This window comes from Palaemon carinicauda, chromosome 2 (assembly GCF_036898095.1).
Source record: "Palaemon carinicauda isolate YSFRI2023 chromosome 2, ASM3689809v2, whole genome shotgun sequence".
Taxonomy (NCBI): Eukaryota; Metazoa; Arthropoda; class Malacostraca; order Decapoda; family Palaemonidae; genus Palaemon; species Palaemon carinicauda.
Genome location: NC_090726.1, coordinates 159236485 through 159380663, shown reverse-complemented (window position 1 = coordinate 159380663; position 144179 = coordinate 159236485). Strand labels below are relative to the sequence as shown.

The following is a 144179-nucleotide window of genomic DNA, read 5'->3' as shown; positions in this document are numbered from 1 at the left end:
ACTACCTTTCGTCCCAAAGGTAGAGGCTCAAACAGGGGTGCAAGCAGAGACGCATCTCGCCGCCCCTCCAGAGGTAGAGGAGGAAGGGGAGCTAGCGGCCGTGGCAGTAAGCCCTCGGGACACCAGAAGCAATGAAGTGCTTCCGGTGGGAGGAAGACTCCGCCAATTCCAGGATCGTTGGACCTTCGATCCCTGGGCACACAGCATCGTCAAGAAAGGTCTAGGCTGGAGTTGGACTCAACCACCCCCAACCTTCCAGCAATTCTTCCAACGATCAACCCCCCTTCTGGAAGAATATGTCCTAGATCTCTTGAACAAGAAGGTGATAAGGAGGGTAAAGTCCACCAGGTTCCAAGGGAGACTGTTTTGCGTCCCCAAGAAAGACTCCGACAAACTCAGAGTCATTCTGGACTTATCCCCCCTCAACAAGTTCATAGCGAACGACAAGTTCAAGATGCTGACTCTTCAACAGATAAGGACCCTTCTGCCTCGAGGTTCTTACACGGTCTCCATAGACCTGGCGGATGCCTACTGGCACGTTCCAATGAACCATCACGCTTCCTCCTACCTAGGATTTCGACTCCAAAGGAAAAGCTACGCCTTCAGGGCCATGCCCTTCGGCCTCAATGTGGCCCCTCGGATCTTCACAAAGCTGGCGGACGCCATAGTACAACAGCTCCGCCTCCGAGACGTCCAGGTGATGGCCTACCTCGACGATTGGCTAGTTTGGGCTCCATCGCCCGAGGATTGTTTAAAATCCTGCAGCAAAGTCACCCAGTACCTAGAACACCTGGGATTCAAGATAAACGTGAAGAAATCTCGCCTCTCTCCAGCTCAGAAGTTCCAATGGTTAGGAATCCAGTGGAACCTTCAGTCACACCGCCTTTCTATCCCCCAGAAGAAAAGGAAGGAAATAGCAGGGTCTGTCAAGCGACTACTGAAATCCAAGCGGATCTCAAGACGCCAGCAGGAACGAGTTCTAGGCTCTCTACAGTTCGCCTCAGTGACAAACCCGGTGCTTCGTGCACAGCTAAAGGATGCCGCGGGAGTCTGGAGACGTTCTGCATCCATCGCTCGAAGAGACCTCAAGAGACGGCTCCCAAACAGACTTCGACTTCTCCTCAAGCCGTGGTCAGAAGCAAAGGCCCTGAAAAGGTCCATCCCTCTTCAACACCCACCTCCATCACTCAACATCCACACGGACGCTTCGCTGGAGGGTTGGGGAGGTCACTCCCACCAGAAACAGGCTCAAGGCACGTGGTCTCCACTATTCAAGACGTTTCACATCAACATCTTGGAGGCCATGGCGGTCCTTCTAACACTGAAGAAACTCTCCCCGCCTCCCTCGATCCATATTCGTCTAATCCTAGACAACTCGGTGGTAGTTCGATGTCTCAATCGCCAAGGCTCGAGATCGCCCCAGATAAATCAGGTGCTTCTAACAATCTTCCGTCTGGCAGAGAGGAAGAAGTGGCACCTATCTGCAGTTCACCTACAAGGATTCCGCAACGTGACGGCGGACGCTCTATCCCGGACAAGCCCGATAGAGTCGGAATGGTCTCTAGACGCAAGATCATTCTCCTTCATCTCCCACCAAGTCCCGGAACTTCAGATCGATCTCTTCGCAACGAGCGACAACAATCAACTTCCTCGTTATGTGGCCCCGTACGAGGACCCCAAGGCAGAGCCGGTGGACGCCATGTCCCTGGATTGGAACAGATGGTCCAAGATCTACCTGTTCCCTCCCACCAACCTTCTGCTGAAAGTCCTCTCCAAGCTGAGAACCTTCAAAGGGACAGCGGCCCTAGTGGCTCCCAAGTGGCCCCGGAGCAACTGGTACCCCCCTGGTCCTGGAGCTGCAGCCCACGCTGATCCCTCTCCCGGGCCCAGTTCTCTCCCAACAAGTACAGAAGTCGACTGTCTTCGCTTCATCATCGAAAATCAAGGACCTTCATCTCATGATTTTCTCTCCCTAGCCGCGAAGAAGAGGTTTGGGATCTCGAAGAAAAGTCTAGACTTCCTCGAGGAATACAAGACCGAATCCACAAGACGGCAATACGAATCATCTTGGAGAAAATGGGTCTCATTCGTCAAGACAAAAAATCCTACGGAAATCACCATTGATTTTTGTATGTCCTTCTTTATTCACCTTCATGGACAGGGATTAGCAGCCAATACGATTTCTACTTGCAAATCGGCCTTGACTAGACCACTGTTGTATGCCTTCCAAATTGATCTGTCCAGCGACATCTTCAATAAACTGCCGAAAGCATGCGCTCGTCTACGCCCAGCACCCCCACCGAAACCGATCTCCTGGTCATTGGACAAGGTGCTCCATTTCGCCTCCAACTTGGATAATGATTCATGCCCTCTCAAGGATCTGACTCAGAAAGTTATATTTTTCTTTGCTCTTGCTTCAGGAGCCCGAGTCAGCGAAATAGTGGCATTATCAAGAGAAGAGGGTCATATCCTGTTTACTGATTCAGGAGACCTTACCTTCTCCCCGGATCCGACGTTTCTCACCAAAAACGAATTACCCACCAAAAGATGGGGCCCTTGGAGAATATGCCCCCTGAAGGAAGATGCCTCTCTATGCCCAGTAGAGAGCCTCAAGGTCTATCTTCGCAGAACTTCGAACTTTGGTGGAGGCCAACTCTTCAAAGGAGAAACATCGGGCAGCGACCTGTCACTGAAACAACTAAGAGCGAAAATCACCTACTTCATTCGCAGAGCGGATCCCGACAGTACACCCGCCGGTCACGATCCTAGAAAAGTTGCATCGTCTCTGAATTTCTTTCAGAGTATGGACTTCGAAAGCCTTAAAAGTTTCACAGGCTGGAAGTCCTCGCGTGTTTTCTTCAAACATTATGCGAAACAAGTGCACGAAGTCAAACATTTTGTGGTAGCCGCAGGTAGTGTTATGAAACCTGCACCTAACTCTGCATAGAACAGCGAGTTACTTGGGACTCTAACTCTTCGGGTGCCTATGTTGACCCTCGAGCGATACATAGTGATGTCGAAAACACTTAGTGCTTTCTTATAACTGTTCTTATCCCAGGTGAAATGTCATAGTCGTCACACGAGTGCTGCATGCCTAGAGCATGATGTGTTTTAATTAAAGATGACGTTCCTCGAGAACGAGTGCCTACTAATAAATTTGAAATTCCCTTTCAGATTCAAGAGCAAGTCTTTATTACTATGTACATTATAATTTTTTGTAAATTAACTTTACTTATTACTGCAATTCATTTATTTTCTGCAATTGTGAAATAGAATTCTTATTTTATTACTTGTGCGTCTCAATCCGCTCCTACTTATACTATGAAATACATGTCTGTCATAGTTTTATTATCCCCTTCCTTATGGTTAATGAAGATACTAAGGTCTTAACCCTTATTATATATTCACCTTTGCAATGTAATATTCCAATACGAATACTTACTCTTCATACCTTAGAGACGAGACTATTCTTCTCTACATACAGTGTCCAACCACCACTCGTCTGCCTTCGAGAATGTTCCTATACGAATGCCAACCATTCAGTCTCGTCTCCAAGTTCTTCAGGTTCTTCTAGCAGGGTGAATAGCCCTTCGATAACCACTTTGATCTCGGCATGGCCCGTGGGAACTTCACTGCCAAGGGGGCAGGAAGGTTTCTTCCCTACGGTTCTTTTATTAAGATTACTATGCTACCTTGTTCAAAGCCTTTGGCACTTACCCAATAGGGGAAAATCTACCACGATACATTGATTCTCTGGTATTCTTCCATCAGGACGCCATGGCTTGAGCCCAAAAAACGGATTTTGAGCGAAGCGAAAAATCTATTTTTGGGTGAGATAGCCATGGCGTCCTGATGGACCCTCCCTGCTACTTCGTCCAGTTTTTAGGTCCCACCCTGCTCTGCTGTATCATGGCGATCGGCAAGCAACTGGCGTCAGGATGACGACGGACGTGACGTCATTTAGCAATGGAGCCCATTTGTTTACGTCTCGAGTACCAAAAGTAGCCACGAACGAGATTAGCTGTGGAACGGCTCCCAGCTATTCTCCGCCCCTACACATCGAAGTGTTAACTCTGTTTAGGGTTTAGATAGCTATGTGGCGCGTTAATACATGCGTCCCCTGTTGATATACGATGTCTTAAAAGGGAAACCTTTAGGATACTCGCTCCAGAAGTTAGAATTCTGTGATAACCTGTGGTTAAATTCTCTGGGAATATCTAGTAGTTATATATCCAAGGAAGCTACCAAAAAGGAACCTTCCATCAGGACGCCATGGCTATCTCACCCAAAAATAGATTTTTCGCTTCGCTCAAAATCCGTTATATATATATATATATATATATATATATATATATATATATATATATATATATATATATGTATATATATATATATATATATATATATATACAGTATATATATATATATATATATATATATATATATATATATATATATATATATATATATATCTAAAGTAGGAAGATGTGATGTAGTTCTAAGGGAAAAATATGGGAAATATGTCTGGGTAATAAGCAAAGCTCTACTTCCAGTTTGTTTCTTCATTATGATCAGAGATAAATGTAAATAAAATATTGGTTGCCATTTTTTATCGTGCTTTTTAGCGTGTTTAGGAAACCATTGATATAAAATCGCCTTTAATATTTGTGCCTGTTTTAGTTTAGGGTACTGTAGTACATGCATTAAGTGTTGTTAACAGTACTACGTACAAGGGAAGGTTTTAAAAGTCTGAATATACATGTTGAATAAATAGGTAAATATGGTGTCACTACTTCGCGGATTTTCATCTATCGCGGCCGCGTCTGGAACCTATCTACCGCGATAAACGAGGGTTCACTGTACAGGTAACGAAATATCGTATTTGGGGGTCTTCAGATTTCGCGGTATTTTCGAAATTTCCGGAAAATCCGCGATATGTATATATATATGGGTTATGGAAAAAACCCGTGAAGTGGTGAATCCGCGATGGTCGAACCGCGAAGTAACGAGGGTTCACTGTATATGATTATACAGGTAGTCAGTATATTTGCAGTATTGTATATACGGCAGATGGAAAACTAACGTATATATTATACTAGTAGTTATTTCCAATATATCTTAGGTATCCTTGCCCAGGTATTTGCTGAACCCAATTCTATATTGATAGAATAATATTTCGTCAATATTCTGATTTGAAATCAGTTTCCATTTACCCTACAATATTAAATTTCGTAAAGGGCTGGTGGTGTGACACCTCTAACCCTTAAAGGGGAGAGCCCTTATCCCTGAGTTTCCCTGATCAGGAAACTCCCTGATTTAATATTGTAAGGGAGGTCACAGCAAATAGATTGGTTTGGATACACAAATATATGCCTTTTATCTTTTCTAATCAACATATCTTGGGTACCCTTGTGCGAGCTTCTGCTGGTACCGCTCCTATATCGAAAGAATGGCATTCTCTCGATACTCTGATTGTGAAATCAGTCCTCCTTACCTCACAGTGTTAAGTATAAGGGGGGGACAGTGCTTTGTACACTTCCTTACACCTAGGTGTTCGACCCCCCCTTTTTACCGGGAATTCCCCAGTTGGAGGAATTTCCTTATCTTAATACTGAAGGGAGGTAACAGCCTTGGCTCGCAGGGGATACACGGGTATGTGTCTCCTGCTATCTCTTTATAGCTTTCTGTCCTAAGCTATTTTTGTCAAAAGATGATTTTTGCAAATTGTTTATCAGTGTGATAATCAATTGAATACTCATTTCTGTTCTCCTTTCCTTACAGGAGGGACACCAGATGATGCATCGCAGTCTATTGCAGTTATAAGAGTGAGTATTTTCACGGACATAATACATGCAGGTTCATGCCCCCAGCAATATTATTTCCAAATCCCCAACCACGTCTGAGACCCTCTGACCTGTAAGTTGGCCAGACCTTAATGTCGAAGGTCTCGAAAAACCCAAGTTAATAGAATCTGGTATACAGCTCTTAACATTTACACATTTGGGTGTGAGATTTCTGAAATCTCTCCGAAACCATACCTACCTATTTTACAGCTTCCTAAAGGACATCCTGTCCCCTATCCCTCCTTTCTCCAGTCCAGTTCATACACGATGGCAGTCTCAAGCTGTCGAACTACGGTTGGTTTGGTTTCAGAAGTTATCACAAAAAACGGATTTTGAGCGAAGCGAAAAATCTATTTTTGGGTGAGATAGCCATGGCGTCCTGATGGAAGGTTCCTTTTTGGTAGCTTCCTTGGGTAAATAACTACTAAGATATTCCCAGAGAATTTAACCACAGGTTATCACAGAATTCTAACTTCTGGAGCGAGTATCCTAAAGGTTTCCCTTTTAAGACATCGTATATCAACAGGGGAAGCATGTATTAACGCGCCACATAGCTATCTACACCCCGAACAGAGTTAAGGCTTCGGTGTGTAAAGGCGGAGAATAGCTGGGAGCCGTTCCATAGCTAATCTCATCCGTGGCTACTTTTGGTACTCGAGACGTAAACAAACGGGCGCCATTGCTTGAATGACGTCACGTTCGTCTTCATCCTGAAGCCAGTTGCTTGCCGATCACCATGATACAGCAGAGCAGGGTGGGACCTAAAAACTGGACGAAGTAGCAGGGAGGGTCCATCAGGACGCCATGGCTATCTCACCCAAAAATAGATTTTTCGCTTCGCTCAAAATCCGTTTTTTTGGGCTCAAGCCATGGCGTCCTGATGGAAGAATACCAGAGAATCAATGTATCGTGGTAGATTTTCCCCTATTGGTAAGTGCCAAGGGCTTTGAACAAATTAGCATAGTAATCTTAATAAAGAACCGTAGGGAAGAATCTTCCTGCCCCCCTTGGCAGTGAAGTTCTCACGGGCCATGCCGAGGTCAAAGTGGTTATTGAAGGGCTATTCACCTTGTTAGAAGAACCTGAAGAACTTGGAGACGAGACTGAATGGTTAGCATTCGTATCGGAACATTCTGGAAGGCAGACAGGTGGTGGTTGGACACTGTGTGCTGAGAAGGTTGGTTTCGTCTCCAGGGTATGAAGAGTAAGTATTCGTATTGGAATATTACTTTGTAAGAGTGAATATAAAATAAGGGTTAGGACCTTAAAATCTCCATGAACCATGAGGAAAGGGGATAATAAAACTATGTCAGGCATGTATTTCATAGTAAGTAGGAGCGGATTGAGACGCACAAGTAATAAAATAGAAATTTTATTTCACAGTTGCAGAAATTAAATGAATTACAGCAATAAGTAAAGTTAATTTACAGAAATTATAATGTACATAGTAATAAAGACTTGCTCTTGAATCTGAAAGGGAATTTCAAATTTATTAGTAGGCACTCGTCCTCGAGGAACGTTAGTCTTTAATTAAAACACATCATGCTCTAGGCATGCGGCACTTGTGTGACAACTATGACATTTCACCTGGGATAAGAACAGTTATAAGAAAGCACTAAGTGTTTTCGACATCACTATATATCGCTCGAGGGTCAACATAGGCACCCGAAGAGTTAGAGTCCCAAGTAACTCGCTGTTCTATGCAGAGTTAGGTGCAGGTTTCATAACACTACCTGCGGCTACCACAAAATGTTTGACTTCATGCACTTGTTTCGCATAATGTTTGAAGAAAACACGCAAGGACTTCCAGCCTGTGAAGCTTTTAAGGCTTTCGAAGTCCATACTCTGAAAGAAATTCAGAGACGATGCAACTTTTCTAGGATCGTGACCAGCGGGTGTACTGTCGGGATCCGCTCTGCGAATGAAGTAGGTGATTTTTGCTCTTAATTGTTTCAGTGACAGGTCGCTGCCCAATGTTTCTCCTTTGAAGAGTTGGCCTCCACCAAAGTTCGAAGTTCTGCGAAGATAGACCTTGAGGCTCTCTACTGGGCATAAAGAGGCATCTTCCTTCAGGGGGCATATTCTCCAGGGGCCCCATCTTTTGGTGGGTAATTCATTTTTGGCGAGAAACGTCGGATCCGGGGAGAGGGTAATGTCTCCTGAATCAGTAAACAGGATATGACCCTCTTCTCTTGATAATGCCACTATTTCGCTGACTCGGGCTCCTGAGGCAAGAGCAAAGAGAAATATAACTTTCTGAGTCAGATCCTTGAGAGGGCATGAATCATTATCTAAGTTGGAGGCGAAATGGAGCACCTTGTCCAATGACCAGGAGATCGGTTTCGGTGGGGGTGCTGGGCGTAGACGAGCGCATGCTTTCGGCAGTTTATTGAAGATGTCGCTGGACAGATCAATTTGGAAGGCATACAATATTGGTCTAGTCAAGGCCGATTTGCAAGTTGAAATCGTATTGGCTGCTAATCCCTGTCCATGAAGGTGAATGAAGAAGGACATGCAGAAATCAATTGTGATTTCCTTAGGATTTTTTGTCTTGACAAAAGAGACCCATTTTCTCCAAGATGATTCGTATTGCCGTCTTGTGGATTCGGTCTTGTATTCCTCAAGGAAGTGTAGACTTTTCTTCGAGATCCCAAACCTCTTCTTTGCGGCTAGGGAGAGAAAATCATGAGATGAAGGTCCTTGATTTTCGATGATGAAGCGAAGACAGTCGACTTCTGTACTTGTTGGGAGAGAACTGGGCCCGGGAGAGGGATCAGCATGGGCTGCAGCTCCAGGACCAGGGGGGTACCAGTTGCTCCGGGGCCACTTGGGAGCCACTAGGGCCGCTGTCCCTTTGAAGGTTCTCAGCTTGGAGAGGACTTTCAGCAGAAGGTTGGTGGGAGGGAACAGGTAGATCTTGGACCATCTGTTCCAGTCCAGTGACATGGCATCCACTGCTTCTGCCTTGGGGTCCTCGTACGGGGCCACGTACCGAGGAAGTTGATTGTTGTCGCTCGTTGCGAAGAGATCTATCTGAAGTTCTGGGACTTGGTGGGAGATGAAGGAGAATGATCTTGCGTCTAGAGACCATTCCGACTCTATCGGGTTTGTTCGAGATAGAGCGTCCGCTGTCACATTGCGGAATCCTTGTAGGTGAACTGCAGACAGGTGCCATTTCTTCTTTTCTGCCAGACGAAAGATTGGGAGAAGCACCTGATTTATCTGGGGCGATCTTGAGCCTTGGCGATTGAGACATCGAACTACCACCGAGTTGTCTAGGGTTAGACGAATATGGATCGAGGGAGGCGGGGAGAGTTTCTTCAGAGTTAGAAGGACCGCCATGGCCTCCAAGATGTTGATGTGGAACGTCTTGAACAGGGGAGACCTTGTGCCTTGAGCCTGTTTTTGGTGGGAGTGACCTCCCCAACCCTCCAGCGAAGCGTCCGTGTGGATGTTGAGTGATGGAGGTGGGTGTTGAAGAGGAATGGACCTTTTCAGGGCCTTTGCTTCCGACCACGGCTTGAGGAGAAGTCGAAGTCTGTTTGGGAGCCGTCTCTTGAGGTCTCTTCGAGCGATGGATGCAGAACGTCTCCAGACTCCCGCGGCATCCTTTAGCTGTGCACGAAGCACTGGGTTTGTTACTGAGGCGAACTGTAGAGAGCCTAGAACTCGTTCCTGCTGGCGTCTTGAGATCCGCTTGGATTTCAGTAGTCGCTTGACAGACCCTGCTATTTCCTTCCTTTTCTTCTGGGGGATGGAAAGGCGGTGTGACTGAAGGTTCCAATGGATTCCTAACCATTGGAACTTCTGAGCTGGAGAGAGGCGAGATTTCTTCGCGTTTATCTTGAATCCCAGGTGTTCTAGGTACTGGGTGACTTTGCTGCAGGATTTTACACAATCCTCGGGCGATGGAGCCCAAACTAGCCAATCGTCGAGGTAGGCCATCACCTGGACGTCTCGGAGGCGGAGCTGTTGTACTATGGCGTCCGCCAGCTTTGTGAAGATCCGAGGGGCCACATTGAGGCCGAAGGGCATGGCCCTGAAGGCGTAGCTTTTCCTTTGGAGTCGAAATCCTAGGTAGGAGGAAGCGTGATGGTTCATCGGAATGTGCCAGTAGGCATCCGCCAGGTCTATGGAGACCGTGTAAGAACCTCGAGGCAGAAGGGTCCTTATCTGTTGAAGAGTCAGCATCTTGAACTTGTCGTTCGCTATGAACTTGTTGAGGGGGGATAAGTCCAGAATGACTCTGAGTTTGTCGGAGTCTTTCTTGGGGACACAAAACAGTCTCCCTTGGAACCTGGTGGACTTTACCTTCCTTATCACCTTCTTGTTCAAGAGATCTAGGACATATTCTTCCAGAAGGGGGGTTGATTGTTGGAAGAATTGCTGGAATGTTGGGGGTGGTTGAGTCCAACTCCAGCCTAGACCCTTCTTGACGATGCTGTGTGCCCAGGGATCGAAGGTCCAACGATCCTGGAATTGGCGGAGTCTTCCTCCCACCGGAAGCACTTCATTGCTTCTGGTGTCCCGAGGGCTTGCTGCCTCGGCCGCTAGCTCCCTTTCCTCCTCTGCCTCTGGAGGGACGGCGAGACGCGTCTCTGCCTGCACCTCTGCTTGAGCCTCTACCTTTGGGACGAAAGGTAGTCGTCTGTTGCTCGAAAGCAGGGGTGAAAACCGGTGACTGTGACAAGACCGGTTGGGTGACCAGCTGAAAGGTCTGCTGTGGCTGAGCTGCCACTTGGGAGGTAGCGGGTCCCGGAAACTGACGTCTTGGTTGACGTTGCTGGGGTTTCTGTTTGGAAGATTTCCTCTTAGGTTGAGGTCCGTCGTCCTGAGAGGATTTCCTCTTTTTTGACATGCCCCACTTGTGGAGAAGGTTCCCATTCTCCGTGGCGGCTTTGTCGGTGATTTCCTTCACAAGGTCAGAAGGAAAGAGGTGTTTACCCCAGGTGTTGGAGGAAATCAGTCTCTGGGGTTCATGTTTCACAGTGGCACCTGCAAACACGAATTCACGACAGGCTCTCCGAGCGTTCATGAAGTGGTATATGTCCTTCACCAGGGTTGCCATGTGGGATTTGGCAAGTACCATGTAGTGGTCTGGTACTCTGGTGTCACAGGCCATGATGTCCAGTTGGACCTGGTGGGACATGGATGCTGCGAGCCTCTCCTTCGTATCTTGTTCCCGACGAAGGAGGTGATCGTTGAGTTTCGGGAGGTCTTCATTAAACTGACGTCCGGCGATGTCAGGATCTAGCTTTCCCACCACGAAAGTATGCTGGATGTCCTTCCAGTGTCGAGCGTCGGGGGGAGTGACTATGGAGAAGGGTCTGCATTCCTCCAGTGCAGGGCAGGCTTTTCCCTCTTCCACAGCCTTGAGGCACGCAGCGAAGGCCTTTTCCATGAATGGAAGGACTGCATTCTCAGGTGCAACGTAGGTAGGGTGCTTCTTGCTCAGGGCCGGAAGCTTAGAGCAGGTAAAACCCCTACTTTTAAACGTGTTGGCTAGCATAGCCTGGGCCTTCGCGAGATCGAACACTATCTTCTCTTTCGGTTCGATCTCTTCTTTAGAGGCAGGTTCAGAGCGAAGTCGGACGTAACAGTCCGGGTAGGCCTCGAAATTTGGGAAGAACTCCACGTCTTCCAGGGGGACCGTGCCGATCTTGTCACTGACGAAGATCCTGCCGGTCGCTATAACCATATGCTCAGCATACCTCCATGGGTTGGCATGTGAGCAAGCGGGGAGATCCTTAACCGAGATCTTCTTCGGTTCTTTAGATCCTATCATAGACCTGATGAACTCCTGATTCTCCTTCAGCCTGTCGTCCATGATGGCTTTAATCATCCGGAGCATCTCTTGGGTGGATGGCAAGGGTTCCGGGGTAGTGGAGGTAGACGGGAGAGACACTTCCGTCGGTGTAGGAGTAGGGGCGGTGATGGAAGGAGGAGCGACCTCTTGCTCCGACTCGGCGTACTCCACCTGGTCTTCATCATCTTCAGCCCCTTGAGCCATAAGGGTCTTCTCCGTGTCTTCCGAGACATCTGACATGTGTTCATCATCTTCGGAATCCAGGCGGCACTCGTGCATGGACTGGGCCATGACTACATCAGGTTCCACTGTAATTTGGACAGTGGGGATCGAATCCTTGGGTACCACAGAATCAGGGGAGGCCTTAGGGAACAGAAGTGACCTCAATTCTTCAGTGGCCAGGTACGGTCCGGTGGCATTCTTCTGGAAGCCACGCACCCACTTGCGTAGCTTCTCCCGAGAAGTGTCCCTGACCTCCGCTGAGGGAGGGTTATGGAAGGCATCAACTAGGTGAGCCTGGCAGACCGTACAATTCAGTGGGTCCCAGAATTTCAAATCCCCTTTCTTGTTAGCACAAGGGGCGTGAGTCCTGCAAGCCGTATGCCCGTAGAAGTGCGGGCGTTTCACAGCGCAGAAGTCGAAGTCACACTTCATCTGCTCCTCCTGTGGAAGAAAGAGAAAATGAGTATGGGGGGAGTCATAAGAATGGCTCTTAAGCTAAGTTAATATTAATCATTAATTTTAACTTGATAAAGGGTGTGATGCACAGAGGATTGAGAGAGTAAAGAAACATACTCCATGCATCTCGCCCAGCTGGCTACCGCAAGCTTCATCCTTGGATAATCCGAGGTGGCCGAAGGCACAGGATAGAATTCCCGCAGAATCCATAGGGTAATGGAATTCCATGGAAATTACCAAGGATAAGTTTGGGACTGAGGTCACTCAGTCCCAAATTAGGGGGCTAAAGGATCCCCGAGGGTAACTGCTTCCGGCAACCAGCCGCGCTAAGATACACGCAGCATGCTGGAAATCTGAAGAATGCAAAAGGACAGCATGATTACTAATAGAACAGTATCAAGGTACTGATCCACTAACGTAAACAGGCCATCTGGTTGCAGTGTAGGGCTATCAGTATGAGGTGATAGCTAGTAGAAGGGGGTGCAAGTCGTCTTGACGCCTCCGGGGGGGTCCGGCAGACCTCCGACACGCCGGAGGCCGCTCCAGCAGAGTTTCTGGCATTAGTACAGACAGTATAAGTCAAGAGTAATACCAGGGTGGCAGCCGCCGGCACAGCGGCGGCGCGCCGGCAGAGGGAGCGGCGGCTCCGGCAGCCGTAGGATGCCAGAGTGGTGACAGGATCAAGGATAGTTATGGCAGAACCAGGTTTCCGGCAGTGGATGCCGGCACTCCGGTGGCCGGGTGGCCGGCCGGCGGGCGGACGGCCAAGCTATGAGGGAGGTGAAGAGCCATCGGCTGGAAGCCGGCGGCAGGCGGCAGTCCCCCGGCACACGGAGGACTGGCGGCCATGGGGGTATGGAGGGAGTCACCAAGGTAGGAGGTGGGTATCACCGACAGTGGAGGCGGCAAGGGACCGGCACCCGGATAGTGAAAGAGACAGGGGGAGGGATGTAAGGAGTCCAGTCATGGACTCCCAGACATCCCCCCCTGAGAGGGTGTACCCATGATAGAGGCTGGCTCTATCACCCAGAAGCAGGGGCCGCAGAGGACCGGGAGCTAGGGTAGCCCAAGGGAGGGCTAGGGAACACCCAAAGAGGGGGAGACCCCTGTATACAGAACACATCCAGTGGCTAACCCCATAGGACACTATGAAGGGTATATGTACCAGAGCGGACTGTACGCAGAAGCTCCAGGTAGCCCTATCACTCCACCCTAAGGAGGAGTTGTAGGACAGGGGACAGATGGGTATAGACTAACCTAAGTATAGGCTAGGCTATACAAGAGATAGGTGGGGAGGGGAGAAGAGAAGAGTCTTCCATGAAAGGGGTTCTGTACCAGAGCGGCCACTAAGGAAGGGAGGACACTCCCTAACCTAAGGTAAGGCAGCCTGACTGAAACGGTGCATGGGTACAGTTTCAGCAAGGGACAGAATTACCCTTCCAAAACCTAACCTAGAGCAGGGCTGAGCGTCCTGAACTAGGAAGGATAGAAGACATATCGCTATCGCAGGACAGTCGTAGACTAGTCCTAGCCATAGAGGAAAGATTAGCCGTTCCTCACTCTCAGGCGCAACCCTAAGGGGGGTTCATTCCCTTAGGGAGGACTGAGAGGCGATAAAATACTCTGGTAAGAGCTTGATCCCTTTACGTGGTAAGGGGAGCAAGGCTACGCAGAGGGAATGCCAAGGGCAGGGGGATGAAGGGAGCATATAGGGGTCTTACATGTAGGTTAGGTTAGGAAGGCACACTAACTAACCTATCCCCTATATGGTCCCTGAAGGCGAAAACACTTGCATCACAGTCAATAGTATTGTAAAATAATGCCACTATCTTCATAAATAAGCCTAGGATCACTGATAAATCATGCATGAACACTGATATATAGGCGCACTGGCCTGGGGGCTATAGTAGCCAACTGGTATAGGGTCAATCGATGACCGGTAAAAAAGCGTCAAAACACGATATAAAAGTTCCTAGCTATGAAGACTAAATAAACTAATGTTATCGATTAGTAATTGAGGCCGGAAGCGTTGTTGTGGCTAACTAAATAAGGCATGCAGAACAACAACGACGCCATAAAATGGCGGGTCCGGTAGAGGCACAGCTCTGCCACAAAACAACAATTATCTCGAAAAGTAATATTTACTTTACGGTCAGAGCTTAACTAAACAATACTGGAACCTTGTACTCAACTTTCCAGAAGAAGGCGAGGCCGAAGGTAGCGACATAATAAGGATGCAAGGCGATAAAGATAGCACAGGGAAAATCCGTCTAAGTAAGGCAAGCTACTAGCAGAAGGATGAAGACGAACGTGACGTCATTCAAGCAATGGCGCCCGTTTGTTTACGTCTCGAGTACCAAAAGTAGCCACGGATGAGATTAGCTATGGAACGGCTCCCAGCTATTCTCCGCCTTTACACACCGAAGCCTTAACTCTGTTCGGGGTGTAGATAGCTATGTGGCGCGTTAATACATGCGTCCCCTGTTGATATACGATGTCTTAAAAGGGAAACCTTTAGGATACTCGCTCCAGAAGTTAGAATTCTGTGATAACCTGTGGTTAAATTCTCTGGGAATATCTTAGTAGTTATTTACCCAAGGAAGCTACCAAAAAGGAACCTTCCATCAGGACGCCATGGCTTGAGCCCAAAAATGCGGTTCAGTTGCGAACTCGCAAAAGTTTGGAAACTCTACGGGAATTGGACCGAAGATTTCACTTGTTCATTGCGATAACTGGCAATTTAGTGTTTCTTTTAAAGGTTTTTAGGTCTTCAAGCTCCCCCAAACCCCCTAACCGTACCTCACAAGGATGGTAAGGTTCGCAGATTCTAACGGCACTATTGAATCTGAGCAAGACTCGTACCCCCGACTGGCAAACACCAGGCAGAGACATTACAATCAGGCCACACCCTGTAGTGATAACAACGACGGCAGTCATTGATTCACTGTCACATCTGACTCCGCCGCCGAGAGCCGGCAGTGTGTGCCCCTGGTCACCACCCAGTCAATAGCTAAGTTGGTATGCCCTCAATCGGAGCCCGAGGGGTCGCCAATGGTTCAGAGGGCTGCTGACTATGCGTATAGTTTTCACCACTACCCAGTCACATTGAATACTGGCTAGGATGGTGTGACTTCTGTCAGCGACCCGCTGACAGCCGACAAGTCACTGACATGCCGGAGAACTGCTAGCCTTATCGGTACTGAAGTACTGTGCCAGTTAACTTACCCCCAAGTACTAGCCTTGACGGTAATATGCCAGTTGTATAGGTGTATACAATACCCCATATCACAGACAGAAATCTTTGGTACATAACCATACAATAGAATGGTTTTCCAGTACGCTGTGCTTCTGAGCACAATCTCTTGCTGAGACCTACCTGATTTGGGGGATACACTCCCCCCCCCCCTTTTTCCTTACGCTGACTCTTCATCAGCCTCTTTGATTCTCATTATTAATTCCCTGGATGTAGGCGCTGCTTACGCTACTCTATCCTTATGGGCTAGAATCTTCCATCGGGCTCCTTTTAAAAGGGGATGCCCTAGAATCAATAATTAGGAGGGCCGCAGCAGTTGGCTTGAAGGATTCACACGTATGTGTCTCTCCTATTCTTTTCCAGCGTACTTATTCTAAGCCTTATACTATAGAAAGGAATCTTCTATTACAGTGAAACACTGAGAAGCTGATATAGACAAACGGTCAGGTATGACCTAAAAGGAGGACGGGAAGGTTTCTTAGTTCTCCTTGGGATGTTAAACAGCATCCCACAGTTACAATGACCGTTGTTCCACAGACGGCCAGATACGTACACCTTCTGATCATGCGACGCAGACATACGCTTCTGGTAGGAAGGAAGTTCCTCCTGGATTGCTGGACCTTCGATCCTGGGGTCCAAGGCCTAACCAAGATGAGACTAGAATGGAAATGGACATACCTCCACCATCCTTTCCTCAACTCTTCCTACATTCCAAATCCCCTGGAAGGGTATACCTTAGAGCTCGAGAGCATACTAGCGGTAAGGAAAGTAGAGTCCATCGATTTCCAAGGAAGGCTGTTTAGTGTTCACGTGAAGGACTCAAGAAAACTCTGAGTCATTCTGGACTTGGTGCCACTCAACAAGTTCCAATAAAACAGCAAGTTCAGAATGTTTATCCTTCTGAACACAAGGACCTTATTCAGTAAGGGGTATTGACAGTCTGGCCAGAGCTGAAAGATGTCTATCGGCAACTTCCAGTCAGTCACCCCCTCCACTCCTACCTAGGATCCAAGTTACAGAAGATAACATATATCCTAGACAAGATTCTCGTCGGACTAGATTCAGTCCTAGGATCTTCACGGAATTAGCAGACACAGTCAAGCGAAACCAAGCCTAGAAAGAGTTCAGGCAACAATGGCCCTGGACGACAGGCTGGGGTGGGCAGCACCCAAAACGACTGTCTATGAGCATCCATGGAGATGATCCGGCCCCGGAACATCGGGGATGCAAAATAACTTCAAGAAGTCTCGATTCTCTCCAGCTCAGGGGCTTCAATGTTTTTATAAAATCATTGAAACCTGCGGTCACCGTAACGCTCCTTTCCCTTGGGGATGTAAAAGGAGATCGTAAGGTCTGTCAAGAGACTATTGTAATCAGTCAGGATTCCATGACGCTAACAGGGAGGAGTTTTAAACTCTCTCCAGTTCACGATAATGACTGACCCAGTGCTATGTGCACAGCTGTAAGATGCGTTAAGAGGCTGGAGAAGATAAGCATCAAACGCTCGAAGAGATCTAATAGGACCAATGATGGTCATTCCCTCTTCGCTTACCCTACAATGACCAAAGGCCACGGCCCCGTTGTCCATTTTAGCCCTGTAATGGTTGGAGAAACTCTCCACATAGATCAGACCTCCTCAGGCTGATCTGGGACATCGAAGCGATAATGAGGCGTCGAAACTGTCGAGGATAAGGGACATCTCATTTCATTAGGGAATGTTAGCCATCCCTTCCTTAAGGGAATGGCGCCTATCAGCAGCTCGTTTATAAATGATCCGCAAGGTGACAGCGGATGCACTTCTCGGGTTCAACCCAATAGAGATAGAATGGTACACAGACGCAGACCCATTCCCTCCCAGATGGGAACGAGTCCCCGAGCTGCAGATCGTTCTCTTCATCACGAGCGTCATCAAGATACTATCTCGATATATAGCCCCATACGAGGATCCTCTAGTGGAGGTAACAGACATCATGTCTCTAGAATAGAAGTGATGGACTTAGAAATTCCTGTTCAGCCCATCAGATTTCCTCTGGAAGGCCCTCTACATGTTGAGACCCTTCCAGGGAAGAGGGGCTCTGTTGGCTCCCAGGTAGCCCAAGAACACCCCGTTCCCTGTAATGAAGGAACTGAGGCTGGTCCTAGTTATGCACCTAGGATTATCCAGGAGGTTCAGAAGTTTTCTACCTTCGATTTATCACAGTACACCTGATCCCTTCATCTTATGAATTCCTTGCCCATAACGGTTAGGAAAAAGACTGGGATCTCAAAGGGCAAAATAGAATTCCTTGAAGAATACAAGTCTAGTCAACTAGAAGACAATACGAGTCTTCTTGGGAAAAGTAAGCTGCTTTGTAAAGCAATAGGGACCGAAAGCAATCTCATGATCTTCTGCCTGTCCTTCTCTGTCCACCCCTATATTCAAGGTCTGGCGGCCAACAGCACGATGGCCTTTGAGAAAGGAGGCAGTGTATCCTTGGATACTATGAGAAGCCTAGTTCTTTGGCCTTGTCCCCATATAAACCCTTGAGTAAGCACCAAGGGTAGGGCCGACTTTACGAGAGAGGTCACTTGATTGGATCTTTGGATCCATGGACCAATATCCATGTGCAAGTCAACCCCGACTAGACCTCTTCTATATGCCGTTTAAATGGATCTGACGAATGAAATCTTTAATAAGATTCCGAATACATGTGCAGGCTTAGGCCTGCAGCGCCACTAAAGCGTCATGGTCTTTGGACAAGGTCCTACATTATGCCTCACCTGTGAACAATGAGGATTGTTCCCTCAAGGATCTAACCTAAAAGGTTATTTTTCGGTTCGCTATAGCCTCTGGGGCTAGAGTTAGTGAAATAGTGACCCTACCTGGGATGAGGGCCACATTAAGTGGGAGAACTGCATCTCTTTCCTGATCCAACCTTTCTCACTAAGGACGACCTACCCATTAAGAGGTGGGGTTCCTGGAGAATCTACCCTCTGAAGGGAGATGTCTCTAGGACTGCTAGAGTGTCTAAGGTCTATCTTCATAGAACTTCAGACTTCAGGAGAAACAGCTCTTTACAGGAGAAAACTTTGGATCAAACTATCCCTATAACTGAGGGCGAAGCTCACCTACCTTATTCGCGGAGCGGATCCTGACAGCACTCCTGCAGATTAAGATCCGAGAAAAGTTGCTTCCTCACTGAACCTTTCAGTGTGTGGACTTTAGCCTCTTCGCTCATTTACTGATCGGAGGTTGTTCGGTGTGTCTTACAGACACTATGCTAAGCAAATCTATGGATTGAAGCATTATGTGGTGGCGGCAGGTGCTATTTTGGACCCTATCGTCTAGCTCTGCGATGAACAGTAAATTGATTGGGACTATCAATTGAAAGGAGAAGGGGTCAGCATTTTTCGTTTGACCTCCCTTTAAATAAGGGATGCCATGGTAACACCAAATCTGTTCAGAATCTCAGGTGTGAAATTATACGGATACCACTAGTGCCGTGTGTACATAGTACACAGTGTTGTTAGACTATTTCATGTACAGAAATTATAAAGAAAAGTCTTGTTAAAAGAGCTTTTCTTCAGTCTGAGAGTGTCACTCATCAATTTTCCCCTTTCAAAAAGGGGAACATTAATTTCTTTGTATGTCTCTTGTATAATTTCCTTATCATACTACATTCATTTAGCATGTAGTCATTTATTAGGAATAAATGTCTATTAAAATTCAGTTGCGTCCTAATTCGCCCAATAATTGCATGTTTAAGATGCTAGAGTTCCTTGACTTACTCATGTAAGTATTTCTCATATCATTGTATGCTTACAAACAACGGATGAGGACACTGATATTGGTTCCGCAATATATACAAGCCTTGAGACCGTTTGTATTCTCAGTGTATACTTATGTTTGTTCATACAATATATGCTACCTTGAGGCCCCTTTTCTAACGTCTAAAAATGACTCTTCCCTGCAGGGGGCAGGAAGCACTAACATTGTTATGCTTTGTGATAATGACGGATAACGGTAACATCATTTGTCTCAATTGGCCCTTTTGGCCGTAGAAATATTGTCCCAAGGTTAAGGCACTGATGAAAATCCACAGATACATTAATTCTCTGGTATGCTTCCATCAGGACGTCATGGCTTGAGCCCAAAAAACGGATTTTGAGCGAAGCGAAAAATCTATTTTTGGGTGAGATGGCCATGATGTCCTGATGGACCCACCCTTCTTTTCTATGAAAAGATCTTCACGGTTTCCCTCCCTGAACTACTGTATCTATAGCACCATGCTCAACGCTACAAGGAATGACCGCCAGAGGGAGTTGGCGCGGTTGTGATACGATTGTAGTAGGGGAACCAGGGTAACCTCTATTGCAGCTACCCTTCTAATTCTGCCACGTATCCCCCTCGAAGCGTAAAGGCTATTCGGGGTGCAGATTGCCATGTGGCGTGTCAAGAATACGTCCCCTGATTATATACGATACCCTTGAGAGTAATCTTAAGGGTACTCGCGCCAGAAGTTGGAATTCTGTGAAACCTTTGGTTTGATTCTCTGGGAATATCACTGTACTCATATATACCCTTGGGAAGCTACTAAAGGAACCTTCCATCAGGACGTCATGGCCATCTCACCCAAAAATAGATTTTTCGCTTCGCTCAAAATCTGTTTTGCGTCTTATTTCGCCCTACAATTGATTTTCAATAAAATATATCAGAGTTTTCTTACCCTTAATAAAACTGCATATATTTACTTATGAACAATATGTATAGCTAATACCCTTGTTTTTATATGTGATGCAAACATTTTCTAGTAATGTTTGTTCAAATACGTTATACAAACAGTGAGACCTGTATGTAGTTGATGCTATGTTTGTTCATACATCATATGCAAACCTTGAGACTCCTTTCCTACGTCTAGTATGACTTTTCCCTGCAGGGGGCAGGAAGCACTAACATGGTTTATGTTTAGTAGTAATGACGTATAACGGTAACGTCATATGTCTCAATAGTCTGGATGACCATAGGAAAAAATTGTCCCAAGGTCAAGGCACTTTTAAAAATCCACAGATACAGTACATTCTAGTAATTCTCTGGTAAGCTTCCATCAGGACAACATGGCTTGAGCCCAAAAAACGGATTTTAAGCGAAGCGAAAAATCTAATTTTGAGTGAGATAGCCATGTCGTCCTGATGACCCCGCCCTCCTTTTCTACAGAAAAGGCCTTGACAGGATCCCTCCCAAAATTACTATATCTGTAGCACCATGCTCAACGCTACAAGGAATGACGCGCTATCTTGCATACAGAGCCATCTAGATACTCTATAGTAGTACAGGAGGAAGGGTACTGTACCTTGATAACGGATCCCCTTCTAATTTTGCCACTTTCCCCCTCGAAGCGAAAACGCTATTCGGGGTGAAGATTGCTATGTGTCGTATCAAGATATACGTCCCCTGATTTATGCGATATCCCTAAGAGAAATATTAAGGATATTTGCAGCAGGAGTTAGAATTCTGGAGACCTAAAGGTAAATTCTCTGGGAATATCACTGTAGCAAATATCCCTTAGAAAGCTACTTATATGAACCTTCCATCAGGACGACATGGCTCTCTCACCCAAAAATAGATTTTTTGCTTCGCTCAAAATCGGTTTTTTATATGTAATTTTAGGCGATTTGATTTCCAAATTTTACTTAACCTAGCCATTGTCTTATTCGCATTTTTCAATCTTTCACTAAATTCTAATTCATTGTTCGTAAATAATTAAATGATTTTACCTCATTAATCCTTTCTCCTTCCAATGATATTTCATCTTCCATTGCATACTCCGTTCTCATCATCTCTGTCTTTCTTCTATTTATCTTTAGCCCCACCTCGTGTGATATTTCATGGATTCTGGTAAGCAAGCATTGCAAATCCTGTGGTGTTCTGCTAAGAAGGACAGCATCATCAACATACTCTAGGTCTGCAAAATTCCTATCACCAATTCAGTCCAATCCTTCTCCACCATCTTTGACTGTTCTACATATGACAAAGTCTTTGAGGAGGACAAAACAACATAGGTGATAACACATTCCCTTGATAAGACTCCATTAACATTAACTTTGCACTTGCTATGCTCATGAACAGACTTGATAAAATTTACATATTTAAGAGGAATTCCATAATAACGCAGGACTCTCCACAAAATTGGCTGGTGCACACTATCAAAGGCTTTTTCATAGTCCACAAATACCATCAAAAGGGGATGTCTATATTCTACGCAATGCTGTACATGTCTCAAAATGAAAATTTGGTCTGTGCAACTTCTACCTTTTTTAAATCCTGCTTGTTCATCTCTCAGCTTTTCGTCAATCTTTCTCTCCAATCTCTCCAGAATAAGCATACTATATATTTTCATAACTGACGCTATTGTTATGCCTCTGTAATTATTGCAATTAGTCAGGTCTCTCTTTTTGGCTATTTTTAGCAACACCTAACTCCCATTCATCTGGTTTTGCCTCTTCATGCCACATTCTACAAAATAATCTTGTAAGTAGTCTGGGAGTCACTTCATTTTGGGCCAGTATCATTTCAGTCGTTATTCCACCGTATCCAGGGGCTTTCCATCTCTTTAGTTTTTTGAGGATAGCTTAGACTTCAAACACACTGAATTCATTCATGGGCACATCAAGGTCTTCATCTGCTTCAGGTATATCAATCAAATTATTCCCTTCATATGTCCTATTCATAACCTCACTAAAGTGTTCCATCCAACATTGTCTTTCTTCATCTTCTAATAACAGAGTCATCTCTCTTTTTGATGGGTATATGCTTCTTCTTCTTTACCCCAGTCAAGATTTCATTAATAATTCTATGAGCAATGCTCACACCATAGCCACTTCCTGAATTCATAGCTTTGTCGGCCTCATCTGCTTTACTGTTTAAATACTCTGTCCGGTCATTCCTGGCTTTTCTTTTGACCTCGCTGTCAATACTGGAATACTTAGCATGCTCTCCCTTGTAATTTTCGTTACTTCCTCGAAAACTTTCAGCAATCAATTTCTGTCTTTGTCTCCTTTTTACAGTATCCCAAGTATCATTCAATATCCATGGCTTTCTCCTTGTAACTGTTTGTCCCAAGACTTCACTACCAACTGACTGATATATGTTCTTAATATCACACCATTCTTCATTAATTGTCTGTTCTTTGTCTCTTAAAAGTCTCCAAGACTGCAAATCGATTCCTACATTCAATTGCAAATGTTTCTATGTGCTCTTCCTCTAGAAGCTTAGTTGTATCAAACCTAGGTATTCTATCTATAATTCTGTGTGGTGCTTCCAGTTTTAATTTCAGTGTGGCAATGAGGACCTTGTGATCACTACCAATATCTGCACCTCTATAGCTTCTTATATTTCTCAGAGTCCTCCTTCTCTCTTTATTAATGGCAATGTGATCTATCTGATTTTTGTAATTGCCACATGGTAAAGTCCATGTATACTTGTTATGTTGGAACAGAGTACCTCCAATGACAAGATTGTTTGCTGAACAGAAACTTATGAAATGTACTCCATTTTCATTTGCAACTTCGACAAGACCCTCGACACCCATCACATTCTCTATCCCTTGATTATATCTGCCAACTTTAGCACTGAAGTCACCAATCACAATTTTCATTTCTGGAAAGGGAGGCCTCAACCTTCCGGACTCCCCAGTGGTAGCTTATACACCCCCCCCCCCTGAACCCCCCCCCCTTGAACCCCCCCCCCCCTGAACCCCCCCCCCCAAGAGGCGGCGCGAGCCCTAAACCACGCCCCCTTGGGCGGAGCTATCAGAGACGAGCGGGTTGACTCGGCAATGGTAGTCACATCTTTTCTGAAGTTGACTTCAGCATAAGAGGTTCTCTTTTCCCTCCTGCTGCTCCCAGCACCCATTTGCCGGTTTTCATCATTTTGCTCCCAGCAACTAGAGTAATATCTCAGCCCACTGCTAAAATATGAAGAGGCAAATTCTTACCTCCGTGGAGGTTCATGGGGTTAGCGACGGCTCCAGTGAAGAGGAAAATGTAGACAGTAACAAAAAACGAACACAATCGATTGCAGGAAGTGAAATACCTTCAAATTCTGATATTGTTAATATGTTACTCCAACAGAATCAAACTCTCATTAAAATTATTCAGAAAAGGTAAGGTTTTAAATTCTGTTTACAACGAAACCGGCATATGGAAAGCAGCGGAGTTAGACTCATGACGTCACAATTGCAAATGGCGGCCCACATACGTAAGTTTGTTTTTGTATTGAATGGTTTGAGCAGCCATTTACGAACATAGCGTAAGTAGCTTAGAGAAAGCATGTGCATGATTACAACATAAAATAATTGGAGAAAACTAACTAAATGCTCCAATTTGTATATAACAAACTTATAACTAGGTATAGAAAACAAATTGCTTGCCTGACACATCAAACCACGCAGCTTAATAGGTAGTAGGTTAGACCACAGGTAAGTTAGGCTGTTCGAGTTCACATTTCTCACTTTAAACCTATTGACACTAGCCTAGGGCCTGGGGGGCGATCTGCAAAGGGTTACATATGAAGCAGGTCTAGATTATGTTAATAATAACAGATATAAACCTGACATATTCACATAAATAAGGCACTGAATTAACCTAAGAGGACTATTTGAGTCGTGAACCCCATTGCTTGACTTCAGCCTTCTAGGTCCACTGCAGTCCATATTTACTATACCTGTTGAACAAACACTTAAATTAATCTATGGTAAATAAATCACTGATATAAAAACATTCATCTCGGCAGAAGTGGTTCACCTGCTAAGAAGAATGAGGCTTCCCCTCCTACAAAGCACTCGAGACGATCACCTAAATTACCTGAAAGTGCAAATTTAGACTTCTTTTCCTTTTATAATAACGGAGATGAAAGTGATTATGAGGATTTCAACCTTCTTACCTTCCATAAATCCATTCCTTCATATATTTCCACCAATTTCAAAGCTGAACCATCTTTTCATAGAGAAGGGAAAATTCAATTGAATAACTCACTTGTAGCATTAACTTTCAGTGAATGCCATAGTGATAACCGTGATAAATTCTTTGTAAGTAGTCAAAATAAGGAGTTCTCAGACTTTTTTAAATTAATCAATACTCCAAAGTTGAATTTCTGGCCTGAAGGTAAGGTATTTGATGACAGCCACAAGAGAAAATTTTTCTATGACATAGAAAATATTAAGATGAGTATTTCTGCCTTTCAAGGGCATGCAGCACTGGCACACATAGTATACCCCTCCAAAGTAAATGACATCGAGTTCCTGTCAAAGATTATTATTGGTCCCCTAAGAAGGAGCGTAGACCTTATACAAAATTTGGTAAGGAATTTCAGAAGTAGAGCACTTCCTAGATACCTCAAGGAAGAGATAAGAGATCTCATAATCAAAGCAGACATTAAAGAAGTTTGAAATTTAACTGGACCAAAAAACAGCCATTGCTGCCTGCTTTCGTAAGAGGGGCAGCAAACTTCAGGGGTAGGAAATTCAACTTTGGGAGAAGATTTCAGGGAAGAAGGTTCAGTTTCCTCAAAGGTAACCCTAGCTTTAGATTCAAGTCTCAGCCGCTTAGAAGAGGTAATAGGCGAGGTGGGTACAGTGGAGGGGAGGTCCCAAAATGGACAAGCGAATAGTTCAGGAGCCAGAGAAAGAAAAGTCAAATAAATTGTTCTCTATCCTAGAAATTGAGACATGCTCTGTATCAGTTCAAAGCGAGGTTTTTTCAGCACCAGTTTTTTTTTTATGCACCAGAGCACAATAAGCTTCACTCAGCACCAGACCATGAGTTTTTCTCAGCACTAGTTGATAAGCACAATAAGCTTCACTCAGCACCAGACCACGAGTTTTTCTCAGCACCAGTTGATAAGGAGTTTTACTCGGCACCAGTTGATAATGAGCTTTGCTCAGCACCAGTTAATAATGAGCTTTGCTCAGCACTAGTTAATAATGAGCTTTGGTCTTCACCAGACCACCATGACATTGGGCCAAATGCTATAAATAAGGATAGAAGTCAAGAGACCTTGCCTTTGGACTCAAACCCAATGAATAACTCCTCCCAGAGACCCCCAGTGAGTAGGATAGGTAAGTCATTACTAATGAATATTGATAGTTGGAGAAAACTTCCTAATGCCTCTTTTGCTTGTAAAATTATCAATGAAGGGGTGAGAATTCCATTTAATATTAAACTAAAAGCACAGAGATCATTAAAAAGGGTAGGTAAAGATAGATGTTATTCAACTAACAAGCGGAAAATGTTGGAAAGAGAATGTGACAGACTGCTAAAACTAAGAGTCATAGAGCAGATCCCCAGAACTTCCTTTTACTACTCCAACCACATATTTTATAAATTAAAACCAGATGGAACAGTACGACTAATCTTTGACATGAAGGTGCTTAACACCATCATAAGAAAACCTTCCTTTACCATGCTCAAGGCCAATACAATATTTCCCTATCTACATCTAAATTCTTGGGCCTGCAAACTAGATTTAAAAGAAGCTTATTGGCACATTCCATTACATGCAAGTAGCCAGAAATTTCTAACCTTCACACTAGGTAAAAAGAAGTTCAAATGGACTGTGGTACCCTTTGGACTAAAGACAGCACCTTATATTTTTCAAAGGTAATGTACATGGTGATCAAGTATATTAGAACTACATATAACATCTTAGTATTCAACTATCTTGATGACAGTCTTATATTAGCAAAATATTATTTAAAATGTAAAAATCACATTGTTAGTCATTAAGATCTTGTCAGACTTAGGATGGAATATCTCTCTTAAAAAATCTACAATTGAACCGGCTCAAAGAATTGAATTTTTAGGAGTGCATTACAATATGATTAAGAAAACTATGAATCCCATTCAGAAAAATATAGAGAAGTCTATAAAATTGGCCAAAGCTTTCTCCAACTCTGTTAAATCTGACCTTCATTCCTATCAGATGTTAATTGGAGCTTTAAATTTTAGTGCTTCCTATACAAGCTTGGGAAGATTACATCTTAAACATCTCCACAGATACCACAGTTATTTTAATTCAGGGTACAAAATCATTCCCCACACCTTCAAAAAATACCTAAAGCCATGGGAACAGACAAATGTACAGAGAGGTTAACATTCCAAAACCACAAATAGATGCAGAACTTTTCACAGATGCTTCCAACCAGGGTTGGGGTGGAGCATTAGTAGTAGCAGGTAATATACTCTCAATAAATGGAACTTGGACACATGAAGAATCCTCCCTTCACATCGATGTAAGAGAGTTATTAGCTTGCTTCTATTCTATGGAACACTTCACTACAAGGTTATACAACAAAGTAGTCTTAATACATGTTGATTCAAAGGTTACTAATTGTTGGCTAAGGAAGCAGGGTAGTATCAGAAAAAAAGTTAGCTCATGAACTTGTCAGGAAAATACTAAGTACCATGAAGGATCACAACATACAGATAAATTCCAGATGGATCAGGGGAGTAAGTAACACCATTGCAGACTCACTTTCCAGAGACCTGGGTTCCATTCACACAGAAACTTGCCCCAGTGACAGTCTATTCTCCTTAATCTGCTCTGACTTCAATATCACCCCGGAAATAGATCTGTTCTCAAATGGCTTCAATACTAAGCGCAAAAAGTTTTGTTCATCTCTTCCAAACCAAAAAGCCATCAGCAATAATGCACTTACGATTAGCTGGAAGGGATCAACACCTCTCTATGCCTTTCCACCAGGATTCTTACTACACAAAGTAGCTTTTAAAATCTATAAAGAATGCAATAATAACATGCTTTTCTGTACCATATCGCAGGGGACAGAACCATAGATTCCATTAGTGAGGTTAGTCTCGAAGCAGCACAAACTATATACTGTGAAGATAAAAGACTACCAGATTATCCAGATAGTTCTCAAGGATTGTATCTCGCCCTCAGCAAAGCTCCAATAAACTTTGATTGCCTTCAAAATTTAAAGGACCAGCTCCCAAATGTCTTTCCTCTTGAAGTTTGCTCCAAAATTGCTATCAGCTTGAGGGACAGCTCCATGCACAAGTATGAAAACCTATATAACATTTTCAAAAGTTTCATTCACAAGGAGTATGGAAGCGACAACAAATTCCCCCTGTTAGCAATTATTTTATTTTTCAATCACCTTATAGACAAGGGACTGTCTTACAATACCCTGAAGAGCTACAGAGCAGCTTTAGGTCCTATCTTGTCAGGATATTCCCCAGGTTACTGTCTTGCAGAAGACAAATATGTCAAAGCAATGATATCGGGGGTTAATAGAAGGAAGCCTAGCAACACTCACCAGTTCCCTGGCTGGATTCTAGACAAAGTAATCTCGTTTCTCAACACCACAAGAGGTAACTCTACCTTACTACTGTCACAACCTTATTCCTAGTAGCCTTAGCTTGCCCTTTAAGAGCAAATCAATTTAACAATCTCTGCATTTCCAGGAGCACCTTTACCCCAGAACACATTGTCTTACGGAACCACCCTTCCTTCATGGCCAAAAACCAAAAGAACAACTACACGCCAATAGAGATCAGCTTTAGAAAGCTTCCTAACAGACCAAAAATATGTCCAGTCAGACAATTGAACTTCTATTTGGAATACACAAACAAAGTTTGTATGGAAAGAAACATAGACAGGAAAGACCACATATGGCTAGATGAACACTTCAAGATAATGTCTTTACAAAAAATGAGACAACTTCTTAGGGAGTGCATTTTCAGAGCCGACCCAAATGCAACTAAACAGTCAACTAATTTCCACTCTATAAGGGGTCAAGCTTCATCAAGACTGCTATACAATGGTGTATCTATACAAGAAATCATGTCCAGAATGAATTGGAGGAGCGACTCTGTCTTCAGCTCTTACTATGCTCTCCTTGGCTTACAGGGAGCTTTCGATGCTGTGGTCGCTGAACTTCATCTTCAAGCCCCCTGAAGCATCTGCCTAGCTACCACTGCTGAGTCTGGAAGGTTGAGGCCTCCCTCTCCAGAACTGTAAGTTTACTTGTGAACGAAGGTTCTGAAGTGGGAGGTGAGACCTTTCGGACTCAAGGTCTGGGTCACCCTCCAACCCTTCCCCCGTGAGCCGAGGAGACCATGTACCTAGGAGGGAATATTCTAACAAACTTCATAATCCAAGAGAGTAGGTTATATATACAAGAATACATACATACAATCACTATTATTCCACAGAAAACAAACTAACTGCAATCTTTCAATATTTATATCAACGGAAACAGCACAAGAAGATTGACCTTACTAGTAAAAACACCTGTGTGTTCAACAAATTTGCACCATCACAGTAATTCCTTCATAACTTGAACAGCCTAAGGTAAGCTCAACAATTTCTGTGTTATTTTTTGTTCTATTACAACTTCAAAAATGTGACTACCATTGCCGAGGCAACCCGCTCGTCTCTGATAGCTCCGCCCAAGGGGGCGTGGTTTAGCGCTTGCGCCGCCTCTTTGGGGGTTGTATAAGCTACCACTGGTGAATCCGGAAGGTCTCACCTCTCACTCCAGAACCTTCGTTCACAACTCACAAGTAAACTTACAGATCTCTCAGGGATCTCATCTATTATCCTCTCCAGTTCTTCATAGTATTCATCTTTCCTTTCTTCAGGGGAATCATTTGTTGGGGCATAGCAAACTATAATACTCATATTGCACTACTTTGATTTGAACTTTGCAAGTAACAATCTACTGTTTACAGCTCTCCACTCGGTTAATGCCTTTTCTGCTCTTGGTGTCATCACATCATCATTCCTACCCCCTCTCTTTCAGCTCCATCTGATCTTCCTGAGTAAATGTAAATATATACATATATATATATATATATATATATATATATATATATATATATATATATATATATATATACATATATATATATATATATGTATATATATATTCCCTTGGTTTAAAGTTTCCTTACCAATCCCCTTACAACGTGTTTCACTTAGGGCCAAGTTATCCAAACTATACAGTGAACCCTCGTTTATCGCGGTAGATAGGTTCCAGACCCGGCCGCGATAGGTGAAAATCCGCGAAGTAGTGACATCATATTTACCTATTTATTTAACATGTATATTCGGACTTTTAAAACCTTCCCTTGTACGTAGTACTGTTAACAAACTACCCTTTAATGTACAGAACACTTAATGCATGTACTACAGCACCCTAAACTAAAACAGACACAAATATTAAAGGCGATTTTATATCATGCGTTTCCTAAACACCTAAAAAGCACGATCAAAAATGGCAACCAATGTTTTGTTTACGTTCATCTCTGATCATAATGAAGAAACAAACTCATTTAGTGTACACATATATGTATAGGTTAGTTTTTGCATCGATTATATTGATTATACAGTATGTTGATTTTGTTATTACCAATGTTTTACTTAATTTTTCTTAGGACTTCCAAATGAAATGTTTTTCTTTATGACGCCGCCTGAAACGACGGCGTCATAAAGTACTGTACGCTCAGTAAACAACCATGCTCAGAACAAACAAGGCATTTAACGCGCATGATGAAAGTGATAAATAATGATACAGTATTTACAGTAAAAGCATTTACAAAATATGTTACCTTACAAATATAATTTACTGTATCTATATAAAATCATACAGTACTGTACAGTACATATTGTACGTAGCAAAGCAGGAAAACAATTTACGAGAGAGAGAGAGAGAGAGAGAGAGAGAGAGAGAGAGAGAGAGAGAGAGAGAGAGAGAGAGAGAGAGAGAGAGAGAGAGATTGTTTTACGTACGTACTGTTAATGTAAATTTTAAACAAAAAAAAATCAATTTACGAGAGAGAGAGAGAGAGAGAGAGAGAGAGAGAGAGAGAGAGAGAGAGAGAGAGAGAGAGAGAGAGAGAGAGAGAGAGAGAGAGATTGTTTTACGTACGTAAATGTAAATTTTAAACAAAAAAAATATGATAGGTTACAACATGTAGACTTTTAAAACCTTCCCTTTAACTTAATGCATACAGTACTAAATTATAAAACAGGCACAAATATTAAAATGTTAGAATATTAAAATAAAAAATAAAGATTGTTACTGTACTCACCACGAAAGAAGTTCAAGAAAAACTTGAATGATGATGGCGATGAATTTGCTGCACAGTAGAAATGATGATGATGAAGCTGATGATGTCTTCTACTGTGCAGCCAATAATGTATTTTACGTCTCTTCAGACGGAGGTGTCTTTTCCTGGGACACCTCTTCAACTTCTTCAATTTCTTCCGAAGGCGTAGTAGCAGGAGGAACTGGCTCTTTTTTGCGAGGCTGGAAGAACATTGTGATCGGAAGTTGTTGCCGCTGCTTCTTTTTTCGATCTAAGAGCATCTTGTAGGGAGTCATGATGTCATCGACCTTGTTGGAGAATTGCATAGACCGAACCACATCCTCGTCCCACTCTTGCAACATTTCTTTCAACTCCTTCTCATGGTTGCAGGCCTTGGCAAGCCGTTCTAATGTTAAGCCCGTTTCTTTGACATTTTCTTGGGTCTCTTCCTGGGTTTCACTCTCTTCTTCGCTTGCCGATTTCGTCAGGTCTTCTAGGTCTGCGTCAGTTAGGGGCTGGGAATGGCAGTCCAACAACTCGTCGACGTCTTCAGTCGTCATGTCGCCAAACCCGTCACCTCCAATTATGGCAGCCAACTGCACAGATTTGCGTATTGCAGAGTGTTGGATTTCAGCAGGTGTAAATCCCTCGTTGTCGTAAACAATCTGGGGCCACAACTTCTTCCAGCTCGCATTCACGGTTGCAGGTTTCATCTCTTGCAGTGCCTTCTGAATATTCTGCAGGCACGTGGCTATGGTGTACTGCCGCCAGTACGCCTTCAAGTTAAAATCTTCATCCTCATCATCTTGGGCAGCATCCACACACGCAACGAGGTCCGCCAAGGTATTCTTCGTGTAGAGAGCCTTGAACGCCCTGATAACCCCCTGGTCCATCGGTTGAATTAATGACATGGTGTTGGGTGGCAGGAACTCAACCTGAATGCCCTCATGCGACAGATCAGTTGCGTGTCCACCAGCGTTATCCATAAGGAGAAGGATCTTGAATGGCAAGCCCTTCTCTACGAGATATTTGCTGACTTGCGGGATGAAACACTGGTGGAACCAGTTGGAGGTCAGCATCTTTGTAATCCATGCTTTTGGATTATGCATCCAGTACACGGGAAGGAGATTCTTATTCTTATTTTTCAAAGCGCGAGGATTTTTCGACTTATAAATAAGCCCCGGCTTTAGCAAAAATCCAGCAGCATTGCCACACATCACGAGGGTAACGCGATCCTTGAATGCTTTAAAGCCAGAGGCTTTGGCTTCCTCTTTGAACAGGAAAGTTCGCGACGGCATTCTCTTCCAAAACAAGCCGGTCTCATCCATATTAAACACTTGTTCCGGCTTGTATCCACCTTCGGCGATAATATTGGCTTCCTCTTTGAACAGGAAAGTTCGCGACGGCATTCTCTTCCAAAACAAGCCGGTCTCATCCATATTAAACACTTGTTCCGGCTTGTATCCACCTTCGGCGATAATATTCTTGAATGTCTGGTTCACGTAAGTTTCAGCAGCGGCAGTGTCAGCCGAAGCAGCCTCGCCATGCAGGGAAACGCTTTTCAGGCCGAAGCATTTCTGAAACTTCGCGAACCATCCTTTGCTGGCGGAAAAACGCATGGTTGCCGTCGTCGTCTTGAGGTTCCTTTGCAGCAAAATTCTCATACAAGCTCAAAGCCTTTGTTCGGATGGTGTTCATATCCAAGGCTATGTTCTTCCGGCAGTCGGCAATCCACACAGCTAAAGCACCTTCCATGCGTACGATCGTTTTATTACGAGTTGTAACGACTCGCTTCGCTGATTTGCTAAAGGTGATTGCAGCCGTCTTTCTAATGTTCGCCTCGTCCTTCTTGATATAGCGAACAGTAGATTCGTTGATTCCAAAATGGCGCGCTGCAGCCGCATAGCTTCTACCGTCTTTCAACATATCGAGAAGCGTCACCTTCTCAGCAATCGTCATCATCCTTCGGTAGCGTTTAGGCTCACTACCAGCCTTAGTAGAAGCAGAACGCTTGGGAGGCATTGTACAGTAGGATTTAACAGAAAGTTCAACAAAAAGTTCAACTTGAAACAGTCGCACACAGCACAGATTAAACTTCACAAACTTAAGAACGTCTACTCAGCGATACGCCGTAAGAGAAAGTGGACGACCCGGGCCCGCGAGAACCTAGATGCTGCGGGTTGGAGATGCGGGCAAAACACCAATCACAGGCTAGATAACAAAACTTGAGTTCTGATTCGTCATCTATCAGCGCTTGAACCAATCACAACCCGTCTTATATGATGCGTAGGTTACCAACTCAAAGTACAAGATACCGTACGTATAGTATTAATAATAATAATAATAAATAATGATAATCATACAGTAATAATAATAATAATAATGATAATAATAATAACAATAATGATTTTATTAACAACAACAACAATAATAATAATAATAATAATAATAATAATAGCTTTACGTATGTTATTTTATTCTTTTGTAGGATGTGTCTCTCTCTCTCTCTCTCTCTCTCTCTCTCTCTCTCTCTCTCTCTCTCTCTCTCTCTCTCTCTCTCTCTCGTACGCTTATTTGAAATGTGATTTTTGCAACAAAGAATATTATTGGATGCAGCTACGTACGTATACATACAAAAGATTCATGGAAAAGAAGCACATCCATTACATTTGTTGTAGTAGCCATCAGCAGCCTTACACCATTCTAATATGGTATGACTGCATCTGATTTGCATTTCATGTTCGATTTAATTTTACTACGTACTGTAGTACAGTACAGTACTGAATTATCGTATGATAATACTGTAATACAGTAATAATAATAATAATGATAATAATAATAACAATAATAATTTTATTAACAACAACAACAATAATAATAATAATAACAATAATAATAATACAGTAGCTTTACGTATGCTACAGTATTTTATTCTTTTGTAGGATGTGTGTGTGTCTCTCTCTCTCTCTCTCTCTCTCTCTCTCTCTCTCTCTCTCTCTCTCTCTCTCTCTCTCTCTCTCTCTCTCTCGTACGCTTATTGGAAATGTGATTTTTGCAACAAAGAATATTATTGGATGCAGTACTACGTACGTATACATACAAAAGATTCATGGAAAAGAAGCACATCCATTACATTTGTAGTACAGTAGTAGCCAACAGCAGCCTTACACCATTCTAATATGGTATGACTGCATCTGATTTGCGTTTCATGTTCGATTTAATTTTACTACGTACTGTATACAGTACTGTATTATCGTATGATCACATTCTCTTTTCGTGTTTTATTTCTTTCTGTGCTGAATTATATATCATATGTAATGCAATGAACAATCAGTAAGAGCAGATATTACTAATTACAGTATTAATGGAATTACAGGTAACGAAATATTGTATTGGGGGGTCTTCAGATTTCGCGGTATTTTCGAAATTTCCGGAAAATCCGCGATATGTATATATGGGTTATGGAAAAAACCTGAGAAGTGGTGAATCCGCGATGGTCGAACTGCGAAGTAGCGAGGGTTCACTGTATTTCATAAATTCACTCTCTACTTGCTGTAACTTCCAAATCTGATTCATGGTTCTAACATTCCAATTACCTATTTTTCTTTAGTATTTATAAACCGGGAGACCAAAGCAAAGGTGGATGGACTGTATCAAAAATTTTAGTGATGAGTCATGGAATATCAAGGCTTGATTATTGCAATTCTCTGTACTATAAATTGCCCAGTACATTACTAAGAAAGTTTCAAAATGTGCAAAACCGGGCGGCTAGACTGATAAAAGGCATTAAACCTCGGGAGAGAATAACTCCTCTACTGATCGATCTACATTGGTTACCTGTTAAGGCTAGAATTGAATTTAAAATTTGTTTGTTGACTCACAAAGCACTTGATATACAAGTGATAAGCCTAAATATCTTGGTGATTGCTTGGTCGCCTACCCTCAATCTATCAGCGCTGCTGTAAGAGTTAGACATGCTGATGACCCATATAGACTATTCGAAATTAGTGTGAATCGTGCAATAGGAGGAAGAAAGTTTTGTTATGCTGCCCCGAGACTCTTCAACGACCTTCCACTTGATGTCAAGAATAGCAAAAATCTGGCAGCTTTCAAGAAAAACCTGAAGACTTTATCTCTTTGGAAAATGTTATAGTAGTGATCTGAAAATTATTAAGCCTGAATACAAATGCTAGCGAATACTGTAACTGAAAAGATACAGAGCAAAATATTAACTGGAAAGAAATTATTTTCACACACCAAAGCCCGCCTGAACAGACTCTTGGTGTCTGATGGAGGGCGAGAAATGAACCCCTAAAAGTATCAAGGATGACCTTGGATTAAAGGGATTAATTGGTGATGAAGTGTGGGACAGAGGTAGATGGAGAAAGCTGGCCAGAAACATCGACCCCACATAAAAATGGGAAAAGATGCAGACAAAGAAGAAGAAAAAATTTGGGGCCATTCTCTTATCTATATCCATAATTTGTTATATTGTTAAATCTTATGTGTGAATGTGTTTCAGAACCAAACTAATTCAGAATTTACATAAAAGATGCAAATGTGTTTTCTATTTTGCTTTTAAAGAATTCAAGAAAATTATTCTACCATCTAGTAGCCTTTTTCATTCAAATGTCCCCTTTTACAATTTATTTAGCTTAGTGGCTGTTTTCCTGGTCTTATCACACAATGAAACCGTTTGCTCTACAGAACTTACGAGATTACACATTTTATTTTTAATATTTAATTAATTGATGTCTTTTGCCGTTTTCTGGATATTGCTGCTCAAAGTAGGCCTATTCAGTTTCCGCCCTTCTTAAAAAGTTGTCGTATTGCATTACGATTTTATAATTTTCCACGTAACTACTTTCAGTTTTTAACTAACACACTTTCTTTCTTCTTGACATTTCTCATTTTTTTCTTTCTAAAATCTCAATTGAACCGCATGAATCTGCCCTTAACAATTACAGTATTTGGAATCAGTGGCCACATTCTATCATGTTTATTTTATTCACCCTATTCTATGGTTATAAGGCAACAAACAGCTACAGAGCCTGTTAGTCATAGCCACCATGACCACGGAATATTTTATAATTTTTTTGTGGTGGGGGGTGGGGGGCACCAAATTATATAATCTGAACGACTAATGTACATTGTGGATATTTAGGATACATTGCCTCATGTACAAGCATCTTTGGTGTTTGATTCAATATTCAAGTCATTTATATTTATGCTTTGTTGTCTAGTGATAATATTAAGTTTTCAGAATATGAAGAGGTAAAAATTCACGAAATTTTGCTTTACGCAATGACATTTGCAATGGATATACGATACGGAATATGATATTCGGTTTAATAAAACTAGTTTAGGTGTATATGTGCACAGTTAATATTATGTTCTGGAACGAAAGGCTAAGAATTTTAGAGAGAAGGGATGGTGCACGCACCCCCCCCTCATCCAGCCATTGGCCAAACTCCTCCCCCCCCCCCGCTGAATAGGGCCGAGTTGTAATCGCCCTATTTAGAAGAATATTTATGTCGTTGACACGGAATCTTGCAAATGATCCCCAATCATTTATGCAGCTTTTATTTGCTATTCAAAAGTGGTTGTGGTTTCGTGCTAGCATTATAGTTTAACTACTACAAATATTCTCTTAAAAAAGGAGAAAATATATTAATCTAAAGGATTCATTTGTTTTCACGTATATTCCTCAGCTTAGATTTTTATCACCGATATATATATATATATATATATATATATATATATATATATATATATATATATATATATATATATATAACAAAAATGTGTCAAGTGACCTGCTGACAACACGTTTTTAAGCAATGTAAAGGTTACCCAGTAGTAAACAAATAGTATAGTGTTGATCGTATGTTATGCAACAAGAATAGATTTCCAGGAGGTAAGTGTACGATAACTAGTTGTGAGTTGTTAATGGGCTTTTGATCCTAATATAAACACGGATTAAATTTTGCTGAAACTAGTAACTGATTATGTAATCAGTATCTAACATTTTCACAAAGAAGTGAAATATTTTAGGTAATTGCGATGTGAAATTCATTTGTATGACAACTGCGTATTGCCGGCGGTTGGAGGGAGATATACAGTACATTACAAGGTAAGTTATATGTTGTTTAAAGCTCCTGAATCCTGAGTAAGGTAAGAGTATTTTAGCGTCATTGATAGTCTAGTCTATAGAAACAGCTAGAGGACACACTTTCTATCAGGAATAAGGAAAAAATTCACTAGCCTTTTGAGCGGAATAGCTATATTTTCTGGACGATTTCAAATCTCCCGCTGCCAAACACATTTTGCTTAATATCCATCTTCGTGAAAAAGTATAATTGCCACATTTGTCGCCTTAAATTTGTTCTGAAGTTCTCTCATTTCATATAGAGGATAGTACCTACTTTTAACATCCCTAAACACAATGAAAGCTTTATTTTGCAATATTGTATTAATATAACCAGTTTGTCAGTTGTCTGTTTTAATCGAGCGGGCTCAAAGGGACGCCATTTGCATCGTTCAACATGGATTTTGGGTTAAGCGAAGAGTAAGCCGAAAATATTCCAATTTGTGTGTTCTTATATCTTGATATGTCAGTGCATAATGTTAAGTCTATCACTTGGGACATTTGTGAGTTGTGAAGTTTAAGGAATCAATCCTATTTAACCTGTAAATGTTGAAGCAGAAATGCCCGAGAATTGGGTGGGTTTTGGGGGGATGGGAAGGGACACCGATGTATATATATACTTTTGAGAAAGTATTCATTGTCGTTCATTATATAACATGATTACGTGATTCCAAGGGAAAGTTTGCATCTAGCAGAACTTGTTGTAATCTTAGAACTCGATGTCGTTTTTGTAAAATGAATTTCTTACGGTGGTGCTTTTATCCCTTCGGACCAGCTACAATGGTCGCCATGAACGCTCGATGTGTGGCATCAATTTGTTTTAAGAAATAAATGTTCTACGACACCTTGTAATTACTGATATGAGGTAGAAGGTTACCCACGTTAACCCGTTTTTTATAAATTTATCTTAGATTACGGCTCTATTCGCAGAACAAAGGGTTTTGGACTACTATTTTTTGAGACGCGTCGTAGTACTGTAGACATAATGATATTTATAGCATACAGTACCCAGGATTTACCTTACAATTGACCTAGCCATGCATAGTTGCATAATTTCTAAAGTACTCTAAGCATTGGCCTCCGATAGGAATTCTATGGCTTATTGGATACCCTCGTTTAGTCAGTTTCATATAAAAGCTATGTTGGACCCTGGATTTATACCTTGAAGAAAAAGAAATTTATATTTACTCATGCACTGTGCAAAGGTACTTCTATTTATCGTTACGGTAATGAAGTAAACAATGTCCAAGGTTTATTTTATGAGTACTTTTGCAGATCATGAGGTCATTAGGCTCAAAACCCCCATATTAAATGGCAAGCCTTCCTAACCATGTCCTACGTCACCTACACTCAATTAAGTTTATTTACCTTTATGTTGTAATGCCTAACTAACATTAATTATTCATGTGCTAGTCTTTGCTCTGCCGTGTCTGGTTCCCTTACAAAAAACACGCTTTAAGCATTAGCCGCAGGGGCAAGTATGTTGGCTGACAAAAATTTGGTGATCGAACTACCTGCATATGCTTTGAATTAGGTAATTTTGGTTTTGGTGTGTGGTCTGTTCAAAGACTTCGTAATGGGTAAAGGGCATGCCGTCTTGGGTTTAGTTACTCTGTATCATTAGTTTTTGACGTTTATTACTCTGTGTAGTCCTTGCGCAGTGGTGGTTTTGAAATAATGAGTTGTAGGGGTAACTACGTGTATGATAACTTCCAGCCTTACCCCTTACCTTAACTTTGTTAAATATTAATACTAGCACTTTCGACATGTTTGATGATGAATGTATTATCCTTTAGACACTCATCTTGTCTAATCAATTTCCGGGGTGTATGTATGATAGCGGAAACCGATATGTATTATTATGTCTAACTTAAAATATGGCAGTGTAAGGGGGGTCGCAGGTGGCCCTTAAACCCCCCCCCCCATTAAGTAGGTAAGGGTACGGCTTGTAGGTTAGGTTAGGGGCGAAAGTTTAGGTTAGTTGAAGTCCATTTTCAACTAACGTGTGAGGAACTGGCCGCTGATATACAAAGGCTCCCAGTTTCCTGTAAGTAACTTTGTTCCAAGTGAACAGTTTCCCCTTGAATATAATTATTAGAACATTTTTCATTTTACCTTTGCTATAATACTGGGCTACCATTTGCAATTCCAGATAGACTGTATATTTGTGTTGTAAACCACATTTCACCAGTAAACATATCACAGGAATATGACCAATCCTTAGGTTCCCTACCTAACCTAACTTAAGTGGCCTTGTCTTTTACTACTATTTTACCTTATTGAATCTTGGATCCAAGGTTATCCCCAACAGTTTGATAGTAACATTTGTCTTATAGGAATTATTAATGAAAGAGATTAAAATATTAAAATGTCTTTTCAGTCTGAAACATTAGGTATAACGTCGCCATTTCTCGGTCTTTGAAATACGAAATTTTGTGGCACCTCTAAACGTGATGCGGTTCCATTAATATACATCAACAACAATAGTTAAGACACTTACAATATATGACTACATAGCAGTTTATCGGTAGTTTCTTCATGTTTTAAGAGAAATAAAAATGAAAATATAAAAAGAAAAAGTTACAACTTGGCGCACAACATCCTAACGAAACAAGAACATGGAAAATGAAACAAACTAAAGGTGAAGAGTTGGTGCCGCATTGAAGGTGGATATATTAGGCGCTGATTAGTCATTTAGAGAATTACAAAGGTGGCCTGGTTCTAATGATGAGAAAATGCAAAATTATAAATAATTTTTCAAGTCTAAACAGTTTGTTTGCAAGAAAAGTTAAATATAGTATAGTATAAGAAAGTGATTCTGAAAGTGTCAAGAGCATATGAATACATGTTTGTTCCATAACTGGAATACAAACCTACGCCATTTATTTAGGGGTATTATTTTCAACGAAGCTGAAATGACTACCCATTAAAATTTAGCGAGAGTTAACTACCCATTCCGCTAGTTAGTGGGAATAGGGGGTTAGCTTGCTACTGCTCCCTCTCACACACCAGGGACTTAGCTCACTTCTCTTTTGGCTCGGATGATGAACGGTCATTGCCGTTCTTCATCCTCACTGTTATATTTTGGACTGCCATTAATGCTTTTTGTTTGTGCTTTCTCTTGATTGGGTGTGTGTGTGTGTGTTGACTTCTGCCGACCATGCGTACCTGCCCTGGACTTGAAGGCCGGCCCTGCGGTACCTTCATGTCGGCTGTGGACACTGACCGCCACACCCTTTGCCCCGCCTGCAGAGGTCAACGGTGTGATAGTGGTAACAACTGTAATGAGTGTCGGGAGTGGTCTGCCTCCCAGTGGGAAAGGTTTGGGCAACTACAAAAAAAGAAATCTAAGCTGGATATTTCTCCTTCGAAGGGAAGAAACCCAAGACCTCTTCTTCCGCCTCCCGACCTTCCTCCGAAACTCCTGCTCGTACGGTCTCTTCCGATAGACCGTCTAGCAGTAGCGTAGACCCTTTAATTTTTGGCCAACCCCAGTCCTCGAGAGATGGTGATGCTTCCCCCCCAGGTGAGGCCTTGTGTATGTCTTCTGTGTTACAGTAGTGGTCGTCCTTGGGGCTTCCGGGTCCACCCTTCAAGGACTCCTTGCTGCAAATTACCCTCTGTAGTGTGATTGTGTAGCCGTCGTCGAGTTCAGAGGGGGATCCTCTATCTCTTGTCGACGTTGTGGTGTCAAGAGGCATCTTCTGTGGCCCCTGCCCCTCCAGACTCTCCAGCTGTTGCTTCCAACTACGTTTCCCCTGTTCCTGTTCATCCTTCGATGGGGAAACTAAATCCATCTTCTGTCTCTCCTGTGAGTGTTTATTTTCCCTCAGGGGAGTTCTCTCATAGACAGCACCTCTTCGCAGGACTGCTGATCCAAAGGACCCTAGAGGGCAGCTCCGTCGCAGAGCTCGCCCTCTGCTTTGCCTCAGATGTGGCCCTTCACCATCGGTGAAAAGATGCCGTTTCGGCTCTTCAGCCTCATCTTTCGTAGGCGTCCCCGGCAGACCCTCCGCTTTAATCATCTTCTGGCCCTCGACCTTTGCTCGGCCCAGGTCCTTCTTGTGACGACGCTGCTGATAGTCCTCGGACTTCGGCCCTGGACTCTTCTGTGGATCGTTCGCGATCTCCATCAGTGGATGTTCGCCCTTCCAAAGTGCACATCCCTGTACACGTTCCTGTCTCCTGAACATACTCCGGATATTCTTTCTAAGCGTTCAGCTGCGCCCCAGCACTCTCCAACAGCACGTCTGCACCAGCCTGCTCTTCAATGCTTATCAGAGTATCTTCGCTCTCCAGCGCTTCAACGTTCGCCTGATTGCCAGCCTTCCTCCGCTTGTCCACAGCGCCCTCCTATACTCCAGCGATCTCCAAATCGCCGGCGGTCTCCAGCGCAGCCCCGCCATTCCAAAGAGCAGCGTTTGCCAGCTCGCCAGCGCAACTGCGCTCTCCAGCTCAAGCTCGTTAACTCTCCTGGAGGCGTCAGTGCTTTTTGCACAGCCTCGGTCTCCGGCTCGCCAGTGCTCTCCTGCACACCAGCACTCTACTGCGCATCAGCGTTCTCCTTTGCCGAAGCTTTCTCTAGTTCATCAGCACCCTCCAGCTCCCCGGCGATCACCTGCGCGCCAGCACACTCTTGCGCATTCTCCGGAAGCTGCGCACCAGCATCCTCCTGGGCAGCGCCGTACTGCGTGCCTAGGTTTAAGGAACAGCGAATCAACAGGTCACCATTGCCTTAATCACCTTCCCGCAAGCGCATTACAGCGCGACCGCCTGGAAAGTGGATGGAGTCTCCACATTAGGGTTCAGGATCCCGAAGCTGCCTTCCTTTAAGGCGGACCCATCAGCATCAGAGACTCCTCGCAGGGAACCTTTGGTCCCTTTCCCTCCAGGGGATCTGTTTGATAGTGCATCAGCGAGTCAGCAGACGTGATTCAGTGCTATGGTCTGAGCAGTTGTTCAAGCCTGCTTTGTCTGCCAGCTCTTCGGACCATCCTATAGCTCCAGCAGACCTACTGCAAGGTACCACTGCTTCTTCTCCCTGAAGAGGAGGAGAGGAGTTTCGGACATGGTCACTTCCCCGAGGGTAAAGCTGACTCCTGTTAGGCCATCGAGGCCTACTCCTCCTGCATCTTCCACCGGACACTCTCCTGCCTCACCTCTGCTGAGTGAGTCGTGCAAGGAAGGTGCTTTCTCTCTTCCATCTGAGGAAGTTTCTCCTTGCACGGAGAGTTCTTCACCACCGATTGAAGTCAGGAGGGACATGACAATCCAGTCTATGATGCTCGAGTCCTACCTTCTTTCTTGGAAGGAACCTAATGACTGCAAGACACTCCCAAAGTCCCCTTCAAGTACTTCTAAGCCTACAGATGCAGCCAGTCACTCTAGGGATGTCCGTGACCCCCCCCCCCAAGAAGAGCTCTCGGGGGTGGAAGAAGGAGACCGCTGCAAGTCCAATCTCGGAAGGAGAGCAGAAAGCGTCAGAACATGTATTCTGGCAGGTTCTGGCTGTCATGAGGGCTCTATGTGTTTACTAACCCAGAGATACCTATACGAGAACAAAGACATGGTCTTCGACCGTGTCTTTGGCATCCAGAAGCCCTTAAAGACCAGTGCAGCCTTCCCTTGGTCTCAGGGGCTGAAAGGTGTCAGGGCTAAGATCGGCCTACAGCTTTCTGAGCTCTCCTCCTCCCAATGTTCAGGCTCTACCACTAAGCTTGGCCCATCTCCTTGTCTCCAGCAGAGGAGGTACTTCGAGATCTTAGATGAACCTCGGCTAGCTCTTCCTCTCCATCACTCCTTGGAAAAGCTCAATAAGGGAGAGAGAGACTCCAACCGACAGTTGTTTCGTAACTGGAATACAAACCCACGCTATTTATTTAGGGGTATGTATTACTTTCTGCGAAGCTGAAATGACGAGCCATTGAAATTTAGCAAGGGTTAGCTACCCTTACTGCTACTTAGCGTGGGGTAGGTGCTACCGCTCCCACTCACACACCGGGGATTTAGGTCACTTTACTTTTGGCTCGGATGGAGACCGGTTGTATCAGCTCTTCCTCCTCGCCTATTTTGGACTGCCATTAATTTTTCTTTTAACTTACTTTTTCTTACATTCATACACACATACCATACATACATATATGAAAACATTCTTAATGTTTATATATAGAACGGTTGTAAGTTTTCCTTTTCAGTGTTTGTGCTGTGCGTGTGATACGTATACGAGAGGTTCTCAAGACATTTGTGCAAGGCCGGGAACCTTCCCTCCCTGACCTCTCCCCCCCCTTGTCCATCGGTCTTCCAGTCGGCGGATAACCTACCGTTCACTCACTCACCGCCGCAGGGGAATCATCATCGTTTGAACCCTCCTCGTTCAACTGTTGTCTTCGCCTTTCCCTCTTCCTACGGGTAACATATGGATTACTTAGCGAAGGGAGTGTGGCCTCTCGGAGATTGACTACGGTCTTTCTCTTCTCTAGGCCGTTCACCTTTCATTGGCCTCCGACAGTGTACTAACGGGGGAGCACCTTATCCCGTTCACAGTTTAGGTTGCGCTTCTGATTGTTTTCTTAATTATTTGAGTGAAATTATAATTGTTTGTAATTTAACTTTATAGCCTCTTCTCCGTGGAGAACATTTCCCTTCGGAGGATCAGTGTTTCTTCTTCTTAGTGAATATTTTTAGCTGATTTGAATAATTGTAATTCTTGTTTTATTACAGTTACTTTCCGCTCCCCTTCTCCTGTCGATGTCGACCGGGGAAGGGATGGCGCAGTACTTAATATATTTTTGTTTCCTCGGTGGTCTCCCTTCCCGTCATGGACTAGGTGTTCCTCCGATGGAATTTTCTGTTACATATTTTACTTGATTTTTCCTCAGTTAGCGATGCAGTTTTCTTTGTTCGTCTAAGAGTGCCGACGAAGCAGAGCTGTTCTGTTCATGCCTGGGGAATTTGCTGTCACTGCCGTCCCTCAGAGGACGTCATCATGGCCGCCATCCCTTCTCTTAAAAGTACCCCCAGTGGCAACACCTGATCAGCACTTCATCTGCGAGGAACTTGCTCCAGCTATGCTTCCTCAGGTAGCGCTCTTGTCAGATCATCTTAGAGCGCTACCAGGAGGTTCGCCTGCAGGGGTTGGACAACTTTCCCTTCCGAGGGAGAACTTCCTGCATCTTCATCACTTCATCGACTCCGACTGCTGTTGCTGTCTTCACCTAGACTACGCTCCCCCCTTGCTGAGTCTCTCTTCCTTCGGGGGTGGAGAGTAGTCTTAGGCAAGTCTCTCCTGCGAAGTGATCACCTCTTGTTCGCGTGATGGGCCACTCCTAGAGACTCCTCTTCGGAGGATTGCTACTGCTGAAGGTCAGCTTGCTGGTCCACCGGCCCTCATGGGCGTCATTTGTTCCTGGACCTTCTGACGACGCTGCAGCTAGTCCTCGTACTTCGGTCCTGGACTCTGATAGTTAGCGATCTCCATCGGTGGATATTCGCCCTTTCAAAGGGCACATTCCAGTTCCTGATCGTCCTACTTGCTGACCTGCCGACCTACTAGCACAACCTGGCCACAGAGCAACGTTTGCCAGATCGCCAGCACTCACCAGCCAACCTACAATCGCCGTCGCAACAGAGATCATCAAAATGTCAGCGGTCGCGCCCGTAACTTCATTTTCATGTTCGCCCAACGATCTCCTGTGCACCAGCACTCTCCTACACACCAGCAGTCTCGTGCCAATGATCTCCTGCACGCCAGCGTTCTCCTACGCTCCAGCATGCTTGCGCCATCGTTGTCTTACGCACCACCGCTCTCCTGCGCGCCAACGATCTCTGCGCGCCAGCATTCATCCATGCGTGTGCCAGCAGTCTCCACGCATGCCAGCATTCATCTGCGTGCGCTCCAGCAGTCTCCTGTGACCAGTCGCGCTCTTTTGCGCATTCTAGGGAGACTGCACAACACCCTGCACAGTGCCTTACTGCTCGCCACCACTCTCAGATCCAGAGCTCTCCTGCGCAGTTGCGCTCTCAGATCCAATGCTCGCCAAAGCCAACGCTCACCAGCGCGCTTAGATCCAATGCGCCAGCTCTTGCCAAAGACCCAACACCTGCCTGCTCACCAGCACTCTTCTGCGCATTCACCGAAAACTGCGCTTCAGCTGAAACTGAGCGCCAGCATCATCCTGTGCGCCATCGCACCAGTACTCTCCTGCGCACTTGCGTAATATGCAAAAATAATGAAAACTTTTTGACATGTCACCATTGCCCCATTACTCTCCCCGCAAACGCATTACGGCATGGCCGCTGGGAAAAGAAGGAAGAGGCTTCACAGAAGGGTTCAAGATCCCGAAGATTCCATCTTCCAAAGGGAATCAAACTTATCTACCATCGGTCGAGACTCCTCACAGGGAACCCTTGGTCCCTTTCTCTTCAGGAGTTTTTCCTGACAGTACCACCGTCAGCAAACATGATCTGAACGTTGCAAACGGCCTATCATTACCTCACAAATCTCTAATTACCAATGAAAAATCATCAACCGACTGATCACTAGATCACCGTTTGCTGATTGCTAGCTCACTGATCACTAGATCGCCAATTGCTAGCTCATCTCTCTGGTCATTGACCTCCAGTCTCGCCAATTGCTAGCGATCTCTGATTGCTAGTCAATAACCAGTCTTCAGCTTGCTGATCACTAGATCGCCGATGGACAGATTGTCTTCCTTCGATCATCGATTTCAGCTCGCTGATCTCTGACCAGCCAATTGTCAGCTTGCTGATCTTTAGCTCACTGATCACCGGTCCGTGATCGATTGCAGATCATCAACAACTGACTATCATTAAACCTTTCTGCTGTCTCTCAGGGCTCTCCAAGCCGATTACCAACTCACCAATCGCCAACCTTCCTTGCCTGACTGACCAGACAGCCTTCATCTGCCTGTCAGTTACCATCTTCGGCTCGCAGATCGTTGATTCACCGATCATCGGCAATTCGGTGTTCACCAGCAGTTCGTGACTCAGACTTACTAGTAAACCTCTGCCTGTAGTTCCCTAGATCAGAAGGCATGCAACACACTTCTCACTACTCGCCGTTCGCTGTTCCTGTTATAGCGCAAATGCGCTCGCCAACGCACCAGCGCGCTTCTACATCACAGCGCGCAGTCCAGGAGGTTCCCAAGATAGCGCACAGGCGCTCATGGGTTCCCCTGGACACTCTGCTAACGGCGCGCAATATAAAAACTGCGCACAATGTTCCAGTAGCACGTGAGGTTCCAGCTGCGCGCCCAGTTCCAGTCACGCGCGACACGCGCCCACCCCAACAGCGCACACCTAGACGGCCCGTTCCAGCTGCGCGCCCATCACAACAACGCACACATGCGCCCACATCCTGATGCGCGCCCGGCTATCTCACGATCGCCTAAGGCAGCTGCACAACCTGCACACCTCTCGCCCTCGCGCTATCGCCAGGCGGCGCAATCGCGCTCACGCCTGGTCGTTACAGACACGCGCCAGCATGCTACCGCGCACTTGCGCTCATCAGTAGCCCATCAGCCCATTGCGCTCCCTCGCATCCAGCCTTCTACCCCTCATAAGATAGCTCTTGTGCGCCAAACTCCCTCGCCATCTCCTACGCGCGCGCGCCCCCTCAACCTTGCACGCCCACACTCACGCGCGAGCGCGAATATCCTGCTGCGCATGATTCAATTACGCGCGATCCAGATCAGGGCTTTTCACGCAATCACCAGCGTGATCGGCGCAATGATCGCCAACGCGATCACGCCCGAGTTACATCAGGGGTACAGGCGGACAGGTCAACATCGCGCTCCCCTCCCCGCAAGCGCAGAACAGCGCGCTCGCCGGAGGAGGGAGGTCTAAGGATCTTTCTTCCTTCATTGCAGATTCTCAACAGGCGAACCCTCATGTGTCGACTCCTCCAAGGAATCGAACGATCCCCTTCCCTCCAGAGGGAGTATCTGACAGCACGACTGTCAGCCAGCGGCCCTGGTTTGGTACCATTGTCAGAGCACTTATGCAGGCAATGAAGCCTGTGCTTTCTGACTTGGGTTACAAATCAGCGGCAACTTCCTCCCCCCTGAAGAGGAAGAGAGGAGTCCCAGACGTGGTAACTTCCCCAAGGACTATCCTGTCCCTTCGCAAGTCCTTACGTAAGGCTCCTACCCCACCTCAGACTTTCTCTCCCTCCTCTGCGGATGAGTATTACCCATCCTCAGGAGAACCGGAAGATCCGGTCCGTTCCCCATCGCACCAATGGGGGAAACTCCGCCGCTTCCTGAGAAGTCCCCTCGTGTAGAGGTGGCGAAGGCCTTACATCCTTCATTGCTGGAGTCCTGCATCCCTCCTAGGAGGGAGCCAAAGGACTCTAAGACTGTTCCCAAGTCTTACGCAAGGACCCGACAGGAACCAGATAGACCTTTGGAGAACGTCCACGAGTCTCCCCAGGAAGAGCCTCTGGGGACGCGAGACTTCGCTGCCAGTCCGTCAGGAGGAGAACACCAGGAGTCAGAACATGCGTTCTGGCAAGTCCTGACCCTCATGAAGAACCTCAATGGGATCCCAGACCCAGAGATTCCTCCTCATGAAGGGAAGGATATGGTTTTGGACCGAATCTACGGCACCCAGAAACCCTCTAGGGCCAGTGCAGCTTTGCCCTGGTCTCGGGGCATGAAGTGCGCCAGAGACAAGGTCGAGGGCCAGCTCTCTGAGCTTGCTTCCTCCAATAGATCCAGTGCCGGTAACAAGCTCCTCCCTCCTCCTCGAGTACATCAGATGAGGTACTTTGAAATCCTAGAGGAGACTTGTTTGAGTCTTCCAGTACACCATTCAGTGGAAGAACTCACTGGGGGAGTCCCTCTTGAGAGACACTCCAACCGGCAAGTGTCCTATTCCGCAACTGAGATTCTAAGCCAGGAGAAAGTTGCGAAGTGTGCCATGCAGGCAACTTCGTGGCTGGACATCTGGCTGGGATCTCTGGGCATCCTGGTACGTTCTGAGGACCTGTCCAAAGAAAGTACCAGGAAGGCACTGGAGACATTCTTACTCTCAGGCACGCGAACCATCGAGTTTCTGGCTCATCAAGTCTCGAGCTTGTGGGCCAACACGATTCTCAAGCGTCGGGACGCAGTGGCTGAGAGGTTCCACCAGAAGGTCCCCAGTTCTGGTGTTAGCAGGCTCAGACACTCTTCCGTTCTCGGTAAGAGCTTGTTTGAGCCAAAGGACGTGGAGCTAGCCTCTGAGAGGTGAAGTAAGTCCAATCAGGATTCCCTCATCCACAAGGCCCTGACATCGAGGCCTCACAAACCTCCAGCAGCTCAGCAACCCCGTCCAGCTAAGGACACTAGGAAGACAACGACAGCGAAGCAGGTGTCTAAGCCCTTTCCTGCCAAGGGCAGAAGGAGCAAGAAGTCCTCCAGGGGAGGAGGCAAGAATCCTAGAGGGAACGGCCGAGGTCGTAAACGCTAGGATTGGCAGTCCCCCTGCATGTCCACCAGTGGGGGGATGGCTACAAAGTTGCGTGACAAGGTGGCAGCAACTCGGGGCAGATACCTGGATGATTTCCGTAATCGGTCAGGGTTATCGCGTCCCGTTCATCTCATGTCTACCTCCCCTGACAGCGAATCCAGTGTCATTGAGCTCCCTTACCATGGGATTGGTAAAAGGACAGGCCCTCCGGGCAGAAGTCCAGATCATGTTGAAGAAGGACGCTCTCCAAGTGGTTGTGGACGGGTCCCCAGGCTTCTACAGTTGACTCTTTCTTGTGAGAAAGGCATCTGGAGGCTGGAGACCAGACATCGACCTCTCGACACTGAACGGGTTTATCTAACAGACTCCGTTCAGTATGGAGACGGCAGACACGGTCAGGCTTGCAGTGAGACCACAAGACTTCATGTGCACACCGGACCTGAAGGACGCGTACTTCCAGATCCCAGTCCATCTGTCTTCAAGGAAGTACTTAAGATTTTGCCTAGACGACAAGATCTACCAGTTCAAGGTGCTGGGCTTCGGTCTCTCCACAGCACCCCAAGTGTTCACCAAGTTGTTCACCCTGATTTCGTCATGGGCTCACAGGATCGGCATCTGTCTCCTCTGTTATCTGGACGACTGGCTGATCCTTGCAGACTCGAAGGCAACCCTTCTTCGCCACCGAGACAAGCTTCTCGAACTTTGCCAAGATCTAGGGATCATGGTAAACCTCGAGAAGTCCTCTCTGCAGCCCTCTCAGAGACTGGTATACCTAGGCATGGTCATAGACACCAATCTCCACAAAGCCTTCCCATCAGACGACAGGATAGCAAGGCTGAGGAAGGTCGCGAGACCTTTCCTCACACGAGAAGAACTTCCAGCCCAATCGTGGTTACGTCTCCTCGACCATCTCTCCCTGGCCCGTCTGGTTCCCAACAGTCGCCTCAGAATGAAATCTCTCCAGTGTGGAATCAAGGACACGATTCACCGGACACCCTGATCCCTATGGGACAACCGGAACAGACGGATCTCCAGTGGTGGGTGGCAGACGAGAACCTACGAATGGGAGTGGATCTTCTCGTCCTCCCCCCGGACTTGATGTTGTTTTTGGACGCATCAAAGAAAGGGTGGGGGGCCCACTTCTGAACCACAGGACCTCAGGCCTGTGGTCAGAATCAGAAAAGTACCTTCACATAAACTTGCTAGAAATGAAGGCCGTGTTCCTGGCACTTCAGAAGTTCCACCAAGTCCTGGCGGGCCACTCTGGTAGTGATGAGCGACAACACCACAGTGGTGGCTTATATCAACAAGCAGGGAGGTACCTTTTCAGAACAGCTATCCCATCTTGCAGTAGAGATACTGAGATGGTCCGAAGTCCACTCGATCACACCAGGAGCTCGTTTCATTCCGGGCAAAAGGAATGTGCTCGCCGACAGTCTGAGCAGAGCGACACAGATAGTGAGTACCGAGTGATCTTTGGATCGTCAAGTAGCCAACAAAGTCCTGACTTTGTGGGGTTCCCCGACTGTGGACCTGTCCGCTACAGCGCTGAACCACAAGCTCCCGCTGTACTGCTCCCCAGTCCCGGATCCCAAGGCTCTCTGGGAAGATGCCTTCCAGCAACGGTAGGACAACGTCGATGTGTACGCCTTTCCCCCGTTCTGGCTGATGAGGAGAGTACTCAACAAGACCAGAATATCGGTCAACCTTTCAATGACCCTCATAGCTCCGCTATGGCACCACGCAGAATGGTTCCCGGACCTTCTGCAACTCCTTACGGAGCCTCCAAGGGAACTCCCTCCACGTCACGAGCTACTCAAACAACCACATGCCAACATCTTCCACAAAGTCTTATCTTTACTTCGACTTCACGCCTGGAGACTATCCAGCATCTCCTCAAAGAGAGGATTTTCACAACAAGTTGCGAACAGGATGTCTGGACAGCTGCGCAAATCATCCACAGGGGTCTACCAGGCGAAGTGGCGAGTTTTCTGTGGTTGGTGTCGTGGAAGGGGTATCTCTCCACTCGATGCCACTATTCCAGCAATAGCGGAGTTCCTCGTGTATTTGTGGGAGGAAATGCGCCTTTCAGTCTCGGCATTGAAAGGCTATCGCTCAGCCTTAAGTCTTGCCTTCAGGCTCAAAGGAATGGACATTTCTTCCTCGCTGGAACTTTCTCTTCTCATACGAAGCTATGAACTTACCTGCCCTCAGTCGGAAGTAAGACCCCCTTCTTGGAACGTGGTTAGAGTTCTCAGGTCTCTAAAGAGACCTCCCTACGAACCACTACGCCAGGCTTCAGATCGCCACCTTACTTGGAAGACGGTGTTCCTGCTAGCTTTGGCCTCGGCCAAGCGAGTCAGCGAACTACATGGTCTCTCATACGACATCGTCCATTCAAGGGGGTGGGGGGAGGTGACGTTCAGGTTCGTCCCTGAGTTTGTTGCCAAGACTCAGAACCCGGGAATGCCGGACCCTTGGTTCGACTTTCCAGGTTTCGAGTCTCCGTTCTGTAACAGATGATCAGACCAACTCCTACTGTGGCCAGTAAGGAGTCTGAGGTTGTATCTTAAAAGAACAGCTGCAGTTCGTCCCCAGGTTCAAGCCTTGTTCATGAGCACTGGGGAAACGAAGAGAAGGGTCACCAGGAATACCATCTCAGCCTGGATTTGCAAGGTAATACACCTGGCCTTGAATCCTGACCCTTCTCCATCACGTCGCCCTAGAGCGCATGATGTCAAGGGCAAAGCTACGTCCCTGGCCTTCAAGAAGAATTATTCAGTGACGCAGGTCCTGGAAGCTCGGGTGTGGAAGCGTCAGACCACCTTCATAGCCCACTACCTGCAAGACTTGACCCACAGGAGGCTCGATACGTTTTCTATCGGCCCTGTGGTGGCTGCACAACAGCTGGTCTAAACCTCAGGCTCCTTAACCCTGGACAGGTATCGTTCTTGGACACCCCTATTTAGGTATTTAGGGGTTGAGCTCGACCCCGACTCCTAAAAAAATTCAGGAAAAATTTAGTTATGCATCAATCTGTATTGTTTGACTTGCTAAAAATACTTCAAAGAATGCTAAAAACTACTGAAGATATAAATGATACCCATCTACAAAATAACTATTTATTGGAAATATATTGAAAATTTAAGTATACAAAAAAAAAGGACATAAATATTCACAAAAAATAGAAATATACATATACACATAAATCCCTTTAGGGACACCTTCTTAGATGGCAAAGCAACAGCGTGTAATTGCTGGAAATGAGTTGGACCCATAGAAGTCAAGATCTGAAATGAGAAAAAAAAAAGGTAATTTTTTTTTTGGCCAAAAAACTAGTCCAAGTTTCACTAATTTTTTCTGGTACCTAAATGAAATAGGAAGAGGCTAATTTCTTTATAGAATAAACTCATATTATCCTTGAACAGAAATACATAATAAAATGTGCACTAAGATTTAATTTACTGTTATATCAGGGGCGAAATCTAAAGGTAATTTTTTGACGGCCTAGTTTCACAATGTAAATTTCTTATGAAAATCATTGTATCTCCTATAAAATATGATATTTATGCATTAAAATATACCAAAATATCACAAATTCTATACAGAACAAGAATATATAGAGATATGCCAACTTACCTTTCGGGTATGTCAACAAAATGGCCGCAGACCGCAACAACTCTTACAGCCCAATCTACCACTTGAAATGGAGAATGGGTATGTAAATTTCAAGGTGTTATTTATTTATCTAATTATCAGTGGATTGGAATAAAACTGATATGATGGCTTTCTGGATGTTTGACAATTATTTTTATCATATTAAATTTAAATTCTTTGAAATAAATTTTAGATAAAAAATGGGTGATATCTATTTTGTAAAGATTAAAATTTCAGCATTTATACAAACAAGTAGTAAAAAAAGAAAGTTTCATGATTTAACCTAGCTATAACTATCAGGTACAGTTCAGATACAAGACAGTTTGAAGCTATAGACAAACAGGCTTCCTGCTCCTCAAACAAGTGGTGTTTGTCATGTGGTCAGTCTTAGGTGGGCAGCTATGACAGTAAGTCCTTTCAGGAAGCTTGATATGACCAACACAAAATTGATACCATACTTACAGCAAGAGAAAATAGAATTAGTAACTAATACAAGTAAAAGGATATCAAATAGCAAATCGGTAGCCAATCAAAGTAAAATGAAATCAAAATAAGAAACTGCTGACCAATAAAAAGTCAAATAATAGCAAATTATTATATATACATAAACTATGATCTATAATAATAATGATGATGATAATAATAATAATAATAATAATAATAATAATAAAACGCTATATAAATCAATTTCAAGTACCTAATACACATAAGAAAAATATTTACAAATACGAAGGAGAAATTATCAGAGAAATAAATATCAAACACATGAGGTTGCAAGCTACATATCATCAACATCTCTTTTTAACTCCATTAGAAGTGTGTTGATGACATCCATGCCAAGGGAATACTGCCTGCTGGCCATTATTGAATATAAATTCAAAATAAATAGAAAAAAATCAGAAATTTGCAAAAAAAAAAAAAAATTCAGAAATTAGCATTTGAGGGAAAATGGACCTCATGGTAATATATGGCATCTAAGCCAAAACCAATGTCATGCAAGTGGTAGACACACCATCCACACACACTTTCCAACTATAAAGAACCAAACAAGTATCAACACTGTTCGACAATTTATAATTATGTAATAACTTTGCTGTTTGATCACTTACCCCTATTTAGGTATTTCAGGGTCGAGGTCGACCCCTGGGGGGGGTAAAAAAATGGGGAAGGAGTGAAGTTAGACGAAAATCAGTCCTAAAGCAGACAATGGCATGTAGACTAGTCACCCCTTGCAGGTCGATCACTTCCATATTCGAGACAGCTGATGATTTATGGGGAAAAAACAGGTTTTGAACATGCTGTAGGGGTCGTGTACGACCCATCATACCTGTCCTGGGTATTAATGGACAAGTAGCAGAAGGTTGAGGGCATTGTTACCCGGTTTTAGTCTGCATGAATGAAAAGGTATGTCTGGCCCTTATTCTTTTCTTCATCCTCTCCTCCCTTGGAGAAAGCAGCATCCTGGGTTCTCTGCACAGCTGACCTCAAACCACTGCAGGTAAACCATGCTTCCTTGTGTTCCTAGTATTGAGTGTAATACTGTCATGTCCCCATACCCTGACGAGGTGGTATTGGGAGAGTCCTAGCCTAGATTTCCATCTGAGGAACTCCAGGTCAACTTCCTGGGACGAGTCACTTTTCACCTTCGCACACCTTACGTGGGCCGCAGCAGTTTCACAGCCGCTAGCGAGGAGCAGGGATTCCCTATTGTCTGAGTACGTAAACAGTCTAATATGGAATCCCTGAGCAAGCCAAAGCCAGTATGGCAGGGACTTACCACCCTTCCTAAGGGTTAAGTCACCCCATGTAAATAGCGTGGTTTGTATTTCAGTTACGGAACAAATGACAAATTCGTAGATAATTTGTATTTTTCCTAACTATACAAACCTTAGCTATTTACACATATTTGCCCGCCAGCCCTGTCCCCCGGTATAAGTCCTACCTCTAAGTAAAGTGAAGCACTCACTGTGTGTGTGAGGGGGGAGGGGTAGCAAGCTACCCCTCCCTACCCCCCCCGCTAACTAGCGGCGGGGTAGTAAACCCTCGCTAAAATTCTTATGGCTCATCATTTCAGCTACGCCGAAGTAATTACCCCATGTAAATAGCTAAGGTTTGTATAGTTAGGAAAAATACAAATTATCTACGAATTTGTCATATTTTGCTTAACTTTGGATAACTTTCTTTAGCACTTGAGGTTCGAAATCAGTATACTGTAACCTCACTTCCCTGTATATAGTTTTAAACTATCATAACAAGGCCAATGCTACTGTTGAGTAGTTTCTTTCTCAGGTCCCACTTTTGCATTGTTTTGCAGGACCCTCGTATGTTTTTATACACTTATTTATAAAAAATTTTAGTGTTGCATGACATATGTTAGTAATGTCAAAACTACGAGACACCATTATTCTTGCAGTATTTAATAACATGAATACTTTTCGAGTTGAGGGTTTGTAACTGCAAAATGATTTTCACCCTTAGGAATTAATTTAGTTTCCATAACCACTCATCATTTGTATCCAAGACCTGTTTTGTGGCCACTGTTCATCACCACATCAAAAGTCTTGTAACATTTAGAATTTGCTGTCATTAATATTTTGTTTCTATTTGTCTGAACAGTTTAGTATATATTTTGACAAAATCCCAATTGTAGTGCATACTTTTGTTTCATGGTTACCATCATAATTTTAGATGAACCAAGATTTTAAAGAATAATATTTCCTCTCAACATGACCTTATATCTGAAAGCAAAAGCAAGCTAGTGAATAATATGTCAAGTATGTAATAGGCTTCACATTCTAATTCAACTTTTATCACCTTTATATTGAAGGGCTTACTTAGTAGGGACCCTTTTACCAAACTTGTACATTCAACAGGTTCCAAGCATGTCGCTAATACCTATTCATAATTAATTGCATTTTAGAATAACTGAACTTAGATGCTAGAGAGAGAGGCTACCTACCTGGTATCAATCTACGGTATTGACTGAAAATCCAAAATTTTAAAGGTTGAAAAAAGATTGAAAAAACTGAATTAGTTTCTATAGTATAGTGCAACCTTGTATTAGTTATGATTTTGGAAATGACTTATGTAATAGATCTCTTTAAAACCAGTGCAATAGTTCCTCGTTTAAGCGAGCGTGTAACATAAAATAAGCCCAACACTTGGAACGAGTTCAACCCTGATGATGAGGTTGAGTGTCGTCCTCTGAGCGGGAGTCCGCTCTTGAATATTGACTTTCTGCTGAGCATTGAAGAACGTTCCCTCATGGGCTCACCCTCGAGTGGAGGAGGACGACACAGGCTGGGTGGTTCACTCCCAATCCACTATTGGGTCTTATGACTTTTTCTTAAAATTCCCTTCAGGGAATAAGCCTGAGAACAACAACATCTTCCTGACGGCCAGGTACATTCCTGGGAAGAGGAACGTGTCGGAGACAGACTTAGCAGAAAGGGCCAAGGGCTGGGGACCGAATGGTCTCTACACCGGGAGGTGGCGAAGGCAGTGTTTGAGAAGTGAGGGATCCCCCTGCCTAGATCTGTATGCTATTAGACTGAATGCGAAGCTTCTGGTCTTCTTTACCCCAGCACCAGCCTTTACAGTGGTGTTGGAAGACTGTGTTCCAACACCGTGAGACGAGCTAAACGAATACGTTTTCCCCCCTTCAGCCTACTCCATCAGACCATCAACAGGCTACGAAGGACAAGGCACGCGAGAATGAAGCTAGTAGCTCCGCGGTGGCCCGAAAAGGAATGGTTCCCCGACCTTCTGGAGCTAGCGGTAGAGCCTCTCTGGTCCCTTCCACTGAGACAATAGCTGCTACGGCAGCCACACATCCCGAGGCTCCACGAAAGACAACCAAGCCTCTCCCTTCACACATGGGGATTATACAGTGTCTGTTAAAGAGGGAGGGCTGCACCAAGGGGACTGCCGTGCAGATGGCGGGTGACCTTAGGGAGTTCTTGAAGGTCATATACCAAGCGAAGTGGGCTACCTTTGGGAAGTGGTGCACTAGGATTCAAGCCTGTCAACGCCTTGATCCCCATCATAACCGACTTCTTAGTCCATCTACGGCTTGACCGGGGTATGTCAGTGCCGGCCGTGAAAGGCTTCCGATTGCCCTTGTGGCAGGTCTTCCTCCTCAAAGGGCTGAACCTGGGATCCTCTAAGTGGCTATCGGTGCTCATAAGAGGTGTCGAGCAGTTATGCCCCCCCCGCTAGCTCTCCGAGGCCCCACGTGGGACATCGCTAAGGTGCTCAACTCACTGAAGAAGCCGCCCTTGAGACCCTGAGGCTGGTCACAGACAGGGAGCTCACGCTGAAGAACCACGGTCTCTTAGAGGATCGCTCTCACAATAACGGATGGAAGGATCTGATGTTCAGGTTCATCCCCTCCTTTATAGACTAAACACAGAACCTGGCAGTGGCGTACCCTTGACTCAATTAGTTCTCTGTCGCTTCCATACCCAGAAGAAGTGACCTGGAAGAATGACTATTGTGCCCGGTCCGAGTGGTGCGTACCTTTTTAGGACGTTCAACTATTAGGAACCTGTTTGTGGCTAGGGGGAAGTTGAAGAAGGCAGTCGCTAAGAACACTATCAAACGGTACATAGGGTGTACTCGGCGAAAGGTGATCCCTCGCCCAGATCCGCTTAGCCGCAAGACGTCATTGGCATCAGCACTTCACTGGTCTAAGAGAAGAACATGGCAGTTGGCTAGGTGATGAGAGTGGGAGTGAGGAAGGGACAATTGACCTTTACAGTGCACTACCTGAAAGACTGTTCCTTCAGGTCTCAGGAAGGGTTCAAGCTTGGGCCAGTTGTGGTCGCTCAACTTAAAATCTAACAGTGTCATGTGTATTGCATACTTCGTGCTGAACGGTGAGCGGTAGTGTGTGTCAAATCCCTATCCCCTCCCCCTTGCTTATTGCCATAATATCAGGAAGACATTGTCTTGGTGAGTGTTCCACCGACTCATTTCAGCCTGCCCCTTCTCCTCAATCTCCAGTTGCACCTCTCTTACCGGGGTCCGATTTCCCCTCCTCCTAATTCTGAGTGCCCTTGAGAGTGGTTCGTGGTAAGGAGAGTGTTGGAACAAATGACAATTTCTACAAAAATTGTATTTTTAAATATGTAACTTCCCTGGTAGTTACATATATTTAGCTTTAATCTTGCGCTTCGACGCGTCACTACAGAAGATTCAAATTTGTGGCGATCGCTGCCATGACAGTAGGTGATCATACATGAGCGCCATCACTCGTAGGCTATCAGAACCATTCCCAACATTCTTCAGAAATTCTCTGTTGTTGATCGAGTCAACACCTCGGGAATTCATTTCGTGGATATATTACTTTATTCTACAATTTTAAATATAAAACTTACCCGCTGGTTATATACTGTAATGGCTAAAGTCTCCTGACGCCCTGGCAGAATTTTAAATCTCGCGCTATCGTATATATACCAGGTGTATACCAGCGCCCTCGCGGTACCACAGGTGGAACTACACCCACAAGCCTCAGATCTTTTTCTGCCGCTCTGCTGGCTACATATAGAAAATTTGCTCGCGCTGTTTTACTCTGTTTGGTCGTATTTGGTGATGTACAACCTTTTTTGAGTTTGGGCTATCGTTTAATTGTTCTCCTTTTCATTTAATCTTGAAATCTTTTGGTTCGGGGTTATTTTCATTAATTTAACCTTGTTTTTTGATTGTCGGTCCTTCTTTTTACCATTCAATATGGCCGACCCCTCCCCTGTTATTCGTAAGTGTGTTAGTGAAGGGTGTCGTGCTCGACTCCCTAAGGGTTCTATTGATCCACACAGTATTTGTGTTAAATGTAGGGGGAAACCATGTTCTTTTAATGATAGATGTAATGAATGTTTTTCATTGACGGAATCTGAATGGATAGCATACGAACGTTATGTTAAAAGACTAGAGAGGGACAGGGTTAGGCGTAGTTCGTCACGATCTGTTGATGTAGCCTTATCTAATACTAATGATCCTATTCCTTCCTCCATAGTGGTAGATCAACAACAGAAGGATCCTTCCCTTAAAAGACATGTTTACCGCTATTCTGGCTCTCGATGAGAAAATTGAGTCATTAGCAGCAGATAGAAATAAAAATTTTTCTGAATTACAGGTACTGAAAAATCGTGATTCTATCGGAAATGTGGAAAGTGTGTCTGAATTAAAGGTACTGAAAAATCGTGATTCTATCGGAAATGTGGAAAGTGTGTCTGAATTAAAGGTACTGAAAAATCGTGATTCTATCGGAAATGTGGAAAGTGTGTCTGAATTAAAGGTACTGAAAAATCGTGATTCTATCGGAAATGTGGAAAGTGTCTCGAATGTATTCAGTGTTGCGGAGGGTGCGTCTGCACGATCTGTCGTTCGCCCAGCCTACGACCTCTTTCGAGATCTCGAACCCATGAGAGAAGTAAAGTTGGACGGCCAAAGGGAACAAGAAGCTTCATCAATCGTGCAGACGTTCCTGCTGCCGTAGCACAGGTCGTTCACCCTCATCGCAGGAAAGATGAGGTTGGTACGTTATCCCCGTCCTCCGATGAAGGTTCGGGTAGTGAAATCTGGCGTCGTGCGTCCAGACCGCTTAAGAGATCGTATGCGGTCGTTCAGCGTCCAGAATCGCCTGCGCGTCCAGGCTGTAGTACGTGGGATTCGCCTGAACGTTTCCGTTCTCCCGACACTTGTACGCCTGCGAAATGCTCAGATCATGGCGTTCGTGTAGAGAATATACAATCAGATTCAGAATTTGTATCTTTGGCAGATGTTAATATTCATGCACCACCACTTTCTTCTGACTGGCTTTCGTCACCCGAAAAGCGTGGTGATAATGATGTTGATATTCCTTTGAGTAAGGAATCGAATGTACGAACGAATGATCCTAAGTGGTCAATGCTTTTAGACATGAAACAACAGCTCTCGTCGTTCATGGAGTCTTATCAACCGGCTGTTGGCAGTGCGATTGGGCGTCAGACATCGGACCAGTTGTCGCACAGGCGGCCTGTGGTCTCTAATGCTGACGAGTTATCGCACAGGCGGTCTCCCATTCGCAGTGCTCAGCAGCAGGTTGATATAGATGAGTCACGTCAGAGAGTTGTTGCTAAACAAATATCGACTTCCGAACATGGTGAGGAACGCCGGCGTCGGCAAATGGACGCAATGCATCGCCGTGATGACTCTCAAAAGTCAACTTTCGACGCTATGAAGCGTCAGCGTCAACAGCACGACCATCGTCAGTCTACTTATGACGGCATTGAGCGTCGGCGTCAACAGCAAGCGGACGCCATGTGGCGACATTCGGCAGTTGACTCCTGATTCCAAGCGTCATTCAGTTCAACAACAAGCGAACGCTAAGCGTCCACGCGACGATTCTCTGCAGTTAACCATCGACGTCGAGCGTCAACCTGTCCATGTCACACATCAGTCGATCTCTACCTCTCCTCTTCGGTTGGATGCAGTTAGTGATTTTGGCAATCAGTCTCATTCAGACTTTGTTCCTTCAATTCAGGCTGCAGCAGTTGCTGCACTGCCAGAAGATGAACTTGAAGAAAAGTCCGATGTGGACGAACCTTTAGAGGAAGTTTCTGATCATGAAGAAGATAAACATTATCAACATGCTGTTGATCTTAGAAAATTTATGTTAATTCTTACGGAGGGTTTTCCTGAACATTTTACCCCTGTGGCCCCTCGTTCTCCTCCATCAGAATTTATCTTGGGTAAAGCAACCAAAGTGCCTGTTTATACTAAGATGGTGCTTTCACGTTCTTCTAAACAGGCCTTAAAGGTAATGGGTTCCTGGATGGACAAGAAGAGAGCTATTGGCAAATCAGCCTTTGCTTTTCCTCCGGCAAGATTGGCCTCTAAATCCAGTGTGTGGTACGAGACTAGTGAAGTCCTGGGCTTGGGATTTCCTTCTTCTGCCCAGGGGGATTTCTCGAGTTTGGTGGATTCGTCTCGTCGTCTGGCCTTAAGGAAAACAAAGGTATGGTGGTCAGTGGCAGAGTTCGACCATTTACTTAACCCTTTTACCCCCAAAGGACGTACTGGTACGTTTCACAAAACCCATCCCTTTACCCCCATGGACGTACCGGTACGTCCATGCAAAAAAATGCTATAAATATTTTTTTTTTCATATTTTTGATAATTTTTTGAAAAAATTCAGCCATTTTCCAAGAGAATGAGACCAACCTGACCTCTCTATGACAAAAATTAAGGCTGTTAGAGCAATTTAAAAAAAATATACTGCAAAATGTGCTGGGAAAAAAATAACCCCTTGGGGGTTAAGGGTTGGAAATTTCCAAAGAGCCTGGGGGTAAAAGGGTTAACTGTTTGTTTAAGGCCTTTGAAGTGCTGAATTTCCTAGACTGGTCTTTGGGAGCCTTAAGTATGAGGATATCCAATATGAAGGACACAGACACTAGTGGCCTTTTTCATTTGATGTCCTGCTTGGACAAAGGTGTGAGGGATGGCTCTAACGAGTTAGCTGCCCTTTTCACAGCTGGAACCCTTAAGAAAAGGGCCACTATGAGTTCTTTTCTCTCGACGGGGGTTTCTCCTTATCAGAAAGTGGAACTATTGTTCGCTCCTTTGTCTTCTACCTTACTTCTGCAAGATTTGGTAGGAGAGGTTCCAACTGCTCTTACCCAGAAGGCCGCGCATGATTTGATGACCAACACGGCGAGGAAAGTTTTGCTTTCTACCTTTACTTCTCGTAAGCCTAAGGAAGCCTCTACGGGTGTTCGGCCATCTCAGCCCTTTTGTGGTAAAGTTTCCGGAAGGGGTTCTTTCAAACCAGACAGCAGAAAACCTAGGAGCAGAGGAACCAAGGCTGGCCGAGGTAGAGTCTGACTGCCCTATCCTTCAGACAGCAGTGGGTGCCAGGCTGATCTACTTCTGGAAGGCCTGGGAGAGGAATCGTGCGGACCCCTGGTCCGTTCAAGTGTTAAGGGAGGGTTACAAGATCCCTTTCTTATCGATTCCTCCATTTGTAACAGATCCGGTGGATCTTTCGCCCAAATACAGGGAGGGTCCGAAGAAGCAACCCATGCGGCTTCAGATGTCTCAATTATTAGAAAAGCAAGCAATAGAGGAAGTGCTGAATGTAACATCTCCAGGGTTTTACAACCGAATTTTCTTAGTCCCCTAAGAGTTCGGGGGAGTGGAGACCGGTTCTGGACGTAAGTGTTCTAAATGGTTACGTCCAGAATACGACGTTTACAATGGAGACTCGGAAGACAGTTCTTGCAGCGGTAAGGAGGGACGATTGGATGGTCTCGATAGACCTCTAAGATGTCCATTTCCATATCCCAGTATATCCCAACTGCAGACGTTATCTGAGATTCATGGACGGGAACAAGGTCTTCCAATTGCGGGCTCTTTGTTTCGGACTCGGCACGGCCCCTCAATTGTTTACAAAGATCATGCTGAATGTAGCAAGCATGCTGCATTCGAGGGGGATCAGGGCCTCCCTGTACCTGGACGATTGGCTGATAAGAGCCTTCTCAGCCGATTGTTGTTTGAAGGACCTAAGAATAACTCTGGAATTAACCAAGGAACTGGGCCTCCTGGTGAGTTCGAAAAAATCGCAACTGACTCCATCCCAGGAGATTCTTTATTTGGGAATGGAGATTCACAGTCGGAGTTTTCGGGCTTTTCCGTCGCCTGTGAGAATACAGTCAGCTCTCCAAAAGATCCAAGCTTTTCTGAAGTTCGTGACTCTAGGGAGGTTACATTTGCGTCCCCTTCAGTTTCATCTCGATTGTCATTGGAAGAAAGGGGACAGTCTCGACAGAGAAGCAGTTCCCATCACGAACTCCATCAAGTCTCATCTTCAGTGGTGGAACAACGAACACAGACTGAAGGAAGGCTTGTCTTTACATCAGAAGAGCCCAGACCTCGTGTTGTGTTCCGACGCCTCAAACTCGGGGTGGGGGGCAACACTGGGGAAGAAGGAACTCTCGGGAGCTTGGACAGTGGAGCAAACATCTCTCCACATAAATCAAAAGGAGCTTTTGGCAATTCATCTGGCCCTCAAAGGCTTCGAAAAGCATATCAGGGGCAAAGTAGTCTAAATCAACGCGGACAGCACTACAGCTCTGGCCTACATAACAAAACAAGGCGGGACCCACTCGTGGACTTTGTACGAGATAGCAAGACCTCTTCTCATATGGGCAGAGGAAAGGAAAGTAACTCTCTTGACTCTGTTTATTCTGGGAGTCAACAATGTGAGCGCAGACTGACTCAGCAGGAGGGGTCAGATTCTACCCACGGAATGGATTTTACACCGAGACGTTTGCAAAAGTCTGTGGCATTTATGGGGTCGTCCTCTCGTGGATCTCTCTGCAACCGCAAAGACAAAGAGACTGGAGTGTTACTGCTCACCAGTACCAGATCCCGAAGCCTTCCACATAGACTCCTTTCTAATGAATTGGTCGCACATGGAGGTTTATGCTATTCCCCCATTCAAGATTCTCTACAAAGTGATACAGAAGTTCGTATCTCACGAAGAAACCAGGATGACGCTGATAGCTCCGTTCTGGCCGTCAAGAAGTTGGTTTCCAGAGGTATTGGAATGGATGGTAGATGTCCCGAGAAGCCTTCCCTTAAGACCAGATCTTCTCAGACAACCTCATTTGGCTCGAAACCATCTAAACCTCCGAGCTCTACGTCTGACTGCCTTCAGACTATCGAAAAACTCGCTAGAGCTAGAGGATTTTCGAAGAAGGCAGCCAAGGCTATTGCGAGAGCAAGGAGGTCTTCCACCATTAAGGTGTATCAGTCCAAGTGGGAGGTGTTCAGAGAATGGTGCAGGGCTAACATTATTTCTTCATCCAGTACCTCTCTAACCCAGATAGCGGATTTCTTCATAGACCTTAGAAATAAACACAACTTCTCGTCATCTACAATTAAAGGTTACAGGAGTATGTTGGCGACAGTTTTTAGGCACAGGAACTTAGATCTTTTGATACCACCAAGAAAATTCAATCGGCTCCTCTTGCCTGTAATTTGGATGTGGTGCTTAAATTTCTCATGAGTGACAGGTTTGAGCCTTTGCACTCTGCTTCTTTTAAGGATTTAACTTTAAAAACTTTGTTTCTGGTTAGCTTAGCCACTGCTAAAAGAGAAAGTGAAGTACACGCTTTAAGCAGGAACATTGGTTTTCTGGATGGAAAAGCTATTTGTTCCTTACAACTAGGGTTTTTGGCCAAGAATGAAAATCCGACTTGGCCATGGCCCAAATCCTTTGAGCTCCCTAACCTTTATGATTTGGTGGGAGATGAGTTGGAGAAGGTGCTCTGTCCAGTAAGAGCATTGCGGTTATATGTGGACAGAACGAAAAATCTGAGAGGTGACTCAGACGCTCTGTGGTGTGCAGATACTCATTAGTAGTATGGGAGGAAGGGTAACCTTGATCACGGCTCCCCTTCTAATTTGCTACTCTTTCCCCTCGAGGCGAAAACGCTATTCGGGGTGAAGATTGCTATGTGTTGTATCAAGATGTACGTCCCCTAATTTATGCAATATCCTTAAGAGAATTTTAAGGATATTTGCGCCAGGAGTTAGAATTCTGGAGACCTAAAGGTAAATTCTCTGGGAATATCACTGTAGTTCATATATCCCTTGGAAGCTACTTATAGGAACCTTCCATCAGGACGACATGGTTATCTCTCCCAAAAATAGATTTTTCGCTTGGCTCAAAATCCGTTTACACCTTCGTTTTTTCCCATGAAGAGAATTCATGAAACTAAATCAATATCAATTTTTTTCCTTTAGTTTCAGTATCTGTTTATTATCAGAATACAAGATGCTATTACACGAATAAGGCAGAGTACTGTGTGGTTTTAATTTAAAGTTAAAGTATACTATGAAAAGGAGAGGAAATTTATGGAAATCATAACTTGGTGAATGAAAATGTGAAGGGAAAACCTGAAATAAAGAGCAATGAAGTGTATGATATTACAAACTTATGACACTCAATCAGTTTATCTTTATACAGTAATATTGAAAGTGCTCCGATAAAGGTACGAAATATGGAATGCTGTACGTGTCAAAATAGGCAATTCAACTCCGTCAGCATGCTAGACCGTGCCCACACACGCACGAGACTGATGGGCCATACTGCCAATCATGATGGGATTGGCCTGTCCAGTCAAACATGCTGACAGGATGAGAGGACAGGCTAGTCGTGTCGGGTTTATCCTGTTTACCCCCCATACACGTTAAGGATTGACGCGAACGCGCCAATTGCGATTAAATCAGCGTGCTAATCCTCTGCGTGTATGGCCAGCTTTACTCATCAACACCTCTTCAACCCATCCCCTCGGACCTCGCTCTCCACATCAGTGCACCCATGGATGCCTACGCCCACCTCCTCATGTTGTACCTGGAAGTTTTCCGTCCAGAAATTAGCCAAACGCCCAAGTTTCGCACCAAAAATGGTATTTATCACCATATCAAGATGACGGGTCCCCCAGTGTTCACCAGATTCAGGCATCTGGCACCGGATTGTCACTAAACACACGTTTGCTGAAATGGAAGAACTGGGCCTTTGGCAAAAGGGCTCAAATCCATGGTCCCCCAGTGTTCACCAGATTCAGGCATCCGGCACCGGATTGTCACTAAACACACGTTTGCTGAAATGGAATAACTGGGCCTTTGGCAAAAGGGCTCAAATCCATGGTCGTCACTCTTACACATCCTGATGAAGGATGGCCCACTGCATCCGTCGACAGGCACCTGAACATGCAGACAGAACCGGATCACTACTCCCTCCCAAACATTGCCTACGTGACCTACTTGCACAAAGCAAAGGTTTTCTCCATGCTCAACTTCATGAAGGGGTTTAATCAGGTGCCCAGAATACATCCCCAAGACTGACATCACCACTCCCATTGGTACATACACCATCAATTACTCCTGTTTTGGCCTTTGTAATGCTGGGATCACTTTTCAACACCTCATTGATGTCATCTTAGGGAGCCGCCCATTCTGTATATGCTATGTGGACGACATACTTGTATTCTCTTTCTCCAAAGAGGAACGCCTCCGTCACGTATCGTGCTCGACCGCCTACAACAGAGCGGCCTTGTAGTCCAGTACGACAAGTGTACCTTCGGCATCAATGAAGTATCGTTAGGCCACCACTGCATCACTTCTGAAGGAGTCCACCTTCTCCGTGAGAAGGTATCAGGTTGTTCAGAACTTCTCCACTCCCTTGACCGTCAAAGCACTGCAAGAATTTCTGGGCATGATCAATTATCATCACCATTTCCTGCCAGCCATCGCCGCCACTCTTGCTCTTCTCAATGCCTCCCTTAAAGGCAAGCCAAAAGACCTGAAATGGGACCCCTTTCAAGAAGTGGCCTTCTGTAATGCAAAGAATGTTTTATCAAATGCTGCTACTCTGACTTTTCCTGTTCCACATGCTCCTCTCCTCTCCACTGATGCCAGCGACATTGCTGTTGCTTCAGTACTCAAGCAGGTGGTCATCGGCTTGCCTCGCCCATTGGCCCTCAGTAGAAAACTGTCCTAGGCAGACTCCGGCTACTCTACCTTCGACTGCGAATTGCTGGCGGTGCAATTTGCTCTCTGTCATTTTCGCCACTTCTTAGAAGGTTCGTCATTTGCACGAACCACATGCCTCTAGTGCACGCCTTCACACAACAGTCCATTGCCTGGTCCGTCCGTCAACGCCGATATCTCTCCTCTGTAGCTGAATACAATTGCACCCTTCAACGTCCCTGGGAAAATGAATCCTGTTGCTGATGCCCTGTTAAGAAATATTGTCCACCTTTCACCTGGGATTACAACACCTTGGCAGAAGCTCAATGAAAAGATCCAGAGTACCAACCATATAGGACATCCGGCACATCCCTTTGTTCAGAAGATATCGCCCTCGACGATTCCAACACCACCACCTTCTGTGATGTCAATACCTGCAGATCACGACCATGGATACCTGCTCCCATGCGCCGACAAGCGTTTGATATCATTCATGGCCTTTCACATCCCTCGCGCCAATCTATTGCACAGCTACTGAAGATAAGTTCAGTTGGTATGGTATTACTAAGGATGCTAAGGATTGGGTATGTGCCTGTACTTCATGCCAAATTTCAAAAGTACATCGGCACAGGGATTCATGAGTGGGCACCTTTCCTCAACCCCAGCGTCGTTTTGCCCACATTCACATCAACGTAATAGGTCCCCTACCCACATCACAAGGACACCTTTATCTGTTTACCGTCATCGACCTCTCCACTCGTTGGCTTTATGTAGGCTACATATGCCATACTCTCAGTGTTGATAGAGAGATTTGGTATCCTTGAGCATATACAGTATATGCCTTACTCTTGGTGTGGATAGCGAGATTTGATATCCCTAAGCATATTATTTCTGACAGGAATACAGTACCACTTTCCTCTCTCAATTGTGGACATCATTAGCAAATCTCCTGAGAATCACCCCACATCAGGATACGACGGATTAAGGGGGTGGAATTGGCCAGTTCTGTGACAGTCAAGCTTTATTCATTGGCCTGATGCCTGATGAATTTCCTTCCTTTTAATAATAGAAATTTGTTAAGGGGTTGAAGAGAGCCATAGCACCCCCTTCTATTTAGCTTGTGCTTTTGTGTTTTTTCCTATTTGCAAAGTGGTTTGTACCAACACAATACAAACCGTTTTGCTTTGCTCTTGACTGTGGATATATTACTCATGTGAAAGCTTAAACCAGCCTTAAATGTTTTAGTGAGGTTTAAAAGCCCACCGCTGTTTTGGGGGTGGGTTAGACTAGCTCGCACACCCCGCTTATGTGACGTCACCTTTATTTCCCGACTTCTTACTCTGGCATCTCTTTCCTTCCCCTGTTGTCTTTGCTCGTTTGGTCTCCTCCTGAGGAAGAACGATAAAGAGAAGTGACCGACTGATCCCGGGACAACCCTTAGATGCGGACACTGTTGCTTCCTTTAACAAAGCAACAACGCTCACGACCTGGGGAATCTCTCCTGCTATTGCTACTCTTGCTTTCCCTGAGGGCTTTTTGGTGTCCCCACTAGGAACGGCTTTCGGAGGAGCTTCAGTTAGGGGCACAGTGGGCAGCCTCCCCATGGGTTGACAATGGTCTTCCCCTCCAAGACTGGGGTGGTGTCCCTCCAGAGCTTCTCATGTCCTTAGCTGTAGCATCTTCTGTATCTACTCCTGAATAGTTCCAGGCTGGGGCTCCTCGTAGTCCCAAGCAGTCTGGTGATCCTTTCAAGGTGATCTGGGAAGCTGACTATGGTCGGACTTCTGAGTTTGCTTACTATGCTGTGCACCCTTAACCTGAGTTTGCTGAGCGTGTCGAGCTCCTTCAGCATGACAAGTGTCCCGCTCCTCCGCCCTTTGTTGTTGAGCACCTTTCTTGTTTGCAAGTTAGGCCCTCTTCTCCCAAGTGGTCACCCTCTCCTCCCCAGGGGTTTTGGAAATAAATGGTTGATTTGACAATGCCTAGGTCCAGCTCTTAGGAGCACTTGTACACTAACACAATTTGGCCAGTGTTAGATGAAATACCTGTAGAAGCTTCCCGTGGCAGAAATTTGCATGTTGATAGTACTTATAAAAAGTTAATGTCTTTAAATAAATATGAATTTAAAGTGTGATGATTTTGTTAGGAAATGTCATTTGCTCCAACACGAATACAAACCCTTGTCCTTTAATTGGAGTATGATTTCAGCTTAGCTGCTGTTAAGATTTGTAAAGAGGTGTCAGTAGTTACTGGCCGGTGTCCAGGAAGCCCCGTCCCTTTGCCAGCATGCTCACTTAGCTTTCAGTTGCATTGAGTAGGGTTGTACTCTGCGCTAAACAAAGCTTGACTTTTTATTAATGCCATTTATTTTTTCACTTTCCAGATTCATAGTGGGTGTAAATATCGAATTCTCAAGGAGCTGTCGTACTTTGGTAAACCTGGTCACAATCACTGTCAGTTTATGAGCCTGCAGAGAGCATAACTGTTCACAGTTATCCCCCAGCGACAAGTGCAGAGCATGCCTGCTTTCACAATGGTCTGTTTGGCAGGTGGAAGAAAGAGTCCTAGACTGATTTTTCAGCTTCCAGGTCTTCCCCTAAGTTGGGGAAGTCTCCTGGCTCTTGCATCCTGCCCTCTGATGCTTGAGCTTCTACACCTTCTTCACTTTCCTCTAGTGCAGAGTTGTCTGGACGAAAACCAAAGAAGGAAGGCGACTCTAACCTGTCATTGAGGCAGGCTTTGGAAGAGGGCCCCTTGAAGTGAGGCCACGCTTTTAATTGCTGATGGTGACACCTCCAGTGACCGGGTCCTAAGGACTTTGTGACCTGCCTTAGGTATTAAGGTTTTTTATCCATTGAAAAACTGCTTTGGGCCTTACAGATCACAGGTAATAATATTAATAGTAATAATACAGACTGCAAGGACTGGCTACCACACCCCAATTGTTCACTTGTTTGTTTAATCTTTTCTTGTCTTGGCCTCATGCTAATGGCATTCCTCTGCTGCAATACCTGAACGATAGGCTGATTTTAGAGGCAGCTGTTCAATGCCGAGACAAACTCCTCAGCTTTTGCCACGGTTTTAGGATCGTGATAAATCACCAGTCCCACGCCCAAGCAGCGGAGGGTTGCCGGGGAATGCAAATATACTGCAGCAGTGAGAGTTTCCATCTGACGACTGCATTAGCAGACACAGGAAAGTAGCTTGAAGTTTCCTCTCCTAGTTAGAATTACTTGCTCGACAGAGAATTACTTGCTCGACAGTGGCAACAACTACAGTACCATGACATCTCTTGTCTTAGGAGAAGCTTGTTCTTCACGGGTGTCTCCATCAGCAGTTCCTTCAGTAGTCTAAAGATACACCAGTCAACTTCCAACTATCCCCCAACAATCCCCTTCACCATCTTGTTCCAGTGGAGCAAGAGGTATGGGAATGTGGAGTGACCTTCCAGAAATACTTCTGTTTACATATTTGCCCTGCACAACTGAGGAACCAGACTGCCTTGGATTGCTGGTCTGAAGAAGAGAAACACTTACACATCAATCAAGTAACCTTCTGGCAGGACTTGAAAGCCCTTGGCTATGTATTGAGTTGTGTAGATAAGCTACTTTCAGACACATGTACATCTCAGTTTAGGTATTAGTAAGTTTAGTGGCCTATGCCTTATTCAAAGAATTATTAATTTGTCCTTTGTGACCTGGTTGTTGAAAACAGACTTCATGACAAAACTCCTGACTTCTGGTATCAGTTATAACTATACTGTTTTGGCAAATTGATATTTTTGTATTTTTGGTACATTTATATATGCCTCAAAATAAAGTTATATTGTACATGTATAACTTCTCCAAAGCAACTTTTATGAGAAGTTGCTTACGGCCACAAGGTACCCCTTCAAAAGCTTATCTGCACCAAGATTTATAACCAGCAAAATGAACATTGCCCCCAAGTCCTAGTCCTTCCATTGCCAGTTGCTCAGTTTTTGGAGTCGGGTATCTTGTGATCCCGCATTAATTTAGACTTGTTTTGCTATCATCATTGAAGGCTTTTTTTCATCTATTATTAAGTCTGATTGTGGTTTATGATCTTAGGAGTATTATGGATTAATTTTCTGTAATTGTTTATTTCAAGTGTTAAGTAGGCAGTCAAGGCAATATTTCTGTTTTAGAAATAAAATATGCCTTAGTACTTCATAGTGGTTCTTAGTTATTGTTTGTTTTTACTTTTTATAAATTAAATGCTGTTTAATGAAATGGAACTGAGTCATAAGGATGTGACATCTCCATTTTTTTCTTTTTAATTACTGTATCCATCATACATCTATTTCATCAGCTACAGATTTTTATGGTCGTCAGTCTGGCAGGTCAAGTTGTGAAGGATATACAGTAGTGTCACTTACCTTTCTTTTCTGTTTCACAGCTAAGAATTTTGGATGTATACAAGAGTAAAGGGTGAAGTATTGAGAATAATTCTGAAAGTTTCATTAATGTTGAAACTTGTCACAAGATAAGATGCCACTTACCCATTAATTGGAAATCATATATGATTTATGCTATATTCCTAAGTAGCTCTGGTATTAAGACTTGTAAAATAATGGTTTGTTTGCTTTGAAATTATAAACAATTGACTTTGAAGCTCAAAATGGCAGAGTTTGCCCAGTTGCCAGTATTGTTTGTAGAATATTTAGTTTTTTTCTTTAATTCCTGATCCCTGAATACTTGCTCATTGCGTACAGAAAAAGTGCGGACATTAAATTACTTAGTGAAACATTTTGAGTTACTTTTCTGTTAATTTCTGGAGGAAAATCCCTTGAATTAGTTCCATGTTAAGCTTATTCACACTCCAAAAGTTATGGCTTTAATATTTTTTTATACTGTACTGTTATTTTAAGGAATTTTAAAAATGATTTGCATTGTAATCTTTAGGAAATTTCATTGCTAGTAGGCTGTCAATGCCTATCATGTACAATATGTTTTGCATACTGTTATGAGAAATTTTATCTTTTATTGATTATGTTTTCATGATGAGTAAAAAGATTATTTAAAGTTTACTATCTTTATCTTGCATAGAAAATTGCAGACTTGAAATGAAATTGATAAATATTATACTGAAATAATTTTCTCATGATGACTGAAAAGCTTATTTAAAGTATTATCCTGCATAGAAAATTTAATAACTTGAAATTACTAGCTACTTTTATATTGCTCTATTAATCAAATTAGCACATGTCTTATTTTCATTCACATTTCATGAAATAGTTTATTCCAATTGGAAAAGTAACAAGTTAGCTTGCAAAGCATTGCTTATATGTACAGTTTTGAAACCTGAGGACTCCTTGAATAACTGAAAATGTGAAACTCCTTACAACAGGCCACATGAAAAGATGTCGCAGTCACATCAGCTATCTGAAGAAATTAACGGTCATGGGCAAAGGTAAAGTGAAATTGAAGTTAATAGTACGGTTGGTTTGGATGAATCTTGGTTCTATTTTGAAAGTCTTACCATTGTTGAACTTTTCTTTTCGATAGTACCTTTTTGACTTGTTGTTACACATGCTGATTATAATGAATTAAATTCGATAGTTATTTGAAATTTGAGGGAGATTAATTTATAGGATTATTCCATAAATTTTTGTTTATCCAATGTGTGCAAATCATTGATTTGCAAATGCTTTTTCATCACTTAGTGGGTCAGAACAAGTTCAGAATCCAAACTATTGGTTGTTTAATGAGTAGGTTAGGTTTACAGTCGAGTTCCTTCTCTCTCCTTGAATTTTTGTTAACATTCTATTTAATTTTTTTGTATTAATCCTGTACCCTTTAGGTGTTTATTTTACTTTCTCTGCCCATTGTATTTATTTTGTAAGATTATATTTTTGGAATTAATTGCCATAATTAGATATCGACTCACTTCTTTATTTTGTAAAGTAGCCCCTGGTATCCAATTATTGGTTATTCATCATTGTTAATATTTTTGCATCTTTTTAATTTTTTACTGGATAACCTATCTGTTCCAGTGTCTGATCATAAATTATAAGTCAAATTGAATAATCAGATCTGATGTGCACAGTCTGCATGAATTTCTATTTGGTCAACCTTCATCCATGCCCCTTCTCTATAATAATTTGGGCATTTCTTCTGGTCTATGGCTTTCTTCTTTCATATCTACTGATATTCTGACTTACTGTTCTCCATCTCTGCCACATGTCAAGATTATTGTATGTATGAGGATTGTACATAATGAAATATTTGTATAAAATTTTTTTTTTTTTTTTTTTTTTTTTTTTTTTTTTTTTTTTTTTTTTTTGAGGAATTTCAATGTGAACAGTATTTTAGAATATCTCTGGTGATTTGGATGATCTGTAGACATGAACATTGTATATTTTGTGTAGGACTATACACTATGATTCAAATGCATCCATGGTATTACAGGTTTCTCCTCTGGGGAGAACATAACAACATTAGAATCCGAGTGTTGGAGAAAGTATCATAAGTTGCATGATTGCATTAATGCGCCACTGGTCAACAAGGAATTAATGCTGATTGAGCAGTAGCATGCAGATGTATGATAGATTTCGTCAGAGGAAATAATTTACCACCAGACACAAACCTGATTCTTTTTGCCATCGTTCTTTGTACACTATCCTTTCCCGATTATCCAAACTCAACCATTGACATCATCACGAAGAGCCTCTCCACACCTATCAATATCCAGGGACCTGCTACTTCTCAACTATTAATCTGCCTCTTCCCTACACGCCACAGTCTTGTTACCTGTAAAAAATCCCCTGCATTCCTCATTTCTTTTTGTTATCGGAACTGATAGCATGTCAACAATAATAAAGTGTGGGAGAATTGCAAGCAATATTTTCATGGTTTAGATATAGATTATGGTGAGTGCTCAGTACTTTGATAATTATACATTTTTTTTTTTTTTTGCTTCGCTGTTTGTTCCGGTACAAATAGAAACCTTTGTCCTTACGTAGGAGAATGATAACAGCAAAGCTAGAATACGGCAGTTAATATTTTATAACGAGGTGTAGGTAGTAGGCCAGTGGTTACTAGTTAGGAGCAGGGAACCCCCCCTTGGTTGCTTACTGAGTACAGTAATCACTTTGATAGCAGCCTTCAGCAAGAGCAAATATTCTTATTTGCCAGATATTTAGTAGACCTTTCTAATAAAATTTCTTTTTTCCCCAATGTTTGTGACTTAGGTGACTTGTGAGAATGCTTGTGGATGTGTGTCTGAGGGTGTCAGGTAAAAAGTGCGCCACCTTTTTGAGCTCAAGGGATATGGATCCTCACCTTTTGTGTCCTGCCTACAGAGGAGATTCCAGTAGTCAGGCCTGCCCCTGTTATGGGTGTTGGGAATGATTAACATCCCAATGGGATATGTACATCAGGAGGAGAATAAAGAAGTCTCAAGAGTGATTCTCCGGCCTTGGAAGAACAATATTCAGCATTCCTCAACCTTACCTTGGTGATGGAATCAACTAGATATAAATCATCGTGACTTGCTTTACCCTAGACTTGATTCATTTACTCGCACACCACCTAGAAGCCTTTTAGGGTGGAGTCTGCCATTGTGGTTCCTTCTCTTACATCAACAAAGACATGTTCCTGAGCGACCTATCCCACAGTTGCACGACCTGGAGACATTCCTGATAAAACTGGGCAATGCAATCAGGGATGACAGAAGATCCCTCCTGTAGGCAACCATCAGCCCAGTATGCATCAGAGATCATTATCTCCAATAGAGGTCACAGGTGGACAATTATCGCCTGTCCCCAAATGAGTTGTTAGACCTCCCTCTCTCTCCTTCTCATAAGAAGTGCAGGAAGGACATGGTGGAATGACAACCCACTAAAACCCATGGTAAAGCAGTTTAAAGGTTTAAAGGCCACTCATGAATGCCAGAGGCAAGGAACGGTGACATTGCCCTATCAAGCAGGACAATGCCCTAGAGATTAACAATATATACCATATGATCAGTGCCCAAGCCCCCTTTCCAACTAAACTGGAACGAGGGAGGACTAGGCAATGGCTGCTGATGATTCAGCAGATAGACCTATAGGCTCACCCGAAACAACCCCCCCCCCCCAGCTCTCAAGGATATATTAAGGTTGCAGCGACTACAGAAACTCGAGTTTGAGTGGGACTCGATCCCCAGTGTGGCATTCACCGGTCAGTGACTTTACCACATCAGACACCATTTGAAAGTTGCCTAGGAGAGGAGCCGCCCATCAAGCTACCTTTCATCTTTCTCTGAATGCACCTGCTTCAAGAAGAGGAAGGATCTCAAAGATGTACCGAAGAACAGGCTTAACATCCCAAAAGACCCTAGTTCTTGGAATGAGTCCCAGGACTCACAAGTTCCGAGAGACCCCCCAGTCTCAGTCTCCCCACAAGAGAGGCGCAGGAAAAACTTTTAGAACCTCCATCCTGGGCTGGGAATGCTTTACGAGAGGGATGATTACAACTTGGGTGATTCTGAAGAATCTGACAGTTCTCTTCCCCAGTCAGCAGGGCCTAAGGCTCCTGATTCTGAAGAGGACGAGTCAGATTCAACCTTCCTTTGGGTGCTAAATTGCATCTGGAGGGTCGAAGGAGTGGGAGACGCACCAGGGGGATGCAGGCAGCTATAGACAGACTTTGCTAGACACCTCGGGCCACCATACCTCGTTTGGGGCTTCTGTGGTCAATCCTGGCTTCAGAAGCTCGGACAAGGTGGATACGCAGATCTTTGCAAGGAAAGATTCCTCAAGAGCAGGGATATCCTCCCTCTTAATACTTTCGGCTTTCATGCAGCTGAGGAAGTACTACCGCATGCAGGAGGCTTCTCTTTACCTCTTGATCCTACATTGGCGGCATTAACCCCTGGTACCGTGGCTGACTGCCTAGCTGCACATAATACTGTATCTCCTTTTCAGCATTGGAGGCTTCAAGTATGGAGGCCACAGCCATGGCGACTTCAGGTCGCCTCCTAAATTGACCACTGGTCAGGCATGGTCGACTACCTAGTTGATACCAATACTTGTTGCATTTGGACAAGAGGAAGAATCTCAAGGACATTGTGCTAACTGGAGGGAGAGCCCTAGAGTTCCTGCCCCACCAAGCAACCAACCAGTCGAACTGGGTTTGGATGCCGTCGCCTCCAAGTTCTGTAAGCAGATCAGCAAGAGGAAAGTAATGAACTTGAAGAATGCTTCCCTCAAGGGTCCAGCTCTTGATGTATTTCCATAGGAGGTTAGAGGTTACATCCAGGAAGTGGAGGAGTTCCAACCAGGACTCGCACTGTGCTGTCTCCTTTTGGCAGCTGCAGTCCATCTCCTCTTCCAGACAACCTAGGTCATCACCAACCTCTATGCGAGCTCAGAAACCAGCTCTTAAAAAGTACTTGGACCCTACTTCTTCCATTTTGAACAGTGAACAAACCAGCCCATTTTCCGTTCGACAAAAGAAAGGCTAGTTAAGAGAAGGGAGAAAAGACTTGGATGATCACCGCGTTAGGGAGGGCATTCCTCCCATGAGGCCACCTTTGGGTGGATTCTTGCAAGCCAAATGGAGGAGGTGGTGGTACCAATGAGCAGAAAAACATCCTTCTGTCTGGATACTTCCTGTTCATCAGGTCTCCCCCTCCCTAAATTCCACCAACGGCAATGTTATTATCCTATTGCCCTGGATCAGCGAAGGACATCCTTTGGGAAGGAGTCCAAGCCATGCTAGAGGTGGGCACTCTACTAGAGATCGACGACAGCTCCTGAAGCTTCTTCAGTAATTTCTTGTTGAAAAGGCCTCTGGAGGCTGGAGACCAATCATAGACCTTTCAGCCTTGAATGAGTGCGTGCTTCAGACATTGTTCAAGATGGAGACCTCAGCCATGATCAGGTAAGTGAATCAGGCCTTTGGACTTCATGATGACAATCAATCCAAAGGATACATACTTCCAGATCCCAATACAACCGGCAAGTACCTCCTCTTTGTCGTAGCCGCCAAGGTGTACCAGTTCAAGATACTTTGCTTTGGGCTTTCATTGACGTACCACAAGTGTTTACGTCTTCACTCTGTGTCAACATGGGCATTTGCCAACGGTTTTTGTGTTTTGCGATGCCTAGACTAATGGGTAATAGGGAGGCTATCCTCCCATGTGGGTTGATGCCTGCAAGCAAAATGATAGTGATGGTGGTACCAAGGAGCAGAAAGGCGTCCTTTGTTCTGGATACCTCCTGTTCATCAGCTCTCCCCCTTCCTTAATTCCACCAAGAGTAATGGTGGATCAACAAAGGACTTTATCCTCCGGGAAGAATTCCAAGCCATGCTAGAGGTGGGCGTTCTATTAGAGGTCCACGACGGCTCCCCAAACGTTTTCAGTCAACTTTTTCTTGTTGAAAAGGCCTCTGGAGGCTGGAGACCAGTCATAGACCTTTTCAGCCTTGAATGATTTTGGGCTTCAGACAGTGTTCAAGATGGAGATCTCATACTTCAAGATCCCCAGCACAAACGGCCTCCAGGAACTACATCTGCTTTGTCATAACTACCAAGGTGTGCCAGTTCAAGATGCCTTGCATCGGGCTTTCAGTGGTACTACAAGTGTTCACAAATCTTCACTCTTTGTGTGAACATGGGCATTTGCCAAGGGTTTTTGTCTTTTGCGATACCTAGACTATTGGCTATGGGCAGACTAGGAGAAAGCCCTTCTTCACCTAAGAAGGTTCCTTTAGACTGTCTTTTTGCTTGCTTTAGCCTTGGCTAAATGAGTTAGTGAGCTGCATGGTCTCTCCTGTAATGTCTTCTATTTCAAGGCAAGTCTTGTTTTCCTTTGTCCTTGAGTTTGCTGCCAAATACCAGAATCTGTCAATTCTTGATTCCAGGCTTTCATCATTTCATATTGCGAGCTTTAGAGAAGTAAGCGATGATCCTGATCAGTTGCTTTTGTGTCATGAGTGGGCGCTGATGCACTACAGTCAGACCTCTTACGCGATTTCACTTACACGCTACACAGAGAACCGTAATACCTATTAAATCGATAGTCTAGCGGAGCGATGTTTTCAAATGGCCTAAGTTCCTTTACACTGGACGTGTTTCGTGCCACTTACCTCTCTCGCCTCCCAGGTCGTCCTAGCTATCGTTGTACACTGTATATCCATTTACTGTGGTAAAAAATTGCAGCTAATATATTTGAAGTAAAGTGGAACTTGATTAAAGTGGTGTTTCACTTAACTGTATCCTGTAATTATGCATTTAATAGTTACATTTTAGTATTTTATTTGTAAATAAAAACAGCAAATTATAATCTTTTCCGTTGTTTACGTTCAGTTGTTGGGTGGAGGTATTTGCCTTTCCACCGGCGCCTTAGTCCTCTTCTTTAATCTAGTTCTGTTATTTTCTTCTCTTCTCCCTTTTTTTCCACATCTGATAAATGTATTTTTTCTTTTTCTATTCCTTCTTCATTAATTAGAACATTTCCTATCATCTTTTTTTCCTCTTCATATGGTTGCTGCAATTCTTCTATTTTTCTTTTCTTGCCGCTGAGGTCTGGACAGTGAAAGATTAACCCTGCGTTGTCTGCCGTCGGTAACCTCAATTTTTGTATAAATAACAACCTTATTAAGGCATGCTACCGAAAGATATTTCATATTTCTTAAAAGAAACAATTGTTACTTGATCTATCAATTTCCAATTTTCTAGAGAGAGAGAGAGAGAGAGAGATGCAAATCACTAATAATGATAGTTATAAATGTATTATATGAAATTTATGATAGCTTTCAACACATAGGTGCTTATGTAATACTGTATTAACTACAGTATATAGATGCTTGGAAAAGTTAAGACTTTTAAATAAGTTGAGAAATAGTATAAACAATACTCTGTTACTTGCAAGTGCACATATCTATCCTTGAGAGCGGCAACTAGACATCACTTGACATAATCACAACCTCAAGTGAAACAAAATACTTGTTTGTTAAAATTCACCTGAAATTAAAAAAAAAAAAAAAAAAAGTACATGAATGTTTTATTAAAGCACTGTTAACTATTTATATAATTATAATTTTTGGAAATGAATTTAGACTCGTTATGATTTTCTTGTGTTGTATTTAATTGACACTATTTAAGGAAACAAAGATTTTGGTTTATTGATAAAATATGACTTGAGATGATTACAGTATCATGATACAGCATAGTAAATCTACGGAAACTGGATATTTTAAGTTTGACTTGCAGCCAGATCTCTTGTCTCTTTATCCCTATCCTGATTGTTAGTCAACAACTACCTGTATATGCTACATGGGTGAACCATCCAAATCCATTATGAGATAATACAAACCTGAGTCCTTTACTCATATATTCCCACCCTCACCAACCCCCTTGAAAGTTTGAGCTGCAATCGAAGTGACTTCTCAGTGACCAAGTAAGGAGGGTTGGTTTCCCTGCTCCCAGCTGGTAACTGGCCAATTTACACTTCATTTTAAATGTTAACTGCTGTATTTCAGCTTTGCTATTATAATCCTCCTATGTAAAGGACTAGGTATATGCAAAATATGAATTATTTCCAAATTCATCATGTTTGTGGTCATATTTTTTATAAAAATAGTTCTTATTTAGTCACACTGGCTGCCAAGAAATGGCTGATATAGCCTAGTGGGGATAAGTTACAATCTCCTTGAATATAAACCTTTTTTTTTTTTTTTTTTTAAATACTATCATCCCTTTGACTGACCTAATGTCACCAGTACAGTAATGTGATAACCCACCCGATATCGTTAATGGGTTTCAAGATACCCTAAAATAAAAAAAAGCAGCTATGCACTGTAAGGTAGGCAGAAAAGAATTCAAAACCCTGTCATGGTAGATGGCTTTAGGTTGTTGATTTGTAAAAAAGCAACCATTCAGCAAATGGCTCTGTTATTATAATGCTCAATGGAGTCATTTCATATTTACATATTTATTACAGTTGAAATAGAAAAATTCCTTATTGGCATTAAACTAAAAGTTCGCCTATCCAACAATGCAGTAAAAATTGTACAACTTCTAAATAGCGCAGTACAGTATTGTATTCTTTTTTTAGAATTCCAAGTAGTTTATGGTGTGCAAATCATCAAAGATATGAATTACTAAGTCAACATTATAGGTCGCCTATAGTTTTATTATTGGCAGTGTATGCCATAAGTAAGAATAGACATAATACACGTCTTGTTGATTGTACAAAATTCACACTTCTCTTCACTCCCATTTGCATACGTCTTCTGTACTGCATTACTATTTTGTAAATTCACATTTCTGAATTATGAAAAATATTAGTCATTGAAGACTAAACCTAAGGTTAGCATAAATAAGGTTTCCCCCAACTTCTAAATAAAGACAAATAGGAAAATTAATTCTGGGATTGCAGAAAATTTTAAAGTATGGCTATATTTAGCTAAATTCAAAAACAATGAAACTTTATTATACAGTGGAGACTTGATTTCTCTTGAGCAATAGAGGCTCGTATGCTCTATAGAGTTTTGTGCCTCTGCAAAATCAAGAAGTCTTAATCTAATTTACTATAATATCCATTAAAAGTATTAAGCTTAGTCCCTATTTTAGAATAAATTAGACAAACTATTGGGATATCCTGTGAGGCAAGTTGTGATTTGATAGTATTGGTAATTTTAGCAAATCCTCTACTGAGAGCAATTTAAACTGAGACCTTGTATCTAACGTTGCTCCATGAAGATCTTTTCCAAATAGGAAAGGGCCTCAAATGTGTGTCTTCTTGATGTATGATGTATGCCATGGTTATGTTGTCTTTTAATTCTTTGCCAATACCTACTTTTTAAATGTAGTGTAAATGATTGAGGCTTAAAAACATGGCCTTAGCTTTAGAAAGTTTATATGATATAGGCTCTTTGACATCCAACACCATGAAGCCCAGATATCCGGAAGCAAGAAACCCAATGTTGCATAGAACTTCAACACTTCAGTGGTTAGGGGATTGAGAGGGCCAACCCTCCACCACAGTCAGATATTCAGATATCATACCACAGAAAGCACCTCAAAATTAACTTGTACTGAACAGTCAAAATTGACTACCATCTGGAAAGCTGGAAGGATTTGATCTTGTAGCTTTTGTGGTGAACTACAGTAGTTTTGAAGTGACATGAGTTTACTAATATGGATTTATCAGGACTTGTGCATTAGATATGGTCTCCTGCAAAATTATGGTGTCGCCACCTGTAGCCTCCATTGCTTATTGTAAGAAGTACAAATAGTGCGCTAGGCATATTATTCCTTTCAGCCCCCACCCCCCACCCCTATTGACTTTTTAGCCTTCTACTTTACCTCCAATCCTGCTCTGTATATTCCTTCTTGGTCCTACCTTTCTAAAAAATCTAATTCAAAGGGTTTCACCCCAGCACTGAAGGTCTCCGTAACCCAAAAGATCTATAAATCCATCGATTTACTTATCAAAATAAGTTAAAATAGGGCTCATGTAAGGAAAGTGTGGATTAAGTTTATAAGAGTCCAGAATATCCCTTTTCCTGATGAAAATCATCAGCAACCATCAGCTCCAACTTTTATTTAATCAGAAAGTGATAATGGTTAAAAGGCAGGTTTAGTTTAGAGGTCATGTGATTAATTGATTTTTTTTCTGGTTACTTTGATCCCCTGGTTTGCAAATGATGGTCACTCTTTGCTCTGCCAGTCCTATAAAGTCTTTCTGAGTAGGAGTAAGAGCTACTAGTTGATTGGTCAAAGGAGAGCTTGTTTTGAGAAAAGGTTGTCAGAAAATTTACTTAAGGACCTAAAGTCATAAATCCCCTGATTTATGCCTTAGCATTCCAGGGTCTAGAGATAAACTCATGGGAGGACCCACTATCTAAAAAAGAATCAATCTAACCATTTGTCTTAATTGGCCACTGGAAAAATTAAGGGTGGCCTGTTTGAGGTGTCCCTAACTGGTGCTTGCCAGACTGGGATTTAAGTCCTGCTCAAACTCAATAGTTTGTTTAGTGTCTGCAACCTCGCCATCCTTGTGAAAAAAAAAGAGGGTGTTGGTTTGGGGAGCCTATAGGTCTACCTGTTATATTATCAGTAGCCATTGCCTGGCCCTCCCTGGTCCTAGCTTGGGGGCTGAGGCATTTTGGTGCTGCTCATATGTACCGTATATACTCGTGTAATGTTCGACTTCGTGTAATGTTCGACCCCCCTATTTTGCCTTCAAAATCATGAATTCATCATCTACCTCATGTAATGTTCGAGTCTTGATTTTAGCAGTAGGCTAGAGGTCTTTTATCTCCAGCATACCATAATTACCAACAAAGTAAGGGTTATGCCCAAGTGCGACAAAAAAATGTATAAAACAAATCGGAACAACACCTAAATACTAACATCTGTTTACAATAACAATTGAGTATTCAGCGTACATTTTCTAGCGAACACTTTAGTTGCAAACAGCCGATTATCATCACCGCCTAATAGCTTTCAAAAACAAGCAAACACTACAAGTAGCGAACAAAATTAGTTCATCGTTTTGAGTAACAAATTACCATTACTGTTAATTGCAGGTAATTACTGTGATTATAATTACCCGTTATGCTAATCATTTTTTTTCCTCACAATATATATGAATAAGAATTTACTCATAACCCATCAAGATGTCTACCAAGAAATATAAAAAATTTACTGCAAAATTCAAGCTTCAAGTTATTGCAGCCGCTGTCCGCTGAAACGACAAATAACGTTCATACATACATACATACATATACCAAAGGCACTTCCCCCAATTTTGGGGGGTAGCCGACATCAACAAGAAACAAAACAAAAAAGGGGACCTCTACTCTCTACGTTCCTCCAGCCTAACCAGGGACTCAGCCGAGTTCAGCTGGTACTGCTAGGGTGCCACAGCCCAACCTCCCACATTTCCACCACAGATGAAGCTTCATACTGCTGAGTCCCCTACTGCTGCTACCTCCGCGGTCATCTAAGGCACCGGAGGAAGCAGCAGGGCCTACCGGAACTGCGTCACAATCGCTCGCAATTCATTCCTATTTCTAGCACGCTCTCTTGCCTCTCTCACATCTATCCTCCTATCACCCAGAGCTTTCTTCACACCATCCATCCACCCAAACCTTGGCCTTCCTCTTGTACTTCACCCATCAACTCTTGCATTCATCACCTTCTTTAGCAGACAGCCATTTTCCATTCTCTCAACATGGCCAAACCACCTCAACACATTCATATCCACTCTAGCCGCTAACTCATTTCTTACACCCGTTCTCACCCTCACCACTTCGTTCCTAACCCTATCTACTCGAGATACACCAGCCATACTCCTCAGACACTTCATCTCAAACACATTCAATTTCTGTCTCTCCATCACTTTCATTCCCCACAACTCCGATCCATACATCACAGTTGGTACAATCACTTTCTCATATAGAACTCTCTTTACATTCATGCCCAACCCTCTATTTTTTACTACTCCCTTAACTGCCCCCAACACTTTGCAACCTTCATTGACTCTCTGACGTACATCTGCTTCCACTCCACCATTTGCTGCAACAACAGACCCCAAGTACTTAAACTGATCCACCTCCTCAAGTAACTCTCCATTCAACATGACATTCAACCTTGCACCACCTTCCCTTCTCGTACATCTCATAACCTTACTCTTACCCACATTAACTCTCAACTTCCTTCTCTCACACACCCTTCCAAATTCTGTCACTAGTCGGTCAAGCTTCTCTTCTGTGTCTGCTACCAGTACAGTATCATCCGCAAACAACAACTGATTTACCTCCCATTCATGATCATTCTCGCCTACCAGTTTTAATCCTCGTCCAAGCACTCGAGCATTCACCTCTCTCACCACTCCATTAACATACAAGTTAAACAACCACGGCGACATCACACATCCCTGTCTCAGCCCCACTCTCACCGGAAACCAATCGCTCACTTCATTTCCTATTCTAACACATGCTTTACTACCTTTGTAGAAACTTTTCACTGCTTGCAACAACCTTCCACCAACTCCATATAACCTCATCACATTCCAAGCCTTAAAAATGTTTGGAGTTACCGAAACTAGCGTTCGAACTTGGAGAAAAAAAAATGTGGATTCAATTAAGAAAAATTTTTGCGGTTTATTATTAATATCAATTAATATACCATACCAAGTAAAATAAAATGAGCCTAATTTTTTCATTAACCATATCACCTTATAACATACGCAACCCGACTGTTTGCTAGCTTCATACCTGCTGCGTTATGGTAAAGTCATTACTCGTAGCGGAAAAAACTATTTATGATGGTTTAGGAAATAAAATCCATGCTAATAATATGCTTGGTGTTAAATGAACATGGTTAGTACTGTATATATAGGCCTAGCCTATGTTTACTTACCGGTAGGTAACCTTATATACGTGTAAGCATAGCCTACGATTACCTACTGGTAGGTAGCATAGCCTAGGGTAATGTTCGCGTAGGCCTAGCTTACGTTTACCTACCGGTAGGTAACCTTATATACGTGTAAACATAGCCTACGATTACCTACTGGTAGGTAGCATAGCCTAGGGTAATGTTCGCGTAGGCCTAGCTTACGTTTACCTAACGGTAGGCCAGAAATTTTTACTTTTTCAAATATATATCTCATGTAATGTTCGACCCTTACTTTTTCAACTGAAAAATAGGCCTTCAAAAATCGAACATTACACGAGTATATACGGTATATATGATCAGTCTCTAGGGCATTGTCCTGCTTGCTAGGGCTATGTCACTGTCCCTTGCCTCTGCCGTTTATAAGTGGCCTTTAACCCCTTCCCTACGAGGCTGCGGATCGGTTACTCAAACTATATACAAGATTTGTCACCTTCGGATATTCTTGCTCCTTATTGTATAATAACCTACATTTCCATGTTTATTTGTTTTACTGCTGATTACGTAATAAATTTTTCAAAAGTTTACTTTATTTTCCATTGTATTTCACTCTAAACCAAAATATTTTTTCCACTCATTGTAAAGTGATTGTAGAATAATTTATCAGATATTTGTTTTATATAATTTTTTCTAAAATTATGGTAAAGCACTGTGATTTTGTGTAAAAAAAAAAAAAAAAGCTTTAAATTCAATGAAGTGACTGTCATTCCATAATAATTCCACGATGAATAGCTGTCCAAAGATAGGAAACTACCCATCAGTAATAGTGGACTTTGCATTGTACAGAAATGTAATAATAATATCTATTTGTTTCCTTTGACACAATGTTTTCTACGATGTATAATTTATATGGTATACAATAAACAAAAAACTAATGACATAAATATTTATAGCCCCAAAAGATAGATGTAATATAAATGTAGTTCATTAGACAAGATTTGTTCGTTCGTCTGTCATTCTACCTTGCTTGCGTGTGACTGTCACTATGAACTGGATCATTCCTTTTTTGGGCATTTGACCAGCTTGGAGATAGAGACTGCACATGTAAGAACATTGGAAATACTGCTTAAAATAGCAATAAATTGAAATAATGACAGTAGGCTAACTTTTACTCGTGAAAACAGTGAACAATACAGTATATGAAATATATAAGACGAAGATGATAATTTTTTGTAGAAATAATAGTTGTGAAGAAAAAAGTTGTTTTAACAACTTGCATTGCTGTACTGGTAAAAAGTTTTGCATACGTCAGTGGAGTCTTATGAAATGAATTTCTAGTGAACAGGGGAGTACTCCTAGGGAATGTGTTGTCACATATGTTGTTCATGCTCCTCATAGATTTTGTAATGTGTAGAACAGTCTGAGATGGTGGAGAAGAATTGGACTGGATTGGTGATAGGAATTTAGCATACCTAGAGTATGCTGATAATGCTGTCCTTGTTAGCAGAACACCACAGGATTTGCAATGCTTGCATACCAGAATCCATGAAATATCACATGGGGTGTGGCTGAAGATAAATAGAAAGACAGAGATGATGAGAACAGAGTATGCAGTGGAAGATGAAATGTCATTGGAAGGAGAAATGATTAATGAGGTAGAATCATTTAAGCATTTAGGAACCATGAACTCCAATACATGGTCTTTAGTATTAGAGTTTAGTGAAAGATTGAGAAAAGCAAATCAGACAATGACTAGGTTAAGTAAAATTTGGAAATTACATATAAAAATCAGACTATATACAATATCTGTTTATTGAGATCGGTGTTACTCAATGGACATAAAGTCATGATATGACTAGGAAACAATCTCCAATATATTTAGTAGATTTGAGAACAAAGCCCTATGAAGGATATTGGGAGTTAAATGCCAGAACAGGGGGGGGGGCTGATTGTCAACTTGTACTGCTTTTAAAGGATATCAAAGAAGCAAGTTTGGTGGATGTGACAATCCCAGGCTTTTGAAGTGGAAAGGTTATTTGTTGAGAAGGCATTCTCTTAGAAGAAGAGGATAGGGATGAGAAAAGGATAAAGCAGAGGAAGACTTTTTAAGAGGCCACTTTGTTGATTATGGACATTAGTTTTCCCACAACTTCGTAACTAGGGACTTCAAAAGGATAATTAGATCAGCTATCCTTAAGTTACAGAAGTTCTTAAGGACAGAAGGTCATATGAGTGTTTGGTCTAATTTTTCTAAATAACCAACTTTTTCAAATGATTCAGGTTCATCATCATCAAAATATTGACCACTTAGGCTATTTTTTTCTGATAATAGAGAGCTTGTGCTCCTTAAACCTATTCCTAGTTCAGGATAGCAAATTTTTTTTTTTATTTTCATGGTGATCTTGACAACTACTCCTAATGCAGCTATCCATGCAAAGCTTAATATCTCTTCTAGGTATCATTTTGCCATCAGTAATTCAAAGCTCTCATTTTCTGGCTCACACTGAAGCTTCATCAGGTTTAGAGGAGCTGTGTGTGTTTATGATGGGCCATACCAAATCCAGGGTTTCTAAAACGGGGCTCATTAGGAACCACCATGGAATAATTTTGCTGTCTTTGTAAGTTAGTTTGGTGGCCTGATGTGTATGAATAGCACCAGGTTTAGTGACATCATCAATGAAGGTGTCTTGGATTGTGAAGCTTGCCAGTCCATTGGTCATAGCGTTGGGTTACCCATGCATAGCAACCTACAGGAGAAAAAGGAACGCCTTGATGTTGGAAGAAAGAGTCAAGTCTGGGATTGTACAGAATAAGAGATGGTAAAACAGTGTGCCAAATCCCTTGCTTGAACTGCCAGAAAGAGCCTAGTTGATAGCCTGTTTTTGGAGCGAACGTTACGTTGTGTATCTGATTGGTGCCTAGATTGAGAGCCATCACTTGGCTTTCTTTCTATTTGGTAATGTGCTTCGTCAAGCAGTCGAGTTTCACTTGGCATTCTTAGTGTGTTTCTGACTACTGCTACAGGCTTGCTTCTACAGTATTTGTTTTTTACAATTCATAGGGGAGCATAGAGTATCCCTGTGGGGATCTTCATTGGAAGAGGACCTCCTGAAATGTTAACTTTGAAGTCCCACATCTAGTAGGTGGATGAACTTGCATTGAAGCAATCAACTGTGATGGCTGCTTTGGACTGACAGTAGTTTTTGCTTAGTCAGCAAGAGGCCTGGTTAGATAGAAAGGGCAGTGGTGGAAATCATGGATTTTTCTGATGGCAAGATATTGCGAGTCACATTCAATATTTCGGTGGTTGGGAGACAGGTGTCCGAGAGGAGTCAAAAGCAAGGCTGACCAATAGATGACCCAAAAGCCATATGTAGTTGATAACGAGTTGACATGTCACTGATTTCAAGTGAGGCAGATATGTAGATTCCATAGTTATCAGGCCATTTAACATAAAATTGTAGTGAGTGGGGAGGCCAGTGGCAAGTGGCATGGGAGGCAGATGGATGTCAGTAAAATGTGTTGCTTTCGAAGCCATGGGTTAAGAAAGCTACTGAAACCCTCAGATTAAGGAATCCAAGGAAGAATGGCTAACAACTTCTATGAGTAATGCATGAAATATTTTGAGTAAAGAAATGATACCCCTTAAAAAGTCATGTAGCACACCTTCCAATTGCTGCTGCTGGGAAGATTTCCGACTGCTTCAGGGTCACATTTTAATGAACACACAATTGAGTAGCAAGACCAAACATGCTTGTCATTCAGGAGTTAAGGGTTAGAAATTACCTCAAACAAATAACCAACAGCAATATAGCAAACCCCTTACATTACTAAGACAAATCAATACCTCATGTTGTCAAAAGGAAATTTCATCGCTATGTAAATGGCAATTATAATGACCTGAATATGCGTACACTACTAATAATATAGGAATTAAATTATTAACCCCAAATTAAAGCTCTGTGCACCACTGAAAATTAAATTGATTTGGTTGTCAAAAGAATAAATTTCATCTTTATCATAATCCTCAAGAACAAGGTCATCAAAGAGGATACATAAACTCTTGAAGGTTAATTCCTTCAGACTAGGAAGTTTCCTGAATTCAAAAGCAAATTAGAATCCTTCTGGACTAAAAAATTGAGGACAAAGCAGAGGCAATACCAGTATCAGGATGGAGTATGCAATATAAATACTTTGTGGATTTTCACTTTGATGAGTCCATTAAGACTATATTTCCACTTCCAAGGAAACAAAAATAGCGTTTTTTTAGGAAACAAAATAAATTTAAAGTCTTATTTTCATACATTATTGTTTTGCTAGAAATTTCACATTGAATGTGAGGTATCATGAAGTTTAACCCTTTCCCTGCTTCTGAAGCCAGAAAATCACTGGAGGGCTACTATATCAGGAGAATGTTGCATAAGTGGAATGGTTAGGTGCAACCACTTTGAAATTTTATTACCAACATCACTGAAAAGGTGAGGTATATGGCAAAAGATGATGTGCTGAAATTAGGTTATGTGATTCTTGACAGCAAATTTACTTTTGAGAAACACATTAGGTTTGTCTGTCTCTTCAATTGAAAAAAAAATTATCTTAAAGTAAAATTTTCGATGCTCAATCTATATTTCATTCTACCTTGTTTCGAGTATTGTTCTCCTGTCTGGTGTTCAGCTGCTGAATCTCATCTTAATTTGTTGGACAGGAACTTATGGTCTATTTCTATCAAGTTTCTTATTCCTGATTTAGATAGTAATCTCTGGTACCATTGTTCAATTAGTTCGTTATGCATGCTCGTTAGATTTTTCATACTTCTGACCATCCTTTGGATTCTGATCTTCCCGGACAGTACCGCCCTATCATAATAATACTAGGCATGCACTTAATTCTGATAGTTGAGCCATCTACATCGTGAGGCTCAATTCTACACAGCATTCTAGAAGTTTTATTCCAGCTGTGGCCAAGTTGTGGAATGGTCTTCCTAGTCAGATGATTGAATCGTAACTTCAAAAGTTCAAATTTGCAGCAAATGTTTTTATGTTGAACAGGCTAACATTTCTCTATTTATAGTTTTTATATGAAAGTCGTTTTCTTGGTGTTATTGTTCTTAAGATATTTTATTTGTTGTTAATTGTTCATGGCTTCCCATGTAGTTTATTTCCTTATTTCCCTTCCTCACTGGGCTGTTTTTCATCTTAATTTGTTGGACAGGAACTTATGGTCTATTTCTATCAAGTTTCTTATTCCTGATTTAGATAGTAATCTCTGGTACCATTGTTCAATTAGTTCGTTATGCATGCTCGTTAGATTTTTCATACTTCTGACCATCCTTTGGATTCGGATCTTCCCAGACAGTACCGCCCTATCATAATAATACTAGGCATGCACTTAATTCTGATAGTTGAGCCATCTACATCGTGAGGCTCAATACTACACAGCATTCTAGAAGTTTTATTCCAGCTGTGGCCAAGTTGTGGAATGGTCTTCCTAGTCAGATGATTGAATCGTAACTTCACAACTTCAAATTTGCAGCAAATGTTTTTATGTTGAACAGGCTAACATGTCTCTATTTATAGTTTTTATATGAAAGTCGTTTTCTTGGTGTTATTGTTCTTAAGATATTTTATTCTTTGTTAATTGTTCATGGCTTCCCATGTAGTTTATTTCCTTATTTCCCTTCCTCCCTGGGCTGTTTTTCCTTGTTGGAGCCCTTCGCCTTATAGCATCCTGCTTTTACAACTAGGGTCATAGTGTAGCTAGTAATATTGATTGTAATAATATCAGTAATGTGGAAGCTCAATACCAGTACACCTTGGTCCCCTCTGATTCTTGTAGTTGTTTTTTTTTCTCAATATCAGTACAATCTCCTCTAACTCATTAACTTTGTTCTTTTCTTGTTTCTTAAGTAATTTCGTGAGCAAGCTGTGAGTCCAGAAATGTGAATGTTTACTGTTAAGATTGTTTTATATGCCATGATAAGGAACAAAATTGGGCCTGAAATTTTTGGTCTTGGTTCTATGCAGATTTTTCTTATGTGGTTTGTGTACTCTGAGGTTCTTGAATTTCTCACTGAGTTTTCTTAGCTGGAAAATGACAGGTGTGTGGTCATAAGGTAATCATTATTCCTAAAATCTTCAGAAGTAACAGCAGAAATCTTATGATTTTTGTTTTAGTATCCAGGACTGCCACTGTCTTTTCAGCTACCATTAAATGTTAATAATAATGTTATCTTTAATATTATGGAACTTTAGCTAAAGGTCATAAATTTTAAACAACATCAAGTCAGAATAAAAATATCAGCATTCAAAGCATGTCCGTGGTCACTGCTTAATGCCCTATTTAAGGTCAAAGATATATTTCCATGCTACATCTTAATGAAGATCACAGACGTGGATGAAATGTTTCAAAGATTTTGTGGAATGCCATTTTCATGGGTGTTTTAAGACTTACTTGTATGTACTCTTCATTTTCGGGTACTGTACATTACTTTTTATAAGATTATATATTATTATGCCTCTTTTGCCTTATACTTACTATATTGCGTAAGTTCATTGTTTGAAGTATAGCAGTTGTGTTAATAATTAAAAAAAACTTATCACCTATATTTTGGTACTGAGAAATAAGAGTTTTTTTCTTCAGTTGGAGCAATATGAGGCCCCTTTTTAAAATAGATGGTACCTTTCACCGGGCCTTTTTTTTCTGCAACTGGTCTTGGCAGGGGCAGTTACATGGTGATGTCACATTTTGTTTTGGGGTCTAGGTAAATTGGTCAACCATCATTATCATCAGCTGTAACTAGTCCACTGTAGGACAAAGATCTCTCATCCTTGTATGGTCTTTTCTATGCCAGTCTATACCTGCAAATTCTTAGCTCGTCAATCCATTGTCTTCTCTCCCTTCTCTTGTAAGCTCATGGGAACCATTCCGTTATTCTTAATATCTATTGATTATCTGTCTTTCTTGTTTTGTGTCCTACCCATGTCCATTTCTTTTCCTTACATGTTAGAATATCCAAGTTTCTAATGCAAAGTTAATACTGGTAGGACGATTTGATTAAATATTTTTCTCTTTAGAGAAAATGGCAATCGATTTGTTTACCAGAAGCTTTCCATCCTGTGTGTATCCTATTAATTTTGGTCTCTAGTCTTGGGGAAACACTTCCTATCTGTCCTAAGTATGTATGTCTATTAACAATATCAGGAGGTTTGTGTATAATAGTTATTTATTGTTTGCATTTTCATTGAACATTATTTTGGTTTTACTAAATAATTTTGAGACCCACAATTGTGTTTTCTCTATTAATACCCCTTATCTTTTGCAATTCCCCTCATAATTCACTAAATAGGACTACTGTTTATTGTATTATAATATATGTAATGTCTGAATACAATATCCAGTGGTTTCAGCAGCCAACCAAGTGGAAATTCCTTTGGAGAGATTAGTTATTGGTAACCCAAGTAGCTTTTGGAAGGTGTTTGGCAGTGGTCTTGTCATTGTGTTAGCTCCAAGTCCTTTAAGTGTCTGGTTTCATGTATAATATTTTCATCATTACTGTACAAGGAGTGTCTTGCCTACCACTTTTGTGTTTGACTGATGTTAGAAGAGGAACAACTGTAATGATTTTATGTTTCCACACTGGATTTCGTCATGTAATCATCTCTTAAGGTGCATTAATTTGGATTCAGAACTTGATCCTCTAGGGCTTTAAAAATGAATTTTTGAAACAAAAAGCTTTTTGTCGGTTTTGTCCCCGTTTTAGAGACTGCTTTATTTTTTTTTTTTTTAGAAATTTTCAATTTTTTTATTCACGCAATAAGATATTAGGTGTTTTAATGACTTCGTATTTGTATTTTATTATTCAATATTTTGGAGACTAGTCTTGCTGAGATTTAGCTGATGCAGTGTAACCAAAGGACATCATGTCTAACAAGTTCATTTTTAAGATTCACGGTTTTTTAATATTAGTGTACTGAGGATTGTCATTGACAGGTATACAATACCTTATGGATGGAGCACTTGAAGGTGACACCCCGATAGATAATATTATTGCAGTTATGGCTAGTCAGCACTCAAGAGAATTATATCCCTATATATTGTCACAGCTCAACTACTATTGGTTTAAAAATTTGGTTCCATTATCTTATCTTACTCATAAAGAACCATATGTCTTCATTTGTACCACCAGAAGTAACATTGTTTATTATTGTTTTAGTGGGTGATATGGTCGTGAATTTAGATGTTTTTATTTATAGTTTTGATAATATATGATCTTTTTAGACAAAAAGAGTTTTTGTTTAAATTTGGTTTTGAAAGAAATAATTTTTCTAGAACTTCAAACAGTTCTTTGAAATTTAAAACTTGAAGGTGTATCCCAAACTCATGATTCAGATTACGCATTGTCTCGGAAGCATTGGTCTAAATTTAATACCTGAATGTATTATTGAATTGCCATTATATTTTTCCATTTTTGTTTAGAAACTCAGAAACTGTATTGCAGCATCCTTGCTGAAAGTTCAATTGATAAATATTACTGCATTGATTTTTGGTTCATTATTGTACTTCTCTAATTCTAGTTACCGGTAATTTTCTTAAGTTGTCTTTTCATTCAATTTATTATTTTTTCCATTTAGCATGGGACTTTGGAATTCCTTGTATAATAGAGGGGAGATACATAGTCTTTCTTTATTACTGGTTACAGCATTTAAATTTTCAGTGACCAATAAGTGTTGAATACATTTGAATATTGACAAATGAAATTGTATGGCCTGTTACATTCTGCTGTCTGAAAATTAACTGCATTTAACTAATGTAGGGTTGTGCATTTGCTTGTTGGATTGAGAGTCTTCTTCTTTGTCTGCATCTTTTCCCACTTTTATGTGGGGTCGATGTTTCTGACCAGCTATCTTCATCTACCTCTGTCCCACACTTCATCACCGGTTTATCCCTTTCATCGAAGGTCATCCTTGATACAGTCCATCCACCTTCGCTTTGGTCGCCCTCTCCTTCTCGTTCCCTGTACCTCCATTTCTATCGCCTTCCTCCCAATATACTGTTCATCTCTTCTCATGACATGACCATACCACCTCAGTCTACTTTCTTGGATCTTTTCTGATAGTTTTCTAACTCCTGTGGTACCCCTAATTACTTCATTCCATATCTTATCTCTTCTTGTCACCCCACACATCCATGTCAACATTCTCATCTCTGCCACATCCAGTTTCTTCTCTTCTGTTTTCTTTATTGCCTACGTCTCCGCTCCACACATCATTGCCGGTCTCACAACAGTTCTGTGTACTTTACCTTTCAACTTAACCCCTATTTTCCTGTCACATAGTACTCCACGCACTTTTGTCCAATTCTTCCATCCTGCTTGTATTCTGTGGTTTATTTCTGCCCCCAGATTACAAGCCTCTGCAACTGTTGATCCTAAATACCTGAAATTTTCAACTCTTTTTAATCTCTTTCCTTGTAAACTAACTTCCCCATTCTCCCCATTTTTCAATCTCAAATACTTTGTCTTTTTCCTGCTGATCTTCAATCCTCTATTTTCCATTTCTCTTCTCCACTCCTCCAGTTTCTCTTCTACTACTTCTCGCCTAGTGCTACATAGTATAACATCATTAGCAAAAAGCATACACCAAGGAGACTGATCTCTAATACCTTGTTTTACTACATCTAAGACCAGATCAAATAGGTAAGGGCTCAATGGAGACCCCTGGTGTAGTCCTACATTTACTGGGAAACTTTGTTAGGCCTATACTGCTCTTAACATTTGCTTCTGCCCTCTCATACATATCTAGGGTGATTCTTACGTATTTCTCTGGGACTCCCTTTTCTCATACATCTCCACAGCTCCTGACATGGTACTCGATCGTATGCCTTCTCCATGTCAATAAAGACCATATGTAATCCTTTTTGTTTCTCCCGATGTTTTTCTATCATCTGCCTCAAAGCAAATATTGCTTCTACAGTCCCTCTTCCAGGCATGAATCCAAATTGTTCCTCACCAATTGTTGTTTCATCTCTGCGTGATTGGGGTGAGTAGGAAAAATGACAGAATTATGAGTTTAAAGCTGGGACTGGGAGCAACAATAGTCAATGTGGTGTGTGCCTATGCCCCGCAAACTTGATGTACAGAGGAGGAGAAGGATACATTTTGGGAGGAGATGTACCAAGAGCTTGGAAAAATTCCTGCAAGGAAAAGGGTAATTATGGAATGGCCACTTGGGAATTAGTAGGGAAGGGATAGAGAGAGTGCGTGGAGGTTGGGGTGTGGGTGGGAGAAAGAGTGATTGATTTTGCTGTGGCTTTTGACCTAGCAATGATCAACACCTTTGAGAAAAAGATTAACAGACAGATTACTTACAGTAGCAGTGGCAGGGAGAGCCAGATAGATTTGCTGCTGTGCAAGAGAGACCATCTGACTGAGCTTAGAAATTGCAAGGTGATAAATGGGGAGGGTGTAGCAGCGCAACATAGGTTAGTGGTAATTGACTGCAGATTAAGGAATTGTAGGAGAACTAAAAAGACGAGAATGGACCCAAAGATTAAGTGGTGGAAATTGAAAGAGGAAGAACTGAGAGTCTTGTTTAAGGAAACAGTGCTGGAAGCAATAAGGTTACATGAGGATGTACAAGAATGGTGGACCTAGAATAATAAAGTGATCCTAAGGATCGGTGAGAAAGTACTTGGAAAGTCATCAGGAAGATGACCCCCAAATGATAAAGAATCGTGGTAGTGGAATGATGAGGTTTGAGAGTACTTGTATGTTATTTTTTTATGTTTCTTCATTTTTTTGGTTACTCAAGAGCCAGTATGAAGTAAACATTTAAGTTTTCATGTAAACAAGTGAGGTATCTGCTGGTTAACTTTTCTAGGACTGGTATGGTAATTATTCTATTTCAGGGGTACCTTGAGTGAATATATTGTACAAATATAGTAAATTTTCATTTTTTAAAGGTAGAATACTAGTCTTCGTAATATTTGAGTTTAGCATTTTCTAGAGGCATCAGTCAGTTCATATGACTCTATCTTAGCCATTGAATGATTCTTCCTCTTGACATAATCAATAATAGGAGGCCTCTCATGTTAAAATCATGGCAAAGTTTGTAGTTATTCTCTAGTAATTACCCTTTTGACTACATCAGGCAGATTCTATCACTGTTCCTTTAATTCGGCCTTCATTTGATTGTGACTTCATTCTTTCAATCTATCTTTAAGAGATTTATTTTCCTCCTCCTAAAAAAGGTTCTATCTGACTTGCCTCCTTTAGTAATATACTGTAGCATAAAATGACGCATTTAGCACGTATCACACCTTCAGAGCTTTTGTTGGGGTGCTGTACTTCTACCTCCTATTTTACACAATGGTGAACTACAAGCTTATCACCCCCCCCCCTTCCCTCTTTTTCTTGCACAACCTCATAACCAGTACGTCCTAGATTTCGTCAATGTCGTCTTCTGTATTGCAATATTCGTGGTCTTCATGCAAATATCCAAGACCTTACAGTTGTGTCCATACAGTATGATATTCTTTTGTGCTCAGAAAATTTGGTTTCTAAAATGAGGCACTTATCTAAGCTCCTTATAACTGGTTTTAAGAAGCCAATAATGTTGAAATGTGATGCCATCCCTAGGGCTAGGGGAATGGCGGTGTATATTAGGACCGAGTACCCTGCTTCTCATAAGTCCTGCTATCAGTGTGGATGTCATGAGATTCAGGTAATAAAAGTTTGTGGCAGGCATAACAACTTTTATTTGTGTTCCATCTACCGGAATCCAGACATGGATAATTCTATCTTTGATTGTCTTCTTACCATTATGGCTAAGATACAAGAAGATGATAGAAAGGCTTCTTTTGTCTTTGTTGGTGATTTTAATGCTCACCATAGGGAGTGGTTAAGTTCTATCTCTCCTACCGATCGCCATGGCTTAAGAGCTTTAGACTTTGCCTCTGAATCAGGGTGTGAGCAAATCATAAATGAAGCTACTCACAGGTCTGGTAATTGCTTGGACCTCGTATACACTGACTCCCCTGCCGTTATAACTAGTAAGGTTGGTTCTCCAGTCGGGACAACTGATCATGCCTTGATTTCATTAGTAGTGAAGACTGAGCAGCCTGTCCCTGATATATCATACTCTTGTAAAATATATATGAAATCCCGAGCAGACTGGAATGGGATTTTGCATGATCCTTTGTGCTTGAATTGGTCACAATTATATAGTAGTGTAGATCCACTTGTCCCTTTGAATGAGAATCTAGTCAACATAATTGATAGGCGTATCCCTTCTCGTGTGCTAAGGTACCGAGTGAAGGACAAACCGTGGTTCAATGATGATTGTAGATGTGCTTATTTGGAGAAGCAGGAGGCCTATCATCTTTGGAAGGGTAACATCAGATTTGACCTGGAATAACTATACTCAGCTTCGAGCTTTTGCTCGGAGAGTTTATGCCTCAACTGAAAAGGAGTACAATTTAACCATAAAAGAAACCCTTTCTGGTACAACTCAGGAACATAAATGGTGGTCTACCCTTAAATCTGCACTCTGGTGTAAATGCAACAGTTCCTCCTTTACTTAAACCAGATGGCTCAGTCACTCACTGTCCAAAGGAAAAGGCAACCATTTTGGCCAATGTTTTTGACAGTAAACAGAGTAATGAAAAACTTGAACTTCCTCATTCCTGTTTTCCTGAGGCTAAACTAACTAGTTTAGCTTTTCGATCTTGTGATATTAAAAACTCTGTTGATAGACCTTGATGCTTATGGAGGTGTAGACCCAGATGGCATTTTTCCTTTGTTTTTTTATAAAGACAGCAGATTTCTCAGCTCCAAAGTTATGTTATTTTGCGCAAGTTAGCAAGAAGAGGAGCTTTTAGCACTTGTTGGAGAATTGGTAATGTTACTCCTCTATGTAAAGGTGTTTGTGGTAGCTCAAGTCCCACTGATTACCGCCCAATTTCCATAACTCCCATATTATCTAAAGTTTTTGAATGTCTTCTGGCAAAATGTCTTAATAGGTTTGCTGAAGGTAATCATCTATTTCCTAGTTTGCAATTTGGTTTTTGTAAAGGCCTTGGAGCATGTGATGCCCTTCTTACAATCTCCAATGCTGTACAGAAATCCCTTGATTGCGTTCAGGAAGTTCGTATGATTGGCCTTGATTTTAGTTCTGGCTTTGACCGTGTTAATCATGAGGTCCTTGTTTTCAAACTCAAACAGTTGGGTGTGGGTGGGTCGTTTCTTAGCATTATTATCGATTTTTTAAGTAATAGATCTCAAAGAGTTGTTGTTTATGGGCACCATAGTGAGTATAAGAATGTGATATCCGGTGTTCCACAGGGTAGTGTTCTTGGCCCATTACTTTTCATACTATATACACATGACATGTGGTTTGGCCTAGAAAACAAGCTTGTTGCATATGCAGATGATGCTACACTCTCTGCATCAATTCCATCCCCTGAATGTAGGTCCGGGGTTGGTGAATCCCTTAATAGAGATTTAGCTAAAATTAGTGCATGGTGCAAAATATGGGGTGTGAAGTTGAAGGACGGTGGCTCCTCAACATCCGGATCTCAGTATTGATAATGTTTCTTTAAATTTGTATGACTTGAAATTCTAGGTGTGATTCTCGACAGCAAATTTACTTTTGAGAAACACATTAGGTTTGTGTCTTCTTCAATTGCACAAAAAATTGGCTTATTGAGAAAGTCTTACAAGATTTTTGGTGATCAATCTATTCTGAAGAAGTGTTTTAATTCTTTCATTCTACCTTGTTTTGAGTATTGTTCTCCTGTCTGGTGTTCAGCTTATAGCATCTTGCTTTTCCAACTAGGGTTGTAGCTTGGCTAGTAATAATAATAATAATAACAATAATTGTAGATGATTTTTGGAATTAGGTATTTGCATAGCTGTATGTATTTAGTTTCTATCCACTTTGGTAACTTTTTACAGAAGAAAATCAAATTTACCCTCATTCTTGAGATGATGTTCATTGTTGTCTTTAGTGAAAGTTTTCCAAGTTCATAGAAAGCTCCTGAAATAAAGTATTTGGCAATTTAAATATATAAGCCAAAAAATCTTTTGTTGTTAAGGTTAGGTTAGTAGTGTTTTTGTGAAGAAAGAATTTGAAGGTTAGGGCAGTTTTATGATGCCTGGCTATTCAAGAAAATTATGAGTTAGGGAATTTTATGGTATTAATGTCTGGCACCGTCGCTCAGATAGTTCGCTATACGTATTTCATAAGATTTTTCAAAATTCTGACCATCCTTTGCACTCACTCGTATCTTTCCGAACAGTACCATCCTGTTCATAATACTAGGTATGCTGTTAACTCACCCCAGGCTATTTGGAACTTTCCAACCCTTAACCCCCAGGGGTTATTTTTTCTTCAAGCACATTTTGCAGTATATTTTTTTAAATTGCTCTAACAGCCTTAATTTTCATCATAGAGAGGTCAGGTTGGTCTCATTCTCTTGGAAAATGCCTGAAGTTTCTCAAAAATTTATCAAAAATATACACAAAAAAAAAAAAGTAAATAGCAGTTTTTTGCAAGGACGTACCGGTACGTCCATGGGGGTAAAGGGATGAGTTTTGTGAAACGTACCAGTACGTCCTTTGGGGGTAAAAGGGTTAATTCTAATAGTCATGCCTTCCCCCATCATAAGGCTCAATACTACATAGTATTCAAGAAGTTTTATTCCACCTGTGACCAGGATGTGGAATGATCTTCCTAATCAGGTAGCTGAATTGATGGAACTTCAAAGATTCATACTTGCAGTGAAAATTTTTATTGAACAGGGAGACATAAGTCTCTTTTTATAGTTTAAAAGTGGAAGATCTTTTTTAATATTCTTAAAATATTTTGATTTAATTCTTCATTAATTCTCTTGTAGTTTATATCCTTATTTCCTTTCCTCACTGGGCTATTTTTCTTTGTTGGAGCCCTTGGGCTTATAGCATCCTGTTTTTTTTTTAATCAATCATGTTAACTTACCTTTCAATAGGGATACATAGAATAAAAACATTTAGAGAAATTTTGCTAATTTTGTGTTTTTACAATTATGACATGGCCTGTAGTTAATTGTAGTTAGGATATTTCAGTTGACTCCAAATCAAACTTGGTGCCTTGAAGGGTAACCATGTTTGACATTGGTACAATTGCTTTGATTCCTGGTTTTGCCTTATTTACAGTTTTTTGTTTTAATGAATATAGGTATTGCAATACAGTATTACTTTATAAAAAATTTGTACACTAAAATTTGTGCTACCTCTCCTTATATCTTGGAAAATGTTTATAACCCTGAAACGACTTCATATCATGTTAAATTAAGTTTGAATATTGAATTTAAAGTTTTCATGCTACTCTACTGGAGTAATAATACATTTTCATTAACCAAAATTATTCAATTGAGTTTGTGATTGGTTGGGGAGCCTGATGCCCTTGTCCAGCTAAACCATGGTGAAAGCAAGGAAGATAAGGGATATGGAAAATATGAACTCGTGATTAGGTTTCCATTGTATTTACTCATTTTTATAAAATTGATTACATCGAATAGAAAATAAAATTTAAACTGGAAAAAGTCCTTGGATTTTACACTGTCTGTTCTGTGAGTGTGGTCTTGAAATATTGTTAGAATTAAACATAATGTAATGTGAATGGAACATTGATCATCCTAATTTCAGATTTATTTTGGTGGCACTTTATGAGATGAAAAAATTTATAAAAAATTTAGCCACTGGATTAAGAATTTGAGTTTTTAAGACTGTGGTATACAAAATTGTACTGGTTTACACATATACTGAATTATGTCTGAGTATAATAGTACTATGGCGAGTAGAGAAAATTGTTTCAGTGATAAAGTTTGAGACACTTGAACCAATACTTTTAAAGTAGAAACTTATAAGTCATCTGAGAAAATGAATTTGCTGTTATGGAATTTAATTTATTGGACGAACAATCATTGCAGCAAGATGTTATGAATAGAGTAGTTTCATATGTATTTGGAAAAGATTCATATTTAGAGAAGGGAAGGGGGTTGAATGTACATCCTTTTTGAGAGTGCAGTGAGTAAATCTATGGTAGGCAGCCACACAATTACGAATGATTATCACAAAAGGAATAAATCCATGGTAAGGCTTGGATGATAACGTAGGAATTAAATGCATTCGCTTTGTAGCTTATTACTTATGATTGGCATGAAGTGGAAAAAACTTACATTTTCTCTACAGCCAAAAATATTTTTGGTTTCATATTTTGCATGTTGTATTTTTTTTCTATTCTAATCTGTGAATTTTAAGAAGTTGCCATCATGTGAACATGGTATAGCTTCAACACTGTATGTGATCCCCAAATCTCTTGACACATTGAGCTATACTCTCATCTAATTACAAGTACATGAAAAATCTGGGACTGTTGTATGTTGTTTATGGGGAAGTGTTGTATCTTTTTTTTTTTATAGAAGACCAGAATGTAGTTCTTGTTTGGTTAGGAAAAAATTTACAGTATTAATTGTGAGATAGTTTTGTTACTCAGGTCACAATTTTATTTTATTTTTTTCTATTTCAGTAAGACGAAGAACACACGAGTGTTCCTAGAGCATCTACCGAAAGACATACGGAAAGATCAAGTTGACAAGACGTTTTCCAGATATGGAAAGATAGCAAAAGTTTATCTTATCTACGACCCACCAGGTTCAGGCTTTGTTGAATATGTTGATGCACGGGATGCAGAATATGCAGCAAACCAGATGGACGGAGCAGATTTCATGGGGTCTCGAGTGTCTGCACGTGTGACAAGAGGAGGCATCGCTCGAGGTCGAGGGCGAGGGCGAGGTGGCGGCCGTGGTATTAGTAGAGGGGGCTATGACCGAGGTGGTCGAGGAGGAGGGTATCATTCAAGCAATTATGGTGGGGGTCAGGGTTACTATCCTAGAGGAGGTGGAGGTTACAGGGGGGGTTATTCACGAGGGGGATATAGGGGCTCTGACAGAGGTGGTTATGGTGGTGGTCGAGGTGGATATTCACGTGGTGGCGGCAGTTACTCAAGAGGAGGTGGCGGATATTCCCGAGGAGGTGGAGGCTATTCCCGAGGCAGTAACTACTCAAGAGGAAGTGGCTACTCCAGAGGGTTTTCTCGTGGAGGTTACAACAACTCCAACAACTACGACAATTATGAGAAGTACGAAAAATCTAGTCAAAAGCCAGCTGAGAACGGCTACTCTCGCTACCCCTCTGGTGACAAGTACAAGTCTCACTATTCAGATGACAAGTATGAGAGCTACAGCGGGTCGCGCCGGGAGGAGTACCAGCGCAGCCGTTCACCAGTCAGCCAATCACCTGATCACTATCGTACTGCCTCTCCTGGCTACCAGCGCACCAGGTACCCTGCTAACGCCACTCCAGGAGCTGTCACGTGATGATGTTGGCTAATGCAGTAATTCATTAAATAAGCACAGCTAATATGAAATGAAACAAATGCAGGGCCTCTTGCTTATTCAGTTGAGGAATGTCTTTATACTTGGCCAGTTACTCATATGAAAATAACACAAAATTCAGTTAACCTCTATATAAAAGGAGTGGAATTAAAGAAATAAAAGGATATAAAAATAACAGAAAAAATCCTTAAGAGCTAAAAATATAAAGGATCATATGTCAGTTCCTGGATATGCAAACTATGAATAGATAAAAAGTAAAAACAGTAATTGTTCAGTAGTCCTAGAAAACTTCCTGCTGATGATAAAATTTTTCTTTTCAGATATTTGCCATTCATGCTAACAGTCCTCAGTTGCAGGGGAAAGGAAGAACGATTAGGAAGCTGGTTCACATTGAAATTACTTTTCAGAAAAATGCTGCTGAGCTGAAATCCCAAATCAGTTGTTTGGAGTGACGGAAAAGGGATATGCCCAGCTTTGTTTGTTGAAATTATGTAAATTGCTATTTAGTTGGAAGTTTTCTGATTTTGATGTTGTGTTTTCTGTCTGTTTTTGTTTGCATGCTTTTGAGTGCAACCCAACAAGTTGACAAGGAAAGGAAGTAAGGAAAATATGAAAAGTTAGTAAACTGGTGCCAAGGAAAGTTTGTCTTTGTGTTGCTTGAAAATTGCTTTAGAAAACTTGAAAATGTAGATAAAATGTATGAAAATTTATTGTAAAAAGGATTCAAAGTCTTAAAAATAAAAGCAAACAAAGGATATTACTTTTCAACGGTGGCATAATTTAAAGCTGTTTGAAAGTTGAGAGGCAGACGATATGAGAAATTGGTGTTGGCTTTATTGGCAGTTTTAGAATTTAGCAATTAGTTCAGTATCTTTCAAAATGATATATTAGTTGATGACACTAAGATTTGTTGCAAATAAGGTACCACCTTTAGGGAATGACAAAGACAAATATTTTATATCTGATTGGCTAATGATATTTTAATGATGGTGGTGGGTTGATAAATTTCAAACTTAGTGTTAAGTAGTCAAAGTTTACTTGAAGGAAATGTAATTTCGGTAAGGTATTGCAAGCCTAGAAAATTTTCATCATTGACTAGAAAAATTTTGAGTTTCTCCGTACAAATTTTAAAGCGATAGTACTACCGTATACTCTTTGAAAACATGTTCTGAATTAAACGCAGAAAAATGCACATCTCTTGAAATGGTTCTCGAGACCTTTTGGAAAATAAGGATAAAAACATTCATTCGCACAAGAAATCAGTTGACTAATTGCCAGTACAAAATGTTATATCCACTGTAAAGGATATGAATTGTGGTGAAAAATTCAAGTTGAAAATGAGGAAGTTATGTTGTCTTAGTAAATTTCCAAATATTGAAAGGTCAGAAAAGAAATGTAAGAGAAGTAGAAAATCACTATTTTCATGTTGGATTAAAATGATGGAAGGATATGAAAGCCATAATGGAAAATTGTATGAGGAAGATATTTGAAGGCTGTCATCTACGTAGGAAGGAATATTGAAAATAAATTTTAAATTGTAGAATGACAATCTTCGGGAAATAAGCAATTAAAGCAAATTTTGAAAACCCTTGAGTTTTACAAGAGAATCTGAATCATGCGCGGAAATCTTTATTTATTCTTTTTTTCTTTAGAAAACTATTGAAAATATTGTGAAAACAGAAATAGAAATTACCTGCGTTGGAAAAAGTTAACAAACTGGAGAAAAATTATTGCAAATTAATAAATATGAATTTTCTCATCCAAGTCAAGTAAAATGTGTAGAAAATATGGAAAAATTAAAACGAAGAAGTTGAGGTTTTCAAATGAAATTTTGTAACAATGGAAAATGTCAGTTAATTGTTCTGAAAAGAAGTAAAGTAAAAAGCAACACATCAAGTTAATTAAAGAGAAGTTTCATGGAAGTGATTAACAAAGACAACATACTGCTGCCATTCACTCTCCAGTAAGCCAACAACTAGCAGGTGAATGAGAGCCTACAGCAAATGGAATTGTGCGGGTGAGTCTTTGTAGCACGAATGATTGTCAACTTCAACTTTGCTTCCATCTTTAAAGTCATCTTAAAGGAAGTCCTTGCCTACTTATGTTAGCTTCTTGGGTTGCCTAATAAACATTTTAGTTCTCATTCCTTATCATTTTTGAAGAGAAATAAAAGTGGAGAGCTAAGAAGTATCTGCTGCTGTGCTTGGCGGTGGAGTTCTATTACAGCAGTTAAATAGCTAGCATGGTTCCAGGTCTCGGTCTCCAATTGGTGGTGGGTATGGCAGCTCGTCTCGCCACTATCCCTCTTCTTCGTCTCCTCCCTCATCCAGGGAGGTTGTACGAACCTCACGCTCTCGTGATTCACGTGGCTATAGCCCAGACCGGTCATACTCTCACTCACGCAAAGGATACTCCAGGTAGAATGACATTTCTGCATCGTTCTCATATCAACTTGAGAAAATCTGATAGATGGCAAATATGTGACGGAAAACTGACTTGAAAAGTGTGTAAAAGTGAATACAGTAACTATTGCAACCTAACACTTGATATGAATAGGCATAATTTATGATAGTTTCAGAAGCTTTTGACCAAATAATGACGGTTTCTACTAAAGGAAAGGGATATTGTTTTAGATATGGGAAGTGTCAGTAGAAGGTTTAGTTTTTATTTATTAAGAAACTTAATCTCTTTATTTTCAGGATGAATCATTGTGGTATTAGCGTTTTGACAAAATTTTATCTTTCCTTTGCCTAGTTCATCTTACGGAGGACGTCGCAGCCCTGTTGATGCCAGCTACTAGAAAACAGGGCAGGTGGGATCATTGTACGTCTGTTCCCTTGTGAAGCAGAGAAATGAGGATACCAGAATATCTTAGTAAATATATGATAAAAACTATAACTGTAAAAGTGGAAAATGCTGTGTAGCGAGTAGCAGTTGGAAATAGATGTTTATCATGTCGGTCTTTTCAGAAAATTGTGGATGTACTGTAATATATGTTTTGTTTGAAAATAATGGTATTTTTGAAAAGTTTTACAGCCTTAAAAGTCTGAAAAAAAGGAAAATAATATCAGCAATGAAGAATTTCCCTCCCCACCCTGGAACGCACAACCTTGATAAAGTATTATGAAGTAAATGAAATTTGATCATGGAAGATAATTTGAAATAGTGCAGATAAGCAAAGACTGCCATATATGTATTAAAGATATGTGGGAGAAAAAAGCAAATATAAAAAAGTTGTAGAACCAAGGGTTGTTGGTGCATTTCAGGTGACACTGAAACGGGTGGTTGTTTTTGGACGATTTATGCAGCTGTGGAACTTTTCTCACCAGAGGCTAGAACCATTCTCTTGTTTATTTGGTGAAAATCACAGTAAATCTGTCCATTGGGAATAAAAAGAAAATAAAAGAGTACAGTACTATAATATTAATATAGAAACAAGAAATGGCATTAGCACTCGAGAATGGTTTAAAGGCTTTTTGGGTCTAATAATAATTATAATATAAAGGTTTTTGAAATAGAGTAACAATACAATTGATAGTAACTAGAGAATCAGAAATATTGTATTAAGTTCATTTTGGATAAAATAGTTTTAAATGTGCTTCTATAACCTGTTGCATTCAAAATGAAGTATGTGTCAATTGAAATGTGTGAACTTGAAATAGTTTTGCCATATATTCATAGTTAAGATGGAATGAGTTTCCTGATGTTTCATGGTTTTCAGAATACTGTACCAGTACCTGTCGACTGAAATGTGCATTTGAACTTGAAATTATTTCAACTTTTCTTCAAAGAACTTGTTTTTTCTCATGTTTCATTGTTTCCTTGTGTAAGAGGAGTTCTGTAGAAATATTGCTAATGCTACAAGAAGGAAAAGTTAATACTTGATGCAAACACAGGAAAAAAACAAAGGCTGTAATTGTAAATGAAGGTCAGGGTGAGGAAAGGTGGGGAGAGACACTGGAAGGGGCATGTCCTCACATACACTGCCAAAATACTATTACTGTTGTTGTCTGGATTTCAGCTGTAATCAGTATCCAGTAACTTGTGATGATACATCCATATTTTTTATATGGCTAAAAGACTTTATCTACGTACAAGGTAATATAGCTGCCTTGTTCATCCAAGTAATGACGTTCTACAGTATTTATCACATTAGATGCAGCGAGGTCTGTCAGTACGTTGAGTATGCAGATCTTCATATACAAGGAAAAAGTGCAATGTTACATTTTGTATAAGGCTTCAGGTGGAGAATCCATTTTATCTGGGTGTTTAGTGAGAGTTTTTGATAGATATTACTATAAACTTTTTATATCTTGACACCTCCTTTCATGAATGTTGGTCACAAACTAGTAGAAAACAGAAAGGAGCAGATTTCTACTTTTGGAAACAGAAAGGTACTTCCACATTGAAGTCAAGCTTTTAGCAAGTTACTGGTCTGATTTTAGAGTATATTTCCACCTTCAAATTGTACACATTTAATAAACTGTTCCAAAAACTTGGATAATGGTGTTATTTAACTGAATTACTCTGTTTAATCATTGTGTTTGTCATTTTTTTTTTAGAAGTATATTCTTTGTTTTACAGAACATTTTGAATACATTGTTGGGTGCAAGAAGCTAGTTGTGAAATACAGAGGCAGAATTTACGTAGTAATATCAAACATCTCATCGTTTTCTTGTGTAGTTCCAACTCTAATATTGCTATTGTACTGAATATGTGCATGTATATCCAGATTTCGTTATATATGGTACTCGATTATGTTCTGCAGCATTATTTACTCTAGTTTTATAACTGCCTCCCAAAAGGCTATTAGATCTGTGGAATATTGTACCTTTTTTATTTACTCTGAATATATTGGTATTCTCAGAACTATTAAATGAGAATGGAGATCTGAGTAATGTTATGGATGATCATACAATGACCAGATATTTACTGATACAGGAAAATTCTCAGGCAGCTGATTCCTTAAGGAAAGAAATGGAAAATTTACCAAACTAATGGGCCTTCCAGCATTTTTCCTAAAGCTTAGACCTTATGAGCTATTAATTTTTATATTTGTACTGTAGGCAGTACTTTGTCCTCTTAACTGTAAGGTTTAAATCGCAACCAATCAATCCTAGTCATGTTGGGGTTTATTACCAACAGTATACTGTATGCATTACTCTACTTGAAAGTCCTTGCAACCTTTCTTTGTCCCTTGTCTCCCAGCTATATCCACTTTTTAATTTGGCCCGTTTCTGTATTTTTCTTAAATTTTACTATTTACTACATATATGAGCTGGTATAAGGAGTAATTATTTTACTGTAATTGTGAGGAGTTGTCTGTTCGGAAGAGAAATAACGGAGAAGTTCTTTATGAGAAATGGTAAAAGATGAAAAATAGTAAGGAAAGTAGTGTTAAAATAAATTGATACTACATGAACTATGAAAGACGATGTTGACCTGTTCAACAAAAGTATTCGCAACAAGGTTGAACTTGTTACGTTTCAGTGATTTATCTGCCATATTAGGAAGATATTTTTGTTCAATCTAGTGAGCTGGGATATAACATATAGAAGACTTTGTAGTATTGATCCTTATGATGGAAATGCAAGATACCAAGAATTAGGTACATATCATAGAAAGTCTGGAAGGATGAAAAATCTTTAATATTATCAACTACAAAGCTACAACCCTAGTTGGAAAAGTAGGATTCTATAAGCCCAGGGCCCCAACGGAAAATATCCCAGTGAGGAAAGGAAGCAAGGAAAAATTAAAGTATATGCCTGGCCAGATACCACGAGATGAAAGAAGAAACTAAAGAAAAGTCATAGCCATTCAGCGAACCAACTGAAAAAGTAAAAATGAGCCCACCCTTCGCAAAGGGGATCTCTAAAACATTGCCTCCTTATCCTCGAGAAACTTGACGATTGTGGCATTAGCCAGTCAGCGAACCAACTGAACAAGAAAAATGAGCCCGCGCTTCGCCAAGGGGATGACGTTTGTAGCGTGATGGTCAGGAGCCCCAACAAAACGGCCAACTCTAGGTTAGGCTAGCTGAAACTGATACGAACTCACAAAAAGACCAAAATGATGAATTGTAACGGAATTATATATAAAATTGAGTCCTTAGCATCGTAGTACTAAACTAAAACTAGCTAACGTGAAACTTACCCAAAAATTTAAGTAAACACGACAAATAAGAGGCCATCAGGGACTAAGCCTAACGCCATGCTAGCAGGACTCGAAGTGCTGTGGCTTCCTCTATCCAAATGCTAAAAACTAAGTTTCCGAAGGGAGCTAAAATCAAAATGAGCATAAGCAAAGCCAAAGAGGTAGATACTCAACTTTTGCAAAAGAGGAATCCAGTTCACAAAACAAATCATCAGAGTTTGTGAAAAATCGACCACACTAGCCAACAGCTGCGTTCGAAGGAATGAGAAGCAGGAACGTACAGTATAGTGGATTACACTGGGTAAGATCTATTTGGGGTGCAGATATCTATGGTCATCTTAGGATACGTCCCTGATTATACAATATCAATATCTTTGAATAGTCTTTTCCGGGGGTTGGAACCCCGTGATACCTGACGGTAATTCTCTTGTAATATCAATCTCAGAAATATTATACTGTAGAATAATATTCCAAAGTCAAAATCCCTTTTAAGAACAGTAAAAACATTGCCATAAATATTTCCTATATAAATTATAGAAACTAACAAAATGAGAGGAAGAGAAATTAGATAGAATGGTGTGCCTGAGTGTACCCTCAAGCAAGAGAACTCTAACCCAAGACAGTGGAAGACCATGGTACAGAGGCTATGGCACTACCCAAGACTAGAGAACAATGGTTTGATTTTGGAGTGTCCTAGAAGAGTTGCCTACCATAGCTAAAGAGTCTCCTCTACCCTTACCAAGAGGAAAGTAGCCACTGAACAGTTCCAGTGCAGTAGTTAACCCCTTGAATGAAGAATTGTTTGGTAGTCTCAGTGTTTTCAAGTGTTTGAGGACAGGAGAATCGGTAAAGAATAGGCCAGACTATTTGGTCTGTGTAGGCATAGGGAAAGAACTGCACCAGAGAGAAGGATCCACTGTAGTACTGTCTGGCCAGTCAAAGGACCCCATAACACACTAGCGGTAATATCTCAATGGGCGGCTGGTGCCCTGGCCAACCTATTACTCTCAAAACGGATTTTGAGCGAAGCGAAAAATCTATTTTTGGATGAGATGGCCATGTCGTCCAGATGGAAGGTTCCTTCAGTAGCTTCCTTTGGATATATATGACTACCATAAATATTCCCAGAGAATTAAACTCAAGGTTTTCACAGAACTCTAACTTCTGGCGCGAGTACCCTAAAGGATATCGTATATCAACAGGGGACGCATGCATTAACACGCCGCATGGCTATCTGCACCCCACCTAGTGTTTACGCTTCGAGGGGGAAAGGTGGCGAGGTAACTGAGGAGCCGTTCCAAAGTTACCCTTCCTTCGTTACTGTTATGGTACTCGCAAGGTAAACAAACCGTCTGCCATACTGTGTGACGTCACGTCCGTCCTCATTCCGAAGTCTAGCTTCCAACCAGCATCCGCGATACAGTATAGCAGGGAGGGGCCTGGCAGGCTGAACTGGAACAGTTGGGCGGGTCCATCAGGACGACATGGCCATCTCACCCAAAAATGGATTTTTCGCTTCGCTCAAAATCCGTTTTTTGGGCTCAAGCCATGTCGTCCTGATGGAAGTGTACTAGAGAATTAATGTATCGTGGATTTTTTCCCATTTCAAGTGCCTTCTACTCCAACTAACATTCCTGCAGTCTGATGACCGAAGAGACCGTGACATCTCCGTTAAATGTCGCTGCCAGTGGCATTACAATGACCTGGCTTCCCACCCTCCTGGCAGGGAAGTCCTAATTGGACAAGAGGAACATCTCGAAGTAACCTGACGAGGATAGACTCACCTGGATGAAGAGATTGTGCCGGTCTCGAAGACAGATCAGAAGGGTAAATATTTGTGTAGGAACAAATTTTATACCATTAGGTGAGTGTATATTAGGTAGTAGGTATATTAACTATAATAAACTCTAGAAATAGGTTCAATAAAACAATAACAGCAATATATTTAAATATGAAAAATAAGAGCGAAATCAGACGCATATGGTAAATAAAATAAATATTTTATTTGAAAATTGCATGGAAATATGGAAAATTATGTACAATAATAATATTGGATAATAGACATAGATTTTCAGTAAGACGGTGATGTAGAATCTGAAAGGGAAATATTTTGCCTTTAAGCACAAGTTCCTTGAGGAACGCCAGTCTTTTAAAATCATCATACACTTCATGTCCAAGAACATGTGGCACACGTGTAAGAATCTATGTCACTTCACCTTGATAAAGAACAGTCTATTAGTGACACTAAGTGTCCCTTGAAATCACTATGTATCGCACTGGGGTCAACACAGGCACCTGTTTGAGTTAAAGTCCCGAAAAAACTCACTGTCCTACGTAGCACTAAACAGCCGGTTTCATCACGCTACCTGCTGCTACCACGAATCTCTTGACTTCGTGCACCTGCTTCGAATAGTGTTTGAAGAAAACTCTAGGGGACCTCCAGCCTGTGAAGGGTCGGAGGCTTTCAAAATCCATTCCTTGGAAAAAAATTTAGAGAAGAGGCGACTTTCCTGGGATCATGACCTGCGGGTGAACTGTCAGGATCCGCTCTGCGAATAAAGTAGGTGATTTTTGCTCTTAGTTGTTTTAGTGACAGGTCACTACCCGAAGTTTCTCCTTTAAAGAGTTGTCCTCCGCCAAAGTCTGAAGTTCTTTGAAGATAGACCTTAAGACTCTCCACTGGGCATAGAGAGACATCTTCCTTCAGGGGGCAGATTCTCCAAGGGCCCCATCTTTTGGTGGGAAGTTAATTTTTAGCGAGAAACGTGGGGTCAGGGAAGAGGGTAAGTTTCCCCATGTCGGCGAACTGTATCTGGCCCTCTTCTCTTGATAATGCCACTATTTCACTGACTCGGGCTCCCGAGGCGAGAGCAAAAAGGAAGATCACTTTTTGAGTCAAGTCTTTCAGAGGGCAAGATTCGTTGTCCAAGCTAGAGGCAAAATGGAGCACCTTATCCAGGGACCAGGTGATGGGTCTTGGTGGAGGTGCTGGACGAAGTCTAGCACACGCCTTCGGGAGTTTATTGAAGATTTCGCTGGATAAATCTATTTGAAAGGCGTACAGAAGTGGTCTAGTCAAAGCCGATTTGCAGGTGGAAATCGTATTGGCTGCTAAACCTTGTCCATGAAGGTGAATAAAGAAGGACATGCAAAAATCTATGGAGATTTCCGTAGGGTTTTTTGCCTTGACGAAGGATACCCACTTCTTCCAGGATGATTCATATTGCCTTCTGGTAGACTTTGTTTTGTATTCCTCTAGGAAGTCCAAACTTTTCTTCGAGATCCCAAACCTTTTCTTCACGGCTAGGGAGAGAAAATCATGAGATGAAGGTCCTTGACTTTCTTTGATGAAGCGAAGACAGTCGACTTCTGCACCTGTTGGGAGAGAACTGGGCCCGGCAGGGGAATCAGCTTGAGCTGTAGCTCCAGGACTAGCGGGAATCAGTTGCTCCGGGGCCACTTGGGAGCCACTAGGGCTGCTGTCCCTTTGAAGGTTCTCAGTTTGGAGAGGACTTTCAGCAGAAGGTTGGGTGGTGGGAACAGGTAAATCTTGGACCATCTGTTCCAGTCCAGGGACATGGCGTCCACTGCTTCCGCTTTGGGGTCTTCGTAAGGGGCCACATATCGAGGAAGTTGCTTGTTGTCGCTCGTCGCGAAGAGGTCGATCCGTAGTTCCGGGACTTGACGAGAGATGAAGGAGAATGATCTTCCGTCTAGGGACCATTCCGACTCTATGGGGCTTGTCCTTGATAGAGCGTCCGCCGTCACGTTGCGGAATCCTTGTAGGTGAACTGCAGACAGGTGCCACTTATTCCTGTCCGCCTGGCGGAAGATGGGTAATAGCACCTGATTTATGTGGGGCGATCTCGAGCCCTGACGATTGAGACATCTGACTACTACCGAGCTGTCCAGAGTTAGACGGATGTGTATCGAGGGACGCGGGGATAATTTCTTCAGGGTGAAAAGAACCGCCATGGCCTCCAAGATGTTGATGTGAAACGTCTTGAATAGTAGAGACCATGTTCCTTGAACTTGCCGTTGATGGGAGTGACCCCCCCAACCCTCCAGAGAAGCGTCCGTGTGGATGTTGAGCGATGGAGGCGGAGGTTGGAGAGGGATGGATCTTTTCAAGGTCCTTGCTTCTGACCACGGGCTTAGAAGGGAGCGAAGCCTGTTATGTAGGGGTCTCTTGAGATCTCTTCGAGCGACAGATGCGTTTTGTCTCCAGACTCCTGAGGCATCCTTTAGCTGTGCTCGTAGCACTGGGTTTGTCACTGTAGGGAGCCAAGAACTTGCTCCTGCTGTCGTCTTGAGATCCGTTTGGATTTGAGAAGTCTTCTGACAGACCCTGCTATTTCTTTCCTTTTCTTCAGTGGGATGGAAAGGCGGTGTGACTGAAGATCCCAATGGATTCCTAACCATAGGAACTTTTGAGCTGGAGCGAGGCGAGACTTCTTGGTGTTTATTTTGAAACCAAGATGTTCCAGGAACTGGGTCACTTTGCTGCAAGCTCTCAAACATTCTTCTGGCGACGTCGACCAGACCAGCCAGTCGTAGAGGTAGGCCATCAATTGGACGCCCTGAAGGCGTAGCTGGTGGACGATTGTGTCTGCTAGCTTGGTGAAGATTCTCGGAGCCACGTTGAGCCCGAAGGGCTTGGCTCTGAAGGCGTAGCTTCTTCGTTGGAACCGGAATCCTAGGTAGGAGGAAGCGTGGTGGTTCATTGGGATGTGCCATTAGGCATTCGCCAGGTCTATTGAGACCGTGTAGGCCTTGTGAGGCAGTAGGGCTCTTATTTGTTGAAGGGTCAGCATCTTGAATTTGTTGTTCGCAATGAACTTGTTGAGGGTGAACAAGTCGAGAATTACTCTGAGTTTGTCTGAATCCTTCTTTGGAACACAAAATAGTCTTCCTTGGAACCTGGTGGACTTTACCTTCTTGATCATCTTCTTGTTCGAGTTCTAGGACATACTCTTCCAAGATGGGTGTTGAAGGCTGGAAGAATTGGTTGAAAGTTGGCAGTGGTTGTGTCCAGCTCCAACCTAGTCCCTTCTTGATGATGCTGTGTGCCCAAGGATCGAAGGTCCAACGATCCTGAAAGTGGCGGAGTCTTCCTCCCACCGGAAGCACTTCATTGCTTCTGGTTTCCCGAGGGTTTGCCACCTCGGCCGCTAGCTCCCCTTCCTCCTCTGCCCCTGGAGGGGCGGCGAGAGGAATCTCTGCCGGAGCCTCTACCTCTGGGACGAAAGTTAGTGGATGGTCGTTCATAGGCAGGAGTAAAGACCGGTGATTGGGACACCACCGGCTGGGGGACCAACTGAAAGGTCTGTTGTGGTTGTGCAACCACTTGGGGAGTAGCGGGAGCCGGAAACCGGCGTTTTGGTTGACGCTGCTGGGGTCGTGGTTTGGAGGATTTCCTCTTAGGTTGAGGGCCTTCTTCCTGAGAGGATTTCCTCTTGCGGGACATGCCCCATTTGTTGAGAAGGTTCCGATTCTCAGAGGCGGCTTTGTCCACGATCTCTTTCACCAAAGCTGTTGGGAAGAGATGCTTGCCCCAGATATTGGAGGAGATTAGCTTCCGGGGTTCGTGTTTCACTGCCGCGTTGGCAAACACGAATTCTCTGCAGGCTCTCCGGGCCTTGATGAAGCTGTACAAGTCCTTCATCACAGTCACTAGGTGGGTCTTCGCGAGAACCATATACAAATCTGGGACCCTAACGTCCCCGGCCATGACCTCAAGCTGAATTTGATGAGACAGAGAGGCGGCTAGTCTCTCCTTGGTCTCCTGCTCCCGACGAAGAAGGTGGTCGTTCAGCTTTGGAAGATCCTCATTGAACTGACGGCCAGCCGCGTCAGGTTCCAGTTTCCCGACCGTAAAAGTGAACTGGATATCTTTCCAGAATCTGTCGTCGGGGGGAAGGGCGAGGGAGAGAGGCCTACATTCCTCCAAGGTAGGGCAGGGCTTTTCTTCCTCCACCGCCTTCATGACCGCATGGAAGGCTTTTTCAACAAAGGGAAAGGTCGCAGTAGGGGGAGCAAGAAAGGACGGGTGCTTCTTGCTCAATGCTGGCATTTTAGAGTTGGTAAAACCACGACTCTTAAGACACTCTGCCAACATGGCTTGGACTTTCAAGTAATCGAACACGATCACTTCTTTGGGTTCGGTCTCTTCCTTGGAGGCCGGTTCGGACCTGAGCCGGACGTAACAGCCCGGGTAAACCTCAAAGCTGGGGAAGAACTCCACCTCTTCCAAGAGGATGGACCCAAGCCGATCATTAATGAAGATTTTGCCAGTTGTAATTGGCATATGCTCGGCGTACCTCTAGGGGTTAGACTCCGAGCAGGGGGGAAGATCCTTAACTGAAATCTTTTTCGGTTGCTTCAATCCCATAAAATGACGTTTGAGCTCCTCTTGATTCTTTCAGAGCCTTTCGTCCATCAGTGCCACCAGCGCCTGGATGGCATCTCCAGTGGCTGGTAGCACGGGCAGCGAGGCGGCGGAGGTAGAGGGGACTGGCTCCTCGACCACAACAGGGGTTTCTGGAGGTGTTTGGGCGACCTTGTTCTCGGAATCAGGGAACTCTACCTGATCCTCTTCATCCTCCAGATCCTCACCCATGAGGGTCCTCTCGGTGTTGTCGGAGACTTCCGACATCTTCTCCACTTCGTCGTGATGACACTTTCGGAGTGTAAGCGAAATATCGGGTTCAACAGTTAGTTGGACGCAGGGGTTCACAGAGTCCGACAGAGCTTTAGGGAAAAGCAAGGCCCTCATCTTCTTGTTAGCATTATTATTGATTTTTTAAGTAATAGATCTCAGAGTTGTTGTTGATGGGCACCATAGTGATTATAGGAATGTGATATCCGGTGTTCCACAGGGTAGTGTTCTTGGCCCATTACTTTTCATACTATATACACATGACATGTGGTTTGGCCTAGAAAACAAGCTTGTTGCATATGCAGATGATGCTACTCTCTTTGCATCAATTCCATCCCCTGAATGTAGATCTAGGGTTGGTGAATCCCTTAATAGAGATTTAGCTAGAATTAGTGCATGGTGCAAATTATGGGGTATGAAGTTGAATCCTAACAAAACTCAAAGTATGATTGTAAGTAGATCAAGGACAGTGGCTCCTCAACATCCGGATCTCAGTATTGATAATGTTTCTTTAAATATGTATGACTCTTTCAAAATTTTAGGTGTGATTCTCGACTGTAAATTTACTTTTGAGAAACATATAAGGTCTGTGTCTTCTTCAATTGCACAAAAAATAGGCTTATTGAGAAAGTCTTTCAAGATTTTCGGTGATCAATCTATTCTGAAGAAGTGTTTTAATTCTTTCATTCTACCTTGTTTTGAGTATTGTTCTCCTGTCTGGTGTTCAGCTGCTGATTCTCATCGTAATTTGTTGGACAGAAACTTACGGTCTATTAAATTTCTCATTCCTGATCTAGATATTAATCTCTAGCACCGTTGTTCAATTAGTTCATTATGCATGTTGCATAAGATTTTTCATAACTCTGACCATCCTTTACATTCAGATCTCCCTGGACAGTTCCAGCTTGTTCGTAATACTAGGCAGGCAGTTAATTCTAATTGCCAGGCCTTCTCCATCACGAGGCTCAATACTACGCAGTACTCTAGAAGTTTTATTCCAACTGTTACCAAGTTGTGGAATGATCTTCCTAATCGGGTGGTTGAATCAGTAGAACTTCAAAAGTTCAAAATTGGAGCAAATGCTTTTTTGTTGACCAGGCGGACATGAGTCTTTTTATAGTTTATTTATGACATATTTGTTTTTGATGTTGTTAATAGTTTATATATGACATGTCTGTTTTGATGTTGTTACTTATTTTAGAATGATTTAATGTTAATTTGTTCTCTTCATCTATTTATTTCCTTATTTGCTTTCCTCACTGGGCTATTTTTCCCTGTTGGAGCTCCTGGGCTTATAGCATCTTGCTTTTCCAATTAGGGTTGTAGCTTGGATAGTAATAATAATAATAATTAGGGAGATAGGGCTCGGTGGCGTTCTTCTGGAAACCGCGCACCCACTTGCGCAGTTTCTCTCGAGCATTGTCCTTGGCCTCCGCGGACGGAGGGTTGTCAAATGCCTCATCAAGGAGGCCTTTGCAGGTTGAGCAGGACTGCGGATCCCAATACTTAAGGTTGCCCTTTTTCGCTGCACAGGGGGCGTGGGTCCGGCACGCTTTATGCCCGTAGAAGTCTGGGCGGCAAACTCCGCAGAAGGAGCTCTCACACTTCAGGTTCTCCTTCTGTAAAAGAAAGAGATCATGAGTACATGGAAGACATAGTTATGGCTTACATTACTCTTAAGATTAAGATTCACTAATCTGTAGAATTGGTTTTTTATGTGAGCTCAGGCTAGAAGGGAAGTAGGAAGACACATACTTGTGAGTCCCGTCCAGCCAGTTACCGTGACCTTTTCTGCAGACAATTCCTTAGGACCTGAGGTTCTAGGGGAGGGAATGGTATCCCTATAGGGGAGCCAAACTTAGGCTTCCTTATAAAGGAATTGTCTACAGAGTGGAGAGGGTCTGAAATCGTTCAGGACCTAGAGAAAAGAAGGGGGAAAATAGGATAAAACCCCCTTATATTTGGGTAGATCCCGACAAGAGACTGCACTGAGAAGCACAGAGTATGCTGGAAATATTGTACTGTACAACCGTACACCCCAGCCACTGTTTTTAAGGTATAAAATACAAAGAAAGAGCAGTCTGGCTATTCGGCTGTATTAGGTCGACTGCCGGCACGGGGCCGGCATCCGGGTGGAGGGGTGCTTGTCCATGGAAGCCGCAGGAGCGTCGCCGGCAAGCCGTAGGCCGGTCCGGCGGGGTGAATCCATCTAAGGCTACACACTGAGCAGCAGAGAGGTAGGAGACACCTACAAGGGCGACCGCCGGCACGGCGGCGGGTCCCCGGCAGGGCGGTGGCCTCCGGCAGCCGGCAGGCCGTCGTCTCTGGTGAACCTAGCTGGGTACATAAGATGGAGGGTTGTCTGAGATGTCGGCAGCAAGGGGCGGCGGCCCCTGGCAGGCTGTCGCCTTAGGTAATCCTCAGATAGGAACATCCTATGAAGTAGGAAGGTCACATGGGGTGCCGGCAGGCGGAGGCGGCAGTGGACCGGCACCATGATAGAAGAGAGAAAGATAAGGAGGGAGTGGGGAAGGGTAATGTCCGATAGCCGACCGGCTTCCCTCCGGAAGGAATGCTTTCATGATAGGAGGGAATATGCCTATCATCCGGCGGCAGGGGGCCGGCAGACGGCTGGATGCCTATGGTAATCCAAGGGAGGATCAGAGGACACTCAAAAGGGGAGAGGGTGATCTTCCGCCGGCAGGCCGGCCGCCGACACTACCCTATAGTTCGACTATGAGGGGGAAGTGTAGCAGAGCGGCCAGCCAAGCAGAAGAGCACAGCTTGGCTCTCCCCAAGGGAGGAATTGTAGGACAGCGGACAGGGGTGTGAAGGCAAGCCAACACAAAGGGATAGAGTTGGGGTAGGGGTCTGAGGGAGCAGAAGGGGTCGCAACCCTAAAGCTCCTAAGGGGTGGGGGGAATCTGTTAGATGCTATACTACCCAGGTAGGAGAGAAACACTCTCCAACCCTAGGGTATTTAGCTCAGAGTAGGCACAGCACTGGTGTACTGTTCTAAACTATAATAAAACAGAATCCCCCAAGGCCTAACCTAAACCAGGAGAGTCTTCTCCTAGATTAGGGAGGGCTGGGAAGACATATCGCTAGGCCATAGGAGGAAGGGACGTGTCCCAACCAAGAGCAGTCTAGGGGGAAGGGCAGGGGCCTTCCATCTTCAGCCTCAGTCGATACCTAAAGGGAAATGCGTTCCCTAAGGGTGGACTGGGATGAACGATAGGTACTCTGGGGTTCTGTCCGAGGTCCCCCCATATACTATGGTAGGGAAGAGGGAAGAACGATCTAGCCTAACCTACCTGAAAATTATTCCGGGTAAGGGGGCTAGGATATAGTAAAGCTACCCAGAGGGAGGTTACCTGAAGGTAACAGGGGAGATAAGGAAGCATACAAGGGGCCCAACGTTGCGTTAGGGGATGTGACATGGATGGACCAGGCACAGTCCCTTGTATGGTCCCTAGAAGGCGAAAGACATGTGCAACACTGAATCTTGTATATGTTTAAAAAACGGATTTTGAGTGTAGCGAAAAATCTATTTTGGGGTTAGGTAGCCATGTCGTCCTGATGGAAGTTCCTTCAAAGGTAGCTTCCTAGGTATATTTGACTACAGTGATATATCCCAGAGAATTTACCAAAGGTATCCAGAATTCTAACTCCTGGAGCGAATATCCCTTAAAATTTTACGAAGGGATATTGCGTAATATCAGAGGACGTATTCTTGACACGTCTCATGGCTATCTACACCCCCAGTAGAGCTTTCACTACAAGGGGAAAGAGAGGCAAGAATAAGGTGAGTCGTTCCAGAGACATCGCTCTCGACGAGTCACTACTGCTCTGCAAATAGTGCGCCTGTCCGCCACCGCGAGGCGCCACCGTCATTCTTTGTAGCTTTGTAAGTGTTGTAGGTACAGTACTATAGGGAGGGATTCATTATCCTTTTGTCCCAAAAGAGGGTGAGTCCATCAGGACAACATGGCTACCTCACCCAAAAATAGATTTTTCGCTACACTCAAAATCCGTTTTTTGGGCTCAGGCCATGTCGTCGTGATGGAAGTGTACCAGAGCATTAATGTATCTGTGGATTTCCAATAGTGCCGTTCATCTCGAGCTAAATCTTTCCTCTTCGGTCTTTAGACCTAGAGACACTTGATGTTACCGTTATACATCGATCAGCTGATCATAAAATATGTCAGTGCTTCCTGCCCCCTACAGGGAAGAGTCTGGGTAGACTCGAGGAAAAAACCTGAGGATTGTGAGTTCAGGGAACAATCTAGCAAACAGTTTGTATATTAGTGTCAACATATACGTAAAGCATAGTCTGTACTAGGATGGAATTGGCTTGGGCAGATTACTGTAGCTCCCGGGTCTGTCGTGAAGAGACGGACAGGTTTATATATGTGTAGGAACACTTTAAGCAGTAAAATGAACAGTCTAGTACAACAAGATCTTACCTGTTTGCCTGGAACACCATGAATCTTAGTTCTGGTATTGACTTATATATCAAAAGAGTCAAGGATGCTCTGACTTATACATTTAAATAAATATTTAAATAAATATTTGGGGTGAAAGAGACGCAAATATTCGTTCTATTGTTTATTACAAAATAGAAATCATGGTTGTAAACAATTACAATGTATGTTGAATAATTCTACATACAAGCATAAACAGTAATAACAGGATAAAAAGGGTTTGCCTTAAAAGGAAAACATTAGCCACTCGGGAAATATGCAGTTTCGCTATACAATCTGTTGTTACTAAAAACACTGTGCATATAAGAATGCCTGGCACTTGTGTCCGTTTATTATGCTTAATGTCACCTGTGTAGGGAGAACAGTCTATAGTGTTATCACTTAAATACAAAACTCAACACGATATGTCTTACGAGTCTATCGTGTACACCCTTCACTATAAGTCCCTAATAGTGCACTGTTCTTCGCAGTAATCAAGCAGCGGGTTTAATCACACTGCCCGCCGCCACCACATGAAACTTAATTTCTTGTAATTGCTTCGCGTAGTGCTTGAAGAAGACCCTCGAGGACTTCCATCCAGTATAAGCACGAAGACTTTCAAACGACATCGTTTGGAAGAAATTCAGAGACGAGGCAACCTTCCTCGGATCATGACCTGTGGGTGTACTGTCTAGATCCGCTCTGCGAATAAAATAGGTGATCTTCGCCCTAGTTGTTTCAAGGATAATGTTGAACCGGAAGTCTCTCCCCTGGAAAGCTGACCTCCCTTAAAGTCTGAAGTTCTACGAAGATAGACCTTTAGGCATTCCACGGGGCAGAGGGATGCTTCTTCCTTCAGAGGGCAGATTCTCCAGGGACCCCACCTTTTAGTGGGCAGCTCGTTCTTGGCGAGAAACGTCGGGTCCGGAAAGAGGTTCAGATCTCCATTGTCTGTGAACTGAATGTGGCCATCATCCCTCGAGAGGGCCACTATTACGCTAACTCTGGCTCCCGAGGCTAGTGCAAATAAGAATATCACCTTCTGAGTCAAGTCTTTCAGCGAGTAATCCTCATTATTCAGGGTTGATGCTAAATGAAGAACTTTGTCCAAAGACCATGAAATGGGCTTAGGAGGAGCTGTGGGCCGAAGTTTAGCGCAGGCTTTAGGGATCTTGTTGAAGATTTTGTTGGAAAAGTCTACCTGGAAGGCATAAAGTATTGGTCTGGCCAGGGCGGATTTACATGTAGTAATCGTATTGGCTGCTAAACCTTGCTCATGAAGATGGATGAAGAAGGACAAACAGAAGTCCATAGAAATCTCCTTAGGTTTCTTCGCCTTGACAAAGGCCACCCATTTTTTCCAGGAAGACTCATATTGTCTTCTTGTTGACTTTGACTTGTATTCTTCTAGGAAGTTAATACTGTCCCTAGAAATCCCAAACCGTTTCTTGACCGCTAAGGCGAGAAAATCATGAGATGAAGGTTCTGGGTTTTCACTGATGAAGCTGAGACAGTCAATTTCTGCACTTGCTGAGTCAGAACTGGGTCCGGCAACGGGATCAGTTTCAGGCGTAGTTCCGTTACCAGGGGGAACCAAACGCTGTTGGGCCACTTGTGGGCCACTATTGCTGCCATCCCCCGAAAGGATCTCAGCTTGTTGAGGACTTTCAGCAGAAGGTCGGTTGGAGGGAATAGGTAGATCTTGGACCATCTGTTCCAGTCTATGGACATTGCATCCATTGCTTCCGCTAGAGGATCCTCGTACGGGGCTACATACCGGGGTAGCTTCTTGTTGTCGCTCGTTGCGAAGAGGTCTATCTGCAGTCCTGGGACTTTGCGTAAGATGAAGGAGAACGATCTTGCGTCTAGGGACCATTCTGACTATCGGTTTGGTTCTGGATAGAGCGTCCGCTGTCATATTGCGGAACCCTTGAAGGTGGACTGCTGACAAGTGCCATCTCTTCTTCTCCGCTAAGCAGAGGATGGCTAGTATCACTTGATTTATGTGAGGCGATTTCGAGCCCTGTCGATTTAGGCATCTCATTATGACTTCGCTGTCTAGAACCAGACGGATGTGGACTGAGCAGCGGAGTTTCAGTTTCTTTAGGGAAAGAAAAACTGCCATGGCTTCCAGGAAGTTTATGTGGAAGGTTTTGAAGAGGAGAGACCAGGTTCCTTGGACTTTCCGATGGTGAGAGTGACCTCCCCACCCGTCTTTCGAGGCATCCGTGTGAACGGTGACTGACGGTGGAGGTGGTTGTAAGGGAACCTTGTTCTTTAGGTTCTTGGCCTCCGACCATGGCTTAAGTAGGGATCGCAGACGATTTGGTGTCGGTCTTTTTAGATCTCTTCGAGCGTTTGATGCGTATTTTCTCCAGACTCCTGATGCATCTTTTAATTGTGCTCTCAATACTGGATCTGTCACTGAGGCGAACTGGAGAGACCCCAACACTCTCTCCTGTTGCCTTCTTGATATCCTTGCAGATCGAAGAAGGCTTCTGACAGATCCCGCTATCTCTTTCCGTTTCTGTGATGGAATGGAAAGGCAATGTGACTGCAAGTTCCAGTGGACGCCCAGCCACTGAAACATCTGAGCTGGAGACAGTCGGGATTTTTCACGATTGATCTTGAATCCCAAGTGTTCCAGGAACTGGATCACTTCCATGGAGGCTTGCCTGCATTCTTCTTTGGATGCTGCCCACACCAGCCAGTTGTCCAGGTAGGCTACCACCTGGATTCCTTTTAGGCGTAGTTGATGAATGACTGCATTCGCAAGCTTGGTGAATACCCTTGGAGCTATGTTTAGACCGAAGGGCATGACTCTGAAAACGTACTGTCTTCTTTGTAGTTTGAAGCCCAGGTAGGGGGAAACTTGACGGCTGATCGGAACGTGCCAGTAAGCATCCGTCATGTCTATGGAGACTGTGTATGCCCGTTTGGGCAACAGGGTCCTGATGTGTTGAAGCGTCAGCATTTTGAACTTGTAGTTCACTATGAACTTGTTGAGTGGTGACAAGTCCAGAATTACTCTGAGCTTTTCCGAGTCCTTCTTCGGAACACAAAATAGCCTTCCTTAGAATCTGACGGACTTTGTCTTCTGTATAACTCTTTTGTTCAAGAGTTCCTGAACATATTCTTCCAATATGGGGGTTGAGTGTTGGAAGAATTGAGGGAAGGTTGGTAGAGTTGAGCTCCAACTCCACCCTAGTCCGTTCTTGATTAGGCTGTGGGCCCAGGGATCGAAGGTCCAACGATCCCGGAAGTAGAAGAGTCTCCCTCCTACTGGTAGCATCTCACTTTGAGTGCTGGGAGGAGGATTTACCTCCTTGGCCACGTCCACCCCTGTTGCCCCCACCTCTGGAGGGGCGTCTGGAGGAGCCTCGAAAGGATCCTCGAGACTTCGGCCGAAAGGTCGTAGACTGCCTTTCAAACACTGGGGTGAACACTGGTGACTGAGTCGCCAGGGTTTGGGGCACCAGTTGAAAGGTGGTGGGTGGTTGTGCCACCATCTGGGGCACCGTGGCCACGGGAAGCTGCTCTTGTTGCTTAGGCCGAGAGGGCACTCTAGGTCGTTTTGATCTATTCTTCGGCTGGGGACCCTCGTCAGCTGAAGATTTCCTTTTGGCGGACAAGCCCCACTTGGAAAGGAGGTTCCTGTTTTCAGTGGTGGCTTTGTCCACGACCTCTTTGACCACTTCACTGTGGAAGAGGTCTTTTCCCCAGATGTTGGAAGCTATCAGCTTCCTGGGTTCGTGCCTCACCGCAGCCGAGGTGAACACAAACTCTCTGCAAGCCCTTCTGGCTTTAATAAAGTTGTACAGGTCTTTAGTCACCGTCGCCAGATGGGCTTTGGCGAAGACCATGTACATGTCTGGTTTATCTGGGATGCTTGCCACTGTCTCCAGGCCAGTCTGTAGAGACAAGGAAGCGGCTAAGCGTTCTTTTGTCTCCTGCTCTCTACGCAAGAGAAAGTCCAACAGCTTAGGGAGGTCTTCGCCGAACTGTCGTCCGGCAATATCTGCCTCCAGCTTCCCGACTGTGAAGGTGTTGTGGACATCTTCCAGTCTGCATCATCTGATGGGAAGGCCAGGGAGAAGGGTCTACACTCTTCCAGTGTACGGCACAGTTTCCCTGCCTCGACTGCCTTTAAGGCTGCCTTGAGCCCTTTGTCCATAAAGGGAAAGGCACGTTGAGGATCAGCAATGAAGGACGGGTGCTTCTTGCTGAGAGCCGGCACCTTAGAGCTAGTATAGGCCCTCTCCTTTAAGGTGGTGGTAAATAAGGCCTGAGCCTTAGAGAGTTCAAGGACAATCGTTTCCTTGGGCTCTGTTTCCTCTTTGGATGCGGGTTCCGTCCTGAGACGGACGTAGCAATCCGGGTAGGCCCCTTTGCTGGGCCAAAATTCAATTTTCTCTACTGGGACAGTACCCAGTTTATCCGAGAGGAAGATCTTCCCGCCCGACGTGGGCATGTGCTCTGCGTACCTCCAAGGGTTAACGTCAGAGAAGGCAGGGAGATCTTTAACGTTTAGCTTCTTCGGAGCCAAACGTGCCACAACCAGTTGATGTATTTCGGTCCGAAAAGAGGCCTCCTTCTCGGTCGATTTCTGTTGCATGTCTTGCACCATGGACAGCAACGAGTGCTAAGTACTCGTAATCGAATCCAGTTGGGGCGCAGTGGAGGAAGTAGAAGGCACCTGCTCATTCCCTGTGGCCGATGACACCGAAATATTATCGGCTTTCTCAGTTTGTGGTTCAGGTGGAACTTCATCCGCCTGATCCAACTCCTCCACTAGGAGATTGTTCTCAGTCTCCTCTGAGACAACTGACATGTTGTCCTCAAGTTGGATGTTCTCCAAGGCATCCGAAACTTCAGATTCTACCGGAATCTGAACAAGGGGAATCTCAGGTTGAGCCTGGGGAATAACCGCATCCGAAGATGCCCTAGGGAAAAGACTCGCCCGCATCCTTTCGTTAGGAAGGTATGGGCCAGAAGTATTCTTCTGGAAACCCCTGACCCATTTACGCAGCTTCTCCCTTGCTGCGTCCCTTGACTCAGTGGACTTTTGGTCATCAAAAGCCTCTTTTACTAGGTTGTCACAAACGGTACATACCTGCAGGTCCCAATACTTGAAAGCCCCCTTAGTGACAGCGCAGCGAGCATGGACCCTGCACATGTCGTGGCCGCAGAAGCTCTTCCTGCGGACCCTGCAAAAACTATTCCCGCACTCAGGATGCTCCTCCTGTAAAGAAAGAAAAAGTCTATTAGTATTCGGTGAAATTCTCAAATTTCAACATACATAATATGTTATATTAGCTTGGATAGGGTAAGCTATAAATAGGAAAGACACCTACATGTGTTTCCTGTCCAGCCAATTGGTATGACCTCCTCCAATATTGAAAGCAGAATTCTTAAGAATCTTTAGGGGAAGATGATATCCTATGATATAAGTGTATCTTAACACAATCTTCCAGTTTCAATAATGGGGATTAAGGACAATAATGGATCATAACCATTAAAGGGAGAGAGAATCGCTCTCTTATATGTGATGGTCTCACAATAGGCTGCCCATGAAACACCTTGTAGGTTGGAAAAACCTTGGGCTACAGCACTGACTGTTTGGCAACAAGTTGTCAGACTTGTCAGACCTGCCGGGCAGGCCGGCTGCCCATACCGGCCTATTCTGGGCTATTGAAGGCAAGTATTGTCTTCATAACATTGAGTAATAGGCCGCCGCCGGCGGCGGCTCTGCCGGCCGGCAACAGCCCTGCCGGCGGCGACGGCACTGCTGGCTTCCGGCGGCGACGGCACTGCTGGCTTCCGGCGGCGGCGGCACTGCCGGCCGGCAGCAGTATTAAGGGGACCCAAGGCAGTCGGCGGCAGAGGACCAGGAATGGGTGGCCGGCTACCGACTGGCAACTCAGCGGCCGGCAGTCGGTACCCGAATGTCCAATGTCTTTGGCCCAGTATGAAAGTACGAGAGAAAGAAAGGAGGGAGGAAGGCAAGGGTTCAGTCTTGCTGACCTGTATCCAGAAGGAGGGTTCAAGTGGAAGGGGGAATTAAATTTGGGCTTCCACCCAACCATATCCCAGTCATGAGGGATAATGGAAGGCAGTCCAAGGGAGGACCGATGAACACTCTAAAGAATATGAGGATACCCGCCGGCAGCCGGCGGAAGACGGGGAACCTCAGGCCAGTCCTACAAGAACCCTAGGGTCAATGTAGAACGACGGCCAGGAGGGTGTTGGATCATTCAACACGAAAGGGATAGCGGGGAGGGGGTAGGTGTCCTATAGGTAAGGTAATGTCTGAAGGCACTACCCAACCTAAAGGATTCTGGTCTCGTAAAGTAACCTCAGGTAGGGGAAGTCATTTCTCCAGGTTGGGTTAGTCAAGGGAGAGGGTGTCCGTAGGACCCCGACTCACAGGAGAGCAGAATCTCGTACCAGAGGCCCTAGGCAATGAAGAAATCCTTTTTTTGGGCTCAAGCCATGACGTCCTGATGGAAGGTTCCTTCGGTAGCTTCCTCGGGTATATTTAACTACAAGGATATTCCCAGAGAATTAAACCACAGGTTATCACAGAATTCTAACTTCTGGTGCGAGTACCCTAAAGGTTTCCCTCTAGGATATCGTATATCAACAGGGGACGTATGTATTAACACGCCACATAGCTATCTGCACCCCATATAGAGTTAACCCTTCGATATGGAAAGGTGGAGAATAACTTTTGGTACTCGAAACGTAAACAAACGGGCGCCATTGCTAAATGACGTCACGTCCGTCCTCATCCTTCTGCTTGTAGCGCCTTGCTCTAGTCGGATTTCCCCTTGTGCGATTTTCATCGACTTACATCGCCGTTATGTCTTTACCTTCAGCCTCGCCTTCTTCTGGAAAGTTGAGTACCAGGTCCCAGTATTGTTTAAATAAGCTCTATCCGTAAAGTAACTTCTACTTTTCGTAAAATATTGTGTTCTGTGGCAGAGCTGTGCCGCTCCCGGACGCGCCATTTTATGGCGTCGCTGTTCTTTTGCATGCCTTATTTAGCTAGCCAGAACAGCTTTATCCGGCCTCTTAACTAATTGATATTGTTAGTTATTTAGTCTTCATAGCTAGGAATTACGTATATCGTGTTTTAACGCTTAACTACTCGGTCGTCGTTCGACCCCATACTAGATCGCTAGCTTAGCCCCTAGGCTAGATAGCCTAGCACTTGTGTTCATGCATGATATGTACCAGTGATTCTAGGTTAAGTTATGAAGATTGTGGCATTATTTAACATACTGTTAACTGTGATGTAAGTGTTTTCGCCTTAAGGGACCATATAGGGGATCGGTTTGATTGCGTTCCTTTCCAACCTAACCTAAATGTAGGAACCCCTATATGCTCCCTAAATCCCCTGCCTGCGGGCATTCCCTCTGTGTGGCCATGCTTCCCCTTCTATATAGGGGAATCTTGTCTACAATCAGAGTATTTATCGCTTCTCAGTCTACCCTAAGGGAATGATCCCCCCCTTAGGGTTGCGACCGAGAAATAAGGAACGGCTCTGCCCTTCCACAGTTGCATCTGGTTGGGTTACTCATCCCTTCCTGCAACTTGCGATGTGTCTTTCAGCCTACTTACCCTGGGAATTAACTCTCCTTATCTAGGTTAGGCTTCGGGGGGGCTAGTTCTGTACTTTTATAGTTTGAGACGGTACTCCTGTACCAATCTCATTATGGTTACCTAACCTAGGCTAGGGAGCGTTATCCCTATCCTTGGTGGCCGTTCTTGTACAGAGCCTCCACTATGAAAGACCGCTCTTCTTCTCCCTCCCCACCTATCCCTTTGGTGTAGGCTTGCCTATACACATCTGTCCTTAGTCCTACAGCTCCTCCCCTGGGGTGGAGTGGTAGGGCTAACTTGTTCTCCTGCTGAGCTGGCCGCACTGGTACATATACCCTTCATAGCGTTCTATGGGGGTAGCCACTGGCAGCGGTTCGGCCAGCAGGGGGTTCCCCCTCTTGAGTGCACTCTAACCCTCCCTTGGGTTACCCCAGGCACCCGGCCGACTGCCGGCCCCCTGCCGTTGTTCTAGGAGTACCTACTCCTTTCATGAGTGCATTCTCTCCGGAGGGATGCCGGAGGGGTATGTGGTCTTACCCCTCCAATCCCTCCTTACCTGTCTCGCCTTCTATCATGGTGCCGGTCCCTTGCTGCCTCTACTGCCGGCAATACTGCCTTACCTCTGGTGACACTCTTTCATAAGATTCCCCCCCTCCTCTAAGTCATCAGCCTTCCGTGTGCCGGAGGCTTCCGCCTTCCGTCGGCATACAGCTGATGTCCCGCCCCTCCCTTTACCTAGTATCAGCTGGCCGACCTTCGGGGCCGGCCACCAGCGTGCCGGCATTGATTGCCGGCGGTCTAGGTATACTACCATATACATAATTATCTTATGAACTGATCCAAGCTCACCAGGCCATCAGCCTTCGGCTGCCGGAGCCTCCGCCTCCTGCCGGCGACCCGCCGTTGTGCCGGCGGTCGCCACGATGGTATTATGCTTAGATACTCAATGTGTCTGTCTTGATGCCTTCCACCCTGCTGGATCGGCCTCCGGCGTTCCGTCGGTCTGCCGGCACCCTCCAGAGACGTCAAGGGACATGCACCCCTTCTCATACCTGCCGACAACATGTCGACAGTCATCACACTGCAGCCAGATGGCTTAGCCACTTCTATATATAGGTATTGTCTTACCATCTAAATCTGTGGCTGTGCTGTCTGCTTGCACATTACAATATTCCAGCATACTCTGTGTGTCTTAGCACGGCCGATGGCCGGAACCTATATCTAATACGGGGTCTCCTATTACCCTTCTATCGCAGGGAACTGAGTGGTCTCAGCCCCTGATACACCTCGCAGGCAATTCCTGTTAGAGGCTTAGCTTCTACCCACCACGGTTTATCCACATGGATTTCCGTTTTGTGACCTTTGGCCACAAAAGAAATTGCCTAATGATAAGGTTACGGTAACCGGCTGGGCGGGATTCACAAGTATGTGTCTATCTACTTCCTTTCCCGCTCTCTACTCTCAAACATTATAATACTTATGAATTATTTAATGTTTTAAATAAAATTTTGATTAATTAATCTTAATCTTAGAGTAATGTAAGTCATTCTTATGCCTTCCATGTACTCACGATCTCTTTCTTTTACAGGAGGAGTATATGAAGTGCGAAAGCAACTTTTGTGGAGTGAAACGCCTGGACTTCTACGGGCACAAGGCGTGTCGGACCCATGCCCCCTGCACCGCCAAGAAAGGCGACCTGAAATTCTGGGACCCGCAGCACTGTACAGTCTGCAAGAGTCGTCTGGTCGAAGCGTTCGACGATCCTCCTTCAGCGGAGGCAAGGGACAACGCTCGAGAGAAGCTACGCAAGTGGGTGCGTGGCTTCCAGAAGAACGCCATTTGAGGGCCTAGCTGTTTCCAAAGGCATCTAAAGACTCAGTGGTCCCCAGTGATCAGATTCCCTCCGTCCAGATAGTGGTGGAACCTGATATTGTCATGGCCCAGTCCATGCATGAGTGCCGTCTAGATTCTGACAACGCGGAACGTATGTCGGAAGTGTCGGAAGGGACGGAGAGGAACCTCATGGGCGAGGACCTCGACTATGAGGAAGATCAGGTGGAATACCCTGATTCGGAACATGAGGTCGCTCCCACTCCTACCCCCGCACCGACTCCTGCACCGGCCGAGGAATCCCTTCCTTCGACTTCTGCCACCCCGGACCCTCTCCCATCAGGCACTCAGGAGGTCTTCAAGATGCTTGAAGCCCTCATGGAAAGAAAACTTCGCGAGACCCACGAGCTATTCAGGTCTAACTTAGGAAGTTTTAAACAACCGAAACGGATTTCGGTTAAGGACCTCCCTGCTTGCTCGGATACTAACCCATGGAGGTATGCCGAGCACATGCCGATCACCACTGGCAAGATCTTCATCAGTGAGAAGGTCGGCTCGATCGTGTTGGAAGAAGTGGAATTCTTGAATTTCGAGGCTTATCCGGACTGTTACGTCCGGCTCAGGTCCGAACCAGCCTCAAAGGAGGAGACCGAACCGAAGGAAGTAATCGTGTTCGATCTCGCGAAGGCCCAGGCTATGCTAGCCAATGCGGTGAAGAGTAGGGGTTTCACCAACTCCAAGATGTCGGCGCTTAGCAAAAAGCACCCAACCTTCGTTGCGCCGAACAATGCGACCTTCCCCTTTATAGAAAAGGCCTTCACTGCGGTATTGAAAGCAGTGGAAGAAGGGAAACCTTGCCCTGTACTAGAGGAGTGCAGACCCTTCTCCCTTACTGTTCCCCCCGATGATAGACACTGGAAAGACGTCCTGTCAACATTCACAGTGGGGAAGTTAGAGCCTGACGTCGCCGGTCGTCAGTTTAATGAGGACCTCCCAAAGCTCAATGATCACCTCCTTCGTAGGGAACAGGATACGAAGGAGAGGCTTGCCGCATCGCTGTCCCTCCAGGTACAGCTCGAAGTCATGGCCGGAGACACTAGAATCCCGGACTTCTACATGGTCCTAGCCAAAACGCATTTGGCAACGGTAATGAAGGACCTGTACAGCTTCACTAGGGCTCGCAGAGCCTGTCGTGAATTCGTGTTTGCAAACGCGACGGTGAAACACGAACCCCGGAGGCTGATTTCCTCCAATATCTGGGGTAAATACCTCTTTCCATCCTCCTTGGTGAAAGAGATTGCTGACAAGGCCGCCACGGAGAACAGGAACCTTCTCCATAAGTGGGGCATGTCGAAGAAAAGGAAATCCTCTCAGGACGATGGCCCTCAACCTAAGAGGAAACCTCAAAAGCCCAAACCCCAGCAACGTCAACAGAGACGGCAGTTTCCGGGTTCCGCTACTCCCCAAGTGGCAGCTCAGCCACAGCAGACCTTTCAGCTGGTCACCCAACCGGTGGTATCGCAGTCACCGGTCTTCACCCCTGCATTTGAGCAGCACACCACTACCTTTCGTCCCAGAGGTAGAGGCTCAAACAGAGGTCCCGGCAGAGATTCGTCTCGCCGCCCCTCCAGAGGCAGAGGAGGAAGGGGAGCTAGCGGCCGAGGTGGCAAACCCTCGGTAAACCAGAAGCAATGAAGTGCTTCCGGTGGGAGGAAGACTCCGCCAATTCCAGGATCGTTGGACCTTCGGTCCCTGGGCACACAGCATCGTCAAGAAGGGACTAGGCTGGAGCTGGACACAACAACCCCCAGCCTTCCAGCAATTCTTCCAACAGTCAACCCCCCTCCTGGAAGAATACGTCTTGGAACTCTTGAACAAGAAGGTGATCAGGAGGGTAAAGTCAACCAGGTTCCAAGGGAGACTATTTTGCGTTCCCAAGAAGGACTCCGACAAACTCAGAGTCATTCTAGACTTATCCCCCCTCAACAAGTTCATTGCGAACAACAAGTTCAAGATGCTGACTCTTCAACAACATAGACCTGGCGGATGCCTACTGGCACGTTCCAATGAACCACCACGCTTCCTCCTACCTAGGATTTTGACTCCAAAGGAAAAGTTACGCCTTCAGGGCCATGCCCTTCGGGCTCAACGTGGCCCCACGGATCTTCACCAAGCTGGCAGACGCCATCGTCCAACAGCTCCGCCTTCACGGCGTCCAAGTGATGGCTTACCTAGACGACTGGCTGGTCTGGGTGACATCGCCCGAAGATTGTGTAAGATCCTGCAACAAAGTCACCCAGTTCCTAGAATATCTGGGATTCAAGATAAACGCCGAGAAATCTCGCCTCTTTCCAGCTCAGAAGTTCCGATGGTTGGGAATCCATTGGGATCTTCAGTCACACCGCCTTTCCATCCCGCAGAAGAAAAGGAAGGAAATAGCAGGGTCTGTCAGAAAACTGCTGAAATCCAAACGGATCTCAAGACGACAACAGGAACAAGTTCTAGGCTCTCTACAGTTCGCCTCTGTGACAAACCCAGTGCTTCGCGCACAGCTAAAGTATGCCGCGGGAGTCTGGAGACGTTCTGCATCCATCGCTCGAAGAGACCTCAAGAGACGGCTCCCAAACAGACTTCGCTTACTATTAAAGCTGTGGTCGGAAGCAAAGGCCCTGAAAAGGTCCATTCCTCTTCAACACCCGCCTCCATCGCTCAACATCCACACGGACGCTTCACTGGAGGGTTGGGGAGGTCACTCCCACCAACGACCGGTTCAAGGAACATGGTCTCCCCTATTCAAGACGTTTCACATCAACATCTTGGAGGCCATGGCGGTTCTTCTCACCCTGAAGAAACTCTCTCCGCCTCCCTCGATCCACATCCGTCTGACTCTGGACAACTCGGTGGTAGTCCGATGTCTCAATCGTCAGGGCTCGAGATCGCCCCAGATAAATCAGGTACTTCTTCCAATCTTCCGTCTGGCAGAAAAGAAGAAATGGCACCTGTCTGCAGTTCACCTACAAGGATTCCGCAACGTGACGGCGGACACTCTATCACGGACAAGCCCAATAGAGTCGGAATGGTCTCTAGACGCAAGATCATTCTCCTTCATCTCTCGCCAAGTCCCAGAACTTCAGATCGATCTCTTCGCAACGAGCGACAACAATCAACTTCCTCATTATGTGGCCCCGTACGAGGACCCCAAGGCAGAAGCAGTGGATGCCATGTCACTGGATTGGAACAGATGGTCCAGGATATACCTGTTCCCTCCTCCCAACCTTCTGCTGAAAGTCCTCTCCAAACTGAGAACCTTCAAAGGGATAGCGGCCCTAGTGGCTCCCAAGTGGCCCCGGAGCAATTGGTACACCCTGGTCCTGGAGCTGCAGCCCACGCTGATCCCCCTCCCGGTCCCAGTTCTCTCTCAGCAAGTACAGACGTCGACTGTCTTCGCTTCATCACGGAAAGTCAGGGACCTTCAGCTCATGATTTTCTCTCCCTGGCCGCAAAGAAAAGGTTTGGGATCTCGAAGAAAAGTCTAGACTTCCTCGAGGAATACAAGACCAAATCCACACGACGGCAATACGAATCTTCCTGGAGAAAGTGGGTCTCGTTCGTCAAAGCAAAAAATCCTACGGAAATCACCGTTGATTTTTGTATGTCCTTCTTCATTCACCTTCATGGACAAGGCTTAGCAGCCAACACGATTTCCACCAGCAAATCGGCTTTGACTAGACCACTACTGTACGCTTTCCAGATTGATCTGTCCAGCGATATCTTCAATAAACTGCCAAAGGCATGCGCTAGACTACGCCCAGCACCTCCGCCAAAACCTATCTCCTGGTCCCTGGACAAGGTGCTCCATTTTGCCTCTAACCTGGACAACGATTCGTGCCCTCTCAAGGACCTGACTCAAAAAGTTATCTTCCTTTTTGCTCTCGCCTCGGGAGCCGGAGTCAGCGAAATAGTGGCATTATCAAGAGGCGAGGGTCATATCCTGTTCGCAGATAGAGGAGACCTTACCCTCTTCCCTGATCCGACGTTTCTCGCAAAAAATGAATTACCCACCAAGAGATGGGGCCCCTGGAGAATCTGCCCCGTGAAGGAAGATGTCTCTCTATGCCCAGTGGAGAGTCTTAAGGTCTATCTTCGAAGAACTTCAGACTTTGGTGGAGGTCAACTCTTCAAAGGAGAAACATCGGGTAGCGACCTGTCACTGAAACAACTAAGAGCGAAAATCACCTACTTCATTCGCAGAGTGGATCCTGACAGTACACCCGCAGGTCATGATCCTAGAAAAGTCGCGTCTTCTCTGAATTTTTTCCAGAGTATGGATTTCGAAAGCCTCAAGAGCTTCACAGGGTGGAAATCGTCGCGCGTTTTCTTCAAGCACTACGCAAAGCAAGTGCATGAAGTTAAACATTTCGTGGTAGCCGCAGGTAGTGTTATGAAACCTGCCGTTTAACTCTGCATAGGACAGCGAGTTACTTGGGACTTTAACTCTACGGGTGCCTGTGTTGACCCTTGTGTGATACATAGTGATTTCATGGACACTTTGTGTTTCTAATAGACTGTTCTTATCAAGGTGAAATGTCCTAGACTTCACATGAGTGCCACATGCCCTAGGGCATGATGTGTTTTTCTTTGAAAAAGACTGATGTTCCTCCGGAACTTGTGTTTCTAAAAGTGAAATTTCTTTCAGATTCAAGATTGAAGTCTTTTACTTTCTATGTACATTATTCTTATTATTGTAAATTAACTTTACACCTTTTATTGCAATTATTATCACTATAACCTGCAATCTATGAAATAAAATGTGTATTTTATTACATGTGCGTCTCTCTCCGCTCCTATTACCATTATGAAATACATGATTGTCATAGTTTCATTTACCCCTTTCCTTTAGAATGAGAAGAATAATATAAATTATTTGTATTATATACTCACTCATGCTGTGTAATATTCCTACTTGAATACTTACCTTCGTCCTGCCTTCGAGACCAGATTGATCTCTCATCCATGGTGTATAGTGATTAATTATCACCTGTGTACACTTGAGAATATTCCTACCCGAATATTAACCTTCTGTCTTGTCTCCGAGTCCTGCACGAACTCTCCGCAGGGTGAGTAGCCCTTCAATGACCACTTCGGATTTTGGTATGATCCGCCGGGACCTCTCTGCCAGGGGGGCAGGAAGCTGGATCCCCACGGAACCTCTACCGAGGACACATTACATACCTCTGTTCGGAGCCCTTGGCACTTACTTTGAAAAAGGGGAAATTTTCCACGATACATTAATTTTCTGGTACACTTCCATCAGGACGTCATGGCTTGAGCCCAAAAAACGGATTTTGAGCGAAGCGAAAAATCTATTTTTGGGTGAGATAGCCATGACGTCCTGATGGACCCTCCCATCTATTCTAGTCCAGCCTTTCAGGCCCCGCCCTGTCCTGCTGTATCATGGAGATTAGCAAGGAGCTGGCCTCAGGATGAGGACGGACGTGACGTCATTTAGCAATGGCGCCCGTTTGTTTACGTTTCGAGTACCAAAAGCAGCCACGGACGAGTGTAACTGTGGAACGGCTCCCCAGTTATTCTCCACCTTTCCATATCGAAGTGTTAACTCTATATGGGGTGCAGATAGCTATGTGGCGTGTTAATACATACGTCCCCTGTTGATATACGATATCCTAGAGGGAAACCTTTAGGGTACTCGCACCAGAAGTTAGAATTCTGTGATAACCTGTGGTTTAATTCTCTGGGAATATCCCTGTAGTTAAATATACCCAAGGAAGCTACCGAAGGAACCTTCCATCAGGACGTCATGGCTATCTCACCCAAAAATAGATTTTTCGCTTCGCTCAAAATCCGTTTTTTGGGCTCAAGCCATGATGTCCTGATGGAAGGTTCCTTCAGTAGCTTCCTTGGGTATATTTAACTACAGTGGATATTCCCAGAGAATTAAACTAAAGTTTATCACAGAATTCTAACTTCTGGTGCGAGTACCCTAAAGGTTTCCCTCTAGGATATCGTATATCAACAGGGGACGCATGTATTAACACGCCACATAGCTATCTGCACCCCATATAGAGTTAACACTTCGATATGGAAAGGTGGTTGAGTAACTGGGAAGCCGTTCCACAGTTACACTCATCCGTGGCTGCTTTTGGTACTCGAGATGTAAACAAACGGGTGCCATTGCTAAATGACGTCACGTCCGTCCTCATCCTTTCGCTTGTAGCTTCTTTGCTAAGTCGAATTTTTCCAAGTGCTTACTTTATCAGCTTACATCGCCGTTATGTCGCTACCTTCAGCCTCGCCTTCTTCTGGAAAGTTGAGTACCAGGTCCCAGTATTGTTTAAATAAGCTCTAGCCGTAAAGTAACTTCTACTTTTCGTAAAATATTGCGTTATGTGGCAGAGCTGTGCCGATACCGGACGCGCCATTTTATGGCGCCGCTGTTCATGTTGCATGCTTTATTTAGTTAGCCAGAACAGCCCCCTCCGGTCTTTTAACTAATTAATATTATTAGTTATTTAGTCTTCATAGCTAGGAAAACGGATTTTGAGCTAAGCGAGAAATCTATTTTTGGGTGAGATAGCCATGACGTCCTGATGGAAGGTTCCTTTTTGGTAGCTTCCTTGGGTATATTAACTACTAGGATATTCCCAGAGAATTAAGCCACAGGTTATCACAGAATTCTTACTTCTGGAGCGAGTATCCTAAAGGTTTCCCTTTAAGACATCGTATATCAACAGGGGACGCATGTATTAACACGCCACATAGCTATCTGCACCCCATATAGAGTTAACACTTCGATATGGAGGGGCGGAGAATAACTGGGGAGCCGTTCCACAGCTACACTCGTCCGTGGCTACTTTTGGTACTCGAAACGTAAACAAACGGGCGCCATTGCTAAATTACGTCACGTCCGTCCTCATCCTGATGCCAGCTGCTTGCTAATCTCCATGATACAGCAGGACAGGGTGGGGCCTGAAAGGCTGGACTAGAATAGCAGGGAGGGTCCATCAGGACGTCATGGCTATCTCACCCAAAAATAGATTTTTCGCTTTCGCTCAAAATCCGTTTTTTGGGCTCAAGCCATGACGTCCTGATGGAAGAGTACCAGAGAATCAATGTATCGTGGTAGATTTCCCCTTATAGAGTAAGTGCCAAGGGCTTTGAATAAAGGTAAGCATTGTGACCTCGATAGAGGTTCTGTGGGGATGCAACTTCCTGCCCCCCCTGGCAGAGAAGTCCCAACGGTCCATGCCAAAGTTCAAAGTGGTCATCGAAGGGCTACTCACCTTGCGGAGAGTACGTGAAGAACTCGGAGACAAGACAGAATGGTCGATATTCGTGTAGGAACATTCTCAGTAACAGATAAGTGGTGGTTAGGCACTATATTTCATAGCTAGAGAACAGTCTGGTCTCGAAGATATGACGCAAGTAAGTATTCAATTAGGAATATTACACAGCATAGGTGAGTATATAATACGGATAGAACCTATTATTCTTCTTATTTCAAGAGAAAGGGGATAATGAAACTATGACAACCATGTATTTCATAGTATGAGTAGGAGCGGAGAGAGACGCACAAGTAATAAAATAGAAATTTTATTTCACAATTGCAGGATATAGTAATAATAAATGCAATAAATGATGTAAATTTAATTTACAAATAAATTATAATGTACATAGCAATGAGAAGACTTCGCTCTTGAATCTGAAAGAAAATTTCAAATTATTAGAAAGCACAAGTTCCATAGGAACGTCAGTCTTTAATAAGGAAAAACACATCATGCTCTAGGCATGTGGCACTTATGTGACGACTATGACATTTCACCTTGTAAAGAACAGTCTATGAGAAACACTAAGTGTCCATGAAATCACTACGTATCACACGAGGGTCAACATAGGCACCCGAAGAGTTAAAGTCCCAAGTAACTCACTGTTCTATGCAGAGTTAACTGCAGGTTTCATAACACTACCTGCGGCTACCACGAAATGTTTGACTTCATGCACTTGCTTCGCGTAGTGCTTGAAGAAAACACGTGAAGATTTCCATCCTGTGAAGCTCTTGAGGCTTTCGAAATCCATGCTCTGGAAAAAATTCAGAGACGACGCGACTTTTCTAGGATCATGACCTGCGGGTGTACTGTCAGGATCCGCTCTGCGAATGAAGTAGGTGATTTTCGCTCTTAGTTGTTTCAGTGACAGGTCGCTACTCGATGTTTCTCATTTGAAGAGTTGGCCTCCACCAAAGTCAGAAGTTCTTCGAAGATAGACCTTGAGGCTCTCTACCGGACATAGAGAGGCATCTTCTTTCAGGGAGCAGATTCTCCAAGGGCCCCATCTCTTGGTGGGTAGTTCATTTTTCGCGAGAAACGTCGGATCAGGGAAGAGGGTAAGGTCTCCTGAGTCTGTAAACAGGATGTGACCCTCGTCTCTTGATAATGCCACTATTTCGCTGACTCGGGCTCCTGACGCAAGAGCAAAAAGAAATATAACTTTTTGAGTCAGATCCTTGAGAGGGCACGAATCGTTGTCCAAGTTGGAGGCAAAATGGAGCACCTTGTCCAGGGACCAGGAGATAGGTTTTGGCGGAGGTGCTGGGTGTAGACGAGCGCATGCCTTCGGCAGTTTATTGAAGATGTCGCTGGACAGATCAATCTGGAAGGCATACAGTAGTGGTCTAGTCAAAGCCGATTTGCAGGTAGAAATCGTGTTGGCTGCTAAGCCCTGTCCATGAAGGTGAATGAAGAAGGACATGCAAAAATCGATGGTGATTTCCGTAGGATTTTTTGCCTTGACGAATGAGACCCACTTTCTCCAGGAAGATTCCTATTGCCGTTGTGTGGATTCGGTCTTGTATTCCTCGAGGAAGTCTAGACTTTTCTTCGAGATCCCAAACCTTTTCTTTGCGGCCAGGGAGAGAAAATCATGAGCTGAAGGTCCCTGACTTTCGATGATGAAGTGAAGACAGTCGACTTCTGTACTTGCTGGGAGAGAACTGGGCCCGGGAGAGGGATCAGCGTGGGCTGCAGCTCCAGGACCAGGGTGTACCAATTGCTCCGGGGCCACTTGGGAGCCACTAGGGCCGCTGTCCCTTTGAAGGTTCTCAGCTTGGAGAGGACTTTCAGCAGAAGGTTGGTGGAAGGGAACAGGTAGATCCTGGACCATCTGTTCCAATCCAGTGACATGGCGTCCACTGCTTCTGCCTTGGGGTCCTCGTACGGGGCCACATAATGAGGAAGTTGATTGTTGTCGCTCGTTGCGAAGAGATCGATCTGAAGTTCTGGGACTTGGTGAGAGATGAAGGAGAATGATCTTGCGTCTAGAGACCATTCCGACTCTATCGGGCTTGTCCGAGATAGAGCGTCCGCCGTCACGTTGCGGAATCCTTGTAGGTGAACTGCAGACAGGTGCCATTTCTTCTTCTCTTCCAGGCGGAAGATTGGGAGAAGCACCTGATTTATCTGGGGCGATCTCGAGCCCTGACGATTGGGACATCGGACTACCACCGAGTTGTCCAGGGTCAGACGAATGTGGATCGAGGGAGGCGGAGAGAGTTTCTTCAGAGTGAGAAGGACCGCCATGGCCTCCAAGATGTTGATGTGAAACGTCTTGAATAGGGGAGACCATGTACCTTGAGCCTGTTGTTGGTGGGAGTGACCTCCCCAACCCTCCAGCGAAGCGTCCGTGTGGATGTTGAGTGATGGAGGTGGATGTTGAAGAGGGATGGACCTTTTCAGGGCCTTTGCTTCCGACCACGGTTTTAAGAGTAACCGAAGTCTGTTTGGGAGCCGTCTCTTGAGGTCTCTTCGAGCGATAGATGCAGAACGTCTCCAGACTCCTGCGGCATCCTTTAGCTGTGCACGCAGCACTGGGTTTGTCACTGAGGCGAACTGTAGAGAGCCTAGAACTTGTTCCTGCTGACGTCTTGAGATCCGCTTGGATTTCAGCAGTTTTCTGACAGACCCCGCTATTTCTTTCCTTTTCTTCTGGGGAATGGAAAGGCGGTGTGACTGAAGATTCCACTGGATTCCTAACCATTGGAACTTCTGAGCTGGAGAGAGGCGAGATTTCTTTGTGTTTATCTTGAATCCCAGGTGTTCTAGAAACTGGGTGACCTTGTTGCAGGATCTTAGACAATCTTCGGGCGATGTCGCCCAGACCAGCCAGTCGTCTAGGTAGGCCATCACCTGGACGCCGTGAAGATCCGTGGGGCCACGTTGAGCCAGAAGGGCATGGTCCTGAAAGCGTAGCTTTTCCTTTGGAGTCGAAATCCTAGGTAGGAGGAAGCGTGGTGGTTCATTGGAACGTGCCAGTAGGCATCCGCCAGGTCTATCGAGACCGTGTAGGAACCTTGAGGCAGAAGGGTCCGTATCTGTTGAAGAGTCAGCATCTTGAACATGTTGTTCGCTATGAACTTGTTGAGGGGGGATAAGTCTAGAATGACTCTGAGTTTGTTGGAGTCCTTCTTGGGGACGCAAAACAGTCTCCCTTGGAACCTGGTTGACTTTACCCTCCTTATCACCTTCTTGTTCAAGAGTTCTAGGACATATTCTTCCAGGAGGGGGTTGACTGTTGGAAGAATTGCTGGAAGGTTGGGGGTGGTTGAGTCCAGCTCCAGCCTAGACCCTTCTTGACGACGCTGTGTGCCCAGGGATCGAAGGTCCAATGATCCTGGAATTGGCGGAGTCTTCCTCCCACCGGAAGCACATCATTGCTTCTGGCTTCCCAAGGGCTTACTACCTCGGCCGCTAGCTCCCTTTCCTCCTCTGCCTCTGGAGGGACGGCGAGATGCATCTCTGCCCACACCTCTGTTTGAGCCTCTACCTTTGGGACAAAAGGTAGTTGACTGCTGCTCAAATGCAGGGGTGAACACCGGCGACTGTGACAAGACCGGTTGGGTGACCAATTGAAAGGTCTGTTGTGGCTGAGCTGCCACTTGGGGAGTAGCGGATCCCGGAAACTGTCGTCTCTGTTGACGTTGCTGGGGTTTCGGCTTTGTTGGTTTCCTCTTAGGTTGAGAGGATTTCCTTTTCTTCGACATGCCTTGGAGAAGGTTCCTGTTCTCCGTGGCGGCCTTGTCGGTGATCTCTTTCACTAGGGAGGAGGGAAAGAGGTGTTTACCCCAGATGTTGGAGGAAATCAGCCTCCGGGGTTCGTGTCTCACTGTAGCACTTGAGAACACGAATTCACGACAGGCTCTACGAGCCTTCGTGAAGCTGTACAGATCCTTTACTACTGTCGCCAGGTGTGTCTTGGCAAGGACCATGTAGTAGTCAGGGACCCTAGTGTCACCGGCCATGACTTCGAGCTGTACTTGGAGGGACATAGATGCGGCGAGCCTTTCCTTCGTATCATGTTCCCGACGAAGGAGATGATCGTTAAGTTTCGGGAGGTCCTCGTTAAACTGACGACCAGCGACGTCAGGCTCTAGTTTCCCCACTACAAAGGTTGACTGGACGTCTTTCCAGTGTCTAACATCAGGGGGAGTGGTCAGGGAGAAGGGTCTGCACTCCTCCAGTGCAGGGCAAGGTTTCCCTTCTTCCACTGCCTTATGCACCGCAGTGAAGGCCTTTTCCAGAAAGGGGAAGGTCGCATCGTCTGGTGCGACGTAGGTCGGGTGCTTTTTGCTAAGCGCCGGTAGTTTAGAGCAGGTGAAGCCCCTACTTTTCACCGTGTTGGCTAACATAGCCTGGGCCTTCGGGAGATCGAACACGATAACCTCCTTTGGTTCGGTCTCTTCTTTAGAGGCAGGTTCAGACCTAAGTCGGACGTAACAGTCCGGGTAAGCCTCAAAGTTTAGGAAGAATTCCACTTCTTCCAGCGCGATCGAGCCGACCTTTTCGCTAATAAAGATCTTGCCCGTGGTGATCGGCATGTGCTCGGCATACCTCCATGGGTTAGTATCCGAGCACGCAGGGAGGTCCTTAACCGAAATCCTTTTCGGTTGCTTCGAACTTCTGAGGTTGGACCTGAAGAACTCATGCGTCTCGCGAAGTTTCTTATCCATGAGAGCTTCAAGCATCTTGAAGATCTCCTGAGTGTTGGATGGGGTAGGATCCGGGGTAGCGGATGTAGAAGGGAGTGATACATCCGTCAGTGTAGGAGTTGGTGTAGGGGTGTACGTTGGAGCGACTTCCTGCTCCGACTCAGGGTATTCCACCTGATCTTCCTCATAGTCTAGTTCATCGCCCATGAGGTTCTTCTCCGTCTCTTCCGACACTTCCGACATACGTTCCACGTTGTCGAAGTCTAAACGGCACTCATGCATGGACTGAGCCATGACCACATCCGGTTCCACCACTATCTGGACGGTGGGAATCTGATCTTTAGGGACCACTGAGTCTGGTGATGTCTTCGGGAAAAGCAAGGCCCTCAAATCTTCAGTGGCGAGATACGGTCTGGTGGCGTTCTTCTGGAAGCCACGCACCCACTTGCGTAGCTTCTCTCGAGCAGTGTCCCTTACCTCCGCTGAAGGAGGATCGTGGAACGCTTCGACCAGACGACTCTTGCAGACTGTACAGTGCTGCGGGTCCCAGAATTTCAGTTCGCCTTTCTTATTGGCGCAGGGGGCGTGGGTCCAACACGCCGTGTGCCCGTAGAAGTGTGGGCGCTTCACTCCACAGAAGTTGTGGTCACATGTGATGTACTCCTCCTGTAAAAGAAAGAGAACATGAGTATACGGAAGTCATAAGAGTGACTTACATACCCAAAAGTTAAATTTTAAAGTAGTTAAACTTTAACTTAACATTAACTAATTTATAATATTGTAATGTTAAAGAGAGGAGCGGGAAAGGAAGTAGATAGACACATACTTGTGCATCCCGCCCAGCTGGTTACCGTAACCTTATCAGTAGGCAATTTCGTTTGTGACCGAGGACACAAAAGCGGAAATCTTCATGGACCGCCAAAGAAGGCAGAAGATAATTCTAGCAGAGATTGCCTGTGATGTATATCAAGGACTGAGACCACTCAGACCTTTATAGTAAAAGGGGGTAGCAGAAGACCCCACATGAGATCGGGTTCCGGCAACCAGCTGCGCTAAGACACACACAGTATGCTGGAAAATTGTGATATGCAAGAAGACAGCACGGCCGTTAATAGAACGGTAAGACAATACCTATCCATCGGAGTAGCCGAGCTATCTGGTTGCAGTGTAGGGCTATCAGCATGTAGTTGATAGCTGGTAGAAGGGGTGCAAGTCCCTTGGTGCCTCCAGAGGGCTCCGGCAGATCGGAGGCACGCCGGAGGCTGCTCCAGCAGGGTTTATGGCATTAGGGAAGACACATAGAGAATTCAGGTATAATGCCAGCTTGGCGGCCTCCGGCACAGCGGCGGCACGCCGGCAGGAGGCAGAGGCTCCGGCCGGCTTGGTGACCAGTTCATAAGATAAGGTAGGAAGGTATGGTATACCCAGACCGCCGGCAATCAATGCGGCACGCCGGAGGCCGGCCCGAAGGACGGACAACCGAAGCTAGGTAGTGTAAGGGTGGGCCATCGGCTATACGCCGACGGAAGGCGGCAGCCCTCCGGCACGCGGAAGGCTGTCGACTTAGGGGAGGGAGGGTATCTCAGGAATGTGTCACCAAGAGAGGGGCAGTATCGCCGGCAGTAGAGGCGGCAAGGGACCGGCACCAGGATAGGTAGAGAGACAGAAGGAGGGATTGGAGGGGTAAGAACACGAACCCCTCTGGCATCCCACCTGAGTGAGTGTACCCATGATAGGAGTGGGTCCTATCACCCAATGGCAGGGGGCCGGCAGTCGGCCGGGTGCCAGAGTAACCCAAGGGAGGGTTAGGGTACACCCAAGAGAGGGGGAACCCCTGCGGACAAATCGCTTCCAGTGGCTAACCCCATAGGACGCTATGAAGGGTATATGTACCAGAGCGGCCTGCCAACAGGAGTTCAAGATAGCCCTATCACTCCACCCGAAGGAGGAGTTGTAGGACTAGGGACAGATGTGTATAGGCTAGCCTATGTACAGGCTAGACCATACCAAGGGATAGGTGGGGAGGGAGAAGAAGAGGGGTCTTCCATAGGGGAGGCTCTGTACAAAAACGGCCACCAAGGAAGGGAGGACGCTCCCTAGCCTAGGGTAGGTAACCTGAATGAGAACGGTGCATGGGTACCGTCTCAAACTAAAATAGTACAGAACTAGGCCCCCCCCCCCCCCCCCCGAGGCCTAACCTAGATAAGGGATGTTAAACCCCAAGCTAGGTAGGCTGAAAGACACATCGCAAGTTGCATGGAAGGTTAAGTAACCTAACCACAGCAACTGAGGAAGGACAGGCCGTTCCTCTTTCTCGGACGCAACCCTAAGGGGGGATCATTCCCTTAGGGAGGACAGAGAAGCGATAAATACTCTGATACGGACTTGATCCCCCTACATAGCAGGGGGAGCATGGCCACACAGAGGGAATGCCCGAAGGCAGGGGTTGAAGGGAGCATATAGGGGTCCTACATTTAGGTTAGGTTAGAAAGGCACACTATCAAACCGATCCCTTATATGGTCCTTGAAGGTGAAAAACACTTGCATCACAGTAAACACTATAATAAATAATGCCACTATCTTCATAACTTAACCTAGGATCACTGGAATATATCATGCATGAACACTGGCGCTAGGCAATCTGGCCTAGGGGCTAAGCTAGCGATCTAGTATGGGGTCAGGCGATGACCGGATAAAAGACCGTCAAAACACGATATATGAAGTTCCTAGCTATGAAGACTAAATAACTAACAGTATCAATTAGTTAATAGGCCGGAATAAGCTGTTCAGGCTAGCTAAATAAGGCATGCAAGGGAACAGCGACGCCATAAAATGGCGTGTCCGGTAGCAGCACAGCTCCGCCAGAAAACATGAAATATCTCGAAAAGTATAAGTTACTTTACGGTCAGAGCTTATTTAAACAATACTGGGACCTGGTACTCAACTTTCCAGAAGAAGGCGAGGCTGAAGGTAGCGACATTACGAAGATGCAAGCTGATAAAAAAGCACAAGGGGAAATCCGTCTTAGCAAGGCAAGCTACTAAAAGAAGGATGAGGACGGACGTGATGTCATTTAGCAATGGCGCCCGTTTGTTTACGTTTCGAGTACCAAAGGTAGCCACGGACGAGTGTAGCTGTGGAACGGCTCCCCAGTTATTCTCCGCCCCTCCATATCGAAGTGTTAACTCTATATGGGGTGCAGATAGCTATGTGGCGTGTTAATACATGCGTCCCCTGTTGATATACGATGTCTTAAAGGGAAACCTTTAGGATACTCGCTCCAGAAGTAAGAATTCTGTGATAACCTGTGGTTTAATTCTCTGGGAATATCCTAGTAGTTAATATACCCAAGGAAGCTACCAAAAAGGAACCTTCCATCAGGACGTCATGGCTTGAGCCCAAAAATCTTTATATCGTGTTTTAGCGCTCATCAGACTCGGTCGCTGTTGTATCCCATACTAGATCGCTAGCTTAGCCCCTAGGCTGGACAGCCTAGTGCTTGTTTTCATGCATGATATATACCAGTGTTCCTAAGTTAAGTTATGAAGATTGTGGCATTATTAAACATACTATTTACTGTGATGTAAGTGTTTTCGCCTTCGGGGACCATGTAAGGGACAGTGCTGATTGTGTATCATCCCCTCCTAACCTAATGTAGGAACCCTTATATGCTCCCTAATTCCCCTGCCTGCGGGCATTCCCTCTGGGTAGTCTTGCTTTCCCTTCTATATAGGGGAATCTTGTCTACAAAGAGTATTTATCGCTTCTCTGCCTCCCCTAAGGGAATGACCCTCCCTTAGGGTCGTGCCTGAGAGATTAGGAAAGGCCCTGCCCTTCCTCAGTTGCACCTGGTTGGCTTACTCCTTCCTCCCTGCAACTAGCGATGTGTCTTTCAAGCTTTCCTAGCCTAGGAGTTACTCCTCCTACACTAGGTTAAGCTCTGGGGGTTGACTCTGCCTTATTATAGTTTCAGACGGTACATTAGTACCGTTCTCAATCTGGGCTACCTATCCTAGGTTAGGGAGCGTTCTCCCTTACCTTGGTGGCCGTTCTCATGCAGAGTCTCCTCTTTGGAAAGACCTATTCTTCTCCCTCCCCACCTATCCCTTTGGTGTAGGCTTGCCTACACACCTCTGTCCTTAGTCCTACAACTCCTCCCTTGGGTGGAGTGGTAGGGCTAACTTGTTCTCCTGTTGAGCTGGCCGCTCTGGTGCACATACCCTTCATAGCGTTCTCTGGGGGGTGGTTGCCGGCGGCGGTCCTGCCGACGGGGGATTCCCCCCTCTTTGAGTGCCCTCTAACCCTTCCTTGGGTTACCTCAGGCACCCGGCCAACTGCCGGCTCCCTGCCGCCGGATGTTAGGAGTATCCACTCCTATCATGAGTGCACTCTCTCCGGAGGGATGCCGGAGGGGTATAGGATCTTACCCCTTCCATCCCTCCTTACCTTTCTCTCCTTCTATCCTGGTGCCGTTCCTTTGCCGTCTCTACTGCCGGCGATAACCGCCACTACCTCAGGTGACATTCTTTCATAAGATACCTTCCCCCCTCTAAGACGTCAGCCTTCCGTGTGCCGGAGGCTGCCGCCTTCCGTCGGCTTACCGCCGACGTCCCACCTTTTGTTTTACCTAGTAACAGCCGGCCGACTTCCGGAGTCGGCCACCCACATGCCGGCATTGATTGCCGGCTATCTAGGTATACGACAATATACATATATATCTTATGAATTGATCCAAGGCTCACCATGCCGTCAGCCTTCGGCTGCCGGAGCTGCCGTCCCCTGCTGACGACCCGCCGCTGTGCCGGCGGTCGCCACTATGGTATTATCCTTATAGATACTCAGTGTGTCTGTCTTGATGCCTTCCACCCTGCAGGACCGGCCTCCAGTGTACCGTCGGTGTGCCGGCACCCTCATGAGACGTTAAGGGACATGTACCCCTTCCATGACTGCCGGCAACATGCCGACAGTCAATATACTGCAGCCAGATGGCTTGGCCACTTGCATATAGGTATTGTCTTACCATCCAAGATTGTGGCTATGCTATTTGTTTGCACATTACAATATTCCAGCATACTCTGTGTGTCTTAGTGCAGTCGATTGCCTGAACCTACATTTAATAAGGGGTTTATCCTTTACCCCTTCTCCCCCAGGGATCTGAGTGGTCTCAGACCCTACTACACTCTGCGGGCAATTTCTGTTAGAAGCCTAGCTTGGCTCATCCATATGGATTTC

The 144179-nt window shown here is 43.9% G+C and overlaps 1 protein-coding gene and 1 pseudogene across 5 annotated transcripts; both read left to right on the top strand.

The window, feature by feature from the left end:
- Positions 1–36509: 36509 nt before the first annotated feature.
- Positions 36510–104744, top strand: LOC137628299 (heterogeneous nuclear ribonucleoprotein A3-like). 5 transcript variants are annotated; one of them, XM_068359463.1, is made up of 6 exons: positions 36547–36584; positions 36722–36800; positions 70824–70886; positions 99373–100185; positions 102493–102657; positions 102995–104744. In XM_068359463.1, the coding sequence occupies exons 1-6, from the start codon at positions 36554–36556 to the stop codon at positions 103038–103040; spliced, it is 1197 nt and encodes a 398-aa protein (XP_068215564.1). In that variant the 5' UTR covers positions 36547–36553; the 3' UTR covers positions 103041–104744. The 5 variants fall into 5 exon arrangements, with proteins under 5 accessions (XP_068215587.1, XP_068215564.1, XP_068215593.1 ...); XM_068359486.1 differs by lacking the exon at positions 36722–36800 and having other exon boundaries at positions 36510–36584; XM_068359492.1 differs by lacking the exons at positions 36547–36584; positions 36722–36800 and adding an exon at positions 36998–37020.
- LOC137630012 (small nucleolar RNA U3) lies at positions 55064–55250 on the top strand (annotated as a pseudogene).
- Positions 104745–144179: the final 39435 nt, after the last annotated feature.

Excerpts from the sequence above, each read along its gene's own strand:
- LOC137628299 (XM_068359463.1), top strand. The coding sequence starts at position 36,554 with ATGTTATGCAACAAGAATAGATTTCCAGGAG. Across the intron at positions 36,585-36,721 it reads CAAGAATAGATTTCCAGGAG|GTAATTGCGATGTGAAATTC; the intron begins GTAAGTGTACGA and ends GAAATATTTTAG. Across the intron at positions 102,658-102,994 it reads TCACGCAAAGGATACTCCAG|TTCATCTTACGGAGGACGTC; the intron begins GTAGAATGACAT and ends TCCTTTGCCTAG.